Genomic DNA, 123,487 nt, shown 5'->3' on the forward strand with positions numbered 1-123,487 from the left:
CCAATGTACACATGTTTTGTGATGACTTTCAAGGGCCTGGCAGCAGATTAATTTATTTATGTGGATCTTGTAAATTTTTCTAATGCCAACAAATAGAATTTTGTTACTAGAGGCAGCACAAGAGTAGGAAGAAGTTAGTTGATGCCACATCTGTTATTTTAACTGTTCTGAACAATAGTGTTTAATGTTGTAATAGCCATAACCAAAGAGAAGCAAACTTTTTCTCCAGATCCTGCCACTGGAAGAGAAAATGTGCATATAGAATGTACTTGGCCTAGAGGGCTTAAAACACACTGCTTTTCAGTACATGGTCATAGGTATTGTGATATATTATTTTTAAAAATTCATGTAACATGCAAAACTGGTTCTAAACTAATCATCTGAACTGTAGTGTCTTAGCCATATTAAATATGTTACCTTTAGCGCCAGAGTATTTTGATGCTATGCTACTAGCTTAATCTGTGTTGTGGTTTGACCTTGGCAAGCCTCTATCACTTCCCTCTGCAGCTGGACAGAGGAAAAAAAATTTAACAAAAGGTTCATGGGTTGCGATAAGGACTGGGAAAGATCACTCACCAAATAACATCATGGGTAAAACAGGCTCAACTTAGAGATATGAAGTGAATTTATTACTGACAGAATCAGAGCAGGATAATTAGAAGTGAAATAACCCCTTAAAAACAGCTTTCTGCCACCCTTCCTTTCTTCCAGCTCTGCCTCCTACCCCAGCAGTGCAGGGAGACAGGGAATGGGGGTTTGGGCAGTTCATCACCCGAGGCTTCTCAGGGAGGGGAGCTGTTTACCTACTGCATCCTGGGGTCCCACCCATGGGAGACAGAAAAACACACTACCACACTCCTCCTTCTCCACTGACCTTGGTGTCTGCAAAGTTGTTCCTCTCACGCGTTCTCACCCTACTCTTCTCTGGCCACAATTACATCTGCATAAGAACTTTTTTTCTTTCATCTTAAATCTGTTATCACAGCAGTGTTACCAGCATTTCTGACTGGCCCAGCCTTGGCCAGCGGCATGTCCGTATTGGAGCCACCAGGGATTATCTCTGCTGGACATGGAGGAAATTTCCAGCAGCTTCTCACAGAAGCCATCCCTGTAGCCCACCCCCCTCCAAAGCTTGCCCTTGCAAACCCAATTCAATGCATTAAAGCATTACTGTTTTAGTGTAGAAACAAGAAAAAGTTCTCTATGAGAGTTAAAGGACCAAAATAATTAATCGTGATACAACCTACAGTCAGATCAAATCCTGCCTATTACAACAAAGCGTACATTTTATCACACATGAGATAAGACTGGAATTGTAAAAGGATAGGGAGCAAGTATTCAAGAGAAAGCAGGAAAAATATCTGTGTTCTATTTAGCTTGTTAGATTCAAGACGGAACTGACAACTATGGAGTTTGAGGATAGAAACTCCATAATAAAAGGACATAAATTCCAGAGATAAAAGCAACTAACTCTGAAACGGAACAAAACATGACAAATAAAGATGAAAATATGTATTCTACATCTTTAAAGCATGCACTTTAGATTATGGACTTACGGTAGATAATAGCAAACAATCACACTGCATGTAATTTTATTGTTATTATGTTGTAATATGGACTTATGTAAAACCTTTGCAATGGTAATAATATCTTTAATGTAAGTCTTTATTATTGTGTTTTTCAAGTTTCCGGATTCCCTGTCTGAGCATTGAGATTCCACTCTAGAAATAACATTCACAACCCGTGAGACTTTCACTGCTGGGACTGAGATCACTTTGCAGTGGGTGGCTCCAGTGACCTGGTGGGTGCCCCATTTGAATCCCTGCGCACACCATACTCACACTGTCATACAAGCTTCCTTTGCTGTCTTGACCCCACGTTTCCCACAGCAGTGTCCCAGATGCTGGGTTCCTGGAAGTATTTTGATCATGATGCAGCAGCTCGGTAGGAGCATGTGCTGTTTCTCAGGAATCCCTGGGCTTTTACACCCTTATGATCTATGTGGCCACCCTTCATGCCCCTTGCACTTGCCTCTTGATCCAATGGTGATATTTTGGCTGAGGTCTTCTCCTTGCTTATTGGGTCCTGCAGAGTCTCTAGGTGACTGGCCACCGCCACCCCTACCACCTAGCACCACAGGTCTCTGTGCCCTTTGTTAGCAGAAGGTCAGTGCCTGTTCCTGACTTATTTGTTGGGGCTCCAACTATTTGCTGCCAGCCAGGGCACAATGTCCAGCTCACACACAAAGCTCTTAGCATTAGGTGTACTCCTCTATAAGCATGTCCATCTTTAGTGATGCAGCTCTTTTTTGGCTTAAGACTTCAGGTAGTCAATTTTGCTTAGTAGAATTGTGTTGCTGGATGCGATAGCTAGATCCACAGTGTTACTCTCTTTACCTGTTCTGGTGCCCTGTCCCAGAATGGCACCTTGAGCCATGTGATTATGGATATTCTCAGTTCAGAGAGAAAATGAGAGGTTTCTGCCAGGCTAGGCCTGGGAAAGAGTTTCAAAGGAATGTAAATAATTCTCTGTCTCTCTTGTTGTTCACATTGTTTATAGATGTGTTCTACCACTGTGTGTCATTCAGCACATGCCAGTGATCTGAGATGTTTTTACTTTAAGACCAATGAAATTGGTCTGCACGATGTTCCCTATAGAAAGAGCAGTGTATTTTAAATAAATCAGTTTGCTTCTTGTCTTCTGAATTGCAGTCTTTTTGTTCCTGTCCTGCCTCAACAGCGACATGTGATGTGTTCAGGATGTGTTTCCCTCAGGCAGGAGAGATGTGGCACTAGAAAATGAAATGTCCAGGGATAAGAATGTGTCTGTACAAAAGGTCAAGGACAGGATGACCCTTGCTGGTGATTAGGTACTTAGATGCAAAGGTCAGAGAAACACCAATCACCATTCTCAATTCTGTCTCTTGTAATTAGGCACTTTTGCACCTTTAAAAAAAAAGGAAAAAAATAAGCAAGGGCTGTTTTGGTAAAGATGCCATATCCCATATCTACACCTGCTAGGCAACATTGTGTAGGGTGCTGTTCTGTGTGAAAAATCCACTTGTGGGGAGAATGTGGAGCAGCCACTTAGGTAGGCAGCCCTCATCTTCACTTAACATGAGTCATCTGTTGTCAGAAAGGTTATGCCTTGTACTACAACTATGAGATTTAGTCTTGCAAATATGTAATCATGCTGAAGCCATCACTATTAATTTTTGGTATAAAATTCCAGACAGAGCATTTGGTTACACTTTGACAGTAAAATTCAGGTTTTCCTTCTTTCTCCATTGTTTGTGTAAGTATGTAACTCGACAATCACACACTGATTGCACATAGCGAAAAGCTGTGAAAGGAATGAGAGGGAGTTTTTACAAACAAACTGTGGGCCTGCTGGTAGATAGAGCCAGGTACTGATAGGTGAAAGAAGCAATAGTAGAAACCATAAATTCCGGAGGACTGTTACTCACCCAAGGCCACGCTAAATTCCTGGAGTTAGAGAAAAAGAACAGAGAAACAAAGAAAAGGGAAGGGGGGGGAGGATTCTCATTAGAAGAGGGTCTGCATTAGGTGATTTGGGAAGTCTGTACCTCTCAGGTACCTAAGACAATAGGGAAAGAGAGAAGGAAATGGGGCTGAGGAATTAGGATAAAAAGGAGGATGCATCCCCCAGCAATTCTCCTTTTATTCTTGAAAAAGCTATGGGGCTCCATAGCTGGAGTAAAAACCTCTGGCATTTTGGATTAATTTTCCTGACAGCTGCAAGCAAAAAAGGGATTGAAAAGTACTTTCATTTGTCATGCAAGACTTTTAATCAGATTGGAGGTTGGAATCTCTTACAGAAGTTTTTTTTTTTGATTGACAACTCAGAACATCAGAAAACTAAGGATTTTTCTAAATATTTACATTCATTTTAGGAATCAAAATTATACATATAAAGACAATATATATTTATAGCAAACACTGGTTTTGGCTGTCGTTGTGGAATCTCTCTGAGCAGTCTTTTTTTTCTCCTTTGAGTCTTCACAAAAAAAGGCCCATGGAACACCAAATCTCTAATCTTATTGCTGAAATATATCTGAATTCCTCATAGTCATCCTTCTCCAAAGATGCTCTGACCTTCAAAGTACCTATTAAAGCTGCAAGGACATTATAGTCAGTAATAGCACTGACCAGTGATGGTTGTCTGTTATCTTTCATATACAGCATAACCTTGATTCAAACTTGTAGAATATTGAAATAAAAATATCTCTAAAATTTCTAAAAAACGTTCTGGATACAATGTGTGCTGAGGAAATCTAGTGTAGATGCTGCAATTGATACCAAAATGCTCCAAAGAATCTGCAAATATTTGGTGATATTTTTAATATGCTGTAGTAATGTGATGTTGTTAATGTCTTTCTCCAGATTAGTACAGGACAACATACCTTTCCAGTTCCTTCTTCACAGTAAAAAAACAGGAAATTTAATCCTTCTAAAAAATAAACCAACAATTCAGAGGAAAGGACAGTTGATTAAGCGAACACTTCTTATAAAGTATTTTATTCCTTTATCATATTATTGAAAATTTCTTCATGAATTTTTCTTAATTATGGATAGCTACATTTTACAATATAAGAACTGTGCAGGAATAATGATATTTTTGCTTTGTTGACTTATATTTTTCTGCTTTTGATTTGAAATATTTCAGAGCCTGAGAGATTTGACTCCCACTACCAGGATTTTGTAAAGATCTTTGCAGGCAGATAATTGCCTGAAGTTACTGTCATTATTTCCATGCAAAACAGTTTGTGATCTCTTGAATGAAATTGAAACTTGAAAGGGCACTAAGACCAATTAAATTAGTTTTCTTCTGCAGTAAGCATGCCTGCAAAAGGGGGTCTACATGAGAGCCAGGAGAGATGCAATGATTATATTCAAAGCTTGGAATAATCTGTAGAGGATACACCTTATTTTGTTTTACAGTGGTGTCCACAGACTTATCAGCATCCAAAAACGAAGAGAGAACAGGGCTGTCTTTAATCCTGCCTTTCAAAACATAGCAAGAATTTTGATACAGTTTCAACTTACCGTAATAAGGATAAAATTAATTTCAAAAGAAGGTGGGATATACAGTGAAGCTATCATGATAGAGGAAATGTTAGTTTCACATGAACGACTGGAATAAAGACAGCCTCATCACAAAAATCAAGACTGCAATCGCCATTCTTTGGGCAATTGTGGCTGAAGGGCTAAGATTTTGTTGTCACTGTGGCTGATAAAAGAGAGAAGCGCCCGCCCGAAATATCAGTGCCCAGAAAAGTATCATTTTTCCTCTGCGGAAAAATGCCTTGATGAGTCTCCTGGCATGTCACTATTAGTCATATTTATTGAGACATTTTTATTTTGAGGCAGCAAAAGTAGGCCCAGAACAGTTGAGCAGCTGACAAGGCGTGCTGCACTAAAACCCGTCACCACGGCGGCTTAGTGACGGATGGGAGCCCCATCCCGGGTTTCGCTGGACGGAGCGGGGCTACCCTGGGGAACTCCCAGCGCAGGGAGCGCCTCTTTCGTTGGTGTCACTTGTCAGAGGATGCAGGTTGTACCAAAAGACCCGCGGCGACACCGCTGTGCCGGCGCCACGCTCGAACCGCGGCCGCCACACAGCGTCCCCGCACGGGGCGCAGCGGGGGCGGCGGGCCGCGCACCAGACGAATAACAGAGCGGCGCACCGCATTGGTCAGCGGGTGTGATTGACAGCTGCGACCCTGCGCGGTAATTGGCCGCAGCTGGGCACAAGGGGCGGGGTGAGGCGGAGCTCGGCGCCGGGATTGGCCGATCTGTTGCTCGCGGTCGCGCGTGCCGGCTGTGGGCGGGCTCGGCCGCGCTTAAAGGCGGCGGGTGCGCTGTGGGAGCGCTGGGGGGCTCCATTGGCTGCAGCGGCCTGGCCGGGGCGGGGCCGCGCCAAGGTGCGGCGGGGCCGGGCCGGCGCTGCCGCCGCTCTCGCCCGGCGGTGCGTGCTGTCGTTTCGGCCCCGCGCCGAAACAACCTCGGGGGGCAGAGGGCAGGGGGGGCGGTCGGGGGAGGCGAGGCGGCCGCGCGGATTATGACGGGGCTGCTGGGCAGCCCGGTGAGTGCCGTCATGCAGGAGAGCATCGCGTGCTCCGTCGCCAATCGCTTCTGCTACCTCCTGGACGACGCGTCGGACCCGTTCGACGTCCTGCGCGAGGTCGAGCGCCTCCGGCCGCAGCGGAAGAAGCGCGGCGAGGCGGCGGCCGGCGGCGGGAGAGCCGCGCCCGGCGGCCGGGCGGGCGGCGGCAGGAGGGAGCCGCAGAAGGAGCCCCAGAGGGAGCGCAAGCAGCCGGGGAGCTGCCCCGCAGCCGCCCCCGCGGCCCCGCCGCAGACAGGTAGGCGGCGGGGCCGCGGCGGCCGGTTCGGGAGGGAGGGAAGCGGTCCCGGCGCCGCGGTGCCCGGTGCGGGTCCCGCGGCGTGGGGGCTCCGCGCTTCGCCGACCTGTCGCAGCCCTGGCGTGGCGGGGGAGCGCTGTCACAGCAGGGATGAAAAATCCTGGCTCGTGGTGGGGTCATTGTGGTGAACGCACATGGAAGTCCCCTCAGAGAAAGCAGTGATGCTTGGGCACGGTCCCGACGCGGTATTGCCGAGCACTCTCTGCCCATAGGGCCTTTGAAGATGTAAATGAAAACTTTAGCAATATCTCCAAGAGACAAGTGCAAGAGTGTCAACTTCGCTGCGGCATCGGCAGCTTTCAAGTTGGTTTAGCAGCCCTGTTGCTGCCTTTCGTTGCTTGTCACCCTGGACAGTATCCTTCAGTGTCTGAAGTTTCCAGGCATGATTTCTTGGTACCTGTGAGTTTTCTGGCCTTTCAGTGTCTCCAGGGATCTGCACTGATTTTGCCTTGATTTGAGCCTTTGAATAAATCTTATTTCCTGGGGTAACTCTTCAGCAGGTGCTCAGGAATGGTCAGCTGATAGGTTCTGATGTGTAATACTGCTTGGGAAAAGAGGGAGTCAGTTGGCTTTGTACTAAAATGTCTGTCACAGTCCTCTTCGCAGCTGGAGGCTTTGTGGGCTATAGCTTCTTGCATTTGGAGCTGATTGCTAGTCTTAGTCTGGTTGTTACTACTCACCCGGTATTGAGCTTCAGGTTGCTGGATTCAGTATCAAAAGTATCTTAGAACTGGTGGATTGTTTCCAAATATTGAGAATCTTTTGTGCAGAAGATGTGCAAGGGGTTTACAGCTCAATCCTCTTGAGTTGTAAATTCCTATTCTCCTGCAGGAAGCAATGAAGCCTAACACATAATCTATTGTTGTTTTCTTCCTCTAGTAAAAGCTCCCGTTAAACTCACAGCAATTGTACTGTGTGTTTTAATGCCCTAGAAAAAGGTCTTTGAATCGAGGTTGTTGCTCCAAGTTATTGCCGGTGCTGCCAATTCTGTTGCTTAGGCTTAGAGTCCTACACTTTAACCAGCAGCACTTGATTCATTTTTAGCAGTTTGTGGAGCAGAGAATCTTTCAATGCTAAATATGTGCTAGGTAGGGAGCACCTTTGTAAAGGAAGATATCAACAAGTAATCACTGTCTTTGTGGGCAGTTATATGAAATTAATCTTTCTCAGATTTCTCTGCAGTTGTGTGACTTAGTCTCCTGAAACTAATGTTTAGACTATAACAGCTTATTTTATTTAAGGTTGCTTTACTGTGGTTGTCAATGGCAGTTGAAGGAGTCTGTTTAGTGAACAGCAAAATCTCAAGTTCTCATGAAAGAGTCCTTGAACAAGAACTGGTTGGTTATCAGTAACTTACCACGGTAGGATGTGATGCGTGCTATCACGTGAGCATGGTAGTATGTGAAGGCCATCCTTTACCTCCTGCTTGCTGATAAGTGTCTCCATTCTTGGCAATACACAGTGGCCCTGTGATGTGTCTTTGATTATTCTCTGCAAGCTTGGTGTTAAGAAATCTCTTTTCTCATACAGAGACAACAGGCGTGTGCACCTTGTTTTAATTTCCTGATAATTTGAAATGGAGAAAAGACTGCTGACTATAGTACCCTTAGTGAAAGGACATTAAGATCTATTTAAAGAAGAGTTATTTCTCTTCTATATTTAAAAACACACTTTCTTCTTTAAACATAGCATCTCTTTGGGATTTTGTGTGTTTGTCTTGGGCTTGTTAGGAAGTAAAGACTATAAAAGTACAGTGCCTAAGATGTTAAACCAGTGTGGATAGTCAAGACGTGGTCTTGACTGTGTGTTCTTCCTTTGAATGTGCTGTCTTAGCCAAGTCTGCTCTGAATGGCAGAGAACCCTCTGAGTTAGGGTAAATACACAAGTGATGATGTAGCTGATAAATGTTAAGTAAGTGGCATGTTGAGAGAAAAATCTTGCATTTTTTTGGAAGAGAGTGGGTCAGCTCTCTATTGGGGCTGTACAAAGTTGGTTTGTTACTTAGGGTTCAAAACTTCTGTATTTTATATAAGATCTCATCTTGACAGTTGAGAATGACCAACCTCTAGGGAACGTCCTTGTACTCTCACAGTTTGTCATGAAGCTTATAATAACAGATGCATTGTTAGAAGAGTGCACCTCTCCTTAGGGAAATATATTGATTAAAATTACTAAGCTGTTAAACTAATTTCTAAACTTTTAGTAAAAAAAAAAAAAAAGAAAAACAACATACCAAACTTAAGACTTTGTTTCTAGATTTTCTTTGTGATTTCCCTTCTCCGATTATGGGCATAACTACCTCTAGCTTAATTCTACTTACTAGTAATTAAACACCAAAAAATAGCATCTAGACCGATCTGAACAGCAGAATGAGATTCTGGTAGTATTACAGTTGAAATGATAGAATTCACTGTGTTGTACTAGTGTTCTTGGAATCATCACAGAACAAGGTTGAAACGCTATGCTGGAAGGATGGTCTGGTCCAACCTTTCCTAGGAAAGGCAGCCTTCAAGACCCCTCATCTGCTGTCTTGTCCAGTTACAGTTTGAAAGCCTACTTTGATGGGGGCTTAGCCCTGAGAAGGTTGCTTCAACATAAGGTAGCGCCAGAAAGAACTTCTTAACAAAGATGAACTCTCTTCTTGTGTGACTTGTCCCCACTGTAGCCACTCATTTTCATGTGGCTCCTTGTGAAGAGAGCCTTCAGCCTGATCATCTTCATTAACCCTTTTTTGGACTCCTCCAGACTGTTTTATCTAATTGCTAGAGTATTTGCTTTTATGGACTACAAAACGACTTGTTAAGTTTCATGATTTTTGTTTTATTCTAGTATTATTTCTTAAGCACATTCAATCTGTAAAAAGGGTCTTTAGACTCAAAGCACACCTAGTCTTATATCTTGTAATATATGAAGTTTTACAGTAGTCAGATTTTTTTGTGGTATTTAATGTTTGAATGGAAAGGTTAGTCACAAAGTTCTAGAAGATAGTTTTGGTTTTTTTTTTAATGTAATTCTTCACTGAGTTTTTCAAAGCAGGTTTTACTAAATTTCTAGACATATTTTCAATTTGAAGGAAACCTCCTGAGAGGACTTTGCTAGGTAATGTAATACTTTGACCTTTAGAATCCAAACTATTTATTATGAAATGGCACAACTGTAAGGAGACGACTCTTTACGCTTTGTTTCTTATGGATAAAATGGACTCCTATTTCATTGTCTACCAAAACAAACTTTTGACCTTAAAGCTGTATTTTTTCTCTTCTGCTGACTGTTGTTTTGTGATTTTTAGACTGTATTAGCTGAGGATTTGGGTAAAGGCTGGTTTTTGGTATTGCAGCTCTTGTAATTGCACCACTTGATGTTAACTGAGTTCATTCTTACCACAGTGACCAAACTGCATTTGCCAGCTCTTTATTCAAAAGACCCAGTTGCAGTGCTTGCAACTTTACCAGTCTAGGAAAATTAAATTTGTTGATCATGCAGTAATACTCTCTGTTCTTTTGAAATCTCTAAATCTTTGTTGCTAATACTTCTAAAAGTTTTTTTTTTTTTCTTTCATATACCTATGATGACTCTGGTAACTTTCATATATAGTTTCTAAATAGTTTGCTTTTGAGTTTCTAGCTTTTCCAGTAGCAAGTTATGTGTACACACTTATTAAAAACATTTCTCTAGAAAGTCATCTAAGTGCTGCAGTGTTAGCAAAACTAATACTAATAGTGAAGTATTGTGGGGAAAGTGAAAACTACTTAACTATATTTGCTGTAAGTATGATCTAGAGTTTTAACAATATCTTGTAAAACTGAGTTTTTTTTCTTTAGCACTGTCTAGTTCTAGTACCTGGTAATTTTAGTATTTACAGATTCTTTCCCTCTGATAATAGCTCATCTGCTGCTTCTGGGGAAAAAGCTAGGTCTGTTGAAACACAGATCTCTGCTCTGATTCCTCAGTTTAGAAAGTAAAGTGATAGGCAGCTCAGCCAACAGACTGGGCTGATGCTGTAACAATCCAGGAAAGCCGTGGTGAAGTGGAGAACGGTGGGAGGGACACATATTCAGGTGAATGCAGATTACAGATGTAATTTTAAGACACAGAAAAACAGCTTTAAAGAGAGACTAAACTAGGTAGCTAGGAAAGAGTGATCTTCAGTTTTCAGAATTGTTTGCAAGGCCTCAAGAATGTGATCCGCAGAATTCCAGAACTTTTTCTTGGTGTGGTTTTGAAGAAAGCTTGCCTACTAGATTATGTAGACAAGCAAGCAGACAAAATTGGGGTGTATTTGGAGAGGCAGTTATTAAGCAAGCCTTCAGAGTGTACCCCAGTTCTTTAATTTATTATGTCGGTGATATACAAGATGGCTTATGCTTTCTATTTTGTTGCCTTGTTTTATTGTTCCCCAAAGTGTAGGTGGCCCTTGAGCTCTGTGAATCAAACTGAGGACGTACACATCTGTGCTAGGACACACACATAGCAGAGGATTAAGATTGTAGAATTTGTGCTATCACTGCTGCCAAGCTCCAGTTTGGTTTGCACTTACATGCAGAAGTGAAAGTTGAACTGTCTTTTTGAACTGATTCACAAGCAGGTCACTTGAACTTCTTCCCTAAGGGTGACTTCTCCTACTAGAGAGGTACAGGTGTTGCATACTGCCTTGATCCACTACTTATTTCTGTCAAACTATTTCATACAGGTAGTAAGTGTCATAAAAACATCTTTAATTAGTCTTTCTAGTGTTTAAAATCCATCTGCAGTAAATGAAACCACCTGTTAGAATCAAAGTGAAATAGCCTGGTACTCAAATTGGAGTAGAACAGACAGCTCCATCCAGTACACTCAGTGCTGCTGACATGTAATGCACTGACATGTCTAGCAAGAGGACTTGTGTTGAAGTCCTTCTAAGCAGTACTGGGTAATAAAATGAGAAACTTATATTTTTTTGCCATTATTTTGCTAGTTTGAAGGAGCTCTTTGAATCTCAAAGTGAAATTGAGGCTAATACTAAGTACTAGGGATGGATGTGTCTAACTACTGCATTCTTGCCAAAGGAGTCTTTTTATAATAACGATGCTTCTGATGGCCAGCGATAAAGGATCAAAAATTATAACACCATAGTCTTCTATGCATTGTTCTGCATTCAGATCCAAACAAAATCATTAAAATGAGGCCAGAAATTAGTAGAAATTTTTTCCACAGCAAGAGTCCAATTTAGAATTAGTTCTGTAACTTGTGAGCAAAATGAGATTTTTCTTTAGACTATCTTTTCTGGAAATCTATGACTGTGTCAAAACCCATAGTATTTTGCAGGTTCATCAATACAGAAGGTAAAATAAGTATGTGTCTTTCAAAGAAACAGTGTCTGGCAACATTAGCTGTAAGGACTTCTAATATCTTGGTGGACTTGGGTTTGGACAGTGGTTTGGTAACTGCAATTGTGTTACTGTTGAGCTGTCAGTAATCCCTGCGTATGTTTGTGTAGGCTCAAAGGAAGTACCCAAGCAGGGAGAAGAACAAGCGTTCAGTAACAGAGAAACAAAGGGGAGACAGAACAAAACTGAATGGAGAACATATTTCAGGGAATACCGTCCCTATGGAGCACAAAGACAAGTGGAATTCTCAGTGGAACGGTATGTATCCTGCAGAGAGAACTAAGGTCCTGCACAGAGGATCTGTGCATTATTACTGTGCAGGTTTTTTGCAAGACTCCTTGCTTCATGCCTGTCAGAGCTGTAGTTCCAGCTTCCTTGGGGGTTGAATTGGTGGTACATTTTTGTTGAATGTTAGAAATACAAGGCAAAACAGAAAAATGTAAAGTTCTGAAAATGTAACCCCTAGTCAGCAGTGTATTTATAATGTTAGTTTCTGAGCTCACATATCAAGCTTTGCAGAATATGTAGGAGGTTGCAAACGGGAACTTACTGCTTGGACAGTGAATGGATATTGATCTTGCTTTCTTTGTAAATACTAGAATATTCCACCTAAACCCTCAGTGCTTCAGAATGTGACTGTTCTTACTTTATACCTCAATAGTTGATATTTAACAAGTTGTCTGAAATTTTTAGCAGTTGCATATAAATATGGGTTTAGATGGTGGAAATATTACATGATGAAGTGGTAAGGATTTGACAGTTTTAATATGTTTTCTTTAGTTTCTGTAATGTTTTCAGTGTTAATAATTGCTTTTCTTTCTGTTTCTGTGTGCTGTAATAATTCCTCTAGTGTTCAGTTTGTGTGCATTTTCAATAACAAAACCAAAACAAGCTGAAGTGTGTGCTGTAAAAAAATACACTCTATAAATTGTGCTGTAACTGTTATATACTGGTTTGTTCCATAGCTGCACAAACATAACAGTATGAATTTTTTTTCTTCTTGTTAAATGTTCCATAAAAACAAAAGTTCTGACTAATTACCTTCTTCTTAGACCAGTGGAAAGATTAGACTATGAAAGACCAATAAGAGGCCGTGGTGGGGGAAGAGGCAGAATGAGAGGTAGAGGAAGAGGTGGTGGATTAAATGGAAGTTTTGACCAAAGAAGAAAACGAGAACCTGAAAGACAAAGTGGGAATGATAAAACGTAAGTGTTCTGTGTGCTGTTTCTTACTTGGTATACAAGTAACTTACAGTCAGCACTGCAGTGCAGTCTTTTATGTATTCTCTTCCCTTCCATAGCCAGGTTGGCTGGCAAAATGTCAGCACTGGTTTTAGTTTGAGGTCATAAAAAAAGGAAAAATCCTCTTAAACTCATAGAATTGTTTTTCTCTCTAGAGGTGTGAAAGCAGATGACAAAAAGGTATGGGTGGAGCTCGTAACTGCAGAGGCATGTCATATATGTGTGTCCATCATAGATGATAATTTTCTGTGGCCTATGTTAGATCATAATTTTCATCAGTTTCATGTCCCGTTTTGAGCTTTATAAGCATTGCGTTCTCTTATTGTTGTAATTAATGTAATTTTACATTTTTTTAACTTCTTCATGATGGTAAGATTAAATTGAAGCAAAGGAATGATGTTTGTTCACCTAAGACAGCCAGAATCTTTTAACTGGAGCTGAGTTGTCTTTTAATGGAAATAAGTTATTACTTTTTTCAATAGTCAGGTACATGGTACTCTGGTATTTAATGGAATTGCTTCAAAATGCTAGTTCTAAGATTAAAACTCTGTTACTGGGCTTAGTCTTTTCTGGAGTTTTATGGATAATTTCTAAATTGCAAAACTGTAGTACATTTCAGTGTAGTTCTGAAGGTAATATTGAGTTGACTGTACCATGGAAGTACATTTTAAAGTGCTAGAAAAATCAGTAGAAAAATGTGATTAATGGCCACTTTGAAGTAAAAAAACCCCAGGACTTTTCTGTTCAGTTCTGTATATCTCTTAGGGTACTGATTTCTGTTCAGATTTGTAAAATTTCACTGATTATGTTGGTGTTTGTTCATTCTTTGCACCTAGCAATACATTTATATTTCCAGTAGCTTTTGCTCTCATATACATCTAGAACTCTTTCATTGAAGGCTGATAAAGGATTGAGAAAAAGCAGTGCCTTGAACTTACAGCAAATATATTTGGCCACATACACATGCATTGACAAAATTGTTTTAAAAATAAAATTTTATTTAAAAATAAAATATAATTTTAAAACTTAATGGATTCAGACAATCATGCTAAAAATTTGAAAAATGCTAAAAGTTCAAAAAATATAGCCTTGATGTTTACTAGTTTTTGACTCTTGATATTCCAAATTCTTCTGAAAAATTGTATTAACTTCTCTCCCTCCTACAGAATTTCATATTAAGAGTAGATTGGTTAGGTACCCTGGATTTTCAAAGGATAAGCTAGGTTAACATTGTTCTGAACTGATAGTACAAAACTAGCTTGCAGAAATCTGTGTTCTATAGGACATCAGGGAAGGCTTCATAAACTTAAAAGGTATTTATTGGCCCTTACATATTTTCTTCCTAGTTAAGGTTTTTTTTTAGTTTTATTTTCAATTCAATAGTACCAGAACTTAGACCAATGTTTTCCTGTGATGTGGTAGAACTGACACAAAATTAAAGGTCTCTGAAGCAATCTAAGAGCATGTCTGTGTCGTAATTGTGCTAATAATGCATTGAAGCTAAAAGGTGTTAATTTTAAATATGTATGCCTGCTACTGGAATGAAATTAGGTTTCTGCTGTCATTTGACAGTGAATTAAAGTTCACGTTATAGAAAATACAAACTTCAGTTATTTAAAAGAAGTAAAAAGACAACACCAAATGTCAGTGTTATATTGACAACTAATACTAATCATGGTTAGTATTCATGATTAAATTATTTCATCTTCATACATGCTTTATTCCTTTTTGAATGAAATAGGTTTTTTCCCAATATTCCCAAAATATGCTCATTTTGTTAGTTGCTTAGTAGAACTTTTTGCTTATGATCAAAGAGTTTTCTCTTTTTTCTCTTCCTCCACCCCCCCCACCCCCCCGCCTCCTTACCAAGGAATTCTGGTCAAAGAAGTAATGTATTGATTTGTTTTTTTTCCAGTGTGACTCATGAAGACTGTGGTTTTGTTTTGGCTTGTTTGCTTTCTGTTTTAGGGGGAAGGAACAGACTGCATCTGTGGAGGAGACCGTGGAAACTCTTGGACAGCCAGGGACACCTGAAGGACAGCCTCTGAGCAAGTACAGTCAGACAAATATTTTCTTTCTAAATGCAAAGGAAACAATTAACTCTTACTGATGTACTTGTATTGAGGGGCACACTTGAAATGTGAATGGTGAAATTTTGCTAGTGCATTTATTTAAAAATAGAAAAGCTTAGTTTTGTATTTGTGAGTATGGAAGATATATTCCTAATTCCTAAAGCTTGATTTTTACAGTTGAAGATTGCATTTAAATGCACAGTGATGCTTAACTTCCTAGGATTTGGTGATAATTTAAGGAGAAACTGCATACTGTGTTTTACCTTTTTAACTTTTCTAATTTGTAGAAGCTACCATGCTTTTTGATGTTCTTTGACAACAGGTATTTGAGGTGCCCATGCAATTGTACAAACACATTTAAAATACACTGATCTACTATTAAGTTTGTATTCACCAATCAGTAATATCATGTAGATATCATCTATTCGTGAGAGGCCATGGTAGAACTTGGAAAAAATTTCTGAAAATACAGTGATTCTTAGAGTAGAGAAACTGAAAGAGAAGTGTGCCCATTGTGTTCTGGCTTTCATTCTAATTAGTGTCACAGCAAATAAATGAACCCTGGCTTAAGAAAAATAACTGGACAGTCTTGTCTAAGTAAGAGATTTAAAGAAGACTTAAATAGCATGTGGTGTATATCTCCTAATGAGTGAAAGATGTCAGTGCAGTATGTCAACCTCTTCTGTTGCTGTGAAACCTTTTATGCTTCATAAAGCAGCTCCAAATGTTAGTGATATGGGTTCATTTATTAATTATAAAGCTAATTAGAGTACAAAACCTGTTTTATATGTTTTATAGGTTGTTTAAGCCACTAAGAAGTTCAGTTGAGAGAACTTAAATTCTTTTGATTTTAAGATAGGTTTTAATATATAGCTAAAGGTGTATACACATGGGGAAATATGTCTTTGAATGACTTAGGACTGAAAAAATGTTTCTAGGCTAAGTTAAATCAGATGGGCAGTGTAGGTACACTGGCAAAAATGCACTGTATTAGCTAAATATGAAAATAGTTACTCAGCTTTTTAAAAATTTTGATTTTGTCAGTTTCTTGTACCTTTGCTTATTTCATGCCTGTACTTGTTTCTACTTCAATTCAAGCTCTTTGTAGATATGTCTCAATATCTGTTCATTGTAGAGCTTAAGGCATGAGAAGTGTATATGGTGGAAAAGGCCTCTGTCAGAATTTGCCTATTATCTTTAACTCTTTCATCTTAGAGATCACTAGGTATTCAGTCAGACTGGGAGCCTTCTGGAGATTTTACTCCCATTTGTATTTTTTTTTTGGAAAGATTAATTTAGGTATAGTCCACTGAAATTCAAATTATTCAAAAAAGTAACCTAGAAGTACAAAATTCTGCACTCCTTACTCTTTTCAGGGCAATAAATACTGTCCCAAAGGCTTACAAATCTATATACAAAACATAAGTAACATAAATCTCCCTGTGCTTACCTTTTGTGGGGCTGTCAGCTTGGTGACCCCATGTATTTTAAAACACAAGACATTATGTGAATAGTGCCTAGGTCATTAGGCATGGTTGTATGGCATACACCTTAACAAGATGGAATTGTTGTTATTTTAATGTTTAAAAGCAAAATCTGGTAGGATATGGTGTTCAGGCTTCAGGATGTATTTAAATGTCTTACATGCTTAGGTTGTCCCTGCTATTTAGATAACACAATTTAGGCTACCTTCTGCTTTTGTAACAGCCTCAATATTATACAGGGTTGTGTGTTTGCTTGGGCTGCTGCTAGGGTCATTCTCATTTTGACACTAAAATGCAGTGTCTGCAAGGAAACCATTTCTTTTTTACTGCTTTCTTGCAGTTATATGCTTGGATTGAGAAAGAGTTTGAAGACTTGGTTTTGTTTCATCTCTCATTTTCTTTCTAGTCTTAAATGTTTCCCTTTTCCAATTGCAAGTAAAAAAAGGTATCCTTGGAAGTTGGGAATAACCAGTCTGCTTGAGGATGGTATGTAGTTTTCTGATGTGGTACTGGCTACTTTCCATGGAAAAAAAGTTCTATGGACTTTTGTGACTTATGTGCTCTTTTCTTTAGGACTCTGTTTTGCCATTCCTGAGCTTCAATTTGCAAAGTATAGCAGGTTAAGAGTTTCTTTAATACTTGTAAACATCAAGGTGTTTTTTCCCATATCCGCAAATCTTCTTGAGTGTATCAGCAATGTTTATCTGTAGTTATATCATCCCAAATTGCATGCTCATATAGGGCTTTTTTTGCTGCAAAAGCAAAACTTAATCTCAACCCTGTATAAAATACACAGGTAGTGGACAAGTTTAAACTTTCCTCACAACTCCTTTTGGTTGAACTTTTCTTCACAGTTCAAACAATGTAACACACTTGTGCTGACCAATTCAAATTAGGGTTTTTTTTGTTTTATTCAGTACAACACATGGGCTAATAAATTCCTGTTCCTAAAGGTATTTTTAGAGTTTGTATTAATCTTGTGGCATTTTCTTACATTTTTTTTCTCACATGATAATTTTCCTTTTTGGTGGAGCTGTATATGATATTGGTTATGTATGAGGAAGCTTTAACAATTTATCTTCAAGATATTTTAGCTATTTATCTCATTTGTTTATTTTTGGTTGTTGTTTATTTTTTGTTGCTGTTGAATGGCATAAAATTGTTCATAGGTCAGGCCAGAGCTTCATAAGTATTTGACTCGGTGTTTTTGTTCCATAGTAAGTTTGTACGATTGTTGTTTGGTCTTGCCTTGCTTAACTTTAAAGTTTTATATAGCTGGTGATAATGCTCTTGTAAATAATGTTTAGTGGGAAAGCTTCTTGTCATTGACTTCTTGATAAAAGCTGGCTAAGCATTTGCTTTGTGCAGCTGAATAATACAAAAACTGATCTGAGAGAGACTTGCTGTCATTATTTTTAATATGAAAATAATAGCTGAATAGATGAGCTAAATGCCATTTCTTTCAATTTTCTTTCCTTCTGGTAAAAAGAAAAGGTATTTTGTTTTACTGTATGCACTGTAATTGAGGCATAGTTAAAGGGTTATTATCATCCACTGGAGACACTGAAGCAGTAGGAACCATCACTGAAGGCTCTCATTTAGTGATTTGGTAAGACTTAGATTGTGTATTCAGTTTGTCCATGTCCAGAGGTTGTGCTTAGTTGTCTGGCATTGTTCTGTAAGCATGACTGCTGGTGTGCCAAGGAGCTTATTAATTTGATTAATGAAGATGCACTCCAAGCAGTTACTAAAAATGAATAACTTAGAAGGTAGAGAGTAATGCACAGAATGCACTTCCTCAGCACAGAATGCTGGCTTGGTGCCCAAAGCAACTTGCTGCAATTAGGTTTCTGTCCAAAATGTGATATGCAAGTTTTTGTTGCTGTGCTTCACTCATAGGTGTTTCCCCTTGGGAGTCTTGACATCCTAAAACGAATTTGTGCTGCTAATAACCTAGCAATTAAAACCATCCTTTGGAGTAAAAACCAAACTCGTACTTTGCAGTTGAAAAAACCAAATATTTGCAATGTAAATCTGCAAGTATTTCCTTTGAAACTGGCAAGTGGATGTTTTTGATGTATGTATACTTTCCAAAGCAATAACTCTGGTTAGATTAAGTTGCTGTGTGGTCAAATGTCCTCATGTTATCTTATGATCATAGCAATTTAGACTTGAAAAGTCTTTTGGGTCCAAGGCATGGCCAATTTTAATTGTTGCTTCTGATACCTGTCTAGTTGATTTTAATGTCCCCTGATGTTCTTTCTAACTTAGAAAATTAGAAGCTGCTATGTTAGGATTTTTTTTCTTGGATATCTTGCCTTAATGTCATGGATATACAACACTTTTTTAGCATTATGTATATTTCCTTTGCACATCTTTAAAGGCTTCCCATTGCACATCATGTGTTTTAGACTTGTGTCTTGCAGTGCTGTTGTGGACTTCTCACCTGTTCCCATGTAGAAGATGTTATTCAGCTGAGATGTTGTTGCACCCCACCAGCAATAACATCTGATGCAAACAAAACTGTTCATGTGGCTCCTTATCATACACACTATGTTGTTGAAGAAGGAACAGATACTTGAGTGCAGTGCTCCTGCACAATCCAGGGAGTTGAGGTCCCTCCTTCAGAGCCTCTATCTTGTTAGTGGTTCTTTTTGTGTCTGGGTGGCTGATACTTTTGCCTGAGTGTACATATTCCTGGTTGTTTTGGTTGCTTGTTTTCAAAGTCACTGGGTCACTTTAGCATCTCCTACAACTGAATCAGAAGCCATTCAGTATTCTTGAATACTTGCACTATTGCCCTTCTTTTGTGCAATCTTTGTGCCACAGAAAATACAGTAAACATTATTTTACACTGTTAAAATCCCATTCACATTCTTGGTTTTCTTTTGCAAATTGAATATGGATAGCTAGTTCTCAAGTACTTTTTGCTGTCAGTTCTGCATCTCTTGCCAAGGACTGAAACATTCTCTGTAATGTGGTGATTGGCTCATGGGAGAGGCAGGAATAAACTTCCTAAAGTTCAGATATGCAATTTACTGAGATAGTGGCTTAGGACAAAATTAAATCAGTTTAATAGAGGCACTTTCATTAGTTACGTTTCTCGTTAATTTGTCTATGTGTTTACTAGTAGTCTTTTTTTTAAACACATATTCCCAGAACTGGAGGTTCAGATAATTGATCAAAACTTAATTGCCTTCTTACTCTTGAAGACAATAAATTGAAATATTTTTGGTGCTATGTTCTCTTAGTGCTCTTACAGATGCAACAGTTTCACCAGTATCCTTGTTAGGTAACTCAGTAAACTATATTTTCCCCTAATCATCCTTCTGATACAGTTTCAGATCGTAATGAGCAGGGAACTACAGACTGCTTACCAGTCTTCTAACCTTGAATTTCTGGTCGATAAGGCTGGAATTTTCAAAACAACAGGGCACAAAGGCATGGAGGGATAGGCATGTAGTGCAGGACTTCTGTATTTGTTATTCTTCTGTGAAATAAATTTAGAACTGTGTTAATCCTAAAATTAAAATTAAGGGCTGTTTTAGTGTTAAGTTCTGCTTCTCCCATTCATATGCTGGGTGTTTAGAAAAATACTGTCTAATTTTGACTGGCAAGAAATGAATGCTGTGCTACAGAATTATCAGGTAAGAAGGAGGACCAGGCCTGTTCCCATATAGGCTAGTTCCATAATGTACAGTACCAAAAATGTGTGTATTTCAATGGGTTGCCCATACAATTTTAAAAACAAAATACACACAGTCACTGATTGTCATTTGACTCTGCATCTTTCCATGATAAAAAAGTTCCAATCTGCACCTAATAAACTGCATATTTACATTGAGGAAATTATAATTATTTGGTAGGACTGTGGAACTGTGACTGAATGCGGAAAACCAAATCCATCGTTCTCCTGAGACAGGTTCTAATGAAGGAGCTTTCCAGAAAAGTCATTGTTAGGGAAATACTTAGTAACTTCAACTGCTGTTGTAACACATAACAGTTCTCTATGTAAGGAGAAATGGTTTCTCAAGCATCTTGGAGTAATCACTGTGGGCTTTCCTGTACCAGTCGTGGTATTTGACTTGTTTATGTAGCAGAGAGTTATGGTGATGTAGGAAAGTGTGCTCCCCTGTATGTGATGCTAGTTAGTAGGTAATAGCTTTCTGTAGGTAACACCTGTAGTATTCTAAAAGCTGATGTCCTGGGAGGCCTCTTGTGATCAGCAGCAGAAAAGTGGCAGAAGAGTACTCAAGCATGATCAGTGGAAGAGAAGGTTTTTTTTACTTATGTATCTTGTCCTATCTCTATGTCTTACAGACATAAAACCTTCTGTCTTTACAGTTCAAAAATATGCAAGGCAACCTCTGATGTATTCCATATGTTTTTCTAGATCACATAATTATTGTACTTAGTGACAAATAATAATTTGACTAGAATTGATCTGGTTTTGCCAAGTGATAAATACCGTCTGTTTGTCTGTTACTACATCTGACAAAAAATTAAAGGAAGTGTCTTGTGAAATTAACAAAGGAAATGTTAATAATTACCTATAAGATCCTGTGGTGTGATCATCGTATGGTGGCCATTTTTGATGACTGAAAGCTACTCTGAAACATGAATTCATCTCATATCGTCATTGTGCAGTACAAAGCAATGAAACCATGCAATTAGAGTGTTTTAAAACTGCTGTGTGGTTTGTTTTTTTTTTTTTACTGTGACTGTATTTGCTAGTGGTAGATCCACTATTAAACTGTAGAGTTAAGTTATGCCAGATCAAAAGGCAGAATGATTTTGTCTAGAATCTAAGTGCTTGAATTCAGGAAGAGACTGGATGAGTACTCATACAGGAAGCTGCAGACAGCATTTGTTCATATGATTAATTTCAAAGAGTACATAAGTATATACTCTATCACATGAAGTTACTGTGGGGAGTAAGTGGAATTGAAAATAATTTGGTGAGAAATATTTTAAATGTTTTGTTTACTATCCTTACTTTGGAGATAAGTGTTCTTGTTTATCCTGGAATATTGCAAGCTAGTGTTTTTTACTCTAAAACTGTAAACTTCTAGAGCTACTGAAGGAGAGCCAATGGAAGAAGTGGTTCAAGAAATGACATTAGATGAGTGGAAAAATCTTCAGCAACGGAATCGACCAAAACCCGAATTCAACATTCGGAAGCCAGAATCCACTGTTCCTTCCAAAGCAGTGGTGATTCACAAGTCAAAATATAGTGATGATGTAAGCATTGCCTCAGGAATTCTGTAAACCTTCCTTTATAGCCAGGGTTAGGAAACAGTCTATTTTTTTTTCTACTAGCTTTAGTATAATTTGAATAGGAAAGAAAATAGTATCTAAGCTTTATCACTGCAATGACATGTGCCCCAAAACAGGCACTGTGTCTGATTTTTTTGTCTCACATCATCGCCCCTATTTTCTGTGCAAAGATGTAATATAGGAAGTTTTTCTACCTTATGGCTCAGCTGCTGCCACCTGTACAGGTGTCTTGTAATGCTGCTAGAAAAACTTGGTTTATGAAACTTGGTTTACTATACACTTGTTTTCCTCAGTTTGAGTACTGTTTAGCTTATTAGCTTGCCAGTATACACTTGCATGTATCTCATTGTACTCTTAGAAATATGAATTTTGGATTTTTAGGGTGTGGCTTTTTTGGGCCTTGCTTCTTAGAACAAATCCTGGAGAGCTTGTGGTGCTGTAATGGTGCTCTCAATTTCCTCTAGATTTTACTCCATAATATTATTTAGATTGAAATTCCATGGAGAGCTACTAGTTCTGAGGAGAGAGGGTAAACTTCTTAAACTTCTTTCAGGTTCTAGCTTAGATTTCAGATTTTGGGGGTCACAAAAGTATGTGCATACAGTCTAGTACAATGGAATTTTGATCCTTGAAGTCTACATACATTTATGAATATGTACCTTTTCTCTAGTTATAATATTAACATCAAAATATGCTTAATGACTTGAGATTGAGTCTTCCTTCTTTCTAGTGAGACTTTTTAGGTCAGAGTTGTCATTATCCCCCCTTTCTTATTTGAGAGGTAGTGGTAGGGGTGGGAAGAGTACCTTCCATAAACTGAAGAAAGCATACAGGTATGTGAAAAGTACAAGTTTCTGTTCCTTTTATCCATAAAGTTTCTGTTCTGGTGGTATCAAGAGACCTTATTAAAGTGAACACAGAACAGAAGTGTAGGCAAGTGAAATCCCTGAATTAGACACTGAATAAATGATTAATAATTGTAAGGGATGAGCTAACATACACTTGATCATTGCTACAGTCTCCCTTAAAGTTATGCTGGGCGGTAGTCTGACATGCACTAGTTACTAGAGCACACAGTTAAAAGCACAGTAATCTCATAGCTGCAGGCATGTAGATGAATACATCGATTAAGTAGATTTGGTATGGCCTTTTTTCCATTACATGGACATAACTATAGGAGTAAGTAGCTTAGGTCTGATGCTCTAGTCTCTTTGAAAACTTCCTAGATTTATATTTCTGACAAACCTCTTCAGTATTATGGAGTTGATACAGAAGCTTTTGTTACCAGGAATCTGAGCTAACAAAGAACTATCCCAGGTGTCTGGGAAGCTGTAATTACCTCATCTGTGTTAAAATCCTGTGCAAGTTAAGGCCTGTCTTCGACTCCAGATGCTATCTTGGTTCATCTGCTGCTTAGTCTGTAATATAAAGTGTGAATGTGTATTTGGGAGGGGGAAAGCTCATACATGAAAAACTGTAGGCTTTAATCAGATCTTCTTTTCAGTTGCAAAAAGAAGACTTTGAAGATAATTCTCATGTCTTTCGAAAACCAGTGAATGATATAACTTCTCAGCTGGATATTAATTTTGGGAGTCTTCCTCGCCCTGGCCGTGGATCAAGAGGAGCACGAGGTGGTCGTGGCAGAAGATTTGAAGAGACAGGATCTCGACCAGAAGTAGTGGTAATGGATTTTGTGGTGGTGGTGTTATTGTTATTTGGGGCTGATTGTTTGTTTGTTTGGGTTTTCTTCCTGTTGTTGACAGTGTTTGTGTGTGTCCTGCCCCTTTCTGTGTGGAATTTTGATTTTGGTTGTGACAGACTTGTTTTTAATTCCTGTCTCATAGTGTGTTGTCCTGCATATTATGTTACTTGAAATTAAATACTGATTCAGGCTCACAACTCTTAAGACATATATTTCAAAAGGTCTGATTACTAGATGCTCTAATGGTAGCTTAAGGAAAGGATGCAATTAGTTTTGATATAAATTGGGAAGTAATTAAAATAACTAAAGACTTGCATTTCTTTGAAAAAAAATGTGTTATTGAAAAAAATTGTGTTACAGTAATACTTTGTTAACTAACAGTGAGATCAGTAAATCTTTGATCCTACAGAACAATTAATGTGTTCAATATAACCATTATAAAAAATTTCCACTTACCTTTTCCTTTGGAAGAAAAAAGCATTTGTACACTGGAAAATAGCATCTTTATTCTTCATACTAACAGAAACTTTACTGTGACTAAAATGCTTTAAGATCAGGAACTTTCAGAATAATATGGACATGTTGATGCATTTGTTTTATCTGGAAAAAAGGTTCTTTATGGTAACAGATCAGAGAGATTAAAACTACAACCCAGTATGGTCAGTAGCTCTGGAATGTAAAAATATAGTAATGCTTCTTCTAAAATACGCCATATTCTGCTTGAGACTGCTTTCATTTGGTGCTGCAGAACTTGTGACCTTCTGGTCCTCTCCAGGGAGCATTATAAAAACATTCACACTGAAAAGGAATTTTAGAAGTCACAAGTTCTGAGATAAAAGCCTTGTGATAATTATGGATACAATTTGAGTAGAAGTAGCATTTAGTAGTAGTAGCATTTGAGTAGAAGAATTAATGCTTTTGAGGGCAAAATACATATACATAGCTGTCAGAAACTTTTGAAATGCATTCATTTTTGTAAGACTTCTTTCCTTCTCTTTTAGGTGCAACTTGTTGCTCCAAATCCTGATGATCCTGAGGATTTCCCAGCTTTAGCTTGAAGACCCATCATGAATGGTGATATTTCAAAGTTGCTTTCTAACTATGAAGTGATCAGTTGTATGCTGGTGTGGATTAAGGAAGCCAGGTTCCTTCTGGAAAGTTGTTTGGATATTTGGTGCTGTCTACTAAAAGAGTTGGGTTCTGGAAATATATACACTGGGATCCTGTCACAGGCTCCAATGTCTGCCTCCATTTATGAAACTTATGGGAAAGCTTATATTACTTCCCTACTAGGCTTCAAGTGAAGTTAAAGGGAAGAGAGTTTAAAAATGTATATATAGAGATTATATCAAGTTCTTCACGACAGTGGTGAAATGTAAACTGTACAACACGATCCACAGCTGGGACTCAATTTCACTGTATATTTGAAAGTAGATTATTTTGGGTGAAGTGTGTATTTCAGACAGTCACAACTTGCAGTTCTTCAGAGTTTCACAAATAAAGAAAAGTGCACATTTGGTTTGGGTTTGAGGTATTATTTTAAGAAGTTAAACTGGTAGGTGAAGCTTTTGCTATTCAGATATAGTCTGGGGAAAAAAAGTGGGGGAGAAAGATCCAAACCCTAAATAACAATTTGTACCCACCAAAAAAACTGGACATCTCTCTAAATGGAAGTGATCATTAAAATCAAGGCAGCATATGTGCTTTGAATTGACACTTAATCCTAAATTCTACTTAAGTAACAAGATATAGTTTGCAATTACTTTGAAGATTAAGTAAAATAAGAATTTTAAAGACAGAACTAAATTTTTAGGGAAAATTTTAATTTTAGCAGGAGTAACTACAAATGAAAATGTTAAATGCCTTACTAAGAAATTTGTGATGTTGGGGATGAGGTGCAATGTTCTTCCATTGCAGCTTTAACATACTTAAGCCAGATTTTCTATTCCCTGTCCAAGGGGACATTGAGATTCATTTTGGGGGATATGAGAAAACCAAGAAATTGGTGCCAGAGGTGATGACAGAAAGAAATGAGAGGACAAGTATACTGGACATTTTGGATATAGCTGTCAGCCTCACAGGAGTCTTCAAATGCCTGCTCAACTTGAACATGTTCTTTAAATTTACTGGGAAAGAAGACTATAAACCTTTCATGTTTTCCCGTTCTGTGCCTCACTTCTACGTAGTCTCCTTTGAGAGTAAATAGTGGATGAAACTTAGAAGAAAGAAAGTTTTTCTTTGGAGTAAGCTCTAAGTATACTCACAATCTTAAAAGACTTTTCTCACTGATAAGGCTTTACTCAAATAGGTTTTTGTCATCCTACAAAGACTCTTTTCTCTGTGCTCCAAACAGATGGTCTGCAGAACAGTTCAGCCCAAAGGATATTTTTTTGCATTGTTTAATTGCTTATATAACAATGTGCTATAGCATGAGGTTTTTTTTACTCTGCAAGAAGTTCATCATAGTGGGATAGAGATACTCTGACTTGCAGTAGGAAGAATGTGCAGAAGCCAAGTGTTGGTGTTAGAGGAACCCATGCTGCTGCTATTTGAGTAACTGAACTGGATGAAATAATGCACACCTCCTTCACTTTGCATTCACAAGGTGTTACTTGAAATCACTGCAGTTTTGATTTACCTGATGCTGCCCTTTTTACAGGTGTTGTTTATTTCTACCAAAAATGGCAATTTAATCAATGTGGAATGTAAGTGATTTTGTCTGTGGGTTTCTTGGAATATTTTGCTTGCTCTTTCTTTCTTGTTCCCATTGGACAGGGAAGAATGTGTCTGAATTTTTATTTATATTTTTACTTGCTGGGGGTGCTTGTATGTGTTGAGATGTGGAGAGCTTTTTTGCAGGGCTTCCTTATATTTTCTGTCATGTTTTGAATGCAGCCTTCTCTTCTACTGACCTGTTTTTGCTAAGGAAAGTGTTCATATACTTAAAAGTAACTCTCCCTTTTTCTTCTAAAAATTTAAATCTTTGCTGTACTGGGCTCAATCTCTTGTGATGCATTCAGTTTAGGTCTGACTGTTCTCTGAGAAGGCTGAATTGTTTTATTTTTCAGTCTCCTTTCTGCTGTTGCAAAGTTACTGTTTATTCCTCTAACTTTGATCTGCCTTTCAAAACACAATGACAAATAGGTTCTTTGAGAAATGCTTTAAAGGACTTTTGAAAATGTCCACTTTTGGTCAGCAGATTGTAAACTCCTAGTTAAAAAGGATAGTTACAAGACTGTTTAAAAGCAGAACCAACGAAAACGAAAAAATACAACCCATCCAATCCAAAATTTTGTGAGAATGAGATTTAGTGAAATTGATTACTGCTTCAACTGAAGTTTCTTAGAACGTGACAATTTTATTTTTCAGTCTGTCAGACTTGAATATAGCTTAAGAGTTTCTCTAGTTGATGGTATATCCAAGTATAGAAAAGAAATTAATTGTAAGTGATGACAGTGATGCAATGTCTTTGCCTAGCTGTGATAACGGAACTGTAAATCTCAGTCATCTGTAATATTTAAGGTACCAAAATAGCTATATCTGTTAAGCACAGATTTGCTGCTGTCACTCCTGGTGTAGCTTTACTCCTTCATGTAAAGCAGTTGGCAGCAGGTGTAAATATATACACAAACACTAGTAGAATATGGCATGCATATTAAGAAGATATTAAATTGTGTTGCAGGTCTTAGCCATACTATTCCTTAATGCACTACTACCAGCCACTCTTTGGATTAACGTAGTGAGTGGCCTAGGAAGAACTACTGCATTTCAGGTTAAGTTGCACTAAGTTTGCAAAGAAAGGAATCGCCTCTCTTCATGACTGTCATTTACATATGATAGTGTTAATATGATGTTGTTCACTTGAATCATATGCAGTACTACAGTTTAGGATGGGCAAGCATATATTAATATGAAAGTGCCTTTAGAAGAAAGAAGAGAGAAATGTCTGTGCTTAAGGTAAGAATACCAAAGAATGAATTAAAAGACTCAGCAATAAAAACCCTGAGTTGATAAACAGGAATATTGGGCATTTGAGCCCATAAGAAATGAGCTTTCAGCTGGTTACACTTTTTTGTATGAAAACAGGCTTTGGGGTAAAAGTGTGCTTTGGGCCCAAACTCAAAATCTGTACCTCTAGTACACTTATGCCATTAAAATTATTAATCTTCTATTACACAACTTTAATATAATTTTCCTTTTTTTTTTCCCAGAACTGTAACAGGTACATATGAAAAACTGAATATATGTGTCTATATACACACACTATATATATATATATATATATATATATATATATATATATATATAATATAATATATGCAGTGTTGGAAGTAATGCAATGCTGACTCATTATGAGTGGATCAATAATTGAATGTGAAGAATTATTCTTTGCATAAAAATACATTTCAATAACTGAATATTGGGCATGAAATCAGAGCTTTTTCTCTTTGAGCAGCAGATGCTGAGCAAGTACTGAACAGTTTGTGCTTGGAGGGGAGCAGCCTTCAGTCTTCGGAGGAAGCAACAACTGTTACACTTTGGCTGTGTTACTTAGAATTTAACTTGAAATACATTTTATCTTCAGCAGATTTTTATTTCATTTTTTTTTTATTATTTCTCAAGAAATGCCTTTTTTGTATTTGTGATATAATTGTTGCAGATGGCTGTATCTTCAGCTCAGCCTCAGATAGTGCATCACATTTAATGACTGTTATGTTGGAGATTAACCAGTTCTAAATAAATTGAATAAAGTTTCTACTCTCCCTGTTTAGGTAACTAAACTAGTTACTAGTGTGACTATTCATAATCTGTATTCACTTGTCTCTGCAATGTTTTGTAGCTAATTAGCAGGACTCAGTAAGCTGTTGCATACTTTCAGCAAGAGTAGTTCCTCTGTTGAGATTTGTACAGCAGTGACTGAATGAAAGATACTGAATTTTGTGTAATGGAAATGAATGAGCAGGACAGTTCTGTGAAAACATAAACATTTTGTACCTTGCTGTTTTTTCTTTCTCATGCCAGAAGAGAGTAATAAGCTGACATACTCTGATCCAGGAATTCTATACTTGTTAGTTGGTTATATTTCTGTTGCTTTTGGATTGAGTGCTTCTCTTTTCAGAGTTTTTGCTAGCTCTAGCAATGACTTGGAACCTTAGAGGCTAGTGTGGGAAAAGTAAAACCCAATGAAGTTGCTACAGTGAAAGAATACCAGAGGCTAGAAAGGTCTGATCAGTGGGAGAAAGAGATAGAACTCAAAAAAAAATCAACACTAAATAGTAGTTCACTTTAAAATAGATATGATGCTGGTGTAAAGAGATGGACAAAAAGCACCTGGAAGCATGAAACCAGGACAAATATAATGTGTTTTAAGTACTGACTAGAGATTCAGTCCAGTGAGCATTTTGGGAAGAATGGTGAAAGATCAGTCTAGTAATAGCAAAACATGAACTCAGGAAGAAATACAAGGATGTGTAGAGAAAAGCTGTGCTGGAAGGAGTGATCATGAAGAGGTGACCCCTTCAACTGAGCAGAAAACAATGAAATTATTCTGCTGTCTTAAAAGAATGGCATCAAAGCACTGACAGAGGAAAAACCAAGCTCACAAGGGTAAGAAGTGATGTTTCATTATTTACCCTCCTGCTCTTGGCATCACTCTCACTTTGGATTTTCTTGCATTAGTAATAGCTGATGCCAAGGGTCTATTCTTATTGTGATGTCAGGGTACAAGGACTTAGGAGTTTGCCACTTTATCCTGTTAGTGCAGTAACTAAACTGCAGCTACTGGCACGCTTGGGAGAGCTGGGAATTGGAGGTGCTAGTGACACAGAGGAGTTCTTCATCTGCTGCTGTGCTATACAGCAGGGCCACCACATGCTGAGTTGAGGGATCAAAAACACCAGTGGCTGCTTGGTCTGTCTGAAATCTTTGTCAGCCTTGAGATCTTGGACAGACTTTGATAGAGAGGACTTGGACCAGGAATAGAACTGTTTCAAGGACAGACTTTCTGGGTGCCTTTTTCCACACCCTTTGTGACAATCCAACACTTGACAAAGCTCTTGGAAATATCCCATGGATCAAGGGTGTCATGTTTAATATCAGATTTACTTACCTGAAGATGGTTCATGTTACATGGCATTTCTGGTTTATAAAATATACTGATACAAAGTATACTGAAAACACAAAAACATAATATTATAGTTAATATAGCAATTGCAGTACACAGATCCTTCACAATACCAATATGACTCTCTTTACTGGTCCTAATGAAATACATCCTCACTGTCATCATGTCAAGTCCTCAGGTGTCAAGAAAGAATGGGAGGGTTAATCAGTTAAAGCTCACTGTTCTTTTTGAAATTCTTATGGCAGTTGCCTGGATTTTATTTCTGTGTATTCATTCTCCCCATGCTGGCCTGGTCTTCATTATTGCTAAAAAAGTACTGGTTGATCTGCTCAAACTTTGATAGCCATTTATCCAAAACAAAGGCCTACCTCGTGTTACTCTGAGTTGAGATAAAGTCATCTTTGTAACTGCTCTGGCCCATCACTCCATGAGCTTTGAAAGCACATCACCCTTGTCTGTATTCTCTTGGCCTTATTCCATATTTAGCACTTATTAGTCACATCCATATGAAACCAACCCCAGAACCAGAAGTGCAAGAAAAAAAAAAAATTTCTTCTTCAACAAACCCTTGGTGAGATAGGTTTAAAGCACAGTTTCTCTCTGGAACTCAGATTTCATGTATAATAAATAAATAAATAAAGGGAATCCTTTTTGCTACAGCATGTTTTTGACTACTCCTAGATAAGCAGTGTAGCAATTGCAATGCAATGGAGGCTGAATAGATCCAAACTGAAGTTACTCAGAACTACTGTGAACAGATTATTCTTGCAGTGCATTAACTTCTCAATGGAATTGTCTTGGACCACTGTTAAATTTTTCTTTGTGAGATTCTTTCCATCCTGTGCCCTCCCCTGCCCAGTGTCAATACTCCATAAATTGCTAATGATGTGATAGGGCTTAACTGTGTTTTTCTGTGGGCATCAAATGCATAAATTGGTTCTCCACCATTCACTCTTCATCAGGCAGTTTGTCAGGAAATGGTGCTTAAAATTCATGTTTAAAATTCATGCTTAAAATTTGGAAAGAATCACCTTAGAACAGAAAAACATATTTTCCAACTATAAAACTGTATCATTATGGGAAGTAGAAGTTTACTTGCTTGTCAAATAGGCTCTGGTTGGTGAGTGCAAATTCTGCATTTTCTAATATAGGTAAGGTAAGGGCAGTAAGAAGTATTTCAGTTGGTACTATTTTTTGCTGTTGGGTATTTTTTAAAAGACTATGCTAGGCCATCACCCATGCTTGTACAAAAATCACTGTTCCTAAAAATTTAATTATTTTGGAAGACTTCACTGTTCATGGTAGAGTATCAAAGTATATATTATTTAAGATAATGCCTGTTTCTAAAAATTAATACTATATAATCATAGAGGAAGGAGAAATAACAACTAAAATCCCATTGATCTGTCATACTGTGCTTTTTTCATTGTGTAACTGTATCCCAACCATTCAAATGCAGGTACTGTTTTCCAACGCGAGTTCCTGGAAATGTAGAGACAGAAAGTCTATATTTTTGAAATTTAAAGAAATGTGTGTTTTAAGAATCTATGCTTTAATTAAAGATTTTCAGGGAGCTGAATGTGTTGCGTTTTTTCAGTGCACATATGAGTCAGTCTGGTTACAGATATGATGTATGTCTTTGTGATCATACTGAAAATAAAACAGAAAAGAAACCTTCTCATTATTTTTAATTTTACACAGTTCATGTTTACACTTTTCACTATTCAGATTTTGTATAAAATCAAATACAATCTGCAGTATTTTCAAATAACAGACAAATGCATATTGAACTAATTAATATTACAAGATAATATGAAGCTTTATCTTAAAAATACCTTCAGCAAAATAAACTTCCGTTCTGTCAATCCAAGTTAAAAAAATATGATTAGAAATATACAGTTTAAAACTAATCAGGATGAACAGTACTGGTCAGTCAAAAAATTTTAGAGCTTGATAGCCTGTACGTGAGTTTACGTATGACAGTCTGCAAACAATTAATATAAAAAATGCAGTGCAACAAACTGGTGAATATCACATTTATATTTTGGATTTTTTCTACAATCTCTTACTGTTTTAAAGCAGCAGTGCTTCCTCTACTGTCATACTAGGGCAAAAAGACAAGGTCTAGGTTAGTGTCTAAGTTTTTTTGATGCTGTAATGGCAACCAGCAATTTTACCCAAGATCTTACAGCTTTTGAGCATGTAGTGTCTTTTTAGTTAAGAGATTGAGGAAGGATTCATCTGCCAGATGTTTGAATGAGGAAAGAATTTCTAAGAAGACTCTCCTAACTGATGACAGCAGAAGAAACTTCATTCAGCTGCTCTGTTGTACAGATATACAAAGGTGACACAGCTGCCATAACACATTCCGTTTTGGCACATAGTACTTCACAATTCAGAAAAAATTTAGAAACCAAGAACTTCCTCATCCATGCCGACTCTTCATTCTTGTACTTAAGACACCTTTGGTATGGTATATTAAAAATGTTAGAAAAAGTAATAAAAATTTGTAACAAACAAATCTAAGCATACAATTAGATTTGGCACAATGAGGTAATGAGTTAATTTTCCATATAAGGCTGTTTGGAAAATTCAGATGTAAAATCCCTTTGACATTTATGTGCTTTTTTACTAAGATAGTGGATGGTGAATAGGGTATACTGAAACACATTGATGCTAAACATTTAGTTTTGGTTTAGCTAGAGTTGCTATTGTTTATGCAGTTGCATTATGCAAATTTACTTTTGATGAAGCTAGAAGTGCTAATTACTCTGCTGGTTACTTTAAATGCAGCAAATTCTGATTTAGAATTTGGAAGGGCTGAGAAAGAGACCAATTATTTTTAGATTAAAAAAAAATACTAAAAGAAGCAGCTCAGCTGAGAAGGGCAAAGCCAAACACAGTAAATATTATTAAACCTTTATTCTGATTCTCTTCACTATTTACACCTCTTTAGCCTTCCAAGATGAGAATTTTGTTCAAAAATAGGCATAGATTCATATTTGCACAACAGACCTACTATTGTGGTTATCTGTAGATAAGTTTTGCACAAATGGCTTATTAAAAAATCCACCCAAACAAAAAAAACAACCCAAACCACACAACCTCCACTAAAAACCCCTAACCAAACAAACCAAATCCAAAACGCCCTAAACTGAAACAATCCCAGAAAAACCAAATAACTTCTGCCAAAACAAACAAAGCAACCCCATTCAAAGCCCAAGAAATTTTAATTGCCTTACTAGGATGAGATCAGTCCCTCTCTTTCAGATGCTTTTTATCTAGAAGAAAATGGGGTAAAAAGGGAAGTTTAAGAAGAAAACAAAATATTTTCAGTATTAGCCTTCAGTTGTCCTATATTTTGCATTAAATCTTTTCTTTTTAGTTTGTATTCATATTTGCAGATTTTGACTATCTAAGCACATGGATGTTATCTGTAAGCTTACTTACACTTCACATCCTGTTTCCTCTCCAATTCATGATTCTTTTGCTAGAAACTCTTTTCCAGCCATTGTGTAGTTTCATACTTTATTCATACTGGCATTCAAAAATCACCAGCCTAACAGAAAGCTTAGTTTCCATTCAAAAGGATGTAGATTGAAACTAGTCAGTGAACATTTACATTCATTGAAATTTCCCTCTCTCACAGAGGTAATCTGCATCTTTAAAAACTTCAGTTATTCTATTACTAACATTGCAGATTTCTGATTTTCTTCCACTTTGTACTGTAAAAGTTATTAAATCAACAAATAACTGATTCATTTTTAAGGCTATGTGGTAACAGCCCTCATCTGAGGGATATGCAGCTATAACCATCAGCCAGCTGGTGGACAAGGGTACATCAGTGTTGAAATGCCATAATGTGAAAAGTAGTAGGAAAAAAACCACTGTAGTCCTGTAGGGGATGAAAATTTCAGTCTCAAGCATATTCCTCTAAAAATTACACTGCTTTTTACCAGAGGTAAATAGTATTTCTTAAAGTGTTAGATGTCAGAATTTTTACCTGCCCCTGAATTCCACTACCTCAGTCCTATGGCAGCTTTCCCTTTTTTTGTCTGCTGCACACATTAAGTGTCCCAAAGCACTGTCCATGTGTTATCAAGCATACCAATGAAATCTGGGGTGGGGATTCTTACCTTTCATATATGGTAATTTAAAGTTTCACCTAAAGGACTTGATAGGAAAAGAAACAGTAATGTTTCAGTGAAGAAACAGTAATGACATTTCAATATGACAGCACTGCTTTAAATGGTAGAGTTTTTCCTCCCCTTTAAAATAATACCATATTTGAAGCAGTTATACTACTTCGAAGAGCAATTGGTTGTGAACAACTAAAAAGCTGTCACTACTAAAAAAGGTTAATCACTTACAATAGTTTTTCCTAAATAAACCACACAACCTTTGACAAAGCATTCTTTGGTGGACAATAGTTACATTATGTACTCAATACTGCAGTTTTGTAAAAAACTCCATACAAAGTAAGAAAGAACAGCCAGTCAACACAGGAGAGTACCAATACTATTAGAAAAAAAAGCTTTTGTGGTTGATTCTCAGACTCAAGTGAAGACTTCAGCCCAGTCTGAATGCACAACACAGATTTATATACTTAAAAGCTCCCACCATCTGGTGGTCAGCAGCTAAGTGATTGCCATCACAATTCGTACACATGCATCATATATACTAGCAAGCCCTCTTTATAATTGAGAGCTTAAATATTTACACCTGAGTCTGAATGTACGTAGATTCCGTAGGTTTTGAGAAAGTGTTAACATGGTAGAAAAAATTCTACCAAACATGTTGACAGTTCATTTTATTCTACAAGTTAAAAAGAGATTGTTCTATTTCATTTTTAACTGAAAAATAGAGCCAAAGTGATCTTCCTTGAATTGCATCAAGTCCCCTCTATATCCCCTTCACTCCTGAATATCCTCTTCAACATTGGTGGCTTATTCAAAATTCAGCGCAATACTGTTCTAGTCTTTGTGATGGATTGGCAGCTGAAATAAAACATATTTGAGGGAAAAAGTTAAATATTACTCAGTATATATTTCAAGCAAGCATTTCTGGCAAGGTAAAATGAGCAAATGGTATTTCAAAGAAAGAAACAAACAGTAGAAGTCACTGCATTTAGTAACACAGCAATACTGATTGTCAAGGATGCACAGACTGGTCTGATCACAGACAATATGAAGAAGATTCTGTTTCCATTTCCATACAGAAATGCAAAAGGGGATTCAAAATAGTATAATATTATTAAGTGCATTTGTATGAAGCATTCCTTTTCTTTTTCTCCCTCTGAAATATCAGACTGCAGGAAAAGTAGGAAGAGCAGGACAGAAACATTTATATTTTTTTAAAGCTAGATTTAGATTACATATAGAAAAGTTCTGAAATGCTGCAGGTAATTTTTAGTATTTGAACAAGGGTATAGAAAACTGCTTTGTAATACCTAGCAAAGTAAAGCCATATGAGATTTTTAAAATGTATTCCTCTTCGTTAGCTTTTGTGATATTCCTCTATGCAGTTTTCATACCTTTTCCCCCACATTCCTCTTTATAATTTTTTTGTAATAACATCACCTGCATTCCCTTAAGCACTTTTATGCATCAAAATGTCTTTACCACTTAGGATTTAATTTCTAATAAACTACTTACTATAAATTTAATTTTAATTCTGTTCTGTGTGGTAATGTGGAAAAGACCGTTTAACTTTTGTGTTATGACTTAGTTGGTTTGGATGTGAAGTATGTACCTTGTTAAAATACAGACATGAACTTCTCAGAACTGGCAAATTTACAAGGAAGATGTCTTAACTGGAGAAATAAGGGATCCATAGAGAAATACTGGGTTATGGGCTAGAAATGTGATTTCCTGCAGTTCAAAATGATTTATTATTTTATTCATAAGATATGTGTTAAGTCCATCAGTACTTTCTTTTGTAGAAGGCAGCTGACATCTAAAGACATTCCACAAAGGAAAAGCAGTGAGTGTTATAGAAAGGTTTGAAATTCCCTATGTTCTCTTTAAAAAGCTAGAATAGTGTTTTAGCTGTAAGCAGCTGAAAAACTTTTTCACTGAAAAATCATTCTGGAGACAATCCATGGTAGTGTTTCCAACAGTCTGAAGGATGAAATGATAAATGAATTCCCTAGCTCTGCAGATTATACTGCATTAGGATGGGTCACAGGTGTGATTCACATACAAAAAGAATTGACTAAAGTGACATAAAGCAGTAAATGAGACTGATGTAAAAATGGTGCAAGATGTTTCCACTGGAATGTTTCAGAAAGAAAATGAAAGAATAAGGATATACAGTAATGTCAGTGAAGTTCAGTGAAATAAATGAAGTCTTGACAAAGACAAATGCTGGTTAGGGCAGGATGTCAATATTGTAGAAATAATTATTCTTTACCCTGTAATGCACTTGATCTCTGGATTAAGTTAAATTAATCTGAGTACTATGAGGTAATGCAAACTGCTTAGACTTCAATAAATAAAAGAAAAGGCATGCTTAAAAAAAGACTGATACTTTTTAAATTGCTACAGGAAAATAAAAAGACACCTACAAGACCAACACCAAGGTACTGCGTTCTAAATCCATCAAATTATATGGTCATACCAAAACACCCTTCAGAGCACCCAATTAGCCCTCTCAGATTATAAAACAATTAAGAACTCTGTAACTGTGACAGAACAAGGATAAATTTGATTATTGGATGAAAATGTGAAAGTAACTGAACTTCTTAGACCTCCAAAGTTAGAAGGAAAGAAACAGCATATGGTGAGTATTTGGGGTAGAAATTTTAGAAAGTCCATTAAAATATGAAGGAAGTAATTTAATGAAGTTTGAGATCAACCTGGTGCTTGGCCTTCAGAGTCATACATCTATCTGGAAATACACCTAAAGGACTTATGAAATTAATGAAATCTTCTATGAACTCTATTTTAGGAATGCTGTTTTCTCCTAAGGATCAGTATTCACATCTCACACAATACAAAGGTCAGCTAGGAGAAGTGCTTTCCTGGAGCTGAGAGTCTCCAGATTACACACATACATGAATGCAGATACAAAATGTTGCAAACAGGTTAGGTTAAAACTGGGAGAGGCATGAAGAATAAAAACAGCACACAGAATCCCATCAATCCTATTTGGATCAAAACTGATGTGGTAAAAATTAGGCAAAATGGAGAAAAAACCCAACTGACCAAAAGGAAAACCTGGAAAAAGACCACTGATTTTTAATAAAATACCTGTTTGATGAACAAGGTCTTATTTTTTAATATTGTTCAATAAAATCAAAATAAAGTCACAACAAATGTCTCTGAATAGAATTTACTGCACTCTACTGACTATTTCCCCTGACAGTGCAAATTTTTCATAACTTCATTACTTTCAAGGTAACAGGACGAAGAAAGAGAAAAACTCTGTGAAGAAAAAACTGCAAAACTTAAATTTTCAGAGTTATTGATAAATCAAGCCACATAACATAGGAAGTAGTTATGTGCCAGCTTTTACTCTTTCCAATCAAAATCTCTTCAGCACCTGACAGACCCATTTTTCAATACAAGTTTAAGATAAATTCCAGTAAACTGTAAGCAGTGGAAATTGTTTGGATATTGTTTTAAACTATGCTCTCAGGCTCATCTTTTATAATGACCTGGAGAGTTGCCACAGAGGGGTGTGATCACAGGCATATAAAAAGATAAGTAACAGTAGTCTGACCATATACTTCTGGGCCAAAAGGAACTTTCAGTCTTCCATAAATCCACTAGAACTTAGAATTTCATTAAGCTTTACCTAACAGGTTTAGTTCAGCTTATCAGCCATGCTCTCAGTAAAAAAATCTCATACCAATGTATACATGCATGTTATATACTTCATCTTTCCACAACCAGTGCATTTCAGTTGTTGAATTCTTTCTAGATTTGACTTCATGCACTGACTAATATTTGACTTAATGCTGTAAGGAATTTTTTCATCTCTTACTTCAGGCAAAGGGGTGTTCATATCACCAAAATCCCTTGTCTTCAGTAATTCTCACTCACATTAAGAATTACTATTTAAAATTTTTGAACTTGGAAGACTGAGCAAGATAAATAAATTACTTAAGATATAATACATTCCAGATGTTCTCAGTGCCAGATGTGTCAGTACCTGACACAATCCATGTAATTGTTTCTCACTTTCCATTGCTAGGAGAAGGAGCTGAACTATGGCAAAGCTCCTGCCAGCAGTGAATACAACAGCTCAAAGTATTTGCCCAGAAAATAGTTACAGGATCTGTAAAGAGGGTAACTCTCACCTTTTAAAAGTTTTTTTTCTTGCAGCAGACCTGGTAGTTCTTTTAGTAATGTCTGTACTGTGAGAAATGCTAGGTTCAGAGGTTTTATTTTTCTGAACACTGGACTTCAGAGTTACTCTGTAAAGAGTAGGAAAAAAAGAAAAATTAAGTAACTGAAAAGTTCCTAAAAACACTGAAAAGAGGGTGTTACAGTTGCAATAGAGCTAACAAGTACCAGCTTTATATCTGTTTTCCATTCCATCTGTGCAAGATTCTAGCTGTGAAAGTATGCACTGTTTTAGAGATTCTGACCTAAGAGTAACTTAGCTATTACTCTTTATTCCTAATTTTCAGTGGCTTCATTGAGTCCAGTTGTACGAGCAGATTACATTAGACTGGAAATTAAAGCCTTCATTAAATAGTGCAAGTTACAGTCTGGTTGGTTAATACTTTGAAGAAACTGCTTTCACAGATTCCTATATATGAATACTGAATGCTAACTTTCGGAGCAAAAGTGAATAGGAATATAAGGGGAGAAAATAGACATTTCTATATTCATGTAACAGATTCACCAAAAACAGAAATGGAAAAAACCTCCAATGTTTTCATTGTTTTATATGGGTTTCAGAATTAGAACATGTATTTGAAGTAACACAATTTCATCTAAAATGTATTTTTATGCTGTAAAACTGATCAGCAACATTATTTTTACTATACACTTCTTGATTAGCAAACAAATGTCTACATAACCACAAATTCCAAGTATTTTAAACTTTGACTTGAAAAAAATCTCTGTTAATAGTTCAGCCTTGCAAAATATTATTATGTGATTTGCAAATGTTCAAACAAAACAGCCAGTTGCTCAGGTAAGATACAAGGTTTCAATGCAAATGCTACTGTAAACACAGGACATTCAAATTTGAAGGAATTGATTCAGAGGCTTTTTTCTGCCTCTTTCAGAGGCAGATAAAGCCACCCCCAGATACCTTCAACCTCATATCACAGTTCCTTAGACAGAACAAATTCTTCTAATGAAAGTGTTTTCCTTGCATGCCCAAGGCGAAAACATTTAAAACCTGAAAGCTTATGTTATAGTTTGTATTGTGATTGTAAAACAGTTTTAACAAGTTCTAATATTGAAATTATTTTTTCAGTGCCACAGTTGTTATACAGAATGAACAAATTCAGTTTACCACACTTTCATCCAAGCACTAAAAATTACAGCAATGGTGAAATGAGACTTGCATTATACCATTCATCTGTGCTGATAGAAACTTCTAGGAATGAACAGAAAAGCACAAAGTCTGCTTAACATTCAGTCACTGTAATATAAACATGAGCAAATCATGGCACATACTGGTTTACTTGTGCTCATGCAGTCAGAAATAAGGAAAAATCACATTTTCTCCTTAAATACATACATTTGGTGTCTCTCTGTATAAAATGCATGCAATGTACACATAAAAGAAAGCAAAAGTTACTGGAATGTAATTTTTGTAATCTTTCTCTCATAAACACCCATTTTTTCTAGACACCAGAAGTTCAGAAAACTGGTCAATGTACATGGCTTAAACCCATATACGTATCTAACATGAACTGAAATATGAGCCAACAGTGTGCCCTTGTGGCCAAGAAGGCCATTAGTGTTCTGGGGGCCATCAGGAAGAGCACTGCCAGCAGGGCAGAAGAGGGGATCCTGCCCCTTTACTCAGCCCAGGCGAGGCACATCTGGAGTGCTGTGTCCAGCTCTGGGCTCCTAAGCACAAGACAGACATTGAGGTCCTGGAGAGAGTCCAGTGGAAGGATATGAAGATGATTAAGGGACTGGATTCTCTCTTATGAGGAAAGGCTGAGTGAGCTGGGTTTGTTCAGCCTCCAGAAGAGGTGACAGAGGGGACTTCATCAATGTCTGTCAGTATCTGAAGGGAGGGTCTCTAGAGCCAGGCTCTGACCAGACATTGGGCACAAACTGATGCACAGGAAGTTCCACCTGAATGTGAAGAACTTCTGAACCTAACACCCGAACTTCTTTATTGTGCAGGTGACTGAGCACTGGAACAGATTGTCCAGAGAGGTTGTCAGGTCTCCCTCACTGGAGATTCAAGAACCATTTGGACACAATCCTGTGCCATGTGCTCTGGGATGACTCTGACTGAACAGGGAGGTTGGACCAGATGACCCACTGGTCTATTTCAACATTTATCCATTCTGTGATTCTGTGAAGCACTATGAATTCTCAAGATAGCATTTTGCACCAATATTTAAATATTCATCTTTTCAATGTATCATAAGGTAGCCCTTACTTCCCAGAGAATTTTATCTTATCTGTTTAAAACAAAGAAAGAAAATAAAAGAAGCTCTAAATGGAAATGTGACTTATATTAAAAATAGCCACTACAAAACCAAAACAACCACAAAAACATCCTTTTCAGTTTGCTGCATTTGCCAAAGGGAGACAACAAGATGCCTTATGGGATCAGCTCAGAGCCACTTGTGAGCAGGGTAGAAAGTTTAACATCAACTGCTCTTCAGTTGATATGTCATTTTTGCATCTCAGATACATACAACTTCACTGGGCTACTCTACAGTAAAGAATAATTGAAATCACTGTGAACAAACATTTGCTAAATTATCACACAGACATTTTTAAATCAGACTAGAATTCTAGACTTCCAAGGCTGATAGTACCTCAAGGAAAAGAGACAAGGTTCCATTTACACCACTGTCTGACATGTTGCAAATAAACACCCAGAGCTGTCTTTGAGCCTCACAGCTCATCTGAGGAGCAGCAACAGTGCTATCACAGCTTTTATTAGAATGCTACTGCGTATATGTTAAAGGTGAGAGAAGAAACTAATGTATGGAATTTTGTTTTAGCACAATTAGACTAACAGCCTCACTTAATAGCAGGTTCAATAGATAGGTTTTATAAAGGAAGTGAGATGAAGCCATGGTAGAAGAAATCATGCCAAAATGTCAGCATGAAAAAATATCCCAAACTATATTAGAGAAGTGTAAGATCTCAGCACACCTACCTTACTGCTTTGTAGCTGTTCACATAAAATAGTATGCTATACTATTTTATGAAACACCAGCAAACACCAGAAACATCAGCAAAAACCACAAACACCAGCAAACCCATCTGACATACACAAAGGTTTTCTAACTTAATGGGATATGATAAAAAATGAAAAATGAAAAAAACCCAAACAACAACAACCACCACCAAAACCTCACGAAAAAAAAAAACAAAACAACAAACAAAAACCAAAACAAACCAACCAACTAAACAAACAAAAACCCCCAAAACCCTGCAGGCTACAAGATATTGTAATAGTGACACTATTAAACATACATTTACATTGTAAGAATTTTTCATCTCCATCTGTAATGGAAACATCACTTGGTAGTTCTGATCCTAAATACACACCACAAATAGCAGACTAGTTTATACACTGCTTTCGTATTCAAGCTAATACCTTGGTCTTTAAACAAATAAAGATCTATTTAAATAGAACAGTGTTTGGGTAAAGAGCAGCAACTTTTAAATAACTCACAACTTTTATTCACCATTTCCCTCAGTACAAGGGTGGAACATACACATAACCACCAGGATACAAAAACCCAAACTACACTGTATATGGATTTATTTCAATCCACAACCTAAGACAAAATCCACAAAACTTGAATTGCAAGCAGTGAAATACACATTGGACAGAAATCAATCCACAAAACAAGCTTTTTTAAAATATGTGATTGCAGTATCCTAAGCAGGGATGAAGAAAAGAGAGGTTATACAGGTGCATGCCTTTTCTGTCTGCAAAAGGCAATTTAGTCTTGCCAACCAATCTGGGCAACCTGTCTTACAAGGTCTGTCAAGTGCAATAATACTCCTTTCTCCTTCATCACCTCATGATTTTTAAGAAAATAGACCTGAGACCTCTATTACTCTTCTAAGTCATCAACAGGCAATAACTGATAATTCTTCAGCACACAGAGCTCCAGCCAACACAACTGCCTGAGTAGCCCAGACGGATGGATAATTTGATCTCTTACTGATAAAGTGATCTCTTAAAACATGAGATATTAGCTGCAGAATGGAGAGAAAGTTAGGCAAGCTTTTAAGAAAAGCCTAAATTTTTCTCTCCCTATACTTAAACCAGCATTGTATCATTGCTAATCTTGAAAATCAAGCAGCAGCACCAGTAACTAGAAATTCACAGCAAATGGGAATAATGAAATTGATTGCATCACATCTACCAACATCAAACAGTTTTTTTTCATCTAGCAAGGAAAAAGAGTTTCTAGTTTTTAGACAGAACACAGACACGATAAGAGAAAGAAAGGATGATAGTTGACTGAAGTTGATCTTATAGCACAGTACAGCAAAACAACACACAGATTGTTTCACCTCTTTAATCTCTGTTTTAAGTTAAGCTTTTTAGTATGTGTTCAGAAATCTGACCTCTCACTTCCAGAGACCACTGAGAAAAGAAAGCGTGCTCCACTCACTGTAAAACATTGAAAACACACCTCTCATGTTATTTGGAATAATGCCTCTCAAGTAAGTTATTTGACAATGTTAGGGAAAAAATTAAGCTGAAGTGATCTTTATTTCTTTATAATTTCTTTCTCAAAAAGAACAGATTAAGATGACCTCAGTGAAGGCTAACTGAATAACTAACCTGCCCAAAGTCTCCCAGTTCTCATTTTATAATTATTCAGTCACTTAGGTTAGCAGAAAGAGTTTCACGCTTTTTAAAAAATGCAGACAAAAAGTTGCAAGGCCAAAGGTACAGATGACAGAAAATCTCAACCTTCATGCCTGTCAGGAGAGAATGCCTATTCTGAATTAGTAAAATACTTTCTGACCATTTTTTTAATCTGAGAGCACCAAGATTTCAAGTATTCACCCAAAGTAACCATTCTACTTTGAGGGTGATGAAGACAGAGGAGCTCCAGGAAGGCTCAGAAACTCTTTTGCATTTGTACTTCCTGGCAGTTCTGATCAAATAAAATTCAGTTCTGGAATTTTATTTGACCAAAAGATCTAAGTTGTCATTTGATGAAAACATTGCACTTTTTAAGTAGAAGCAAGACACAGAAATCACTGAAGCTACTTTGATGAAAGTGGAGTGAAGAAAGAGTGAAAACTCACTCACTCAAGGAACTGATATGCTATTACTGCTTTTTCAGCTGCTGAATCCAAGTAACAGAATAAAGGAATGTAAGTAGCCTCCTAAAGCTTTAGAAAACATAATTGTGAATGAAAGATGATAAAGCCAGACTGGCTGAGTAAACAAGTGAGCCTGAACCTAACACTGCAACCTGCCCCATCTTCTTTTATGTCAGAAAGGTAAAAGAAGTAATGTTTTAAGACATGGCATATAATATTTGATCTCTTTGTAGAAACAAAGATCTACTGACTTTTCTAACAAATTCTAATTCTTGGCAATTCATGTGTTGGGAAACTAGCCTACTTTGCAAGTTCATGAACCTTGAAGTAAAACTGAAGCTAACATCTGCATCTGCAATATGCAAAGGATAGGATCATATTTTAAAGCAGTATTTTATTATATACTTTTTTATTTCTTACAGATAATTTTGCTTCTGTAGTTTTGCTTATCTGCACAGAAGAAACACTTCAAAACTAAAAATTATTCTAATTATAAGAGCTCTTTGCCTTTGTATATTGTCAGTCAGCCATAAAAATCACTCAATTATTCCAAATAATATACACAAGAATATAACAAAGCTAGAGCAGTGAAATTCACTCTTGCAACAAAGCCAGTAAGAAACATGACATGAAAACATGCATTTATGAGACATACCAGACAGAAAGTGTGAGCTATTTAGAGAAATGGAATGGGACACTTACACAGTGGCTCTCTCTGGGGGTCGTGATGGTTACTATGTTCTTAAACCATCTAGACAGAATAGCAGGCTGGGCAGAAGGGAGCCACATACAATCCACCAGATGACAATGCTACACAGTGTAGACACCAGCATAGCTAGGAGCCATCTAAAAAGGGATTGGAGGGGGAGTAGAGATGAAAAAAAATTCAAAAGCAAAAGCTATTGGTGCATTTTAGCTTGTTTCAAGTTCTTCAAAAGGATACTGCTCTATAAACTTTGCCAAGCATTTCTTACTTTCTATGAGTAACAACCCATACAGCCGTAAATTGCCAATGTAGTACCCATGTGCTGCTGGAATCAAAGCAAATCTTCTGAAACCCTCACCAAAGTCACCCATTTCAAACAGTCTGTATCACTCTTGGAAAGAAGTGTGTGCAGGAGCAATACATCTCTGACTACTTGCTGCCATCTCTTATGCAGTTGGATCAGCCTGTATGCACACATCCTGGTTCACAATCACACTTTCTCATACAATAACATTACATCACAGACAGGTAAGTTTGCAGAAACAAACAACTTATATAATCAGCCAGTGATGGGGTGTGTTACTATTCCCTTTCTGTGTAAGAAGCAAAAGCCAATTCACAATCATTTGCCACAGGTGCAGAATATTGCTTATTAGCACATACGTAAAATGTCCAGTCATCAATGCATAAAGAATTTATACTGCCAACTTCACTAAACACCCTATACAAATCCCTTATGACTTAAAAGTAAATAATGCCTCTAGTTTTCAAAGACTAACTGTCCAAGCTTCTGGTGCTCTTACTTTGCCCCCACTCCCCTTTTTTCCTATGAAATAAGACTACTTGGAAGATCTGCTTAGATAAAAGTAATCAATTTCACTGCAAGAATAATTATTTTAACAGACTAAATTAAAAAGGAAAGAGACAGTCACCTCTTGCATAGAAAAAAACATTTGACTCACGTAAGGCAGCTAAATATCCCTTGCAATAAAACAATAGTAACACAATCAAATGTATGAGTTTACACATTCATTTTTCACTTAATTATTTCAATACAAGTCTCAAACCATAAAAATAACTCAGGGGAACAGAAAGAGGTAATTTGAAGCTCCTTGAGTGACAATGCACAATGTAAAAAATGAACTATAAGTTCAGGTCAATTATTATAATTCTACACAAATACAAGCTAATTAGACCAGACATTGCAGAACGTTTCATGAGCCAAATAATATTTTAATAGTAGACAGGTCTTGTATTAAGATAGGACAATGGCTCTGAATATGTTCTCATTCATATATTCTCAGTCTACATTCATCGTATGGAACATACAGTGTGTGGCAATTAAGCACCTGACACCTAAGGCACTTCTGTGCCTTGGAAACTAACTTGCAAGGTAGTTGTTTTGTACTGTGTTATTTGAGGCAACTGAGGTGATGTGTCTTGGCATTTTTTAAAAGTAGGACGGGCACAGTCTTTGTTCTGAGTATGCTGTACCTTATATGGTTGCCTGTGTAAATGATAAGCATGAACAGAAGACAGTAATTTAAAACAAAGGCAGAAATCAGACACAGCCATGTGTGAAGGTTTCCAGAGGTAAACTCCTTTATCTTCAGCACATTTTTACTACATACTTCTCAGTTTTTCTAGAAGTCTGATGATAGTGGTGATCTTGAGAAAAAAAAAAACAAGATAAAAATCCCATCAAGGTAGCAGCATGATGCCCTACAGAAGGACAACACAACAAAAGCCATATTGGCTGTGGCCTGTGACTTTGGTCATGTGTGACTCACAAAAGTCTGACAGCCAGGGGTCACCATTGCTTTCCTAGCAATCAAATGTGATCCCGCAAAGTTTTCCAAGTATTGCATTCTCTTGCCATTTATTTAAGGGCAGGCAGATAGATTTTGTACCTACATTTGCTACGAGCTACAACAGATGCAAACTTACTTTTACAGGTGCAAACTTACTGTTTCAGGACTTGCCTAAAATAAAGACACTATCAGCTTCACTGACAGAAATGCACTTTGAATTTGTTTACTGGAACAGTGGCTATTCTGCCTTCCAGATCCACCAGACATTATCACAAAGCCCACAGGATTTAGGGAAAGATCTCTTCCAAGGAGGAGAATATGAAAGCTAAGAACCCTTCTTCCAACTCTGACTTTAATGACTTACTTCAAACACCAGCACCTATCTTATTTGAGCCAGCCAAACAAAACCACACAGAGTCATATTCTTTCCTTTTTATACTACCACAGGACAGATAAGGGAATGTTGGTGATTAAACTAAAAGCATTCAGAAGTGCTTTAGGAGCTTGTAAAGTGCAGAATACTAGCATCAAAAACTATGCAGAAAACTAGAAATTCAGTCATGCAGTTCTTTAACGAAATTGTCCTGCCACCTAAGCATTTAGGAAGCCTTCAGAGAAATGGTGAATCTCATGTTTGTTTTAAGGGAGTAAAAGCAGCATTGATAGCAAACATTTGTGGGCAACGGGAAGTATGCATAAAGAAGAGGATAAAAGTGTTTCTGGCATTTTATATATTCAAAAACTGACTTACGCTAGTGGAGATGCAGTTGGAGCTTTTGCTTGCCTTCTGCTTTTCAGAGCACGAAGCTTATCCCCTTGTGTTAAACAGTTTGTTTCATCATCATCACTGTACTGGATAAGTGGAGGGGGGAAGGGATAAATCAAGATTAAATATAGACATTTTGATTTTTAAGAATTAACTTTATCTTAAAGCTTAAAATTAGAATTATCTCAACAGGATAAAGTCAAAGGAAATTCACTTGCATGAATATAGTTCTGTTCCTTCCAGTTTCCTGTTTGCTGCTTTAGAAGCTGTAAAGCATTAAGTGGTGTCATGACTTACATGCATCAGAATATTGTCTCCTTTTAAAGCATTGGAAGCAATATATTATAAAATCTTTGCTTAGGTACAGTATAATTTCACTAAATGCAGCATTTCTCTCCTTCACTTCCCTTTTGAAAACAGCAGTACTGTCTTTTTCAAAAAGCGCCATTAAGAGGTATTACAGATGTTTAGAAACTAAAATGAGTAAAAAAATCCACCCTCTCATCCCCTCCCTTTAAATACACACAGTGAAGTAACAGACAATCCAAAATGAAATCGGTGTTTTTGACTGCAGAATGTGAGTACATTTTTTCTACCGTTGACCTAATTACAAAAGACTAAAGCATGATAATGCTTCTCCTTCACCTGTGTTCTAAACTCTATTTTTCATAATGGCCATCTTTAGTTTTCCCCCCACCATATCCTTTTATACAAAAAGGGTGAACAGAAAAAAAATTTGATTAACAATGCTTTAGTGCACCCACAGGTTTTTTCAAAACCTGAGAGATTCTCAACAGTTCCAACTTTTACAAGAGCACAATATTTGGATGGTTACCAGTTCAATGTCCTTTTGGATGGTTCTCCTGTTTCTTGTGTTATTAATTGAAATATCATCTACTCCTGACAGAATTCTTGTTACAGCAATTTTATGGTTTCGTTTCAACTTTGCACGGAAAATATCCCCTTCTGTCCAAAGTTCTGCCTGTTTGCTATCATAACATGGAAAAAAAGGCCCAAAACACAACAAATTAACACTGAAGATTGTTAAGTGTACAACAGAAGAAGAAGAAGAAAAAGACATCTAGATCTATTTTTGGCAATAATTTACACTCAATCTACTTACTCCATCAGGAAATGCTGTTGTGGTCCAATCACAGAACCAGGTCTATTTATTCTGATCCAGGCAATAGTTTCAGCAGCTGTCATCCGATAATGTTTCATGATGTAACAGGCAATAAGTGTGCCAGTTCGTCCAAGACCAGCTGTGTAATATAAAAGAATGGCTACTTTTATATATCCATCTTCATCAGGTATCTGTTGTAACTATAGACACTGTTACTTGGACAAGTAGTTACCTGCCTAATTTATCAAAACAAACCTCTACTTATCAACTGTGATAAGGGAAACTTATTCTTTGATCTTTTTCATCACATACAAGGTTACTAACGACTGTCCATATTTTTCTGAGTGAGGTAACTCAAAAAAGTCAGCAACTTTACCAATATCTGTAAGTTTAGATACATTTATTTACCTATCTATGAATATGTATGGAGTTATGAGAATGTTTTTAAGCATGGGATAAAACAGTTGGCCTTTTTTTTTCCTTTCAAAATTCTCCCAGAACTTTCTTGCAAACTAATTATACATTGCACTGAAACCAGATATCCTCCCAGCCCCTCCTCTAACTAATCTCTTTAACTCCCAAGAAAAAGACAAATTTTGCAATAAGCAAGTCAGGGCACTAGCTAGCACAGGCAAAAAATACTCTGGAGAGAGAAACCTTATTAATATGGCCCTCAAAACATTTCTATTTACCTTGGGAAATGTGAGGAGCAAGAGAGAAGTGCTCCAGCTAAGTGACATCTCTCCTTGCTGCACTTGCAAGTTACATCTCTCATTTAAGAATTGACTGATCAACATCACTGTAAAATCTTCTGTATAACACAATAGCCAAGACAATCACACAGCAGCTTCTATGACTTGCTTTAGGAACTTGCTTTAGCTTTCCATGACTTCCATGACAGCTTTAGGAACAGGCTACAGCATTATACACTTCCTCAAGAGTAAGCGCAGGCTAGACACCATTAGTCTGACATCTACCAAAGAACACCTTAATTTGAATGAAAACAGAGCACTTGTGTCACTGATACTGAATATTCTGGCATAACCAATTAAGTGATATGCCTGAATTTATCACCTCAGTGAAGAAAAGAATAAGAGTATGGACTTGTTTTCCCAAAGTCAAGATGTTGGTTTCAACAATTGTTTCACTTTCCAGTATAATTCTGTTAAATGCAGCAAATGGATGGCAGGTACAGGAACAAAACTGCAGTCCTTGCAGGTCCAAAGCAAACAGGTTAAGAAAAGGCCCTTCTCCTTCAATCACAGCATTATCAGATACACTAGTGATGCAAAGTTGTGGAGAAGAAATGTCTGATAGACAATTAAAGACAGCGTGGGAAGGGAAACATACTGCCTCTAGAACCACCAAAAACTGATAACTACGCTAGCTGAATTGGCCAGGCTCTTAAAATCTTCACAGTCTGACTCTGGAGGAATGGATATTCAGAGCATGCCCAAACTAGTATAGAGTTTCTGACGGATGAAGATTTCGGTGATTGTAGAAGAACACTCATATATTTTGAGGAATCTCCCCAAAATGCTGCACTGTTTCCTAAAGTTTATGACTTGGTATATTTAAACACGTATTTTCCGAGAGAATTTGACAAGACTTCAAATGCCTGCCCAAAGCATCCTTTGAAAGTACTTACACTTTCTAGTGGAAAGAGCTATTAATATCAGAAAACTCACTTTCCCCAGTCTCATTTTGGGAATGGTGTGGAAGATTTTTCTGGTACTTAACAAAATTAGAAGATAAAGTGCTGAACAGAATCACAGAAATAATTTGAATGGAACTGTTGTAGTTTGGCAGAGATGCTAATAACTAGATATAGTAGAATTATACTGCAAAATACCTCAGGAACTGCAATTATAAACATAACTAGTAATTTAAACTGGTTTTTGCATCATACCTTTGCAATGAACAGCTATTACACCTTCAGCATTTTCACAAATATTTAGAAATGTTTTAACTATAGTATCACTAGGTGTGCTTCCATCAGCAAAGAAGAGATCAAAATGTTCAAATCCAGCATCTGTAAATCGTTTGGCATCATATAGTTTTTTGTTGAGGCGTATTATAGTGGTGACCTTATTTTGCTTGAAGTATGGGAAATAAGCCTCTGGAGCATGGTGGGGATAGCCTATTTGAGAACAGAAGATTAAAAAAAGAGTAAGGCTTAAACTGAAGAAATTAAAAAATACTAAAAAATAAGATATGAGAACACTTCCAAAATAGAGACAAGATAAAAAATAGACTAACTGAAAATGGAATCTTAACACAATCACCTAGGTCAGATACAATTAAACCAAGCATTAAAATTTTACTGCCAGAGTTCTTATAAAAGGAAAAGAGCCAAGGAAAAAACACACTGTTTGAGGAACAATTTTTAAAGCTTGTTCTTACTGATAACAATCAACTAAGAAAGCAGTGGGCTTGTGTTCCCCACCTCCTTTTTTAAGCATACCATTTTCAATTTTACTTCTTGAATGAGGTCCACTGAAGGCAATGAATTTGTTTGGTATTATCCAGTTAAAATCTCCATTTTCTGCTCTCTGTCAAGAGAAAATGCTTGGTTTATCATTATCCCTGTATTTTCAGGTTTTCCTTATTGTTTCAAAATACATGCTAGATAGAATTTATGTATAATTTTTGTCAAAGGAAGGTGTGTTAGTTGGCTGCTTTCTTTTTCATCATGAGGATGACAGATGCTTTCAACCTCATGTTTTTCCCCTGTGTCCCTGTTTTTCTAAATCAGTTTTAAAACAATGCAACTGATGCCCTTCAGATGAAGAGCAACTTTCAAATTTTCATTTTTCATAGGATTCTAAATTGGTCTTACCTCTGTTCACAAATTTTTTAAGCTCTAGGAGCATTTAATTTTCTCTTTACAGATATCTGGCAGCTTTGCATTTCTGAGACTGCATATAGTCAAGAGTTGCAGTCCTTCATTGTGACAATAATGTCCTATGACCCCAAGTAAATATTATGCACTTGGAGTTTCCCAGCCCAGTTTCCTTCTTTACCTCAAAAAGTGTTATTATATTTTTGCTGTGTTTTGTCAAATGTATACTTTGATTTTTCTCTTGCATTCAGTTAGACTCGGGCTTGTATGCCCTTGAGTTTTTCATCAAGACTGTCCAAGAATATCCAGGGCTTTACTAATAGCAGAGACTCTCATTTTGGTTTCTGCTTTTCCCCATGTTGAGCATAATTATGCTTAAATCTGAATTTTAATATTCTCTCTCTGACCGTGAACATTTATTTAACTATCATAACTTAAAGAGACAAAACAGAAATGGAACTTAATACTACAAAAGAATAGCAGAAATTATAAGCAATTGCTTTAGCATTAGTAACAGCAAACAAATCAAAAGATTGATACTGAACACTTACTTCATAATGCTCATATTCATTTACATCAAATGTACTAAAATCCAGGAAACCATACTGCAAAGCCTAAAATTCAGAACACAGCTCTTAACAAAGACGCCTCTTCAGTGAGGACAGTTTATTACTCTTTTTGGTTACATAAAGTTCTTTAATACACATTCTCCTCTTTCTTCACAAAATTTAAGAATACAGAAAAACTCAGACTTGCTACAAACCAGGTTTGTAAATTTCAATATAAGTGAAGTTCAATAAGTAAATCAACATTTTTTGTTTTCACCAAATCACTATAAAAATCCCAGATTACTGAAGCGTTTAGTCTTTTTATTATTGCTAGCTGCACAAAATAAAAAGAAAAATAACCAGAAGAAAATATCTATTGAAGCTATGAGTAGATTCTAAAGACCGCATTCAAAGACTGGAGAAATTTTTTGTGCATAAATTATATATGCTAGTATCTTCACTGATTTCAAATTGTTTGCAGTCACAAAGCCCTAAATAGATATTACTGTGAGTCCATGATGTCCCACAATTAGCCACAACCATAATACTTAACATTGTGTAAAAAATGTAATCATTCGGGTAACTAATAATTTATCCACTTGTTAAAACAGGCAGACAAACACAGATAAATCCCGTATCTCTAGATATTTAAAATACTACTTTCTAATTTTCTCTTTTATTACCTAATCTTTTGTAACTTTCCTTGTTGTTCACCGGCAAGAACACCAATGCACCAGTTTTGGCATACAAATAACCAATTTCAAAATATCCAAAAAAGCAGAAAAATCACCAATCTTCAAGATGATAACTTAACCAGTAAGGACATCACTATTTGGTAGAGATACCCATAAGACAAAAGACAATAGTACAGTGGAGAGCTGCAGAATTCCATTTCACTACTCATACAGACTAAAAATAATGTATTTTGATTCTCCTATCCTTTAATGCTGCATTACTTCACTGCTATATCACTATAAAACCTAGATTTTATAATTTTCTAATTAAAAAAGAAGTACCTACCTCTTAACATTTGTTTCTATTCCTATTACTAAAGCAAAATCTGAAATCATTAACATGTGCTGCAAATGCCAGAAGTGTATAGCAAACTCATTCAAAACCCTTTCAAAGGCCATGTTCAGCCTCATACATAAAAGACCAGGGGCATATAAAACACTAAACATATAGCTCTTAGGATTAGAGGTGAATTATTGTCCTGATAGATTACACAAGTAAAACTCAGAATTCTCTCTATAGTATCTTCAGTTGTTGATTATATAAAGTATTGGTAGACTTCTATGAATGCTGTATCTACTTTTGTGACAATGCATAATGCATAGTAAACTGGGCAACAATCTGCAGATCTACTACTTCACAGCTCTAATTGGATCCTAGTTTCCTAAACCTTCTTCTGATGGGCAACTGTTAGCTACTTTTTTGAAATGTGAAAAATATTAGTTTACTGACCTTGTTTATTGCATGAAAACAGTCCAGTAATGTCAAATGAAAGCTGCAAGTACCAAAGGAAGCATCCCTATAAGATACAATGACCAAAACATATTGTATTTTAATCCAAGTGAATGCAATTGAAGATACTTCTCTAAAACACCTTTTAAAAATTACTTCAAGGTAATGATTATTAAACAGAAATAATTATTTAAAACTATTACTTCATTTCCCATACATTGACTCTTAATATAACTTATATAGTTATTCTTGTAACAGATACAACAGTAAGATCACTCCAGCTACAGTTTTTGTAAAGCTGAAATGTTCAATTTCTGACATGGACAGTTAGAATAAACATTTTAGCAAATACAATAAAATATTTTCCTTAAGAAGCATAAATAGGTCATGCTTATACAAGAGGAGAAACTAGTTTCATTAAAACAGCTTCTTTCAATTACAAGTTTTTTAATTCTGTTGATCCAGGAATTGCATGTTCTTAGTATGTGACCATCATCAAATTTCATAAGCACCACAGATTAAGAATTCTAAAGAAATACTCTATTGAAGTAAATAAATAAATTAAACTGAATCTACACCAGAGAACATTATGTCTTGGCAGAACACCTTGAGACCATGCAACACTTATCAGCTAATGTTTCTAAGAAGTAGAAAACATTTCATGCTCAATTTTCAACTGAGAGGAAGAAGAACTTTTGAAGAACCTGGATAGCTGTCTCTAGCATTTTTTTCTATCATTTCCTTCCTTATGAATCAGTGTGAAAAGGGGCAGAAATTAGGAGGAAGCAGAAATAATAGAATTTTTTTTACTCAAGTAAAAGAAAGGACACATAAAGGTGACATTGTAGTAACACGTGTCTCTTAGACCAGCTGATGAGAAGGAACAAATGGATAAAACCTTCTACAGTCAGATAGAAGCAGCCTCACATTCTTAGGCCATGGTCCTCACAGGAAACTGCAACCACTCTGATATGTGTTGGAGGGACAGCATAGTAGGGCACAGGTAATGCAGAAGCTTCCTGGAATGGGCTGATGACTACTTCCCACTTGTCAAATATGTGCAGCAATCTGCAAATACTGTCTTGTGCATAAAGAATGCTATTAAGTATTGCAAGCCCTCTGTGGTGAATGGCAGATATGTTGATATGTGTAGCTATCAGCTACTGGCACAAAATCAGACTGCCAAGGGAGAAGCAATGTAGATGAAAAAGCTCAATGAATGGATACAAACAGTGGGGCTCCTTCACCTTCTGAGACACTTCAGTACCAGCTGGTAACAGCTCTGATTCACTGAGTACCTAAAGTTAGGACAGTGACTGTGACCCAAGTAAAAATTTCAACACCAAAAAAAAACCACCAACCAATAAAAAAACAATCCACAAAAAAAATAAAATTAAAAAAACCCAAACAAACAAAAATCCACTCCAAAACACAAAAACAAAATAGAATAAAACCCCAGAAAACCAACACAGTAGAAATTAGTACTGAAAAATGTTACATTCTTCTACAAAATATCAAGGTACATAAAGGTCTATCAACTTGTTATTTACCTGAAAGGAAGATAAGAAACGCTTCCTGACAATATAAGCCTGTACACATCTTCTGGGGATTCTTTCAGATATATTATCTATTTTTGGAAAAAAACAGAAAAGGAAAAGGATTATTTTAAGACAGACTTCAATAATGCCAAGTCATTTGTCTACTATAGAAAGCATAATTAAGTGCTGGAAAAGAGTGGAATTAAGAACAAATGCTTGCAAGTGTGCAACAATAAAATTAACATAAACAATACAAATATTTTCAATCTAAACAAATATATATTTTAAAACAATCTTTATAGATTTGTGCAGGAGTTGTTCAGCTATAGGCTACAGTGAAAAGGCTCCTGTTCATCTGGATTCTTACATTTCTACTACAACTCTGCTTGACCAGTTTGTAGATTTTTTAAAGTAAGCTTTTAAGATATAAATGAAAACATAAAAATTTGCAGAGATATCAGTAAAGCTATGAATCATCTGGCACACAAACTCTCAGTACACAGAGAAGACAAGACTAAAACAGTTATTTATGTATGTTTTGATCTTCCTACATCAGAACATTTGCATTAATCCAAATTCTGTACTTCCTCTTTTGCCCTGCTGGGGCAATATCCAGTAACTAAATCCAGATGACATAAACCAAGAGAAAACAAAATTTAAAGAGAGAAAAAAAAAATAGGAAATCTGTGGCTTCTGAAGCAAAATACTAAGAACATAATGAATTTAACTTTCTACTGTGAAAAACACTCAGAAAAGAATTCACAAAGGACCAACTTACGAGAAATATCCATATGGTCTTCCATCACAATATGTCTGATCCCTCTTGGATAGCCTTTAACACTAAGGTCTCCTTAAAGAATGCCTAAAACTGCTCATTTTGCATATCTCTTCGTCCAATACCATAAAACACCATGCCCAGCTTGGCCAGGAGGTAACAACTGTTAATAACAAGCTGTCATTAACAGGTCAATATTCAGTAATTTCAAGTTAATATTTTTTCCTTGAAATTGCTTTAACACTCTCCAGAAAATTGTGGGTTTTTTCATTAATGTTCAGTAAAATTATTTATTTCTTTTATATTAATGACATTTTCCCTTAGAGATAGTTGAAAGTAAAAATCCTCATGAGTATTAATTAAACATCTTCCAAAAATCTAGGCATGGTTTTTTTCTTTAAAAAGTTGGCATTGCCTTTCAAATTTCTTTCATGCTTCTACAAAGCCAGTTTAAACAAATGATTTAACATACCTTAAACATCCTCTCTCCACACACACATACACAAAAAACAAGAGTTAGAACAGATGTTGCAAAAAAAACCCCAACAAACAAACCCAGCTTGAAACACAACCTAAACAGATAGCTAAAACAGACATGACCAACAGGTGACCCCTTTGATTTTCCTAATTCAATTAGTGTGTTAAGTATTTTCAGAGTATTCTTCCCTTGAAATTGGCAGAAGAAAACAGAAAAATAAATCTTTCTTGAGACATAAGTAAGTAATGAAAACTGCATGTTTTGTGTGTGTGTGTTTTCACTGGGGAGAGATAAGTGACTTCTGCATTCATATTTGCAAGTATACACTCAAAATAGAAAAGATACTTCAAAAGACTCCCCAAGTATCATTGAATTGCTTTATATTCTGCAGGCATTCATTGCCTGATTTGGATGTAAAGGTTATCTTCCAAGAAATTTCAAATTGTGTGTTTTACTACAGTCTTAATTTTCATCTTGCAGGACAGTGAACACATATTGCTAGCAACCGTACACATCAAGCACTTCTTATCAGGAAGAAAGCCCTGTCCCTGAAAAACTTGCAAACCTGAGATAAGAAATGGAATTAAAAACCAGATAGTAATTAGACAGAGTTTGTAGACAGAAATGAGTCACCTGGAAAAAATAGGATTACAGAATCATTTAGGCTGGAAAAGATCTCCAAGATCATTCTAGTCCAACCTTTGCCCAAACATGACCATGTCAACTAGACCGTGGCACTGTGTGCCACATCCAGTTTTTCCTTAAACATCTCATCCACCATCTCCCTGGGCAGCCCATTACAATGTTTAATCAATTCTTCACCCTTCATGTGAAGAAATTCCTCCTAATGTCCCACTGGACTTAAGTGCTATCACACTCTGTAGTATACAGAGTACTAATTGTGCCACAGGCAAACAGAAATGCAATACTATGTGATTTGTAAGCACGTATAAAAGCTCAGCTGAGGTATGAGAGAAATCTTTAGCCTTTTGGAGCTACCAGTTTATTAAAGGAAACAAGACTGAATGCAGAAGCATTTGTTTACAAGTTTAACAGCTGCAAGAGAGAATTTTTTCCCATTTCACTGGGCTGTATTAAAATAAGTTAGTTAGCTCTATCATGTTAGTTCTCAAGCACAGATCCTGCTTCTGAATTTACATTACCAGCGAAATTGCTAGAAACACCTTTCTAACAAACGTGCACATGTGTATGGACTTTTCTTAACACAGCTACATAAGAGCACTTCCTCCATACATGGACATTTAAAAAATCCAATCTGATTTTGGAAAGCAAAAATACAACTTGTATTGTTCAACTGAAACAAAATACAGCATATTTACTGAAGAAGGAAACTTATTCTGAAACAAAGAGAAATCCAGCTACACTCAACTGTGACACTACCACACATACAAAAGACACAACAGGTGAACAGCTGCAGAGACAGCAGTTGATGAAATGGTCAGATGGTGTATTCAGTGAAAAGTGCTTGCAAAAAAATTAGGTTAGTATGAGAATAGATGGATGAGTGCAACAGTATAGAGTGCTTTGAAAGGGAAGAATGACACTCACACATAGTGGGAGAGACCACAAACAGATAATTACTTCACAAGGAAAGTATTTGGCAGTAACACAAGAAACTGTGATAGTCAAAGTGGAGACATGATCAGTTTCTCTCACAGGTTAAGGGAGTACACAGCTAGGAATCCTGGATGTAGCCAAGGCTGGATGAAGGCTGAACATGGGTGGGTTCTGCTTTTAGGTTGGGGTGAACCAAATTCCATGTATGGTAACAGTAAGACTGAAGCAACAAAGCTCAGAGAAGCAACAGATGTCAAGGCAATAGAGGCCACACATCTGCATTAGGAAATGGTCTGCACCAAAAGAATTCCATCAGTAGACAGAGAGCCAGCATTGAAGATCTGACATCTTTACTATATACTTCCAGCAGCTTTTAAACTTAACACCTGGGTTTAGTCATGGCTTGTAGACTGAATATCTGTTGGGACTGCTCCTAAACTGTTCCATGAAGTGAACCAAAATGCAGCAGTTAGAATTTAAGGAAAGACTGAGTTCAAAAAATATTTCTGACACATCTATATCTATATAAAATTGAATATAATACTGTTTCTGACCTGGAGGAGGCCAAGGAAGCCTTAAAGATGAACAATTTCATTGGAATTATGTGATTAAACAAAGGACTAAAGAAAGCAAATAAAAGGAAAGAGAAAGTAGTAGTGATCAAATACCTGTAGCAGACAGAAATGTTGAAAGAGAGAAGGATTTTCGAGAAGAACTGAAGTTTTAGAAAAGAAGAGAATGGAAATGTTGATCTAATGAATAACAAAACAAAGATATATTTGCAAATTAATGAGTTATGTACTGGGAGAAGGAGAGGAAATGAGAGAAGACAAACTTTAGAAATCAAAATATATAACAGCTGAAACTCATTTGTCCAGATGCTGATTACAATTTATGTTTCTGCTGTGCTTTCTAAGAGGATGAAAACTTTCACAAATAAAGTTGTTTTCTTAGGTTAGTGCCAATAAAGCAACCAACAAAAATTACTACTAAAAAGATAAAAGTATTAAAATAAATTTAAAGCAATGATATTAGCTGTTAGTTAACAGAAGCATTCACTCTCTGGGAAAATTTTTATCCTTCTGTGTATATACAAATGAAGAAAAGACTATTAGAATTTTAAAATTATTTCCCAAGAGGACCCTTTCCTGCAGTTAGGGAAATATTTAAAAAAAAGGCCTTCTTTCAAAAAACTTAGTCAATGCAGCATGCATCTTACAAGTTCAGCTCTTAGAATTTTCCTACAGTCATATTCAAGTGCAGATAGGAATATACATACATATCTACACATACACAAATGCAAACAGAAAACTCTAAATATATTTTAAAAATCTTCTACTTAAGTACCTTCCAGGAAAATTGTTACTGTAAGGAATTGATATCTTTCAAGTCAAACATATACTTTTATCACAATCTGCAACCATTTGTATACAGACAATTTAGAAATTTGCTTTTTTTACTTTTTTTTATGCCTACAGAAAATATCCTACTGCACTTCAACATATAGCCAGGAATTTGCTATTAGCAGTTGAACCACTAGCAAAGCTCTAATCATCCTTTTCATTTAGGACATCTGTTTCTAATTAAGGAACTACAGGCACCCCTGTGAATGGTCAAGAACCATCCAAGCACTGAACACTGGGAAAGGTATACTCAAGCACTCCTCCTGCCAACAGTGATGTGCAAACAGCTGCATTCAAGTTCACTCAATGAAATACAAGGGTTTGCAGGATTAGGTGACCCAATCTCTATTTATGAGCATTTAAAATCAACTGAAGAATGAGAGCTTTTAGCAAGCCATGTTTTCATCTGATTTGTTAGTGTTTTCAATCCAGCCCTATTTTTCAAGCAGCCATTTCCTAGATTGGAGTTATAATCATTGCAATGATATTCACAATAGGATGCAAAGTATCCCTGGTGGAAAGGGAAATGAGTCTCTGGTTAGAAAAGGCATCTTAACTTTCAATACATGGCATGGACAAGTAAAATAGTAATGCTGCCTATAAGACAAAACATGTTTAGTAATAATAATCTATGACATAACTTGTTGCCTTTCCAGGAAAATTAAATAGGCTATTGAAATAAGCTTTACTGTTAGAAATTATATCAACTCAAGTTTGTAAACAGCACTTTAAATTCATATCTATTATCTGCTCAATACAATCATCAGGTTTATCCACCTGTTCACCCTCAACTTAAAAATCTGCTTAAGGCTGCTACCTAAATGGTACACTCCACCAACTATGCTCACTCAGAAGCCAGAAAATAATGAGATAATTAATTTTAAACTGCTAACAAGCAAATTTTATGTGGTACAACTATGTTCCAAAAATGTCACTCATCCAAGACAGTCTGTAAACTGCTGCTGAAAAATAGCAAATAATTAAACCCACCCATTCTGAACAAATGAAAATAAGTGCTGTGTGTGACCAGACTCAATCATAAGCTCATGCAGTTGTTATAACTTTAAAGTGTTAAACATTTTATTTCATTAAAACCTCAATTGGATATACTACTCAGTTAGTAGATTGAATTTCTAGCAATTTCCTTAGGAGAAATGTTAGATGTTGCAAAATTAAAACAGAAGTTTATTAGAACAAAAAGCTTCCTGTATGTATTTGTGTTGTAGAGAAGAAATGCATGTGGCCACTCATTTCGTCACTGGCAAGAAACACAGTCATTAAGTGGATAAAAGCGAGAGAGAGTGAATAACTGCCTGTCTCTGGCAACTCTCTTTGTCCATCATAAACAAAAGCAAGAAACGTCCAATTACCTTTTAAACAACAGAGGGAAAGTATAAAAACCCTGGACTGAGTGCATCACTATTTTATTCAAAGTAAGAAATCAATCTAAGGCTATAGAGTGTGGGAACTCCAAAAGAACAACCCTTCTCCTGTGGAGACAAAACTCCTATGGAGTTTTGTAGGAACATGCTGGAATAGAACCTAGTAGCAACAGCAGGAAAAGCTGCCACTGTGAAGATTAATAATGATTTCCCAAATACAACTTAGAGAAGGGAGCATTTTAGAGGACACAAACCCAGAGACAGTCAAGACTCCAGGTAACTTCTTAAATGAAAGGTCAGTACTTTGTCCATCTTGTCTCTGCCACTTGCTCATCAAGCACCTCTCACCAAAACATAGCTGAGGGTAAACATGGTTTACCCACTCTAAATTTGAGTGCTGCCACAGTAACCCATTCATCACCACCCAGCCTGGATCACTCAATAGGTTTATCTTGGGCTTAGCCAGAGATAATTCTGCAAGTGTCACACTAAGAACAGAGCAGTTCAACACCACACCAGTGGGTGCGAATTAATTCTCCAACCTCCAGCTTCTACCCAGCATTAGGCCCACAACTAGGAAGGATACTAACAAATTGAAAAGGCAAAAAACCAATACTATGGATTAGAATGGATGAAGGAAACGCTGCTTACCCTGAAGAAAGAAGATGAGAAAATAGACAAAGTACAGAGATGAGTCCTGGAGAAGGTGACCTGAATTACAGCAGTTCATGGGGCGGTACCCTGGAAGGGTCACCCTCCAAGTACATAATTAGTGCCAGGCCTGAGAAAAAAAACACTGTTACTAAGTTAATGTAGCCAAGGGGAGAGGGGGGAGCTTGGGAATCGGGTGGACAGGGACAGAGGGTACATTTTCTTTTGTAACATAGAAGGAGCAATGATGGAAGAAGCAGACTTTCCTCACCCACAGCCAAGTCCTGGTGAAAATCAAGAGAAGCCACTGTAGATATCAACTCAGAAGACCACTGCTGCTTTGGTAGTGTGGCAAGGCCTGAACAGTGCAGATAGCTTTCAAGGAAAATATTTTTCTTTAAAAGGTGAAGAATAAAGATTCCTCCCCCCCGCCCCACTTCTTTCCCTTTTCCCCCTCCACCCAAATAAGGAGTAAATGTTCAACCCAAACACACTGAATTCTGGCTACCCTTTGTGTCACTGAATGCGCCAAATTTATGTTAACGTGCATAGAAGAATATTATTCCCATTATGTCTGCAAAAATGTAGAAAAAATAAATACAGAATTAAAATAGATGAAAGATGAACAATAAAGGGATTAAGTCTAAATTGTTAAGATTTACTCTAAAAAATTAGTATTTTATTCTAAAACTACATATACAACAATGTATTTGTAAACTTATTTCTTCACTCTTAAGGCCATGTAATGCTGAAGAACTTGAGTAAGGCTGTGCTGTCACATCAAAGTACACCTGGAAGGAAGCAGGAGATGCAGGAGGGGGGAGAAACAAGTATGTAGTCTGGAGAGTTCATAAACTATCTCCACTGAAGAGGAAAGAAAGACAAGTTAGATGAACGGGAATGGGGGAAACATTAAAACACATCAGCTGTGAAGAAAAGACTGAGAACAGACTGCTCAAAAACAAGAACACTAACAGCTGCCCTTACACCACAGTTAATGAAGACTTTCATAATTGCCTTAGTAGTCGGAGCATATCCCCACATGATATATACACACACATATACATTTGAACAAAAGATGACAAATGATAAATCATGCTAATATATCGCAATTCCTTTAAGCAGAAGTTATAATATTATGTTTAAGAATATAAACTTGAGGTCAACAAGCCTTTGAAAAGACATACTCAGAAGTTGAACTTTTATGAGGACATAGAAGTCCCAGAGGAGATCTAGTCATAGAAAGTTCATTACAGTTTTGTAGCTTAAATGTAACTGTGTTTTAAAAAATCAGAAGATAACAAAACAAGAAATTACACAGGCTCAATGTGCCATGCTATTCTTGAAAACCTTGCTGCTATTCTCTGTTACTCCAAAAAAGTAACTTGTAGCACCTGCACCTACAGAGCAACTTGCACGCCAAACTGTGCTTAAGTTATCAAACAACTTTCAACCCAAGTAGACAAGCACTATTTTTGTGACTAAATCTGCAAAGGCCACATTCCCTTTCTATTTCTTTGCTCTTCCTTGAACAAACCAGAACACCCCCAAAGAAAGGCATTGCTTACCCACAGAGCTCCTCAACCCTAAGGTAAACTGTTAATATGGGAACCTATCATGACACTAAAAAAATAGAATCAAGTAAGAAAACACATTCAATCCAGAGGAAACAAAATATAGTATCAACCTACAACTTACCCTGTAAGATCAGAAAATAAATTATGACAATTGGCTCAAGTAACAAAGAGTATTACTAACATGACACAGTCTGATTAACTAAAATTATAGAAAAACTCCTTAAAAGATTTGACTAGTATCTGGTTGTATCTTTCTTCAACAAAAGGCAAAGCATTCTGAAACTAAAGAAGGTAAGGTAGGTAACTTAAGCCTACACATGTTTTAAATAAAGAAGTCATCAATATTTCCTTTCAATCAGGAAATATGTTTATAAACATGTTTATCAGGCATTCTGAACAGATCCTCTATCATTGCTTGTTCCACAGACAACAATCCAATTCTCCCTTCAGAAAGCAGAAATATGGGGCAAATATATGTGAACACTTGAGCAATGAGCTCTCTAATTAAGCTTGCCTCTTCATGAAAGATCATCAAAGCATGCCATAGGAAAAGAAAATTGCCTCAGGGGCATAGTTTTTCTTCTGTGATCTTTCTTCAGTGGAACCCCTCCTACACAAAACTGAGAAGAAACTCTACCCAACTATAAAGAAAAAGTGGTACAAAGACAAAATGTATTGCAGTGGAAAGAAAATCAACATCTAGCTAGAGCTAGCTCACTATCTCAAACTTGCAAATTTGCAAGATAGACATGCCTACATGCAAGGAGATGACTGATACTCATACTGCGCTTTACTTTCCCCCAGGGCTTTCAGGGAAACTGCCAAAATATTCAGTGTGTATAATACAGTAACTTAAGCACCTCTCCAAACTCTGAAAACTATGGTGGTTTTGTTGTATTTTTTGGTCATGTGCCATGTGTCTGCAACTACCCCTAGCACATGCTTTGGCTAGGTAGTCATGATCTCGTGTCATGGATCCCTGTGAGCATCCTTTCCTTACTCTGGAACTCCTACTTCCTTCACTGCAGCTCTCTAAAGCAAAAATGCCTACTCATCTGTAAAACAGCCTCCATTTCTAATTACTGTGCTTTAGATTGTCATAAGCCATACATATTAATCTTATAGCTTATTCAAGACTGTTGAAGCACTCACCTTCAGTTGCATGTTATTATTGCATCATGGCAGGGTTCCCACGTGATCAAAAATAATATTTGTTTCAGGTTTTCTGTATACTTTTGCATAGTCAACCACAGTATTTTCTGATTAGATTGTTTCACCATTAGTTAATCTTCTGCTGTTAATCTAATTAGTTACTCTTAAGCTGCTGTGCCACACAATGCTACTACTACACATATTGAGAAGAGTGTAGGAAAAAACAAAACCTACTTTTTTCCAAATAATGGCTGATAACTGAAGCTAGGCCCCTCTCACTCTCTGGACCTCAATTATGATCAAGTAGTTAGGAAGGAGTAGTTTTCCTAAAAGCTGCAGCTGTTTTGTCAGCATAATCCCTTAAATGGCAAACAAGCTTAGTTACTCATATTTCCAGTCTCCATGCAGTTTAAGATTGCACAGGACTACAACATTCCTCATTCAAATACCAAGAGTGGCAAGTTTTGAAATTTAGTTCTCAAGTTGTAAGAAGTGCTATAGAATATAGACAACAGAGAAGCCCCAGCGAACAGAAAATGGAGATCCTGCATGATGCAGAGAGGCAGCGAGGAGACTGCCTCCATCCTAGAAAGTACTGTGTAGCCTTTGCAGCCAATAAATAGGAATATGCTAAGTCTACATGAACTTCAATCTCTCAAATCTCTCATCAAAAAGTGCATAGCTTCTTATTTCATCTTATTACTTAGTAAACATGAGGAGACATGGTTACAACCAAGGCGTGTTACAAATCAAAACAGAACTTGAATATGGTGCATCACAGCTTTCATCCTGAAGTATTCAGCATTTTATGTCTTGACTACATTTTGTGTACCAAATGCAGTTGTGATTGCAGTCCTTTGCCCCTGCGCAGCCACAGGCTCGGCTTAGTACCTTTCCAGCCACATTGTATCTTCCCAGGTTTTATACAGGCTCTAAACCCATCACACATTCTCACTGTTTCTCCCAGATTAATTGAAGAGATTACCTTGTGACAGAGAAGAAGCAGCTGGGGAAGGAAAGGTTTATTTAAACATGCACTGGCAAATTATACATTATACTTCATGCAAGATACTATGTTTCTATTATAGTAAAGAGATTGTGTGGTTGGGGAAAGGCAAAACTTCAAGAAGCAATGATTTTTTCTAATTTAAAATACTAATACTGATTTTTTTCCAGTGATACTCTTATTTCTTAAGAACAGAAATGGCAGTAGGAAGGAAAAAACCTGAAATCATACCACTTCACTCACATACCTTCTGGACCTTAGAAACTCCCTTATTACGTGGTTCATTACTATAATTACATTAGTAGAATGACTATTCAAAAGAAAAGAATTGTTTTTATCTTGCTGTTATAAAAATTGAGTATAAAAAAAATGAACACAGTCAGCAGCTGATGTAAAAATTTAAATACTTACTGCGTAGGAGCCTATGAGGAATGCAGCGTTTGCTTGCTTTTTCTGATCAAAGCCAGTATAATGAATTATTTTCTTCCTTATCAATGAAAATGACTGTATCAAGAAATGAACAAGATTATGATTTTGCATTTTAAACCTTTTATACCTTCTTTTATAAAACCAAGGAATGTAAAATTTTGTTTACCTGCTTTCATCCAGCTGTAGTAAGAAAACCAAAAAATACTGTGGAGTAGTCCCTCAGAAGCTTTGGAAAACTATTCCATCCCTACCTAGGTTTTCCCAGTATTTTTCCAAGTATCCAGACTAAATAATTTTAGATAGAAATTACTGAAATACTTTCTTTTTCTTCTTAAATGTGTTTGTATTTTTAATTGGCATTTTTTTACTTCAAGCCTTATGTAACAGATAGCCATTTATGCAAATAGAAAGTGGCATTCAAAAAAGTATCACAGGTATATTAAAATTGCAAAAATTTTAAAAACAGAGTTTACACATTTTCATTAATTTTTCAAACTCAAATGTAGATAAATCCACTAGTATTTGTTTCTGAGGATCAGAACCATGCTTAGATTAAAATATTTTTAAATGATTTCTAAACTTTATCATAACTAATTTTTGTGTCATCTTGGCTTGGCATACAGTTTCTCCATATATCTTACAATGTGGATGGAATGGCATTTTCAATAGAAAGGACACACACGTGTGGTGGCAGTTATCCCCTAACTGGCCTTTGAAATACATTCTGATGTGCTTCAAACTGCACAATTTGATCAACTTCTAAGCTATAATAAGATGCCATTTTATTCATTTAAATAGCAATGCTACTCGTTCAAGATACCAGATTCAATGCATTCAAGAAAAAAAAAAAAAACAAACAAACAAACAAAAAAAAAAAACCAGATCAGAAGCAGAAATATGTTCTCAGAAATCCTAATATATCAGACACAAGACATGGAAAGAAACTGTAACATAGACTTGTGTTGCTTCAGATCACCCAATATACAAAAATCAGAGAATCTCAACTCTGTTGAACACAATTACCCAAGTGGGAGTTTACCACCTCCCAGCCTGGACTAGTAAACAGGTTTATCTCCGGCTTAGCCAGAGACAATTCTGCAAGTCCCCCAGTAAGAACCGAGCAGCAACATCACACCCATATGTGTTGATTGCTTCTACAACCTAAAGAATAATAAAGCAAGTCTGAATTCTGCAAACTATTATCTGTGGCCGACATCAAGGGACAAAAAAAACCCCTTTTTATTCTATAATGTGCTCTATATTTCCTACTTTTCACAGTTCAGTGGCAGTTTAAAAATCTAAGTAGATTTGAAGAGGCAAACCACAACTGACATTAACAAAACCAAGCTTTTTTTATCTGCCAAACAGGTTTTATAGTCCAACATCTACTAAAGGTCAACTAACTTATAGTAAGTTGTGTTAATTAATTTAAGAAGTCCATTTTAAACACACTATGCTTTATCAAGAGCCCAATCCCAAAAATCACTCAGCTCCTGTAAGACAAAAAAATCTGCAGTACAAGCAGAGCAGCCTCCTACAGGCTGATGCTATCAATGCTACTAAAAATCAAATGTTCATTATTGAAGAATGTCAGCATCAGAAGAGAAGACCAAGTCAAACAAAAACAATTTCAAATAAAAACACAGCCTGTGTTTTTCTGTAGTATTGGCACATTGCCAATACTACAGAATTCCAGGAAAAAAGCTTTTCCTATGTAAGAGGCTGTATTCATTCAGCAACTGATCTTCTAGAAGCTTAGTGATAGTTATTGCCACAGTTGTGCATTTCCTGTAAGTGAGTGAGTTTTTCACCCTGATCCTGCTCCTCACTAAAATATAGCATTCATATTCAGAATTCAGCTGGATTAGGAAAATAGGAAAGCACCTGAACAATTACAATAACAAGAGAAATGTTGGCCTACTTGTTTTTGTTTTTTAAAAGGCCAATAAAATTGGCTTTTGAATTAAAACCCAAGCATTACCTTTAATTTCCTATTTAGCTTGCTGCAGTATCTGTAGACCATTGCCAGATTGAGTGGTCCAAAGTCTGCATAGAAACTGTTAGAAGAAAGGAGAAAAATTGTGTATGACCCCTGTAAATGCCTTTTTTTAAAAGATGCACAAAGCAAGGAGCAATAATATACATGTGATATACATACCTCATTCTAAAAACAAGCATTCTTTCTTACATAAATACATACTGTTTTGGTGGAGAAAATGTTTTGTCATCTTAAACATGGACTAAAATTCCTTTGTTTTCCACACAGCATCATTCAAAACTAATACCCCAGATTTTAAGAACTATTTCTCACTACTGTATCGCTCTGTGACAAAAGTTTTTAAACTCTATTTTAAGAGGAACTCATAAGCTTTACATTAAAAGAAGGCAACTTGTGCTAGAGAAAAGGAAACCAGAGAATAAAGATTCATTAGTGTATTAAAAAACAACAAGCATGCTCTTGATCAAAACTATTTGAAGAATTAGCAACATTCCACATCATGTAAAAGGCAGACAATGTTTACTACAGGGGAAATAATATATCCATTGTCAGCTCATAAAGGCTTGAATTGACTTTGCCATTTTCTTCTCTGATACTAGGAAGTACAGACATTCCACTAAATACACAAGGAACCAAAGACATCCCTTTAAGTCTGGCAGTACAATGTGCACTTCTAAATTTATATGGCTGTATCACATTTCTGTGTCTTCTAGCAAGAATGGGTACAATGAAAGCTTCTGCTTTAGAAATGTTTTTATGAAATCCCAATGGGAAAGCAGAAAATCCTTCAAAAGCCTGTAAATCATCATGGCATGTAAATCTTAGAAGACCAAACTCATGTAATTAATTCTCCAATGAGACTAATTCCTCACTGCTGTTGTTCTGATTAATTTATTTCTGTAAAAAAAGAAAAAAAAAACTAACTTCATACTTACTTCTCATACACAAGTTCATCATCTATGCAGAAATAATGGGTATTTGCAGCTCCATTCTTTGGTTTTTGGTAGAGGATTGCAAAATAAAGGCGATCTGAAATGCAAGAAAATTGGAAGCTTTTATAAACATCATGAATTTCTACTGAAACTCTGAAGTATTACTTGTCAATGAGACAACATTACATGGTTTAGATTTAAAAAAAAATCTTCTTTTAAGTATTAAATTAGGCATTATTATTTCTCAGTGTTAAACAAACACAGCACACAAAGATTGAGGCTTTTTGCTCAGCAGCATTCCCATAATCCACAGCACTTTAGTGTTCTTTCCTGAAGTGTTCCTTGTTGGATGACTTTGCAAAATAGCAGGAGCCTGACTTGCACCCACACACACAGCAGACACCTTCTTTGGCAGGTTTGGTTGCACTCCAAATACCAATGCACACACACCACCCCCACAAACTAAAGCAAAATCCCTCTGCACCTCTGATCCCTACGTTAAACTAAATGATGAAGCACACTCACACCAAACCCAGGCACTCCTTCCTGTAAAGCCATAATTTTGACAGTAGTGCCATGCAATCAAAGCCTGCAGGTAACAGACTCAGGAGGTATCCAACCAGGCTGCCCATGCTGCCCATGGGAGCACCAGCCAAGCCCCACCTGGACATCTCCAACTGAATTCTCATCCCCACCCCATCTGCCCATTCAAAGCCTGTGTGCCTGCATCTTGTACCTGTATCTTGTACTTGTCCTGGTTTCCTTCCTTAAGCTAAGGGGAAAAAAATACCAGTGGTACTCACGTAGATATAAATTACTTTTATGGCTGGGGAAGCTGAAGCCCCAGTGAACTTTAAACACTGACTGTGCTCCTGCAATAAATTGCTGTGCTTGGGGTAATTGGTCAATAAAAATTGAGGCTTGCAGCACCACCTCAATACTTCCTCCTACTGAGAAAATATCATCATAAAGTATTTGAATTAAAATTCAGACCTAAAATGAAAGCTTTCTTTTTTTTCCTGCAAATTAATTCCCTAGAACAGATATTATGTAAGTATCAAAACAAATCACATGTATGTATTATTTCAAAATATTATCTGAGATGAGGAAAAACTGAATGTCTGTTTTTAGATAGCAGGGGGGGAAATCACTTCAAGCTTCAAAACATCATCATCCATGACCACCATTTAGAAATCATCATGTGTATCTTGAAAATACATATCCAGGTATGCCCTGAAAGGAGTTACCATATCTATATTTCAACAGTTAGCTCAGCATTCATCTACATACACTAGTATCTCAAGGGTTAAGGCAGAAAAGTCCACCAGAAAGAGAACATTTTCTTATTTTTTTTAGTAGAAGAGCAGCCTGATGTGAGTGGTATGGCTTAAACATGTACAGACCAGGAGCAACAGTGGGATGTGCAGTACCTCCTAAGCAAGTCAGCACTTATCTCCTTATTCTCTAGCAGAAGCAAGGCACTCTACTTGCTTATTAAATTTCTTATAGTCTCATTCTGTAAGCAGAGCAGCTTAAGTACTAGATGTGAAGTTCATTACCTGCTTCTGTACTTCCCAGCGCTTACCAAATCATTCCCTGGAAATATGACAAAGGATACAATTTAAAGTAATGTGTGCATTTTTAAGAAGTGACTAAACTGGTCCACAAAGTGAATTATGTGTGGAAAAGCACTGATACTTCAGCTAGGTGCAAAATATGCTATGGCAAAAACTGCTTCATAGAGAGGCTGTCCTGGGGGTGGACTTCTGGGGTAGTTCCCCACCACTGTGTTAATCACTGAGCTCTGTCAAGGTGGTTTTGAATGAATTAGAAACTATAACAGGTAACCTTGGGCATGACTGAAAAAAAAAAACAAAAACCAAGGAAAAAACCAGGAAAAAAAAGGAAAATAAAAAGGGAGGAAAAGGGAAAAAAAACAAAAAGTAAAAAGAAGGCAAGAAAAGAAGAAAAAGGAAAGAAGAAAAAGAAAAGTGGAAAAGAAGTAAAAGGCTGCTTTGCTGACTTACTTCCCTCTGCTCTGAGAAGGAGAACTAATGTGTTCAGGAAAATCAAGGGCAAGGGAGGAAGTAGAAAGGAGAACTGAGAGGACATGATATCTAGGGATTGTATTTAAACTGGCATTGCTAGATTAAACACATGTCACTGCAGCCCCAAGCTATAATTTCACACCACTTCTAAACTGATTTAATGGCTAGCTGCCACCAGGTTCCTTAGAAGGAAAAATCTTCTGAGTTAGCCCGCTGAACCAGCCTGCTGGGGGTTAAGAGCAGAAATATGCAGCCAAAATTTTTCCCTCCATGGCATCTGTCTTTAAGTGCCAGTCTAATTATTGACTAGACTGAGCTCTCCCTCCTCGTTGTACACAAACAATAACCACATCAAAGTCTGTGAAGAATGGCAGTAGTACTCAAACTGAGTTCCTTGGGTACTCGAATGCTACCTTTTTGCACTCAGCTTCTTCAGATAAACTTTACAAGACTTTTGAAAATATAAAAGTACTTTGCAAAGAGCAATCCAAAGTCTTAAAATACAAAAGGAGGACAAAAATGAAAATAAATATAATTTGCACAGGTCAAAGACCTAAAGTAATTTAACATTTGGCTTCAAAACATGATTTGGAATAAAAGAATCACTTGCATCCTCAGTGCTTGTACTGTTACTGAAATGCTTCTGCGCTTGCAAAAATGCCCAGCAAAAATAAAAATTCCTATCTTGAGCAAGCAGTGTGTATATGGTCTTCAGAATTGCTATTGGCAATGGTTCAGCTCTGGTATCTCTGAACTGTGTTCATTGTTGCTTTTCTTAAAACATCTGAAAGGAACTTGAGTTTAATGAGCTTACAGAAGTACCTCACAATAAGAGCAGTGTGTGTCAAATGCCAATATCCTGACAAGCTGTCCATTCCTGTGCACTGCTAACAATTACTCCCTATTATGTAAACAGCAGGCTCCATCTTTTTAACATTTTTCCTATGGGGATATTTTAGAATGAAGAAATTTCCTGTAAGTGTATTTACTCTTCTCCTGATTTACCAGTCCAACATCTGACAAATGCTGTATTACTCACCATGTCAGTTTTTACCTGGTTTTTTTTTTCCAAACACATTCCAAGTTCTATTTAATCAAGGATTAGTGTGTTAGTTTTTTAAACAGAAATTAAGAGAAAGGAGAATTCCTTCATCAAGGATCTGATTGCAGGGTTGAGAGTTTATACATAAAATACACTCAGGCACTGATGATTTGATTTCACCAGGATTCCACAAAGGTTTGGACTGCCAGGAGCAAGGCTTCCCTTTCATTATCTTTATGTTGTCTTTGCTAATTTTAGCTCTTTAGTATTTCATTTACATATAGTGCACTTGAGCACTTCCTAATTCCTGCAAATTTCTGATAAAAAATCATCCGAAAACTATCAAACTAGAGCAGACCTTTCTAATCATGTCTCAGAAGACAGAGTAGGGATCACTGCCTTACAGGCTGCATCTGCTCTGCAATTAGGAGATACGGCTGCAGCATTTTAGATATACTTAAAATACACTTAATTTTGTCAGCCTTATATAACAGAACAGTTAAAATACATAAGCATGGATGTCTCTGCAGGCATTTAATTTGAGTAAGTATCCAAAGTACAACCAAAATGCCATTGTACCCCTAACTGAGGCATAGCTTACCACAGCTGTGCTACTGCTGGTGCCTCAGCTAGTGAGACTAAAGCTAGTACAAGCATGACTATCCAAGCTGATTGCAGAGAGTTACAGAAGGAAAAACACTCTGTTTATCAGAGCCACAGTGTTCTGTGGAAATAGATGTGTAGAAAATTGAGAGCTACCACTACAAAATCACATTAATGTGAATTTAGAGATGAAAAAATAATCTCCTTCCTTTACTCTCAACAAGCCTGATGCTTCTCAGGTTGTGCTGTATAGGCCTTCAGGAAAGAAATTTCATTAATTCAAGAATTACAGTTGGACTTGATGATCTTAGAGGCTTCTTCCAACCTAATTGATTCTATGACTTTAAGTGACAACTAAATATTAAATAGGCATTAGTGGCAGGACAAGTTTGCATATAATTAGCAAACATTATTCAATACAACAGAAATTCTACAGTTCTATTGTTAAATAGATGCCCTAGATGAGAAACTCAGTGATTGACAGTACAACAAAACCCAGTGTTAGTCTGTTTTGAATCACCAGGAATGTAGCCAAAGAGTTTTTACTATTTTAAGAGGAGTATATTTCTGAATTCAGAGTTGGTATATGGAATTTTGTTGTGTTTAACTTAGAAAGCTTCAATATTTGTTGAAGATATTCTTTTTAATCTTCCTATCCTTAAAAAAATTCATTCAGTCATCATCACTATGGTATTTCAAATTCAGCTAATGATAGAGTTGCCAATTGGAACAACAGCCTGGACTGTGAAAAGGAAAATAAAAGTACACTAAAAAGATAGTGGAACTTTTTTTAAAAACAAAACTATGAAAGCCTTATTTTCAGTGCCATGTCATGACTGATCAACACTGTTACTTCACTTACACAGAGTGCTTCCACTCTGCTGCTCTTGACTGATACATGAGACTGCATATATGTGTGCACTTTCAGTGCTGAATTAGACACTAAAAGCCTGAAACATGTATTTAAGATCTTAACTTTGGAGAAGACTCACAAGTAAGTGAGGTCATATTGATAAAAGAGTAACCACAGTTTTTGTACTGAGACAGCTGCATAATAAAAACTAATTGAAAATGTTGAGAGTCAAAATATTGGAAGCTTAATGATACTTATTAGAAGTGTCCTTAGCATTCTAGAAAAATAGTTTTCTATTGGGTACACAAAATTTATAATGACAAACCAGCACTCCTGGAAAAAGACAACTTAATGGTTTGAAAAATATAATAAACTGCAATACAAAACCAAAAAAACAACCCACATATCAATGAATACATTAAAATAAATATTTAATTATCAACTCCAACTGACAACATAAACAAAATTATTCTCAATGAAGAAAAACAAAATAGGTATGTACACTGTAGCTTAAAGTGTCCTTTAAGATGTTAGTACAATTCTGTAAACAAACTGGATATACATTCAGCAGGAAGAACAAACATCAAGAAATTACCCATGACACTATATTACTTAAAATTTAATTCCATGTATATTTATTGTAATTATTTCATTTTAGAATTAACCACACAAAATAGGTGTGAGAGAAACCTACACCTTTTGCCTGAAGATTATGCATTATAATTCCACCTCCTCTTTAAAATGTTTTTTATAAAGTAAGAGCAATGAGAAAGAAAAGCAGCGGAGGAAAGGAAATTAACAGCTTCCAAGCATCTCACAGAGCATTGCTACATTTTATTTAGATCATATTGCTACATTTTATTTAGATCATATAAATTACTTCTCTCAGAGATCAGAAGGATATGGGAATATGCTTCTAATAAACAGATGAAATGCATTCAGTTCCAGCAAATTGGATTCATACCAGCAAGCCTCATGCACTAGTTGACAAAGAGAAAATGATAAAGCTTACCATGCAGCTTAACAGTCCAAAATTAATAACTTTTTAAAAGGACAGCTTTTCTGTACTAGTCTTACTAGTAACTGAGAATATTTAAACAGTTCTAATTAATAGTGATTTTGACATATGGCTGATACCTACAATTAATTACAAAATAAAGAAATACAATGATTACTATAAGTATTGTGGGTATAAAATTCCTAGAATGGATTTGAAACTTTGCTGTTTATGAATGTAACATCACAGAACAAAAGATCCATAAATCTTTACAGCAATTTCGGTTTGTGTTCTGCTTCTGTCTTTTGCAAAGATGAAAATAAGGGTGGCCTGCAATGTTCTTAATAAGTTTGGCACTGTTCCTGTAAGCAGATAAGCTAACACAGACCTCCCAGTCTTTACAGTGGTTCAAATATTTACCAGTACATCCATTTTTTGGAATAAGACCTTATGCTTTGTCTCCAGTACCCAACTATTAATCAACTTCTCAAAACTGCATCATGAGAAGGCAGAACTGACATTTCAAACCTTGACAGAACTTTAAAACAGCTGAACAGAAAGGTAAGCCTGTTGGGTTATACTTTAAAGATTTTTCTTTAAAACTAAAAACTTATAAAACTAAACATTAGACTATAACTTGAATCAGAACTAAAAATTGGACAATAAACAGCAGCCACTGTGCACAGCAAGATCAAGACAAAATGAAATATTGTTAAACATAATAATCAAATTTACTTTAATCAAAGTAAAGTTAATTAAAGTGCACTTTAATAAAATTTACTATACCAAGTACTGCTGCACATGGTGAAATCCCACTGAAAAAACACAGGTCAAAGACTAGGTGCTCTACTGAATTTAAATGGGTGAACGCTTTCTTGAAGGAGAAAATACAGTAATTTAATGGGCTTGTTGATGCCACACACACGTTACCAGGTCAAAGCAACTGTTTCATGAGAATGGTTATACAGATCTGTTTGCTGGAGATGTGAGCTGGACAGGGCTGCGTGGTAATACTGGTAGTAAAATCACTTTGATAGTAAAAAGTTATTATCTGTTACATGAGGGGTTTCGACAACTGACCTTAAAATCATACTATCATAATGTCCTACATGAACAGTTGCTGCTATAGAAACAAAACACATATAGAGCAATTGGAGCCTTAGAGTTCTGTAAATAAGTACACCATTATGTTTCTCAGTGTAGATTAGGCCTAAAATGCTGAATTTTTGGCCAGAATATTTAGGATTTCACTCCTTGACAGTATTAAAGCTTTTTAAAAATAAGCTTTTTAAGTAGAAGCTTCCTCTGGTAAGCTTTGGGAGTTTATATTCTTTCCACGTTTCTATGCCAGATTTTCAAAACAAAATCTTACAGTTTTCTAAGCATACTGTTATGTAGAAGACACACTAGTTAATATAAGGAACCATGCTTTTCATACAGAAATAAAAGGTACATTGGTGGCTTTTCTGCATGTTTGCTCTTTATATTTTTGGTTGCTCTGTCCACAGATATTTTCCACACCCTTCACACAAATGTGCCGGGAGGTGTATTTCTTGCTTTTTGTGAGAAGTTGTAAATACACTAAAATTCTGAGATTATGACATATGACTTAAAAAGTAATTTTTGTTGTAGTTTTTTGCCTTTAGGCAAACTAAACTCAAGGCCATCTTTTAGCTGCGGAGCTGAAACCTTAACACAGCATTTTCTGGCTGTGATCCAACAGACTTCTTAAAAGAGGCAGACTCGTGTGCCAAAACAAAGCGCGGCTCGGAGCCTGGAGTCACGAAAAGGAGGGACGACACTAAGCAATCCTGCCTACGCAAGCTGTTGGCACTTGCATGTCAAGGGGAGGCGCGACGTTTGCCCATTATTTTACTCATCAGCCAGCAAGCACGATATCAGGGCATCAGGAAAATCAAGTATCTATACCTATCTATACATCTATCTATATATATAGACACAGATTAGATATCGATAAATTTGTGCGTGCGTGTGCGCAAATACACATTCCCCCAATACATGGAGAAACATGCTAGGTTTTTTTTCCACCCCACAACGTGTTGAACGGACAGAAACGAGTTTAACGTTGTTTTTCCGTTCACTCTCTCTGGCGGGCAGAAAACGCCAGCAAGAAGCAGCAAGAGGCGATCGGTGCTGGGCACGGCTCGGGCTGCGGGACAGCGGCGGGACGAGCTCTCCCGCCGGAGGAGCGGCGCAGCTCTCAACACTTGGCTGAGCGGCACGCCGAGCTCCGGGACCGCCCGGGCCGCCGCCCGCTGCCGAGCGCCGCGGGGAACCGCGCCGCAGGAACTTTTCCTGCCCACCCGGGGCCGCGGGACGGGACAGCGCGGCGGGACACCGGGACACCGGGACACCCCCGCCCCCCGCACACCCCCTCACCCGCGATCCTCAGGCAGGTCTCCGGAACGGCGGGGGGCGGCTGCCGCCGCCGCTCCGCCTCGCCCCCCGCCGCCCGCGGCGCCGCGCCCCGCGTCCTCTTCAGCGCGGGCGGCGGCGGGGCCGCGCGGCGCCGCGCCTCGGCCCAGCTCTTCCGCTTCATGGCGGAGGCGGCCGCGGCGCTACGATCCCCTCATCCCGCGGGGACCGGGCGGCCGGACGGAGGGGAGGGACCCCGCGGCGATGAGGGCGGCGGCGGCGGCTGACGCGTCCCCGCGGACGCCGCCCCCCTCCCGCCGCGCCGCCGCCCGGCGGAGCGCCCGCCGCGCCCGCCCCTGATTGGGGCGCGCGCTGTGGCGTCACCGGCGCGGAGCGGCGGCGGCGGGGGGGGCGGGTGTGACGTCACGGCGGCGGCCGCGGTAACAGGTGGGCCGGGGCGCGCGCGCCCCCCCTGCCGGCCCCGGGGCGCCGCCTGTCCGGGCGCGCGCGCGGCCCGCGCTGCTGACGTGGCGCCCGCCGGGCCCGGGGCGGGCGCGCGGCACGGGACGGGGCGGCTCCGCTGCCGCCGGGGCTCCGCTGCTCCCCCCGGGGCTCCGCTGCTCCCGCTGGGCTCCGCTGCTCCCGCCGGGGCTCCGCTGCTGCCGCCGGGGCTCCGCTGCTGCCGCTGGGCTCCGCCGCTGCCCCCGGGGCTCCGCTGCTGCCCCCGGGCTCCGCTGCTGCCGCTGGGCTCCGCCGCTGCCGCCGGGGCTCCGCCGCTCCCGCTGGGCTCCGCCGCTCCCCCCGGGGCTCCGCTGCTCCCCCCGGGGCTCCGCTGCTCCCCCCGGGGCTCCGCTGCTCCCGCTGGGCTCCGCCGCTCCCCCCGGGGCTCCGCCGCTGCCCCCGGGGCTCCGCCGCTCCCGCTGGGCTCCGCCGCTGTCCCCGGGGCTCCGCCGCTCCCGCTGGGCTCCGCCGCTCCCCCTGGGGCTCCGCCGCTCCCGCCGGGGCTCCGCTGCTCCCCCCGGGGCTCCGCCGCTGCCCCCGGGGCTCCGCCGCTCCCGCTGGGCTCCGCTGCTCCCCCTGGGGCTCCGCCGCTCCCGCCGGGGCTCCGCTGCTGCCGCCGGGGCTCCGCTGCCGCCGCCGGGCTCCGCTGCTCCCGCCGGGCTCCGCTGCCGCCTCCGGGGCTCCGCTGCTCCCGCCGGGCTCCGCTGCCGCCTCCGGGGCTCCGCCGCTGCCCCCGGGCTCCGCTGCTCCCCCCGGGGCTCCGCTCCTGCCGCCGGGCTCCGCCGCTGCCGCCGCCCCGGGCACTCCGCGCTCCTGGGGCCCCGCAGCCCGCCAGGTGCCCCTCCCGAGGCGCACAGCGAAAGAGGAGCCCAAGGGCTTGGTACTTTGTCAGGCCAACTTCAAACAGTCCAGTGCATGCGGGCTTCTGGTCTGATCGTTAAATGGACTTAGCCGAAAAGTTTAAATAACTGTGTTTGAATCTGCCCCTTAGACACAGTGATACTTTAAAACACACAGTTAATTTAAGTAGCCGTAGCGCTAAACCAAGCTAGTAGGTAAAACAGCTTTTAAGAACCACTCCCTTCCCGCCTTCATCTAATGGCCATGATGAAATCCCTTGAGGACGTATTCTACCGTCTGCTGAATGTGTATATTTGTGGAGGAAAAACATACCCCTTGCCACTTTTCACTGCATGACTTTTTAAAAAATATCCTTTCTAAATAACACCGGAGACCTAAAATTCTTCTGACATTTCGGAAACAAATTCTCCCAAGCATGACTGTGGCCATCGTTGTTCCAATTCATTGTGAGAGTGGGAGTCATTGTCTCGTTGTGGCCAGATGCAAAAGGCAGGGCCACTGCCCTCGTTAGAACACCTCAGCTCTTCTGCTGAATTCTCCTCTTTCTTCCTCTCTCCTTTTGCTTGTCTGCAATTTGTGAGTCTTTCTGAGGAAGAGATTTTGCTGGGATAACACAGAGGTTGTGGTATGGTTCCTGTCAGTATTGAAATAGTGAGGGTGGATGACTTGAGTCTAAAGAGCTGTAAAACTACAATTTAAATAATTCCAATATCTTTTAATAGTCCATAGTTGTTTTAGCTGTAGTTATTTTTTTTTTTAAATGTGCTTATTAGGACCAAGAGAACTATTATCATTGTATACTGTTTTAATTCTGCTAAAAGCAAAAGAATCAGGAAGGCAGCTAGAACATTTCCTTAAAAATCAAAAGCACCAAGAACAACTGCAAAATAAAAGTGGAATGAGAATCAGTGTCCTTAGCTGTGATTATCAGATGAATGAAGCAGAGCGGAAGCACCACAAATAAACTGAGTATTCATCATTCATTGTCTTTGAAAATATTTTTTATTTGTTTATTGTCTTTGTTTTACAAACATATGACCAGTTTTCCAGCCTGCTTTTGGCTGTTATTTAAGGAACATAAGGCAGAGAGGCAGATGCATTCCAGAGTTCCTGGCAAGCTGAAAAATAATGTTGAGCTGGGAGAGTGCTGGAGGAAGGAGGCAGCTCCTTATTTGAGACTGTAGGAACAGTGGTTCATGAAAAGCAGACTTCACTCCCCTGTGAGCTTGAGCTGCCTGTCCCAGTCTCTTATGCCGAGTTTGGGGATTCAGAGTCTGCACACCTTCAGCCCTGTGCCAAGTGCTGTTTAGCAGAGAACTGTCAACTGTATTTTTCCATTAATAAAAACATTCTTCTAAACACATAATATCAAAATAGGGGTGTAATGAATAAGTTCCTAAGGCATAGTATGTTTAATAGAATTACATTGTTCAGTACTGTTATGCTTCTTAAGCAAGCCTTTTATTTTTCATCAAGGAACAGTGCACTTAAAATTTCACATGCTCTTAACAGTGTAAAGCTTTCCAGACCTTGCTCTGGGCCTGCCAGTGACCTTAATGGATGCAGGAACAAACATCTTCACAAAATGCCATTTCACAATTGCAGTAAAGCTTAAAAGGGGAGAAAATTTGTGGTTGAGACTTGTATGTATGGTAGCATTTTACAGTGAAGGTCAAAGGCTGCAGAGAAGGATACTCTCCTCCATAAATCTTGATTTTTTTTTTTCCAATTTGCTAAAAAGAGGTGTATCCTAGATGAAAGAGGGCATGTCTACTTTAATGAAACCAACAGAAGTTGAACATAAACATCTGCAGATAAATTAATAATATGAAATTTGCCAGAACTGCAAACCAGAAAGAATGCTGTTATGCTTACTTCAGTTGTCTAAGACTGAAATAACTAAGAACATTTTATTCTGAGACCTCTTGCTCTGAGAGAAAATACATATACACAAAGGAAGAACATTCTGCTGCAAATCTTCATAGGAACACAAATAATTCGGCTTATGCCAAAACCAATAATCTGATCAGATACAAATTTAAGACACATCTCTCTCTGGTCTTACCCATGATTTTGTATCACACAAAAGAACTGCAGACAATACATGATGGTGTATTTAAAATATTTATTTGAATTTATGAAATGTTTTTCATAACTTCTGCCATTGCCAGATGCAAATGAAGTCCAGCTATTCAAAATTGTGACTTTTCAAGGTGTATTTCAATATAAAATTGTCATACAGTGCTGGAAGCTTTAAAACAGTACTGAAAAGTCTTGGATTGAAAGCCAGTGTTGATCTGCTGAAGGCAAGAATCCCAAGTTTTTCCTGAGCAAAATCTGATTTCTTACTTTAGTGCACCTTAAACAATGATGTTTAAAAAAACAATAGCAAGTTTGTCAGATGAGACAATGACAAGCTCCAGGATTTTTTGCAATCAGTCTCAATTGTGTTTTAGTTTTTATTATCTTGTACTCAATGGAAATAGCACTTTTGTATCCATCTCTAATGTCAGGTAGTTTATTCTACGCTCTGATTTTCTAGATAAGTTTTCAAATGTCCCACAAAGAAGCAACAGAACTAATACTTGTTGTAATTCAATGGAGAGCTGTTCTTGTAGAGCACAAACTTTTAAAAAATTATATATTACATCAGTGTCATATGTCAATAATCTGGGGTTTGTTTGAGAAATTCACTGTTTTAACTCCTGCCAGCTGCAAGACTGTATTAATGGGAACATGATCCAGCCTGTTTTTATCAAGATGCAAAAAATGAACTTCGTTGCCTGGAATGAGAATAACATGTAAATTATTGAATACCATATTTATTTATTCAAAGATGTAAGCAAATAGAAGCAGCATTTTGACTACCTACCAGTTATTGTACAAATGTGTACTAGTTCTGTAGACTTCACAATATTCTGTATTTTAAGCAATGACAAAATATGTTTTAATTATATTAAAGAAGCAAGGAACATTGAGGCACTTAACTAGTTTAAATCTGCTGTAGCATGATGTTTCCTAATAATGTGATGACTGTCATGTTGCAATTCCCCCTTCATGCTCTACCCCTCTAATAAAATCACATTAAATGCCTCAAATCATATGTGAAAACAGAATGTAGGTAAATACCACGATATCAAGAAAACCCTCCAAACTTTGAGGCAGTTGCTCCATCAGCAATCCAACTAATTTCTGCAGGACTGTGATCAGGTTTATGCCACCTCTGTGGGAGATGGGACTACACAATGACACTCTGCAGGTTACTTCATGTGACAGAAATCACACAGTTCAAACACCAGACTGTCTGCTTGGGACAGCAGGCGAAATGGCAGCAAACAGCTGAAGGAGACAGTGGTGACTTTCACACAAAACAAAGCAGCTCACCTGGGCCTATAATCAAAGCTCCTCCCTGCTGTGCAGGGTCTCCTTGAAAATCAAAAGCTGGGCCAGTCATTGCTCTCCATACACTCCTAATACTGCCCAGAAGAGTGTTTGATTTCACATGAGGGCTCCGAACTAAACAAAACCACAATACACTTGTTATCTAGAAATATGAAAGTATATTAGAACAACAACAATTAACAGCAGCTATGAATACTTTAGATTCCTGATTACCAGCGTTTTCACAAAATATAGCCTATGAGAGACAGTCCAGTGGGCGATTAACTTTCTCTACTTTGCGATCAGACCATTTTATCAGAGCATTTTTGTTTTGTTTGTGAAAGTCTAAATAAGGTAAGAAAATTATGCTTACCTGATGCTTTGTTACCTTCACCTCTTTTCATCCCAAGTATTTTATAAATTTCCCTTAGTGGATCTACATACATTTCATGTGTATACCCAGTTAAACTGCAAAAGGGCTGCAAAATATAGGCATAGACAGATAGACACAGAAAACTAAAGTCATATTTGTAAGGTTAAGGCAGTAACAAGTTAGGGTCTACTGACAACAGCAAAAATACTGACACCCTGACACCTCCATGCTCCTCCCTCTTATTTGAAAATTGTGTATTTGTTAGTTATGTTAAAGTGGAAGATTTTTAGCCTCAAAGCTTCTATTAAAACAAAGCTTCCAGTGACATCAAGAAAAAAATGTTTCCTTAGCAACCCCTGGTGGTTTTTAAACTGCAAATGTTAATTATTTGCTTTAGTCATGTATTACTATTAGATTGCCTCATGAATACTATCCTTTTTTATTGCTGTTGCAAAAGACCACCTTTACATGCAAACCAAATCCCTCAATACAGACCATTAAGATGTAACAGAGGACGCACTGTATTTAATAACTACTTTATTTACCTTGATGTGATGATATGATGACTGTCCAATAACTATAAGCCTCACATTTGATTCCTAGAACAGAACATTGGTATGGAAGATGTAAAGAGGAGCTGGGTGTTCCTATATAACTTCAAAACATTAACAGAATCTGGTGTCCCAAGTTAGTGATCACAGTGCACTGACTTAAAATTATTTGATGTCAACATATCTTCCATGTTTGGAGACTGCTCTTTTGTATAGCACCCACAGTTAGCAGCTAAATTAATTCTTTAAGTGAAAAATTATTTTTAAAGATAACTTTTAAATTACAGTTGTGTAAACTTTGGGAGTTCCCTGTAGCATGGGTAGGATTGTCTTTTCAATTAATTGCAACATGCTATGATTTTGGAAACTCGAAATTTACACTCAGTTGCACCTACATCTAAAGAAGAAGCACACAAATGATGGTGCCCAAACATTTGGGATTTACATATATGGACCCATTTATAGCTATAACTTGCATTTATATGCACTGGTGTTTTTTGCAGGTGCAGCCTTGGACCTGAGTCTGTAAAACAAAGCCCAAAATGGAAGTTCATTTAAATATCACTAAAAAAAGTACATAAATATAAGGTTGTTTTATTATATATTCACCTTTCCCATATATAATAATTTCCCACATAAAATCATTTTGCTTGTTATGAAAAGAAGCCCTCCTAAAACCAGGATACTTGCACTAAGAAAAGCATAGACATTTTTGACCCTCTAGACACATTTCTTTGAGGAGCCATCCTTTTGAGTAACACTGATCAAACACTTTAGAAATATCTCTCCTGAAAAGGGAAGCTGACAAAGAAATTGGCCCTTTTTGTCCTCAAATTCCTAGTCCATCTCAGATGGACTTAGGTGGAGTTGCCATCAGCAATGACCTGAGTCTCTGTCATTGGCTACACTGCTGTTGGGAATAAAGTATGGCAGAATTTCAATCAGCAGTCTAGAAGAGACAGATTGACCCTCCACATTTAGCAGGAGATCATTGTCTTCTCTGGCGTCTCCTACCACCCAAAAAAACACATGTTGATAGCAACCCCTGCCCACTCTACTTCTCTTTTCTGTCACTGTCATTCCTGTTTGTGCAGCTGCCCTGGAGAGCAGGACACACTACTAATGCAGCTTACAAATCACCATACAAAAAGATACTATTTTTAATCCAGATCAATTTTCTGCTCTTTTTCCGTGCACATCAGTTGGCCCTACTAGCATAATGGAAAGGGCAGTAGTTACCAGTCAGAAGACAGCTGTCCAGGGCACTACTAATTCTGAAAGAAATGCCTGTCAGATATTGTCTGACTGTTCTGAGCACAAGAGTAAAAAGAGCACCAAGCTAATAGGGCAGAGAGAAATAACGCTGTTGCAACAGAGTGCCATAAATCCTTTCCTGAGTCTCCTAGGCAGATTCATTATTGCTACTGTAGCAAACAATGAAAGCGTTTCTTCTGAGCTTTTTTTTTTTTATTCCTCGAAGCTTTACATAAGCGTGTAGCTGGACTTAACAGATCTGCGTAATTGCAGCCACAAACACATAAAGAGCAGACTTACTTGTAAAAATGCCTTGGGGACTTTTGCCAGATCTTCTACATACTCCTTACAGGTGTAACACAAAAAGTTCTGCAATGTACCCAATTGAATGTGTCAGAAACAGATATAACTGCATAGAAACGAAGCAGCAGACTTCGAGCACACGCCACTTTGGAGGTGATCAGGAACAAGGAAAGGTAAATATTCCAGGCACCACATTTGGATTAGCCAAAATCCCGGTTTAACTCAAACCTGAACAGGGACACTGGGCCTGCAGACTTGCACATAGCAAATATTTTTTACTCCTAGGTATTTTAGAAATGTGATAGCTGGCTCGACAGCTGAGAAATCAAGAAACACGATACTTGTTTCTCGAAACACCCGGCTGAAGAAGTATTTCCTTTCTGGTAAATCGTGTTTCGCTTTCCCAAAGAACAGGGGGTCTCCGGAGCAGCACCGCTCTGCTCTGCGCTTCCTCCCCTCCGCTCCAGCCCAGCCCGTGCTACGCCCCGCACGGCCCCGCCGGGAGCCGCGCTGGGCCCCGCGCCGGCCCCTCCTCACCCGCACGAACAGCACGATCGCTTTCTGCTCCGCGAACAGGGCCTGGAAGGGGACGCTCCTGCCGTCCGCGTCCAGCACCGGGCAGCGGGCAGCCTCCCGCAGCCGCTCCAGCTCCGGCCGCCGCCCGCCGCCCCGCGCCCGCCCGACCTGCTGCGTGACCGGCGGCGCCGGCCCGGCCATGGCAGCGGCACGGGAAAGGCGGAGCCGGGCGGAAAGGCGCGGGGCGGTCTGCGGTCTGGACGGGCCGGGACGGAGCGGAGAGGATCGTCCCCCGCCGTGGGAGCCGCCCCGGGCCCGGGAGGAGCCGGGGGTTTCGGGTGGAGAGAGCGAGCAGAGTGCCGCGCGTCCGCCAGCCGGAGCCGGGGCGCAGTTTGTGCCCGGGAAACACAGGAGAGCCGCCCGGAGCTTCCCGGGAATGGTGTGCAAGCGGGAGCAGGGACGGCGTCGTACGGCGCTCGAGGTCGGCGCTCTTTTTGCGAGAGGCCGCAGCCCTGCAGAGGGCTGTAAGCGAGGTAGAAAACTGTTCCCGAGGAGCTGTCGAGCTGCTGCATCAGGCAAAAACCACACCAAGCCCGCTGTCCCTGATCATGCAAAAGCAGAGCTTCACAGTGTCTGGACAGCTGGATAGCAGAAGAGGCTTGAGTGCACGGAGAAATGAGTGAGCGGTTCCTATAATAAGAAAATCACTAGGTCGTTGAAGAGTATTGATGTCTTTTAGATTGTTATGTCAGCTGAAAGCTTACGAGAATGAGGATACTTTTCATAGCAGGCAGAGGAAAAAGAAATATCAGTGAGAATAGGACTGAGGGAATCTCCAGAATTTATTCTGCTGCTATTTGTTCTCTGATTATATTAATTCCAAAGTTTCTCTTGGCAGACACTCCCAGGGTCTACATGTTAATGCGATTAAGACTGACATTTCCTGTGCTTTGGGTTAAGTCACTGCTTTTATATTACCAGGACTGAACACATAGAACAGGTTAAGTCTTGCATTTCAATATTTCCTCATAAGGACTTTGATTTAAAAGGTGGTGAATTAAAATTAGTAAAGAACTTCAGAAAATCGTGAAATTTATGATTCTTCACAATGCAGTTGGACCAAATGATTTAAAAAGTATTTTCCAACATAAGTGATTCTATGATTCTGATAGAATATGGGCAGCTGTTTTTGTCAGGTTTCCTTGTTCAGTTATCAGTATGCTGTCCAACACATTTCTCCCGTTGGCATTTCATAAAGCAAACTGGTCTGTGTGCTGCAGCCCTGCAGCTCTCTCAGCAGTACTGATGGGAATGTGCTGCCTACCCTTGACTACTGCAGGACATAGCAAGGCAGAGAAATGACAGTTTTTGACAAGCTTTGGTCTTCATCTTGAAGCTGAAGTGGATAGGCCATAATCTTGTTGTGTTATGCCTGCAGTAAAACTGGGAAGCAGTTTTACAGCTGGGGCACAGCTCAGGACTTGATCATCAGTAGAGCTTAAACCAGGGCCTTTGCCACTGCAGCTGGAAATCAGAAGAGGCAGACATATCACTGTAGGGGATCTCCTGCCACAGCCTCTGAGAGAGAGCACACATCAGGATGATACTGCTGATGAAGAGAATTGGGCATTGCGGTGTGACAAGCTCAGAGGACACTGCCCCAGGTCAGTCTGCACATAGCTGACCTTGTGCACTCAGAGAACTTGTTCTTTCTTGATTTGAAATGAAATCTCCTGGGGAGCCCAAGAGAGGCACTCTGCCTGTCTGGGAGAGGTGGTAATCATTCCTACTAGGCCAATGAAGACCACATGCAGACTTTGCTTTATGTAATTTGTCCTTCTTAAACTAGATGAAGAAGCACATCCTTAACAACAGGTTTCAGCAGTACACAAGTGAGGAACAGCAACTTTCTTCTGAGTGTATTTGCCAAAGTATTCTGAAAAGCCCCTCAAGCAGCATGTTTGTAACTTTTGGTAGAGAGTCTTAATTGTTGCGAGAATACAAATACAAAATTGCTGTCATCACCCCCACTTTTATAAAGAACAGAAGTGAAGGCAGTTGTACTCTAACATGTTCTCTGAAAGAGGAAATACTCAAAATTAGCAGTCATGTTTTGAAAGCTGAAGCTTAAAGCTTTTCATTAATATGTGCTTAACAAAAGTAAGTTTTACTTAGATGCGAAGAAAGAATCCATATCTGCTGGACAGTACTAACTGCCTAAGTGTGCAGTCTACTAAAACCATGTAATTCTTCAATGTGTGCTGTGAATAGGGAAATTTCCTTTTCTTTCCCTTCCCCTCTTTTCTTTGTAGCTCACAAATATAGAACTGTGGATAACTTAAAAAACCACATTTGTCAGTAATGTATTTTTCATTGTTCTAAGGAGAATCAATCAGTGCATTTACATCATTAATTTTGATTCAGGATGCAAGGCATTCTCTTTATTGAAGTACAATCTACAGTTGTAGAGAGAAACTTAGTTAATATTTAATTTATCAACAGTTGGGTTACTTTGTATGTGGATAAGAAATTCAAACTCCTACCATTTCAAGAGGGAAAATAATAATTACACAAATATGGTTGTGAACTTATTTGTTCTGTATTGATTAGTGAAACAAACTACCAGCTGTAATTATGCAACCTTAATTCCTTTGTATACTGCAACTGCACAAAATATTTGGCAAGAGAGATGTGGCCTGTATAAATACCAGAAATGCACTGCCTAAAGTGCATTTAGTGTTTATTTATAAAACAACCTGTTATTATCAATGTACTACACGATGTACTGTTTATTTAACACAAGGATATTTGTTCTTGTTAATCTAATGTTGTTTAGCTACAGATAACAAGGTTATTACTTATCAGTAAAAATAAATGTTTCCACTAATTCCAGGGAAAAACATCATGCTAAATGCCAGCTAAGAATCAGTTGTTTTTAAACTGTTGTTGTAATTACAAAGGAGTAAAAATACATACTGTCTTACAGATAAGACCAATTCTTCTCTGTAAGGATGGTGAGAGAAGTACCCCAGAAAAGTTGAGGACTCCCTGGCTGTGATAGTGTTCAAAGTCAGGCTGAATGGAGCTTGGAGCAGCCTTGTGCAGAGGAAGGTTCCCTACCCATGGCAGGGGGCAGAACTGGATGGTCTTTAAAGTCCCTTCCAACTGAAACTATTTTGTGATTCTATGATAAGAGCCTTCTTCCTTTATGTCTGCCTTTCCTTGTTCCTTTAGTATTACAATATCCTGGAGGTACGCTTGAATAGCATCATGGAGTGATTCTTCTGATCAGCAAGGGCAACACCCTTTACCTGACCCAGAGATGGGGCAACTGAGAGGCATTTAATTTTTTTATTCCATTTGTTGTCCAGCAAGAGCAGTAATTAGCACCTTGAAAATAATTTTGCAAGAGGTGGGTTCATCTCCAGTTTCACTACCTGCTGTGTGTTCTCATTCTGATGTTATTTCTCATTAGTTTTGTTTCCTGTTTTTTGTTCTATGGTTGTTTTTTTATATTTGTTGGTTTTGTGTATGTGGATTTTTGCTTGGTTTGGTTTGTGTACTCTGTTTTTGTATATTGAGGAGAGATTGCCTGTTTGTTTTTTTTCCCTGAAGGGGGAGTTATTACCGTTTCAAAGCTTGCCTAAGTTTTACTTTTTGACTCCCTTTAAAAGTTCAAGATTATTTACCAGACTAAAGGGCTTTGTAAGTCTGGCTTCAGTATCAGAGTATTGACTAACTGCTGTTTCAGAACACAGATAATAGAAATCTAATTTAAAATCTACTCAAATAGTCCAGGGATTATAATGACATATGGAGAGAAAATATTTTTCCTGTTAAATCTGATATATTTTGGTTTGTAAAGCAAACCCTACAGAGAAAGCAGTAGTACAAACTTCACTACTCAACAAAGTAACAGTATTAAGTGAAACATGCACATTTTATTTAATATAGCCTCAAGGAACAAAAAGAACTTTTAATGCATTTCCTAAGAACTCTGTGAATTTGATCTATTTCTGCTTTGCAGCTACCTACTCTCTGTGCTGCAAATGAGAAACAGAGATGACCATCTATGTGTCAAGCACAGTAAATTACGTGTGAAGATGCTGTTTATTTACTCTAAGCACCACTGATTTGAATATTTTTAAAAATAACTAAGAGGCAGCAAAATATGACTTAAATAGATGAGACATGGTCCAAAAGTGAATAAAAGATATGCTACAATCCAGACAGGCCAAACAGAATTGCCTTGCATCTTGTTAGCAATAAGGCTCTTAGAAGGTAAGTGAATTATCATTAGTGTAAATGAGATGAGAGGATTAAAAAATAAAGAATGTGAAAAAAAGCAGAGGTGATTTCATGGAGTGTTCAGAGAAAATTAAGCTTTACTTAATCCTGGTGTCTTGCAAGATAAACAAAAACTTATTGAAAACTTTAGATACTGTTCCTTTTTTAACTTCTTCCCTTCTCCCCCACTACCACTTGCTTTATTTTTTGCTTAAATGGAAAAGTGTGTTGTGAGAAGGTTGTAGTTCCCAGCTACTATTTCTGTTTTCTATGTTCACAGAGAGATGGATGTATACTTAGCAGCAGATTCAGTTCAAATGGCTCTTTTATTTATGACAACATTGATATTTAGCTATAGTTAGGCATTTCCTTCTTGACACCAGTGGATGGTATAATATTTTTGCTGGAGGCTAATAACTTGTGCTAATTATAGCACACACTTGAAACAGATCTCATTTATTTCTTGGTATATAATTAAGAGTAGCATCACTTTAGCATCAGACATATCTCTTGAGCCTCTTTGCTAGAGGGATCAATTAGAAACCCAGACCAGTTCTCATAAAGAGCTAGATTTGATTTTTTCACAAGCTTGCCTGACTGTATCCTAAGGACTACAAATCCATGACTCATTCACTCTTCTGCTTTTCAAAATGGCTAAAAAATGTTGCCTCTCCTAATACTGACTGACTGAGATGATGTGCCAAGCCCTGATGAAGTAAGCCACATGTTTTCATTTAGCAGGTACATACATTCTTAAGAAATTATTTAAATAAGAAAAGGAGTATGAAGATAAAATGTCTAAAGAGCATATGAACCCTTCATCAGAAGCTTTAAACATTACAGCTTTCCAGCTGGTTCTCTTAGGAGGGCTTTTAAAATCCTCTCCAGTGGAAATAATGTGTTTGGTTTGTTAACAATAAAAGCTTCTACTACAGCCAGTAAAATTCAAGCCAGGGCTGAGGTGGAGAGCCTAGCCCTGAAATCCTTTTTGGTCTGGAGTTCATGTGGATGCTGGCGTGGATCCTGCACTTGGTGCTTTGAGAGATGATCACTGGCTTAAGGCTCAAAAATATGGCCCCTTCTGTGTCTTCAAGTGTTTAAACAAGAAAGCTGTTTTTCCTTCTGTTGTTTGTACCGTAATTTTGTTACTTCAACAAAGATGTCAATCTGCTCCAGACTTTTCTTTCTTAATGAGGCTATTTATTCTTTCCCTATTTTTCAATTGCTATTTTCAATTATCTTTTCAATATATTTCTAATGCAGTCACTCATTTATGCACAAAGCAGGCAGCTAAAGTGAAGATCAGAATAAAAAGGTGAATATAGATACATAGAATATACTTTAGTTGGAGACAATCATAAATTAACATTTATTAACATATGTGCTAAACCACAAATTCTTTAACTGAAATGTCTGTAAATGTAAAATAAGTGTTGTCTTTCTTTGCATATTGGTTAAAGGCCATTCAAATAGATTTAAATTTATGTATTGTTGTTTCATTACACCGTCATCTTTCATATTTTAAGTTAGAATGTGCAATGTCCTTCTGTCTGCAACCTACGATTAAAAGCTGGATAATAAAATGCACAAAACCAAAATCTGATAAAAAAAGGGAAGAAAATGATGGGAAAGGAATGAAGCCCTCTAAGCTCTGGTTTTCTTTCCCCTCATTGTTCCTCTATAAAATGTTTGCAACAATTTTAACTTCATTTTCTTGATGCTGGTATTTATGTATCAATCATTTGTTAAATGCAGCTACTGCCATTTCTGCATAGAACATGAGTCAGGCTTTTTTTCAAACTGAATTGACTCATGTTCTCTCCAGAGAATGATCAACAGCCCCTGTTTAAAAATTCTCCTTAGGCACTGTAGCATTCAAGCTGTGGCCCTGCCTTGGTGTCCAATATCTTGAAATAGAACCCTAGTGATTTCAGTATCAGTTTGATCATACAAATATATTAGCTAGGTGTCATAACAATCAATCTGCAAAACATATGTATTTCTGTGGTGCTGCTATCATTAATTCTGCAAAGGGAAACCCTTTAAAGAAGTACTAGTTGTTGTTTGAAAATATCAGAAGACAGAAAATATCTGGCTTACAGTCCAAATGGGATCAACACAACTGCATCTGGAATTGCTGTACCAGCAGGAATCTCTTCCTGCTAATGTAATATGTGTGTCCCTTTCTGAGTAGTAATTGCTGTGTTGCTTTTCTTAAATGAAAAGCCCATATGACAGCAAAGAATGAATCAGAATTGAAGACTACTCATTATTTTCTACAGCTTAGTGGACTGCTAATTGCTAAAGCAGGCGAGTCTAGGCAGGGATTGTTTGTATGCATTTATGTATTTAAACAAATTTGTAAAATAAATTTTGATTGTCATAGTGCATGGATGTATTTGTCTTGCTCTAAAAATTATTTCAAGAGGTTTGGTCCACTTGAAAATATATGTATAAATATTCTTTTTCTCCCTTACAAATTTTTCACATGTGTGTGTATCTGCTTTGGAATGCTGCTTCTGTCCTCTGCCTGTGTCTTGTAGCAGGGACTTTCGCATAAAAGCTTTGATAAAATAGCATTGAAAATCATACTTTTTAGTTATTTTGTCTTGTATATTGGTGTAGCTGTATTCTAAACAGGTCATAGTTATTCGGCCTCTACTTCGGACAATTTAATAAGTAGATTAATCTCATTTGAAAGTTAATTCTGACTAAAGTAGATGTAAATTTAATTTCTGTAGCTACTGCTGAATAACTCCACTTGTGGTTGTGCTTATTTGAACACTGTTTATGTGAAATAACTTTCAAATAATGAGACTAAATCAGAATAAGGAAGGATTATTTAGGGAAAGACATGTAAAACATGAGGGTGTTCAGAATACCTGTAACTCCTATTGTGGACTAGCTGTGAGAAGTCTTCAGCGGGACATGCTTGTAGCTTTGGGAATTTTAGATGACAAAATGTCTTGAAGTATCTTTGTTGTTATCTCTGATGTCACTTAGATAAAAGAATATTCATCTAATTTGAAATTTAACTGAGAATTCAGCTTTCTTTGAAGGAAACTGGTGACAATCTTCTAGAGCAAATTATTCAGTAGATTCCAGTTCCAGGGAAAAAGAGCATGAAGAGCAACAGTTGGCCTGCTGAATGGTGAATAGACTAGTCTTCACACAAAGAGGATGATATAGTATGTCTATAATTTTCCACACAAATTCAAATAATTTATGTAATCCAAGAAAGATTTTACGCCTTCCTCAAGTTCTTAGAAGGAGATGTCACACATAAAGTGGAAGAGCTCTCTGCTGTGGGTATGAAAATTCCATTTTCCTGGATGCACTATCTGCTTCTGCAAATTTTTGAGACACTTGTGGGTTCAGAACAGTGGTTTGCTTTTAAGCATAGCATGCCAGAATACTTGCACTGGAAGGCTTGTAGAAGATGGAGGGGATGGGAAAATAATGTGGCATGGGTGCAGAATTCTCTGTTACAGTTCTCTGGACTACTTCAGCAACACATCAACCTGGAATCTCAAGTTTTCACTAGAAAGTGGCTGGTTCTGCTTCTGTAAGAAACAGAAGCCTGAAAATAATGACCATGAATATAAAAATCCAAATTCTGCTCAGAAAGAATCACCACTGTGACCTTTGCAGAATCACCTTTGAAGACATTCTGCATCAAAAGCAATCTTTACTTAAAACTGGCAATACTGGCTACAACTTCTTATTGCTTTCTGTAAATGTTGCAATGTCTAGCCTGTCCCACTTCAAATTAACAGTGCATGACTTATACTTCTAGGAGGAAATGTAATTGTACCACTCTTTTCAGTTCTGGTCAAATAAAAGCTTTTTTCTCATTGAAGCTGTGGCATGACCTTGTTGAGCACTTCTTGACATGTGGTGTTCTAAAAGTGTGCACAACTGCATCACAGCAGTTGAAGACAAGAGGCAAAGAAGTGTAGAATATTTGAACAAAAATGCAGTGGAAAATTTAGTTTGACAGAATGCAATTGTAAAAATGTGATTTAGTCAGAACTCCAGGGAAAACCTCGTTCACAGTGCAGAGGAGTTCTCTGAGGACCACAAATACTTCAGATATAGGTTTAATACTGCTTCCAAAAGACAGTGAAGCCAGTAATTCAGGCTGACACCATGCTGGCATATTTAATATTACATCATAGAGGTAAGGATATTACCTATGAAGGCATTAGTATTAATGCCTGCTACCTAACTTAGAAACAGGTGCTATTTGACAGTTACTTGTTACCTTAAAAAGAGGAAATCATACCACATATATTTTGTGTGACTTATACATTATAATCTTTCAGACTGAATATTGTCTTTCTGAAGATGGGAGTATACAGGAAACAAGTATTTTTGAAACTCTTAATTCTAGGGCTGAAATAAAACTATTATCTCTGAGTGTGCAGAAAGGGCTGGTGGGGAATCCACCTTTCATGTACCTCTCACATAATCTCTTCTAAGATCACCTTGACCTGGTGGGATTCCATTCAGGGACCATTCATAAGCAAAACAGTCACAACCTGGGGAGCTGGAGTTGGTGTAAACACTAGTTTACACCTAGTGTTTTCTTTCTGCCAATATTTTATTCTTGTTTTCCTCTGCCCCAGTGTGGGTTATGCATGGGTAGCCATCTCTTTGGGAAGTTTCTGTCCTGGCATATCTTCTCTGTGAGTCACAGTCCCTCTGGAAATGTCCCGCTGCTGGTAGTGATCATCTATGGCTTGTAGCTCTTCAGGGGTGTCCCTTCTCCCCACTGTGTGTCTCTAGTGGACCACAGTCCCTTCAGGGTGTCCTTACTGTGGGCTGCAGTCCCTTCAGAGCAGCTCCTCTGCATATGGAGAACCTCTGAAGAGCACATCTCCATCCATGCTATCAGCAATATCCCCGTCACATATCTTCTCTGCTCATCCTTTACTGGCAGCTGTCACATTTTATAAACATGTCTGTACAGAGGCACCAATGTGGTTGGTTGAAATTTTGGTGTATGACATGGGATGCAGAGTGGTTGCAGATCCAGCTGGAAACAACCCTGACTACACAGCACAGCTGTTGAATTCCTTCCTGCAGGGTACAGAAAACCCCACATTTATGCCCAAAACCAGCTGGGTACAGGCTCTCGGCATAGCATGCTGTACCCCTGCAAGACAAACTTTTACTGAGGGGATTCCAAAGACATTCCAGGGTGGTTCAGGTTCTACCTAAATAGTAAATTGTGTTTTGTTTTATTTATTCTGTAGCTGCATCTTGTTACTTGATATCTATGAGATACTTAATACTGTAATATAAATCAGTTTCATTTCTTGTTAGTAGAAATGTCTCATTGCAAATGGCTCCTCCTTGAGGATGTTGCACTGGACATAATAGTTGAAAACAGAGGACAAAAATTAAAATAAATGGAATTGGAAGTGAGTTTATTCAGAAATGATATATGATAATGATATGTTCACAGCATTGACTTTCTTTGAAGAAAGAAAATGCCTTCAGTTACCAAAGATGAGTCTTGCAAAGCAGTAGGTGAACATGAAGACTGGGGAAATGCTGATATCATCACTGGAGTAAAGCTGCTGTAATTATTTATATCTGAAACTGGTGCTAGGTGCCAGCTTTATCTGATGTAAATGCTGCAGTTAATTTCTTTATTTCTTTTTCATAAACAAATACACTACAAGAAGTTGCTATGTTCCATGATTCTAAATAGTCTCCTATTTGACTTCTATCCATTCAAGAGACTTTTTTTTTTTTTTTTTTTTTTTTTTTTTTTTTTTTTTTTTACATTTACATCTTGATGCAAAAGATGTAAATGCTGTAGTTAAAAAGATCTGGACAGATGAGAAAGGTTCTTCAATGAAGTCGCCTGACAGTGAAGTAAGCTAATGGATGAAATAAAAATGAATTTAAACTGCAATTTGCAATTTTTGCCTGTTAGAAAAACCTTTTTTGTCTGTATATTACTGCTGACATAATAATATTAACTGAAAGGTTAAAAATTAAAGAAACCAGTGAGAAAATGAGAATTTGAACATGCTTGGTTTAAATATTTGCTAGAGATGCAAGGAGTTCAGGGTTCATTGTGAAGCATTCATTGAATGACCTAAAGATATGAAAATGCATAGGAGCTGGGGTGATGGCTGCATTAGATGAAGCAGAAATAAACATAATTGTACTCATTTTAATTGTTAATTAGACATAAACATTTAAAAGGAAAATGGAATTTTTTTTCCTTAATGGTGATCACAGTTAATAAGAGCAGATTATTTTACAGCTGAGAGAGTCTAAAGACATCTGGGTCTCAATAGTCATTAAATTTGGGGCATAAATTGTCTCAACAAAATGATGATCATGATGGCAATTTGTTTTGCAGTTCTTCTTGGCTGATATGTTTTGTTTTCTGGTTTGTTTCTCTAATAGAAGTACGGGAGAGGTCAAGTCTGTTACATGTCAGTCTTGAGTTTACTTGTGTTGGGGCTCTTTTTGTTGCTGTGAATTAATTTTTTAAATTGTAGGTGTTTTATTTCACAGAATGTGCATATGGTTCCTCTTAGGATCTTTTAGAATGCTTAATCTGACTTCTGAATTGAAAACAGTTTTGAGTATAAATGAAACAAAATTGATTTGAAATATAAAGGGCTGTAGTGATATGAAAATAAAGTTTAGGTAGCATAATGTGGCTCTTATGAAAGACCATGATAGGATGTGTAATGCAGTTGAGAGTGGGCTGAGGACCATTGTGTTTAAAAACACCTTTAAATACAACCTTCCTTTGGACAGCCCTTTGAGGTCAATTCAGGTGACCAACAGGATGTACCTGTACACATGAGCCACATGGTGTCAGGAAAGCATAGCCCAGCACAGCTCAGGTGTTGAAATTTCAGTCAGACTGGATGTGGCTTGTGTTGTGTAATCTTATTTTTGTTACGTGGCTTCAGTAAAAGACTGGCCCTCCTGCTTCTTTATTCTTATTTTTCTTTCTTTCTTGTTTTTCAGTATTTAGGTTTTCTTGACCTCTCCCCCTCATGTTCCTACAGTCTTTGTCTTGCCCTTTAGCTGCATTTTTTTTTTTTTTTTTTTTTTTTTGCTAAAATGCTTGTATAATGAAGTCCTACTGGTAAAATAAAATCCTGTTGGAATACATTTGGCAGGAGCTGTGTGCAGGCAACACAAGCCTTTCCTGGTTTTTTGGGGTTTTTTTTCTGTGCTCCGATTCTTTTTCCCAGAATTGCAATTTGAAAGAATGAGTCTTTAAAATAAGCTGTCTGGCTTTAAAATTATTTGTACAGGGTAGTAAAGAAGTAGGTTATACATGTGTTCAGAAATTAACAAAAATCCCCATTATTTTAATTAGGGAAGGAGATTATATAAATTGACTAAACATCAAGGAGAGCTAGGTAACAACCTGATTTTTAAAAAATATTTAGATTAGTTGGCTCTCCTTTCCCTCCCTTCCCCAATATTTTGTTTCTAACATTTGCATATGCATTCATCAAGGTGCTGATCAGTCATCTACATCCCTCCCACTTCATGAACATTCTGCAAAGCCAAAGCAGCAACAGTTTTAGAATCTCTGTGCTGGAAAAAGCACAGCTCTCATTGCAGCCAGTTTACCTGCCAGTGTGCTGCTTTGATCATGTAAGGATGAAAAATAAATTAATGAATGGTTCCAATAAGTCAAGATGAGAATGTAAGATAGAAATGTGGACACATTTCTAGCCAAGAACTTCCTCTCTAGAATACAGTGTGCTATATATGATGCACCTCAAATTAAAACATGGAGCCATACCTAATACCAGGGTGTGACAGTGTTTTAGAGTATCTAAAATCTAGCTGTGTCCCTAGATTTAATATCTTGTGGCTGTGTTTGTGTTGGAAAGGTACAACATCTTCTTAGAAGCCCTTGCTTCTTCTCCAGACAGAGCAGAGCTTACTCTGACACCAAGTGGGTTCTTCTGCTTACTCAGTAGTTGCCAGGTGCATGTGGTTTTGTGCCAATACACTTGGTAAAGGATTCGCAGTTCAGTTTTGTGCAAGTGCCTGCTGCAACAAAAAAAAAGAAATTTAGGTTGTGACTGCCTTTTCAAGAAAGCATTTATCAGAAATGTATTTGTCCAATTATGAGTGAATTTTAGACTGGGGTTTACTGGAGTGGTGCTTTGGGGAAGGCACCCACTGAGAGAATAGAGGCACAAAGCTAGTATGGAGTAGATCCTATTAACTCTAGTTTGCCACAGCCTAAAATGAAGGCTGTCTGAATGCTGGTTCTTTCAAGCACAAGAAAACCTCTCTGGAAAAAAACCTCTAACAACTAAAAATGACAATAATGCATTTTTGAGGTAATAAATGGAAGATGTAGTGAACTCCAGAAAAAAGATTCCTCAGACTCTACTTCTTATTGATGTATTAGCTGGGGTATTTTTCAGAATATGGAAGGAAAAAGTGATATATGCTAATGAAGATTATATGTCATGAATGCAGTCTTTCTAGTTATGTAAGCAATTGGATATTTACATCACTTTACTTCCTATTGCCTAGCTAAATCTTCCTGATACTTTGGTGCTGTAATTCTTTGAAATCTGATGCAGACGTATTTAGAATGCAAATATGAGGTTACAAAACATTGTGGCTTACATGGAATTTCCATATACCACACTTTTAATGAAGTTTCTTATCCCTTTCCTTTATGATTCAATTGATCTCTCCAGCCTTTGACATGGTATTCTAGTACATGGCAGCTTTTCCTTTTTCCTAAATCAAAATTGGCCTATGGGTATATCTTAACCATTTTGATGTGAAAACCTCATTTTCTGTCCCCCAAGGCTATCAAAAATAGCCTTTCTTTCAAATTTGGAAAGAAAAAGTCTTCATGAGGTAAAGTGGAAGGGAAATGAATATGTAATGCTGCAGTACAATTTGCACTTATAATATGCTGTATCCCTGTCACTGCCCTGATTCTTTACACTTCCGCTCTGAATTAGTTTAAATAGTCATTAACATTCCACAAAGTGCAGTGTTTAATAGGGATTGTGGTGGTGATTCTGGGCAGTGGCAGTGTGAACTTCAGGGGATTGTTTAATATTCATTGTACACACGTTGTAAAAAGGACATGTTTTTTCAACTTCACTGCACATCTGTGCATTGTTGCATGTGTATTGCGAGCCCTGGTGGCCACTGGACAAGCTGGCCCAAATCTGCCATGGGTTATAATGTTAAAAATCTGGATAAATTATAAATTTTTAAAAACAGAGATAATCTTTTTACACCACTGTTGTGGCAGGCAGGTCAGAGGCCCACTGCTTGTTTTTGGCTGCTGTGATCAGTTGATGGTCTCTGTTTAATGATATTACAGGCCTACAGTATCAATTCAATTTGCTGTTTTTAAAGACTTATCTGATATTCTTCAGGAAGAAATTTTTAAAAAAATTAAAACAGAAAAAAAAGAAAAGAAAGCCAGACTCTTCTGCTTTCAAAAATAATCTTTTGGCAGAGCCTCCTGTTCTCCATTTTCTACAAGCATCTACTCCATTCAGGAACGTTTTTAGTCCTCCAGGTCAAAGCCTTAGATACTTAGATTTTTTGGCCATAATGCTGGGTTCTAGGTAAAGGTTTTGTATAGTTGTGTATCAATGTACTTTGTCTTAGAAACTACAAGACCACCTCTTACTGTGTATATTCTGCTTTATATCCTTGCTGAGTGCTAGAAATTAAACCTAGTTCTTAGGTGACAGGACATACCACTGCATACAGATGTATGACAGGTAGTCTGATAAACTGATTTTGGTTTTAATTTACCCTGATTTATGTGGCTTGGCTTTTTCTAATTTGCTTAGTCTATGTTGCGCAGCAACAATATGATTGTTTTTGTAGCTATGGAAGTTTCAAGGTTAACTTTATACTGAGCTATATTCAAAGGAAACTGAGATGCACAAGAATATTATTGGGATAAATTATTTTTGCTCCTGTATGTCTACTGTCAGCAGAAATTATGCTAGTAAAGCATATATGAGATAAGATTCTCTACTTCATGATCCATAGTTTTTAGAATCAGAGCATTTCTGAACTAGCTGTAATTAGGGAGAAAACTTTAGTGCCAGCTGTCATTGTTAACTAGTTCACTTATGAGTATAACATATGATGGTTGCAAGAGGTGTGTAGTGAATATGGCAAAGATGTATTCTTTTTACTCACAACTTTTGGAATTAGGGGAATATAATGAATCACCTTTATACTGTGAGTGGGAAAATAACCTAAGATATTTTTCTACCATTTGCCACCACAGTTTGTAAGAATTGACATTTATAGCACTTCATTCTGAATCACTGACATTATGTGACAGTATATTTATTTTTTCAATGATGCTGGTAACAAAATTGCTCAGTTCACAATGTAGGTTGTTGATTGATCCTATCTGCCAACTCAGTCTGTGAGTGGAATTTTGAACATTTTTTCATAACTTCATTAGGTCTATCTTACTTGGTAGGTAACAGTTATTTTAAAGAAGGTATATAACGAAAAAGCAATTATATTATTTCCTCCTTGGGGCAAAAATTGAGGAAAAACACGGCAATAAAAATTGGAGTGTAAAGCACTAAATTCATATAAGTATATAATGCAAGACATAATTGATCTGTACAGAACTGCAGTAAGTTGGTGTAGTTTTGCCTAGAAGTTTGCTGAAATTTAGATATGCTTGATATATCAAGTACATGTAACAACTAGCATGCTCTTCCAGCATCTGTGTTTATGGTTCCTCTCCTTTCTACTTACATGAAAGCAACTGAATAAACACTCAGTAAGAACTTATTGATTGTATGTGGTATTAAATGTAGCCTGCAAACTCTTCTCAGCCACTGCTTAAGTACAATTTCATGTCAGTCCAAATCTGTGTTCCTTCTGCTTAGTGAGCAGTGATAGTCTATTGTTGTTTTTACCAATACACTGCTGTGCACATCTGTAACATCCCTTCCTGACACCTCTGATGGCATCACCTTGAAGCAAAGAATGACTGTTTTTGTCCTTTTCACTGGTGTTAGTCTACAAAAAAAGACCACAACCACCAATTAATCTGTTTAATCTCTAGGTTAAGCAGTGCATACTCCGGGTTGCACTGATTAAAAGTGGGTGTTTTCATCTTTGCCTAATCTCAAATGTATCACCGAGTGATCCCAAAGCTATCTTTTGAGGTGCAGTGGATTTATCTTTACTACTTTCTTTTCACACTGCAGCCACATCTTTCTGCTTGGCCAAACCATATTATCTGTCTAGAAATCCATTTGTCTTATTTCCATGTGGGGATGATTTTCATCCTACCTTACATATTAGTTATGTTGACCACATGAGTGGTTGTCCACAAGTGGTTGTCCATTGTTTTTGGGGTTCAGCTTTCATCAGCTTGTCAGCAAATTTTTGATTTAAGTATTATAAAACCTCTGTGAGGATAGCCTTCATGAAAAACAAAGTGCAGAAGAACATGTAATCTCTCACACTGTTCCTGTCTTTGGCACAGCTGTAGTTTACCGGATGTCCCAATTGATAAATTTAATAGTATTATTGCTAGGGGGTACACTGGGCTTTGTTACTTCACAATTAAAAGGCTTTAGAGCTAACACTAGTTGACTCAGGAGATACTGTATCAGGAGGACAAAAAATTTCTTCATCTTTGAGTTGACTCTATAAAAAAAAAACCCAAAGAAACTAAAATTGAAGTGCAATAGCTGGAAATTACTCTTAATGATGAGAATTAACAGAGACCAAACAAATAAAAGGCCACCAGAGGAGTAAGAGTGAGAAGGGCTAGATTTTTTATTTCCTCTCTATTATAGTGATATGACTCATATTTCTGTGGATTGCTTTATTTGATATTGATTGATCACTCCACAAAGAACTCCCTAACTCATCTGAGCTTGTTGCTAAATATCTCATCTTTTTAAAGAAATGTTATGTTTGGAAACTCATCAAGCTGACAAAATTGTATGTCTGTGTCTACAAATTGCTAGTTCTTACGTTGGAAGGCTTTAGATTTTTCCCATTGTCCCACTGTTCTTCAAACCTGCCCTAAAGGATACCCCTCTCTGAGCACAATAAATGTTCAGTCCCCTTGCTTGTCGAGTGTGGTCTTAAATGTGAAACAGATCACTTTGGCAGTTATATACTTCTTGTAAAATAGAAGAGACAAGTGTATTTATTTGTTTTACTTTTGATTTGAAGCAGTGTTTTAAGAGTGAAAATACTTTTGTCTTACTTCCCAACAGAGATTCAGCAGGTCTGAACTGCAACATTCTGTCTGACAACACACTCTGCATATAAGAATATCTGCTGCTTCTGCATCTTAGAAAATTCCATACTGGCTCCAAACAGTCGTTCTCCAGTAAAGCAAACCTTCAGGTTTCCGCAGCATGCTCTGTCAGGGAGGGCTCCACAAGATGGCAATGTGTATCCAGAATCTGTTTCCATCTGCTTTAGATACAGAGATCTTCCTCATGCATCAGCAGATTTTTCTGGTGGAATAAAATATTTAAAAGTTCCATATGACAGAACCTCGATTTAATTAAATAGTTTTGATTATTTTGCTTAAATTAAAACCATTGTGCATTGTTCTAATGTTGCTGGATTAATGTGTAAAAATAAAATTGCTTTGTAAAATATATGTTTTCTCTCCCTGAGACATTCCATACCATAAGATTTATCTTTGATCAGAGAGTATTGAGATAGATGACTCCATATAGAAAATACAAGTAATTATGTCCATCCATAATTCAAATTTTAGAGATGAAGTCATTCCAAATTAATTGTTGCTGTCTTTGTATCACTTTTTCTGCTCAACTTAGTTGAAGATTGCTTTTGAGAGCATCGTGACTCACACACGTAAATTGTAAACGACCAGTCAGTCCCTTACAGATTAGGAATGTCTTTGTGAGGCAGACAGGTGAGCAGGAAGGAAGTTCTCTTGTCAAAGGAGGTAGGCAGAGAATATGTTCCTAGTGGTGAAAGACAGGGAAAACTCCCTTTCAGCCTGCACAGAAGGTAATCCTTGCTCCTTTATTACTGCTGGGCTCTAGTTCCTTCCTTCTCTGCATGAAGTAATGGATAAGCAGAGGCTGCTGGTCCCAGGGGCTGGGTGCAGTAATGTGTGGGGAACAGGAGGGCTCAGAGGCTGCATTTCATCACAGAAGCAAAGTGGAATCGGGGTGACAGCCACGGAGGCTGTTTTAGCAGACTTTTAACAGTTTATTACAGACGCACAGAAAATGAAGCTCATATTTGAGACAATGAAGGAAGAGGGAGCAGGACTGTGAGAGAGAGAGAGGGAGAGAAAAACAGCTCCTCCAGAAACTACAATGCTATTAAGACCTGGCTCCCAGTGGATGACTGTGCCTTATGGGGTCTAATAGGTATGAGCTCCAATCTAATCTTGGCTGGCAGTTGGAATATTCAGAGACTGCTGGGGAACACCAAGTGTCTCTTTCTGGGGGTATCTCAGGTGATTAATAATGTCAGAATGCATGCCTTAGCCTCTCCATCTTTGGGTCACTAATGCAGGCTCTCTCTTTTCCTTGCCTGCCTATTTCCAAGAAACTTCCTTTGAGACTCCTTTGTCTTATTTGGCTGAAATTGAACATAAAGTTCAAATATTGCTAAAGGGAAAGAGTCTGGCAGAAACAGACAGAGGTATGGGCATATAACAAGAGTATGTAAAAGCAAGTTTTCATCCTTCATAGGTGGTAAAAATAGAGTGAAAGAATTCAATTTCTGTTCCTCAGTTTTAACTTTTGAGGGAGACACAAGGTCAGTCCTAAGGAAATGAGGCCACACATGAAATTATATGATTTTAGCAATGGTGCAACTATTCTGGGAGATGGATGTTTACCTGTATTGGGTTCCTCGGGATATATGGAAATGCACTTTCAATGTTGGTGGGCTGCTTGTCTCTCCTTTTACCTTCCTAGCCTCCTAAATTGACAAAAGCCTACTAATTTTCACCAGTAAATTATCTGAACTGTTCTTACTGTGCATGGTCACCAATTTTCCCATAATAAAGGCAGCTATGTAGAAATGTATATTGCTAAACCAGGATACTGAGGAAAGCCAAAATATTTGCTTCTGTGTAACTTAACCTGTGAGTTCTAACATGTGTCTTTAAAAATTTCATTCTGGCTTGTTGTTGAATTTCTTTTAATTACTTTAGCTAAGTAAGAAACTTTTCACACAACATTGCTGGCCTGCCTCATTATAGTCTGTCTTTAGAAAATACGTAGGAATTTCGTAGTATATTGAAACATCTTAATTTTCAATTTGCTGAAAACACTCCACACTTTCTCAAAAACATTTCATACATACATCTTTTGTTAACATGAATCTGTGAGGCAACACATGGTCTTGTGGAGTTATCTGAGCCACCAAAGTAAAATGCCTATTTATCCATGCTTCTATCTGAGTGGTGGCACAAGTGATTTGCATATTGCTACAAGACTGGCAATATGATTCTCTTTTCCTGACATTCTTTGGGTCATGCAAACCTAAACTGATACTTCTTAATTCTTGCTGTATAAACAGAAATTGAAGTTTTGACTTCAGTGAAGTTAAAACAATATTCTTACATACTTCAATAGAAACCCGATAGTATGGTTTCAGCCCTACTGTCTGAGAAACTTGTTCTGAAAGACTTAAACCAAACTAGATAAAATGAGCTTGGCTTGATTTTTTTTTTTTTTTTGTTCATTTCTTTGTAGTTGATTGCTTGTTTGTGGTATTTTGTTTGGGTTTTTTTCCAGACTGAGGGTGGGTAACTGAAATACAAGGAATCTAAGTGGAGTTTTTTAAAAAGTGCACAGCTGACAAGCAGAGGAACCTGGGAACTATATGCAATGTCTGTGTATAACACCTATTTACCATCTTTATCCGTGTCATGGGCAGTGGGATTGAGTGCAGCTTGAGCAATCTTGCTGAAGACACCAAGCTGTGTGGTACAGTCTCCTGATGCTGGAGGGAAGGGATGCCATCCTGAGGGATCCTCATGGCTTTGAAAGGTGAGTCTGTGCAAACCTCATGAAGTTCAACAAGGACAAGTGTTGTGAGAGCCCTGGGAGAAGGAGCTGGGGGTATTGGTTGATGAGAAACTCTGCATGGACCATCATTGTGAGTCTGCATGGACCACCATTGTGAGTCTGCAGCCCAGAAATCCAATTGTTTCCTGGGCTGCATCCAGAGCAGCGTGGGCAGCAGGGGAGGGAGGGGATTCTGCCCCTCTGCTCTGCTCTGCTCTGCTGAGACCCCACCTGGAACCCTGCATCAGCCCTGGGGTCCCAGCACAAGAAGCACATGGAGCTGTTGGTGTGGGTCCAGAGGAGGGCCATGGAGATGATCCAAGGATTAATCACCTCTCCTTTGCATAAATGCCAACCCAAAACTGAAAGGCTTATTTAAAATTGGAGATATGGTAGATGGCTGCATCAGCAACATATGCCACACAGCATATGAATAAATCAAGTCCCATCGATGGCTAATGAAAGGCTTTTCGATACACTTAACACTAAATTACTTTTGATTAAAAAGCTTACTGGAGAGACAAATGTAAACTATAGCTAGGTGTACTCATGTTAGACAGTTATATGCTGAATCTAATTTGAAATGGATAAGTCCTAACACATTTAATTTCCTGCATACTCAGTGAGACAATGTTTGCTTTTTTTTAAACAGTAATTTTTGAGTGTGCCTTTCAAAGTGCTTGAGTCAGCACCACAGCAAGAGTGTTTGGAAAGATGATCATGCAAATGGAACTTCAAGTGATTTAATATACTCACCATCACAGGTAGATAGCTTGATCTATGGCATACTTAGAATGATGGAACAAGCTGTATACATCAGTGGTGTATTTCAAGCTGTTAGTATTCACAGCAAATAATGTTTAATATGAGTTTATCTTTAGTCTGGAAAACTTACCAGAAAATGTGATGAATAACAAAATTATGGAAGCAACAAAATAAATGAGAGTGGATATCTGAATGTAATAGCAGAGAAGAGAGAGAAAATAAACTGTCTGGGTTGCACCATAACTAGTTTTGAGCTCTTTATGCTAAATCATGTCAGAACTGTGATTTCTCTTGATTATTTCTCAGACTGGAAACTTGAAATCTAAGAGAAATAGCATATGTGGTACGAGTACTCACAGGAGGAAAATCATATAGCTATGTGGAAAAGGATGAAACACTGAGTTCAGGGTCAGTCAAAGAGGAGAAGTAAGTACCACACTAATAGGTGAGGTAATGGAACTACTGGAAATAGGTAATTTTATACTAGGAAAAGGTGTTTCTTAATGGAAAAAGCCTTGAGTTGAAGGGTAGAAATGCTGTTCACTGATTAAAGCTTTTTTGAAAGGTAGAGTCTGTAATACTTTTCAAAAATGTAGCCAATTCTCTTTGTGATTGTTTTTGCTCAAGGGTTGCAATCTAAACAGATATTGCATTCTAAACAAATTAATAGGCATGTATCCTGTCCTATCATCCTTTTCAAACTCCCAGAAAGCAGTGAGTATTCTCACTCTTTACTCAGCAGCACTCTCACAATAGATTTTCCCCCTTTTAATAATCAGTATAAAAAGTTCATTTCAAAAATGAAATGGATGCCTATTTAAAAATATATGTAGTTCTTCCAGCTCTGAAAGCCTAAATAGGTAGATACTATTTTTTTTTTTTTTACATTTGGAGGCACTTAAAGTGATTTTGAAATATACTGATATTGCTTAATTTTTCAATGCAAGTTGTAGTTTGAACATAACTGATTTTCTTATTTCTGCTCTGACCAGATTTCGGCCAATACCTTTGTGATGGCAGCAATCTGCTGTGTGGTTTGTTGTCTGGCCTGTAGCAGAAAAAGAAGACTCTGGACTATAGTGAGGCAGAGTAGCAGCTGCAAAGACACAGGTCTATGCTGAACTGAGCAGGAGTAATTACCTGAACAACTCCAAGCCCACTGGTTTATTATGCTTTTTTTTCTCTGAAATTTCTGCTTCAGAGAACTTTTTTTCAATAATAGTTTTTATTTTGTTCTAATCTGGTTGCAAGGAATTTAAAAATACAAGCAAATAGATACATTGTAGTCACTGTTACAGAAATTACAGAAAAGTTTACATTGAAAGGAACCCTTGGACATCACCTTGTCCAATTTTCTATTGAAAATGAGACCCTGGATTGGATTATGTCAGGCTGTGTCAAGAGGAGTCTTCAGTGTCTCTAGCAAGGAAGATTCCAACACTTCCATGATTTAGTGAATCAAGGAATGGTTGAGGCAAGATGGGACTTCTGGAGGTCATCAGGCCCAGCCCCCTTGCTCAAATAGGTTGCCCAGGACTGTGTCCTTATATGAAGTATTGTTTTTGCTATAGCCAGATGGAAATTTCCCTGAAGCAATTTGTGTATCTTGTGCCTTCTGGCACCTGTGCATTCCTGCAAGAGAGTAATTTCATCTTTGCACCTGCTTTTAGCTACTGGAATACTATCATAAAGTCTCTGCTGAACTCTCCCTCTTTTAAGCTGAGCACATAATATTTCTTCAACATTTTTTTTGTATATCATAATTATCAGTCCTCTAATCAACTTGGTGGATCTTTGTTGGGCCATCCCCAGTTCTTCAGTGCTCTTCTTGAGCTGAAAACCAGGATGAAATTTTCCAGTTGTGGCTTAACAAATGCCAAGAGGAATAATGGCAGCCCTGAAGCTGTTGAGTTACCTCTGGCTGACACAGTCCAGGACTCTCCTGGCCCCGTTACTGTCAGGGCACTCTGCTCACTCGAGCTTGCTGTCCCACAGGGACCTTCCTAGCAAGGTATTTAGTGTCCCCAGCCAAGCAGTTAGGTATGTCACCAGGCTCATTCATCTGTCTGATATCTACCCAGGATAGGTTCCCAGGTTCTCTTTCACCACTCTTTACTGCCTGTGTGTGGGTTTCAAGTGAGAAAGATTTAAAATGCGAGTTAAATGGTCAATTTTTTCTAGTCCAAGGCAAATAAAAAACTGGTGCTCCTGCTAAAGGTTTAGGAAAAGGGACAGGTATGTTATATCATGATATAGTAAGATTACTGTCAGAGAAAAGATGCCTCAAGCACAAATTGTGCTCGAGCCTGGCTATGAATGAGGACCTAACCTAAATACTTAACCATCCCATCTTTGAGGAAGGGAAGGCTTACTATTCTTTTTCTGTTCTGTGAATTATTTAATTAAAGATGTGCATTTTATCTACCATTTACCTAACTGCTGAGATTATTTTAATTTTAAAGTATGAAATAAGAAAGAGTCAAACACAAAAGAGATACAACAGAAGGTACAAAAGAGAAACAACCAGCTCTCCAACACAAGTGTCAGCCTCTATACTGATTACATTTAGCTTCACATGGCTTGAAAATCCCAGTCCTTTATGCCAAAATTGATTACATCACCCATCTTCTGTTTCTAATGTTCATATAGGCTCTTTAGCCTACTGAGACAAATGTCTGTTTTTCACGTTTCATCACCATTACTGTACCTGTGGAAAAATGTGTACTCTTATTGTGCTCAACCCAATAAAAAGTACTGTTTCATTTAAATTCCATATCGTGGGGTTATTAATCTTCTTTTAGTAAATCTTAGATTAATCCATGCACAGATGCCCTTTACATAGTCTGTAACTGAGAGAATACCTTGTTATCAGGATAATGCAAATAGAAGTGGAAGAAACTATAGTTTGTAGTCCATTTGCAAAAACCTTTAAAAATCTGAAGTCCATATTTAATGGAAATACAAGACAAAAGTTAACATTTGAAAAGGAAAAAGTAAATGTAATACATATTACATTAACATACTATAGTTGTAAAAGTAATCTGAAATCAAATAATTTGGAAGAAAACATGCTTAGAATTTGTATCAACAGCTGATGTTTGTCATATCAACTTTTATTCTGTAGCTGGGTATGAATTCTCAGATAGTTGGATAATGCTTGACATAATAGGTGCCTTTTCCAAAATAATAATATAATTTGCAAAAGCAAAAAAAAAGACAAATATGTAAATTGTATATTCTTTCTGTCATATGCATATTTATTTAACAAAGCTGCAATAGTAAAAAACACCAAGAGATCTGGTACCAGAAAAAAGAAAAAAAACCATGTAAATTGGTATACATGAGCTGTTATATAAATGAACTAAGTACTTGTTAACACTAATGCTTTCATGTAAACTCTTTTGTTGCCTGGCAATATGTGGAATAGAATCTGGTTGGTAATAATCAGAATCTGATCAGATATGTTCTTAAAATCACCTCCCAGTTTCTGTTTTATTTGTAAACACCTACAGCCCCCTTTGTGATACAGCTCCCACAGAGTGCATAAAGAACTGCATTATCAGTTAATTTGCCTGGATTAATTTCCCAGCTGTACATCAGTGTCATGCTATGCATCAAAATGTCTGTCTTCATAGATTTTCCAGTAGGAAATAAAACCGAAATGATAATTTGGGAAGCCTAACTGAGAACCGATAATATAGTTGTACAATATTTTTTCAGTACTGAAAACGCACACTTCATATTGATAAAAATCCCTTCTGTTAAAAATTATGAACATGCTCCCTGGCAATATTTTCCCAGGAGGCTTTAAAATTTCTGTTTCTCAGTCCTTCTGTGTTCTCTACTGCAATACATGTGTTTATATTATTATTATTTAATAATTTTATAGTACTGGATGCATTTCAAAGAAAGCTGTTTGTTACCATATGGTATTTTTCCTCATAAAAATTATTTTATTTCATAAAATGATTCCATGTTTTAATCTCTCATCATCATGACACTGTTTAATTCTGCATTCTTGTTCTTCAAAAGATTTCTCACAGATCTGAATCCTCCCTTAAGACAGCAGAGTTATCATTAATCGAGGACCTACCATCATGCATGGAACATTAATGCTGGTGGTAAAAGCTGATCTACCTAATGGGTTAAATCTGGATGGAGGAAGAGCTTGGAGCGGGTGTTGCAACACTAACTCAAAGGAGCTGGAGATGGCTGTCTGAGGAAAAGTCCTTCTCCAAGGCAGTGCCCTGCTTGTCCACTCTCAGTTTCTTGCCTTGGGAGACTGGCTTCTGCCAAGTGCAAGCTCATGTACATACAATGCTCGTTTAATCTTTGGCTGACTTGCTGATAGCCCTGAGAGAAGGGCAAGTTTGAGCCAGCTGCAGTGGTCACATTCTGATGGACAACTTTGCTGTAGGGTCTGGTCTGAGATGGCCAACTCATTTCACATGGATCACCCAGCAGCTCCAGACTGAGCAGGGGTGTTACAGAGCTGGGCTGGATTCAAGCTGGCAGTTAAAGCACTCAGGGCTCCGTGTGCCAGCGCGTCCCCTGAGCCACCAGGTGACATATGGTTTCATCCTCAGAAAAATGATGCTAAGCTGATCTGAAATTATGTATGCAAAGGTTAAAGGCGTCTTTTGCCATACCTCATGGGAGCTTTTTACAGATATTTATATCACAAGGGAGAGATCCATAGTGTGGAAATTATAAATCCCCTCATTAATTTAGTATGCTTATTCAGGTTAAAGTGAATGAACATTGGTATTGAAATAAATGAAGAAGCCTTTAGACCTTATAGTAGGTTTTTTAGCTTAATTTTGTTTTTTGGTATGTGGATGTATGTGTTGTTTGTTTTTTGTGATTTAAGGCTCTTTGGTTTGTTTTCATTTTGTTTCTTTTTTTGTTTGTTTGTTTGTTTGTTTTTTGTGGCTGGTGAGAGTAAAGATGTTTGCTTTTTTTTTTTTTTCATTCAGCTATGTTAATTGCTTAGGAAAAAGATGTCTATTATTTTAATTTAGTTGCCATGTCACCTGTAGAGAATTCTTGTATAACCTAGCCAACAACTCCTAAATCTACCTTTGCTGCTTTTAGCTGATAGGCACAGCTGAACTCTTGTTTTCATACTACTCCAAAACACATTCAGAAAATCTTCTGAGGAATTTGTCAAAAGTGGTTGGAATACGCTATCTACAACTGAAGATCATGTTGACATTGCAATTTCTTCCAGACTATGGATAAAATTTAAAATATTCAATTTTGTGTGAGTCCTAGTATCTAAACAACACAGAGATTAACTTCACTTAACTTACATTTCACACAGTTCATCAGAAAGAAAATCAGTAGACTCTTTTCCCTTCCCTCACCAAATATTTTAGAAATCTACTGAAACTGGGCTTTAAGTATATAGATATTTAGAAAAATGGGGCCTCATGGCTAGGTCTTCACTGCCAGTCTGAAAGACACCAAATGGGGAACAAACCCAGGTTCATCTACACTTATGGCTAGATTTGAAAGGAAAAAATTCAATTGGAAGAAAAATAGAAGACTATGAGGAGCTTAGGATCTGTACTCACAAAAATCTGGCCACAGATAAGACTTCCAAGCATTTTGTTAGCATCAGGCAATTCTGCTGTGCATACCCTTTCTAATTCTCACCTAATATGCTTATGGCATGGTCATTTAAGTCAGAAATATGCACAAAACCTGAAGCAGGCCTGGTGAATTCACTGAGAGTTTTGTGGTGTTTTTATTCACTTCACATTTCCTTCTTCTTAGTAAGCAATGTAAGTCAGTTCCTACAGTGGGCATAGGAGACCTGTCATTGTTATCAGACATGGGTCTACAGCTGTTGCACCAAAGAAATGTTACTTCTGATGCCCCTAAACTTTTGTTGTAAATATGTCCCCAGAAGAATAAAATAAGATTGTTAAAGGAGGGAAGCTATATGTGAGGGCATGCCTCAAGAGGAAGCAGAGAATGATTGAAGTTTCAAGAGAAAGCTATAGGAGAGAAAGTCTTTTATAAACCACAGAGAAGCCTGAAGCCTACTCTGTGGGATCTCTGTGGGATCTGGATAAAATCAAGGAATAAAAACGTATTCACTCACAGAATGATGTAAACTACCAGGAAAAGAAGAAGTGGTTGTAGAGAATGAAATTATGTATCAGACATCTGCTATAAATGAAGGTGAGATAGATTAGGAACTGATTTTTGAAAGTGATCCTGTCAATTTATATACTGTCAGTATATTTATGTATATACTGATCTATAAGCAGCATAAATGGAAATGGTATCTTTAGCCTTTATTGCAAGTAGGAGTAAAGAGCTTGTGTTTTAGTAATTAATTTCCATATACTGGGTTTTTTATGAAATACTACTAAGTCCAAAATTTGAATTGAAAATTTTATGCCACCATGAACAACTAAGCAATCTGAAATTCTGGCTGCTGGAATAATTCTGAGGATTGAGTATATGAAATAGGCTATACCCAGTGCCTTTTGCTTTACTTTGTTTTTGTGCCATGTCATTCTTTATTATTCTACTCTATGCTAACATGTATAATTAACTGCAGTTTTTTCTGTTTTGTTTTTTTCCTGGAGCAATCTACAAAAGCTACCACTCTGTGTTTATGTAGCTCTCTTAATCATAACCATGAAAAGAGCTGCTACAGAAGCTGTCATGAGCTGGTCAGGGGTCAGTGCTAATTAACAGAAGAATTTGTAAGAGGAATAGTGTGACTCTGAGATTAAGGCTGGGATGTTTGGACAGAAAAGAGCTGGGTAGCACTTTGCTTCTTTTAGTGTGAGAGTTCATAAAGCCACAGAAGAGGAAGCTGCAGTAGTAAAGATGAGGAAATGAAACAGATGTGTTAGGATTTCAGTAGAGAAGCTCTTCAGGCAATGCCCCTCCTTGTCTGCTGCTGGCTGGGTGATAAGGAGGGTGTGAGGGCAGACAGCTCAAGGACCAAGTTCAAGGTTCAAAACTGGGCCAAATTTTTCAGTTGCTTTCTGTATCTGAGTAGTTTCTTTTAAGTGTAAATCAGCATACTTTCACTTAATATAAAAACTGAAGATATTGCACAGAATGTAGTGAGGATAATTCCATAAATTTATCTCTTCATGGGAGACAGAGGAGAGAAGTAACTTATGCCATTGCCTGAATGTCTTCTGAACAGAAATGACAGCTGAATTTCATTTTATTAAAACTGCTTGTACTGTCCCAGACTGACTTGTAAGTTTTCCTTGGGAGGTCAGAGCTGTTTTATTTCAAGGTGACAGTTTTCCATAGGGAAAATTAATAATTTATATTCAGAGTCTAAAACACAGCTGAACTGTGAGAGCCTAAAGATTACATGTATCTCGACAGAGTGAAAACAGAATCTGACATGAAACTATTTACACCAGCCATGGATATACAGCTTAGTAAAATGAGTCAGGTTTTAGGCAGGTGATTATTCATGCAAATCTACTCTGATATTTGCTATTTTATAGTCCAGGGCTATAAATCTTTGCCACTTTCTAGTGTTTTGCTCTTTCGAGAGGCTATTTTTTTTTCATTACCAGCTGATCTAAATTTAACCATAATTACGAATGGAACATGACTTATAAGCATTTAAAAGCCTCTTAACTTGATCTAGTTAAACCAACATTTGGATAATAAATAATTATTTTATGCAGTTAACCAATATCTTTTTCATTTGTACATCTATTTCCAATAGGTGGCACTCCAGCAATTTCTGTAAATGTTATGCTGTTTGAGTCTGAACTCTTGCAAAAGCCAAGGAGTGTGTGCAAATAATGAAAAATTGATTTATAATAATTTTTTTACATGTCATACAAAAATTTTCTGTGTTTATAAAATTATGTATTTAAGGGTGTAAACTAGCGAAATACTAGAGGGAGAAGGGAGAGAAATTTCTGAAATTGTTTGTTTATAAAATTTTGTGAAATGTGTTATGACAATTTAATTTTGTATTCTCCAGTTATCTCCCAAAACTATTACAGCACTTGCCCAGGATGTCTCGAGTGCCTGGAGTTTGATTCCACAAAGCTGTGATTCTTCTGTTCCTCAAAAGAGCTTCTGCCAGCAAGAGAAAAAGGGAAAGACTAGAGTTGAAAGAGATTGGCTTAGAGGGCAGGACAAGAAGTAATTATGAGTCTGGATTTACCTAAATGCACAATAATGGTCAAATATTCTGAGCACGATGATGTGGTTGCCCCTAAAGCTGAGCTGACTTCAATTTCTTGCCATTCTCTGGCTGCTAAATAAAGCTGGGGAGAAGTCCTGACAATACTGAACACAAAGGCAAAACTCCATTAAATTGATAGAAGATGAGATTTTACTTTGTAGTACTTATCCTCCATCCATTGTCATCTCTTGTGATACAGGGAATAGCAGAGCTTTGGGAAAACCCATAACAGGTTCCAAATGCTCTCTAAATCTAGTTTAGCCAAGAAAACAAGTGCATGTTCTTCACTTTACATGAGGTAAATTTGGTGACTCAGTGCACTGAATAGTCACTCACAGTTCAAAAGACTGGGGCATCTCATTCCAGAAAACTTAACCTGCCAAGCAGCAATAGTGCTATGTCTGAAATCTTGTTCTGCTGCTGGTACTATTTGTGTTTCGCATGGATCTTTATTTTTATTTAGGATAGTGAATCTTGCATAGCAAACCTTTGGTAAAGAAAAGATAATGTCTTGGTCATTTCTTAATTAATGGATGCTATTTTAGACATTCTGCCAGTCATTCTGGGCAACAGCTCATGCTTCATTCTCCCCCAGAGTTGTCAATTTGAAGATAAAATACAATTTTAGTTAAATTATAGTGTAGTAACAAACATCTAACAATTTCCTGAGGGAGTTTGGCATGGTTAATGGAGGTCACAACCAAAATTCCTGATGAGCAAAAGTGGGGTTTTTTTAGCTAAACTTGCTGAAATCTGGAAAGTCAAAACAAGACATAGTATTAATTTAAAAGTTTAATCATTGTGTAGAGTTAGTTTCATGTTTGCAGTAAATGGCATAGGACTTGCCTTCACTGAAAATTTACCTGGACACAGAGAGCTTTACTCTATATACAATGAGTATTTTTTGTTTTCATGGGATGTGGGAACATAAGTATGCAAACCAAATACATAACTATGAATTGTCTTATTGTGAAGAACTGTTTATAAGCACATACTAAAGAACCTTCCTGAATGTTACCTGCAGTGTAGAAAGACTTCTTTTTTTTGTCAGCTGCTCCTTTACCATGCCCTTCAAATCATGTTTGGTCAGAAAACCTCACTGCCTTTTTCTGCTGTCTGTATTTGTTCTGATCAATCTGTCAAAACAAGTGGCAACAATACTAGAGCTGGACTGTGCAATACTCTTTATTTTTAGGTTTCTGTAAAAGGTGTATGTCCTTTGTAAGAGCTGTGGAGGAAGGGCATCATTAAGGAGAAATCCTAATTGTAAATTGAACCACATAATTTTCTCCACCCCAACTTAGCAATATAAGGTAAGAGACTGGATTTCAAGAGCTGTGATACTCTTCCCTCTGTTTTAGTTCATTTGTTCTTGTTTCCTCTGGAGAGAAAACAAGCATGTGAAAAGGTAGTATAAAGAAGATAATTTTCATGAACAAACAAGCATCTTTCAGCATCTGGAAGGTTTAAAAAATCCAACTATTTATCATGTTACATATTTGTTCATTGCGTGGTTTCAGATATCAAGGCAAAATGGTCATATTTGTCAGGCAGAGAAGTGAATTTCTAGTTGTGTCTTCCTCATGAAGGGTTCAAAGTTTTAGCTCCTCTTTTGCATCCTTTTCTAATCCTTTTGCCATCCTAAAAGGATTAAAATTTGGCTCCTTTGTTAATCTACATGCCTTAAGAAACCTGAAAAGTGGCTGACTGGTCTGCATAGACTAAGCATGACTTTTTCTTGTTTCTGACCAGAGTGGTTTGCACAGGCTGGCTCTCTGTGACAGCTTTGGCTGAGGATTTAGGACTCCCAACATATTAGCTATGTCATATTTAGCTGCAGGAGTTTTGGACATTACCACCCCCACCTGCCCATTCTTCTTACCAGCTGCAGGTTAGTGCATTTCCTAGCCAGGATGACAGAATGGAAATTACATCTGTACTTCAGTTCTCTCAGGTCAAGGACTCACATTTCAGTGTAAAACCTTCATTATTGGCTTAGGCTGGTTCACCAAATTGTACCTGTGTGCTTAGATGGGCTGGGAGCCTGGGAGCCAGGAAACTGGTACCAACAATTAGATGTTGCAGTACTAAATCTGCCAAAACATCTATGTGGAACACTAGAAAACACCAAAATTGAAATGTCTACCTTATGTTATAGACCAGTTTTTAACCACGGAGCATTTATTTTTAACCTCCTGGGAAAAAAAAATCATATTTATGCAGGAATTCTGACTCTGTGTTTTCCTTTTGCTTTGAACTCATCCAAACCTATGTATATTTAGCTTTTAATATGGCTATGAAGAAATGTGTGAAATCTTAAGTGGACTAAATCTATATGCATAATTGCTAAAATATTTTTGCTTATCATATGCTGACTTTAATATTGATGTTTGGTATATTATTTTAATATACTGAATATACAGATAATATTTTCATTAACTATTAGCATTTTACTTTATTCGCATGTGTTTCTATTTTTTATTACATCTAAACAAAGCTTATTTTTAACAGAAAGCATATCTTGCATTTAGTTGTATTGGAGATATAAGGTATACAAATAATTGTGCTATAGAAAGAAATGCTGAGTGTTTTTCCAGATCCTGAGTTTTCAAAAATACAATTTAACATGAAACTTTAGGATCTTTTTTTGGATTTCCTCAAAAACGCAATACTCTGCATGCTCTGGGAATTGTGTATAATGATATAACAAATTCTTCCTTCAGGGAGTAGGTAAAATAATGTCACTCTATTTGCTGGCAGTTGGAGCAAGATGCCAATTAAAGCATGATTGATTACCTGTGCTTATTAGCCTATCACTAACTAACAAGGCAACAAGCTCTTGAGTTTTGGGAACTGAACTATATTGCGTTTAACTCTTTTACCCTGTGAGAATTGCAGAGCTAAACCTTTTAATGATGCTTCTTCTCTTTGGAGACAAATAAATGTTAAATGTTGTCAGCACCCTCCTTCACAGTTTCTCTTTTAGATTTGTCTGAATAGCTTTCTGCTTTTTCTTAGTCCCTTGATGAAAATTTTATTGAAATCTCAGTTCCTTGTAAATTGGATCTCAAATTACCTTTTGACTTTTATCTAGAGGAAACATGAAGGTACTGAGAATGACTGTTCCTCTTTTCACACATTCTCAGTAACTGCATAGACAATGAACTATTATTTTACTCACTTGTGTGGCATCTTTGCTCTTCTAGCTGACAGAGATATTTATGTCTCATAGTATGACTTGGAGGTCATTGATGCTGGACTCTGTGAATCTGACAAAGAACAGAGAATTTTTAAAAGTCAAGGCTTATTGCTGATTTGTTGGAGAACTTAATCACTGGAGATTCATGATGAATTTTCTGGATTTCCTTTTCTTCTAGAGGTAGCCAGAGCAAGACTCAGTTTTGAATACCTGAAAATCAAGGTCTTCCCAGTCAACCTTCAAAGCCTTGCTAGAATTACAGTCAGAAAAAGTTAGCTTCAAGGTCATCCTCATGTCATATGACTCATTGAATGAAAGAAGCATGGAGGCAACATACCGTGGTTGCATGTTCACACCTGGCAGCATAAAGCTGGAATTAGGGAGCTGTGTGTTTTGTGTGTGAATTTTTTATGAATGTGGGGAAATTGCTTGCTGTGGTTGCAGCAGATTGCCCCTGGTGAGGGGTGGCATTAGCCAGTCTGGGTGGAAAGGTCAGCATGTACCTCTTCCCTGTTGCAATTCCACTCCCAGTTTGACCCATGTGATGTTTCACTGTGCTCAGCCCAGGGTGCTTGTCCTGGAGAGGCAGGACAACCAGAGGATGCATTAGTGTCATGTTTGTGGTTAACAATTTGACTATTTTACTTAAAATTAGCACCGAAAGATCTTGCCTTCACTTCAGCTTCCATCTTCTATTTCTTAGACATTCCTTCTCTTGTCATGGAGCTGCTAGGGAGCACTGAAGAGAAACACTGATTCATGTGCACTGACCATGGTTTGTCCTGCGATTGTCATGCTGCTGCAGATGGTTGAATTTGGAACTGACATGAGAACAGCCAGCAGTTCTCAAACAGCTTCAGTCAAATGCCATTTCAGGGTGACAGAGAAGAGAAAATCAAGGAGCCTCTAAATTCCTGTCCTCAGGGCCCTTTCCCATGTTGCCAGTCACAGACCTAGTGGGCTGATGCTGCTGTTGCTGCTCTCAATAAGAGAAGGGCAGCTTCAGGTAGCTCAGGAAGGCTATGAAAAGTGGGGCCAGGAGGTCACTTTGTACCAGCCCTGCTAGCAGAGGATGGTCTGTGAGGGCAGACCATGGTCTGTCTGGCTGGTCTTCCATCTCACATGGCCTTCTGGCAGAGATATTTAGCATTTGGAGAAGATGGAGAAGATGATGGACCACACCTTGCCCTACTCCCCAGTCACCCTCAGTGATACAGAACAGAGGTGTAAAACAGGTCCTGTGGGAAAATGCAGAACAGGTTTCCAGACTGAGAGAGCAGAAGCCCGGCTTGCCACTGTCCCTTCTTTGCCCTTACTCCTCTGACAGACCCCTACACCCTGCACAAATACTCCCCATAAATAAATGAAAAACAAACCAAAAGACTGTTTGAAAATATTTTGCTCTGTGAGCTGCTTTATTTTGTGCTTAGAGCTTTCTAGAACCTGTGTGCCTGAGGTTGCTGGGGATGTACTGAATCAGTGTTTGGCATTCCATAGCATGGTGTTGCTCTCTGACATATTCCTTCTATAGCAGGGAAGCAGCCAGGTGAAATTGTTCAAAACACCAAATATTAAGAGACCAAGAGACAGAGTATGCTCACCGTGTTGACAGAGGATGTTAGAACTGACATTGCCCTAAAACTACGATTAGAATTGCTGAAGCATTTAAGATAGTATGTCTGCATGTACTTCTCTTTGGAACCAAAAACCTTATGGCTGTAATTCCAGTCCCCTATGTGGAAGGCTCTCATTGTTTCATGTATAACTGATTTAATGCTGCTACTGGAAAAAGTATGTTTCCTGCAGGCAAAATTCACATATGTTTAATTTGGTTTATTTTTAATCAACATGTTACTCTGAAGTAATTTGGAGCATCAAAAAGTATTATTGATTATTTTATTTGTTTCCAGTGATTAGGAAATAATTTTCTGAATCAAGTTGTCCAAGTAGAATTTTCTTGTTAGGCTATATATACATGTGCAAGTCAGGAATTGCTCTGCAGCCTAGTAGATACAGCTTAGAGAATAGGGACAGGTAGAAATTATATGCCAGACCAGAACAAAGCTCCTGAAGCCTGTCTAGAATTCAATAGAGTTGACCAGAATTTATGCTAGAAGGCCATATTTTTTCCAATTGAAATTTTGATTTTGTTTCCTGACAACATAAAAACCCCCAAAGTCCTCTGTTCATAAGTCCTGCAGCCTACCTGTGCACTCTTGTTGCCTAATTGCCAGCAGAAATACCAGATTTTCTTAAGGCTAGTTGAGGACTGTCATGCAGAAGAATTCGCCCTTGGATTGTAGCCTTTAAAAGTGAAGTGCTAGTGATTCCAAATAAGAAAATACCTCAAAGAAAAGATAGCACAGATAGAACTAGGCAGTGTAGCTGCTCAATTTACTACTTTTTTTTTTTTTTTGAAAATGATAGCTCAAATCTGGCAGTATTTGAGCTAGTTAGTATTGCATTTTTTTAAACTAGCTTGCTGGAAGAAATGTTAGTCTTATTGTCAGGACCAGCTGTGTTCTCTGGTGGTTCCAGAGTATGTAAAAGCAGAGCTCAAATTAAACTATAAATATAGCGGTTAAAGTAGTTCAAGGTATACTTATTTTCTGCATCCTTAATCTTTGTAGTGATACATGAACAGAGTGCTGTCAAAATCTCTGCAGTAAAGCTGTAAGATATGTCTGAACCTACTTTGAGATGTTCTTCAAAGGTGCCCTGTAATAAAAATAAATCCCTTTTGGTTTTGAGATAAAGGGATACTTTTAACTACATCCACCAATTAAAGCAATAAAACATCCCGTGGGACAATAGTATTTTGTCTGAACATTGCTCCTCATTAACTGTAGTGGACAAAGGTAAGAAAAAATAAACAAAGCATGCACAGAAATTGTCTTCACCAAACACATGCTACAGAAGTTTGAAATGGCTTCAATTGGGATTTTTATAGGGTGGAAGCACTGAAATTTGCCTGTGATTTAGGCAAAAAAAAATTCAAACATGTGTACTCTGTTAGTTTGTTGGTAGACTTATTCCACAGTCCTCTAGTACACATAATAGAGGGGTCATTAGCTCTGAGAAAATTGAGTATTTTTCATCACTGTAGCAGAAGTGTGTACATATCATCAACGGAGCCTGAAGGGATTTAGTTCCAGGTTATTAAGTGTTCATTCGAGATGGTGGAAAATAACTGCTGTTTCTGATATTTTAGATTAGATGGCCCTTATTGCTTGTAGGGTTTATTTTCAGTGACTGTTATTCTTATTATTACAAATATATATTTAATAACTGAGGCAATATCAACAAAATCAGTAAACCCAGGTGCTATCCAAAAGCTTAGAAGTATGGATTTATTAGTTAGGACTTTATCATTAACTGGACTCTAATAGAAATTTTGCTGCAATTATATTCAGTATCTAATGAGACAACATGGTTTTTTGAAACTTTTAACATGTAAAAATGAACAATTGTGTAGATTTGTTCACTAGGATACATAAAGGCACCAATAAAAATCTTACAGAAAAATTTTCCCTAAAAGAAGCTGCAGTGGAATCACCATCATGCTGGGAAAAAAAGAATGTTAAGACATCAGGACAAACATAGGTAATTTTTCAAAATGTTTTTCAGAAATAACACTGTTGACCACCCCAGCAATGTTGTGTTTTCCTTGCCTAATTAGATTCATAGCCTGTACTGCAACCTCAAACCCTTAACAATAATGATGCAGTTGTTAAATGGAATAGCACATCAGAGGGAGAAAAATAGCATTAGCTATAGCAAACTCTATTCAAAACCATAATTTTCTTCTTCCTATTTGTGAAGAGACAATACAGATGAAGTTTTTTTGTATCAGTATTTTGCAGATACAATTCCTTTCATTTAGGTACTAAATCTAATTGAGTCAAGAACTTTTCAGTATTAATTCAATTTTTTGAACTGTTCCTTATGACTGAATCATCAACACACATTTTGAACTCACAGTTCTGATCAAATGACATTAATATTTATGTTGGGCATGTGGTACAGTCATATTGGAAATCTAATACAAAGGGACTATTTTTTAAAGAATTGGCCAAATAGCTAAACCAAATATATTACCATTCACATTTGCTACTGCATTTTTTTCTGCCCCTTTGTTTCTTGTCAGATATTTGTTTTCTTAGTACTGCTGTTGTTTGCTATGGAAAAAAACAGTGACCCTGATTAAGAGCGACTGAAATCATATCATTGAGTCTGAACGTTGGCAGTGCCTATTAGTAGTCTCTCACTTTCCATTAGATGCTAGTAGGACATTATTTCATTTACGGGATGGTGTTAGAGACAAGTACAGCTAATTATGAAGGTAGCACATGATGACCCACTGTTAAGTTTGGCTTCCCTGGTAGTATATTCCTTTTTCAATCTGTTTGTCAGCCTGTCATTTCTGGAGTTTGAATTTTCCCTGCTTTCTGTCCATTGTAGCTTGAAATATCCTTAAAACACTGGCCATTAAATAACACACAGATAAATACAGACAGCTGAACAAGTTGGGAATGATAAGTAGAGTTTTGAATTGTCTGTCCTGCCTATTGAATATTTTTATTTAATTTTGTCTTAAATGTGTAACATTATGGATAGATCCTGTTCTTGGTAAGAAATAAATAATATATTAATATAGTAATGCTTAAGTAATGAATGGGAGCATTCTCAGGATATATAAGAATTTCTAGAGCTACTCTCTGGTTCATTCTTATTTATATACAGATGCCTTTTTCAATTCAGAAGTATTTTATGTGATTTACTATTCCTTATTCACACTATGGTGCAGTTAATGCTGTTTATTAGGAGGGTAGAGAACAGCATCCCTCAGGACACAGGCAGTTTGTAATTCGTAGGAATATTTCGTCTACAAAGTTGGTAATTATCCTCATATTCCTATAACTTAACTGTAGAAATGAACCATACGTGCTGTTTAGTGGTTTCAGAAGCCAGATCTATTCTGAATTTTGTGTAGGGAGCCTCTGTTCCATCACATGCAGTTCCAGTGGGTGAGTTGACTAAACTGTGCTTAGTTGTGCATGCTAGCATATCTACATGGCTAATTAAATTATCATTCCTGAGCTCAGCTGAGGTCCGCCTTTAGATCTATATGAAACATATTATTGTGCTTTGATCCCACTTGTATGTTTTTGGTTGGGTTATACTCATCTACATTAGCAGGTGACTGAGCACATTACCAAGCAGCTCAGTGGATCAAAGTGGCTGCTGCTGAAGTCCCCACATTAGACTATACAGAGGCTACATCAGACTCAATTTAATTTGGTTAGCTGGACCAAATATCCCTGTTATGCAGGTGTCTCAAAACTGTCTGAAGAGCTAGTGTTTCTCTCAGATCCTTAGAGGCTAGGTTTCTTTCATATGTGCTTGGAACACAGCTTCTGGTCTGGTTTTGGCTCCTCAGAAAAAATTCTAGTTTGTATGAGTTAAATTGGCTCCAAACCAGTATGTGGCATGTGCAGACAGTCAAGAGTTTTGCTTAAAAAATGTCTCTCCTGCTCTGAATTTAAGTGCAAATTCAAGTGGAGCAGCTGACAGGTGTTGAGTTGCTGCATCCTCCCTATAACTGATTGTGTGAGTGTTTTACCATGGTGTCCAGACGAAGTCAGACTGCAGATTAACGTGCTGCTTACAGTCACCCTTTAGACTGCCTTGATTTAAGTCAGCCAGGTTTCAACAACTGGGCGCAGCTCAGAGTTACTTTGAGAAAGCAAACTGCTGTTTTTTAGACATTAGTCACTGTTTCCTGGATCAGGCAGTGCTTAAAGACCAACAATGTGAATGGATATAGATTGTGCACACCATGTCTGTCATGCACATAAATCTGGGCATGCTAAGTGGGCGCTCTACAGCTGACATCAATATGCCAGTTTAAGTGCATGATCCACACCTATTGCATCATATATCATAAAGTTAAGGTCCCATGACCAAAATACTAGCCACTGACCTATCCTGTACAAAATTAGTTGTTTACTGACTTAGGCAAGTGCCAGGGCTGGTTTATGTGCTGATGTAAGACATGGTAATGTCTTGCTAGTGCAGGGCCATGCTGGTGCTGATTATGCAGATTATTATTCAATTAATCTCATTAGATTCAATATGCATACAGTTCATTTTCCATTAGACAAATTAATAAACCTTAAGAAAAAAAATCTGGGCAGTTAGTTTCTCTTCTCAAATAACTAGCCCAGCTTTCTTAATATGGTTATTGTAACCTAAATTTTCTTTTCTTTTCCCATTGGAAAGGTGGAAGAACTAAAGACACAGGAGTTAAAAAATGCTGTATTCAGCTGAAGTGGTCTACTCTCCTAACAGATTATGCTCACTGAATAGCCTATTTTATATGTGGCAGCCATGTATAAAATAGATGAGACAGTTTTTAAAAATATAACAATTTAACTGGAACTGACTTCTGTTTGCTATTTTTATTGACAGCCAAATTTAAGATTTTCAGTTATGTATGAAATATTTAAGTTCAAGCTTGAATGTCACCAATTCAGTGAATAAAGCAAAATGATGAAACATTATCTGCCACCTTCCTGTCTGCCTTCAGCTTTGCAATTTGCAAGCAGCATATCTGACTACATCCAACTGTTAGACTTTATTATTATTTTGAGTACTTAATACCTGTCTCAGTCTGGTTATATGTGCAAGTAGTGGTGAGAATTGGATGAAGACCTGCATTTGGGAACAGGAACACCTGGTGATCAATACCACGGAGGTGTTAGGGCACTGCTGTCATGTAAAATATGTGCTAAAATAGACTCAATAATTATGCATAGGTAATTAATGCATAGGTAACTAATGCATATGCACTTGAGTAATGCAAAAGGAGATGGTTTTTATAAAGTGTGGGAGCATTTTGATTTTTCACACTTGTGATATGTACGCTCTTTGCTCCATCAGAAATCCATTCACAACTGAAATAGATTCCATGCACTTGTGAAGGTAAACAATGTCCACAACATTCCATTGGTGTGTAGCTAGTATGATACCAACTGCTTGTAATGGAAGTAATTTCACATATCCCTGGATGCCCTCAGAGCTCCTTACAGAAAAACTATTCCTCAGAGAGCTAAGGTTATTTTTGGGGGACTGATGAAATTTGCTTTGTGTGAATTATGTTTACTTGTGTAGTCCTTTTCATATTTTACATAACTTCATAAACAACAAGAAAGAGAGTCATAAAAGTGTTCCCAATAAATAAAAAATATTGACATTAAGTGTAAAAGAACAATAAATGCTTATTGAGCCAGCTTTTCTTGGATCTTCCCTTGTCACACTGACATGGAGTAGGGATAAGCAGCACTGATGTTGGTGGCATTACAACACCATAAATCAGTGGTTAAGCTAACAAATCTAATAGATCTAGTTTTCAGAAGTAGAGAATCTGGCATTTCTCCATTCCAATAGCCCATGTCTATTTCTTTTAGTGATGGCTACAGTAAGGTAAACCAATATAGTTGTTTGGTAAGTGGCAGCTAGTTCAGGTTGTGTTTGATTTACCTCACCAAAGAAGAAGTTTAGCTTAGGTGACATAATTTAGGAATTATATTCCTCAATTTAGTACTAAAGAGAAAACCACAAACCTCTGTTGGCAGATGAAAGGCAGAGATTACATCTTGAGATAAGAACAATTTACTGGAAGAACTAATGTGATAGAAAAACAATACTAATAACAAAAGTACTCAAAGAGAGGGTGATGCACATGCAAAAATGACTGACTGATGTGTCGTACCCCAAAGCAATGAGCAGTGGCCAATGAGTTCTCCTCCTAGACTGCTCCCCCACCCCAAGCCACTCCCGCCTTCTTCTCAAAAGCATCCTGGGCTTCCTACCCCCAGAGAAGGCAAGAGGTGGTATAGAATAACACCCAGACATGGGCATGGAGCTCCAGGTTCCAATCCCTCACAGCTACTGTGAAAAATTAACTCAGTCCTGGTGCAAACCGGGGTAATGTGTTACAGAAAGAACTTTTTAGAGAATGATGGGAAATAAGTGGATGCAGAAGAGAAACACCAGTCTTGCAAGGCAAAAGCAATTACAACTTTATTATTTTTTCAGCATTGCTTTTCTAATGTAAAATAGCCACTGAAACAAACAATTGCATGCTTTTTGGGTCAGTTTTTATGAAAGCAAACTGATACTGCCCTTAATTTTTCAATAGCAGAACAACATTTTGTAAGTTTTTAATTGTTTTAATCCTTCATGGAATATCAACATCTTTGTGACAGCTTTTTTTTTCTGTGTCAGGATTTCACTTTGTAAGAGCAAGAACATTCAGTAAACTTTGTGGTTTAATTAAATGTTGTTTTAAAAGGATTAAAAAAGCATTTCTCTGAGGTCAAAATGATTTAATTTTTGTTCTGTTTTGAAATATATCAAATGCATTCCTATCTACTTCTTTTGTATAACTATAGATTCAAAGTAAATTTTTGTCTGCCACAATACTGTTAGACAGTATTAAAATAACTGTTTAGACTTATGAGTCATCTGTTGTGTACCAAAGATTATTTGAAGAGAAAACAAACAAATATTTTAATCCAAAATACTAGCATTTAGATATGCGTACATATAGATAAATAGGACACACTGTTATTACCCTGTGTTTTATTATTCCCAGCTTTGTTTCACCTAAGCCAGAAGGACGCAGAAATTGTTTGGATTAGTGCATGTCAGGTATGCAAGTGATACTTTGCAAAGCATTTCCATGCTCTTATGATTTGCTGCCTTCTATTTCAAACTCTCACACTGACTTACTCTCACTACCCTCATATTTGCCAGACTGGCTCACAATAAAGGCTACTGGCTCAGTAGTCTTTTTCTTACATACCCCAAGAACATAAAAGTAATTTTTTATGTTCACTTAATTATTAAGATCAGTAAATATCCTTAAATGTTGATCAGGAAAGTTGTTTTTTCCCCTCCCTCATTAAAGAATATGTTTCTCTTCCTGGCCAGCTGATCAG

General features: G+C 37.6%; 3 protein-coding genes across 11 annotated transcripts; 1 reads left to right on the forward strand and 2 right to left on the reverse strand.

The window, feature by feature from the left end:
- Positions 1-5,837: 5,837 nt before the first annotated feature.
- HABP4 (hyaluronan binding protein 4) lies at positions 5,838-25,101 on the forward strand. Of its 4 annotated transcripts, none has more exons than XM_085567627.1 (7): positions 5,838-5,944; positions 6,102-6,382; positions 11,919-12,066; positions 12,861-13,013; positions 15,018-15,101; positions 21,678-21,846; positions 23,387-23,905. In XM_085567627.1, the coding sequence occupies exons 2-7, from the start codon at positions 6,118-6,120 to the stop codon at positions 23,753-23,755; spliced, it is 1,188 nt and encodes a 395-aa protein (XP_085423753.1). In that variant the 5' UTR covers positions 5,838-5,944; positions 6,102-6,117; the 3' UTR covers positions 23,756-23,905. The 4 variants fall into 4 exon arrangements, with proteins under 4 accessions (XP_085423753.1, XP_085423754.1, XP_031363314.3 ...); XM_085567628.1 differs by lacking the exon at positions 5,838-5,944 and adding an exon at positions 5,972-5,988; XM_021534709.4 differs by lacking the exon at positions 5,838-5,944 and adding an exon at positions 24,586-25,101 and having other exon boundaries at positions 6,034-6,382; positions 23,387-23,563.
- A 6,278-nt stretch (positions 25,102-31,379) lies between these two features.
- On the reverse strand, positions 31,380-75,443 carry CDC14B (cell division cycle 14B). 5 transcript variants are annotated; one of them, XR_014951554.1, is made up of 15 exons: positions 75,269-75,443; positions 67,329-67,422; positions 66,376-66,451; positions 64,377-64,469; positions 53,976-54,052; positions 52,426-52,492; positions 50,965-51,027; positions 50,036-50,123; positions 49,481-49,711; positions 47,572-47,710; positions 47,284-47,437; positions 46,434-46,534; positions 43,868-44,011; positions 38,011-38,127; positions 34,682-34,705 (listed from the first exon to the last, which is right to left on the reverse strand). XR_014951554.1 is itself a non-coding variant. In XM_021534706.3 (14 exons), exons 1-14 carry the CDS (start codon positions 75,426-75,428, stop codon positions 34,666-34,668), a joined length of 1,500 nt encoding a protein of 499 aa, XP_021390381.2. In that variant the 5' UTR covers positions 75,429-75,443; the 3' UTR covers positions 31,380-34,665. The 5 variants fall into 5 exon arrangements, 4 of the variants coding, with proteins under 4 accessions (XP_021390381.2, XP_021390382.2, XP_085423752.1 ...); XM_021534706.3 differs by lacking the exon at positions 43,868-44,011 and having other exon boundaries at positions 31,380-34,705; XM_021534707.3 differs by lacking the exon at positions 38,011-38,127 and having other exon boundaries at positions 31,380-34,705.
- A 3,271-nt stretch (positions 75,444-78,714) lies between these two features.
- Positions 78,715-83,223, reverse strand: PRXL2C (peroxiredoxin like 2C). 2 transcript variants are annotated; one of them, XM_031507393.3, is made up of 6 exons: positions 83,006-83,214; positions 82,466-82,534; positions 80,906-80,959; positions 80,361-80,466; positions 79,991-80,122; positions 78,715-79,389 (listed from the first exon to the last, which is right to left on the reverse strand). In XM_031507393.3, exons 1-6 carry the CDS (start codon positions 83,183-83,185, stop codon positions 79,262-79,264), a joined length of 669 nt encoding a protein of 222 aa, XP_031363253.3. In that variant the 5' UTR covers positions 83,186-83,214; the 3' UTR covers positions 78,715-79,261. The 2 variants fall into 2 exon arrangements, with proteins under 2 accessions (XP_031363253.3, XP_085424162.1); XM_085568036.1 differs by lacking the exon at positions 79,991-80,122 and having other exon boundaries at positions 83,006-83,223.
- Positions 83,224-123,487: the final 40,264 nt, after the last annotated feature.

The sequence above is a fragment of the Lonchura striata genome, chromosome Z (genome assembly GCF_050655825.1).
Source record: "Lonchura striata isolate lonStrDom1 chromosome Z, ASM5065582v1, whole genome shotgun sequence".
NCBI classification, from domain to species: Eukaryota; Metazoa; Chordata; class Aves; order Passeriformes; family Estrildidae; genus Lonchura; species Lonchura striata.

Coding starts and splice junctions, on each gene's coding strand:
- CDC14B (XM_021534706.3), bottom strand. CDS start 75,428: ATGAAGCGGAAGAGCTGGGCCGAGGCGCGGCGCCGCGCGGCCCCGCCG. Junction 50,124..50,964: donor ATGAATATGAGCATTATGAA/GTAAGTGTTCAG, acceptor TTCTCTTGACAG/AGAGCAGAAAATGGAGATTT. Junction 38,128..46,433: donor CCAACTGCATCTCCACTAGC/GTAAGTCAGTTT, acceptor TACTCTTTACAG/AGTAACTCTGAAGTCCAGTG.
- HABP4 (XM_031507454.3), top strand. CDS start 6,082: ATGACGGGGCTGCTGGGCAGCCCGGTGAGTGCCGTCATGCAGGAGAGC. Junction 13,014..15,017: donor CAAAGTGGGAATGATAAAAC/GTAAGTGTTCTG, acceptor TTTCTGTTTTAG/GGGGAAGGAACAGACTGCAT. Junction 15,102..21,677: donor GAAGGACAGCCTCTGAGCAA/GTACAGTCAGAC, acceptor GTAAACTTCTAG/AGCTACTGAAGGAGAGCCAA.
- PRXL2C (XM_031507393.3), bottom strand. CDS start 83,185: ATGGCCGGGCCGGCGCCGCCGGTCACGCAGCAGGTCGGGCGGGCGCGG. Junction 80,123..80,360: donor TGAAGGTAACAAAGCATCAG/GTAAGCATAATT, acceptor GGTTTTGTTTAG/TTCGGAGCCCTCATGTGAAA. Junction 79,390..79,990: donor AGCTTTGATTATAGGCCCAG/GTGAGCTGCTTT, acceptor TTCTCATTCCAG/GCAACGAAGTTCATTTTTTG.